The sequence below is a fragment of the Anolis sagrei genome, chromosome 5, assembly GCF_037176765.1.
Source record: "Anolis sagrei isolate rAnoSag1 chromosome 5, rAnoSag1.mat, whole genome shotgun sequence".
NCBI lineage: Eukaryota > Metazoa > Chordata > Lepidosauria > Squamata > Dactyloidae > Anolis > Anolis sagrei.
This window is the reverse complement of record NC_090025.1, coordinates 196,625,885-196,770,063: the sequence shown is the minus strand read 5'-3', so window position 1 is coordinate 196,770,063 and position 144,179 is coordinate 196,625,885. Positions and strand designations below refer to the sequence as shown.

General features: G+C 44.8%; 3 protein-coding genes across 3 annotated transcripts; all 3 read right to left on the bottom strand.

Annotated features, from left to right (window-relative positions):
* Positions 1-47,088: 47,088 nt before the first annotated feature.
* On the bottom strand, positions 47,089-67,482 carry LOC132777320 (regenerating islet-derived protein 4-like). The gene is made up of 5 exons (XM_060779674.2): positions 67,344-67,482; positions 63,891-63,985; positions 56,139-56,285; positions 49,498-49,603; positions 47,089-47,159 (listed from the first exon to the last, which is right to left on the bottom strand). The coding sequence occupies exons 1-5, from the start codon at positions 67,480-67,482 to the stop codon at positions 47,089-47,091; spliced, it is 558 nt and encodes a 185-aa protein (XP_060635657.2).
* Positions 67,483-86,607: 19,125 nt separating this feature from the next.
* Positions 86,608-99,600, bottom strand: LOC137097142 (regenerating islet-derived protein 4-like). The gene is made up of 7 exons (XM_067468524.1): positions 99,570-99,600; positions 99,033-99,130; positions 95,563-95,629; positions 93,655-93,749; positions 91,787-91,933; positions 88,586-88,694; positions 86,608-86,678 (listed from the first exon to the last, which is right to left on the bottom strand). The coding sequence occupies exons 1-7, from the start codon at positions 99,598-99,600 to the stop codon at positions 86,608-86,610; spliced, it is 618 nt and encodes a 205-aa protein (XP_067324625.1).
* Positions 99,601-109,581: 9,981 nt separating this feature from the next.
* LOC137097105 (struthiocalcin-1-like) lies at positions 109,582-128,419 on the bottom strand. Its single transcript, XM_067468405.1, has 5 exons — positions 128,353-128,419; positions 125,114-125,211; positions 118,452-118,598; positions 113,736-113,841; positions 109,582-109,736 (listed from the first exon to the last, which is right to left on the bottom strand). The coding sequence occupies exons 1-5, from the start codon at positions 128,417-128,419 to the stop codon at positions 109,666-109,668; spliced, it is 489 nt and encodes a 162-aa protein (XP_067324506.1). The 3' UTR covers positions 109,582-109,665.
* Positions 128,420-144,179: the final 15,760 nt, after the last annotated feature.

The window sequence follows — 144,179 nt, the reverse complement described above, 5'->3', positions numbered from 1 at the left end:
TTGTTCTCCAGACCCTTGATCATTTGAGTCGCCCTCCTCTGGACACATTCCAGCTTGTCAATATCTCTCTTGAATTGTGGTGCCCAGAATTGGACACAATATTCCAGGTGTGGTCTAACCAAGGCGGAATAGAGGGGTAGCATGATTTCCCTAGATCTAGACACTATGCTCCTATTGATGCAGGCCAAAATCTCATTGGCTTTTTTTGCCGCCACATCACATTGTCCATGAGGACTCCAAGATCTTTTTCACACGTACTGCTCTCGAGCCAGGCATTGTCCCCCATTCTGTCTCTTTGCATTTTGTTTTTCCTGCCAAAGTGGAGTATCTTGCATTTGTCACTGTTGAATTTCATTTTGTTAGCTTTGGCCATTCATCTCTCTAATCTGTCAAGATCCCTTTGAATCCTGCTCCTGTCTTCTGGAGTATTGGCTCTCCCTCCCCATTTGGTGTCCTCTGCAAACTTGATGATCCTGCCTTCTAAGAGGCTAGAGAGAGGCCAGCAAGAGGTCTATGGAAAGCAATGTTTCAGGCATCTGGCTAATACCATGACTGCACCAAGCAGAGCTTATCGTGAGATTAATGAGCTGGCCATCAAGAGGCTTCAGGAAGGACTTATCTCCAGATGGATGGAAGCTCTTGCTATCAAGTGGCCAGTAGCAGACATCCTGGCTACGTTCCTCTTAATGAGCAGCTCTTTAGATAAAGGTGCTTAATGGAAGATCAAAGGTGTTGAAGTTAAAATATGCTATTGAAGTCAATGTAAAAGTAGAATTCTGTGATGCACATTGTGATGCTTGTATGATGCATGCATATTATTTTAAAGGGCATATAAACCAAAGCAATTCTTTTGTTCAGTACCCTGTTTTCTGGACTACCAGCAGGGTCCATATCCGGATGCCGCCAACTGAGAATAAACCGTGCTTTTACAGACTTCAGGAACTCTCTTTGTCTCTTTTCTTCAAACCTTCTCCCTGCCATTTCAAGACAAACAGACATACAGATTCTATGCAAGTACATTGGGTTCACAAACAAAGGAGAATTATATTTTGAATCACCATTCACACACATGGACGGGGTTACACTCCCCCTAAAGCCACAGGTCCGCAGTTTGGGTGTCCTCTTGGATTCTTCGCTTACACTTGAGGCTCAGGTGTCGGCAGTATCCGGGAGGGCTTTTGCACAATTGAGACTTGTGCGCCAGCTGCGACCGTACCTCGTGAAGGCTGACCTGGCCGGTGTGGTCCACACCTTGGTCACCTCTAGAATGGATTACTGCAATGCGCTCTACGTGGGGCTGCCCCTGAAGACGGCTCGAAAACTGCAATTGGTCCAGCGGGCAGCAGCCAGGATGCTAACTGGAGCTCATTATCAAGAGAGGTCTACCCCTCTGTTTAAGGAGCTCCACTGGCTGCCATGTATTTTCTGAGCCCAATTCAAGGTGCAGGTGCTCACCTACAAAGCCCTAAACGGTTTGGGACCACCCTACCTGCGTGACCGCATCTCCATCTACGAGCCCACACGCTCGCTTCGATCATTTGGGGAGGCCCGGCTCATGATCCCACCTACGTCGCAAGCGCGCTTGGTGGGGACACGGGACAGGGCCTTCTCCGTGGCGGCCCCCCGACTCAGGAATGCCCTTCCAAAAGATCTCCGACAGGCCCCTACATTAGCAGTTTTCAGAAGGAATTTGAAAACTTGGCTGTTCCGTTGTGCCTTCCCGGATTAGGAATCCCCATCCCAAGTCCTAGTAGCACTTTAGCACAATTAACACTGCTGCACACCGTACTTTAATTCCTACGCCCCTCCTGCCATTTCAGCACTTTTAACCCTGTACCCCTTTCGCCGGCTGAACCAGTTTTAATATGTCTTGATGTATTGTTATTGCTGTTTTGCTTAATTGTTGATTTGCTTTGTTATTGCTTTGTTATGTTTTTCTATTGTATTGTGTTTTTGTGGCTTCGGCCTCTGTAAGCCGCATCGAGTCCTTCGGGAGATGCTCGCGGGGTACAAATAAAGTTAATAATAATAATAATAATAATAATCCTCATGCATACATCACCATTTCTCCTGCCAGACCCTGATTTCCTGCAGCCTGCCAATGCACAGTTCCAAAACTTCCAGAACTTCAAAACTTCTTTCCTTACGAACAATGCCAAGGACCAGATCTCTGTTTTCCCTACAGCAGAACAAGACTCCCGGCACAAAACCCAAGACTTCAAAGCACATTTTTCTTGTTATTGCATGAAACCCCCCTGGGCCTGCAGCATAGAGTTCCAAAGGCTGCAGAAACTTAAAGTGTACTGGTTTGGCTCTGTGCATGTTCAGACAATCGGGAAACTAGCTACAGACTGCCTATGATCCCTTACTAAATTGGATACCCCAAACTGTGCTTCTCTGGCCCCTTCCTTGCTGTGATGTATCTTTCCCAGCCATCATGTACCTCTCCTTGCTGTAATCCAGCCTTTCCCCTTTTCTTCTTTTTCCATATAGCTGGTTCCCCCATTAGAAAGCCTTTGATAGTTTAAGCTTTCTCTGCTCATTATATTTCTCTCCTTCCACCCTCCCTGTCTCAGAGCACACTCTCTGGCCTCTTTTTGGACCTAACTCAACCCAGGGCTTTTGAAGACTATGTTTTCCAAGCCTGAGAAACTATGTCTCCCAGGACTGCCATTAAAAAGAACTCTTTACCTGTTAAATAATCATATGTTCTAAAGTTGTTTTCCTTATCTGTTCCCATCCTTGCAATGTGTAGCCTTCCTGCCTTTTTGTTCCAAAGTCCCCCTGAAAGCCCAGTCTGCATGTTCCTTTTTCCACAGTATGGAATTGTATTATTTCTATGTATTTTCCCTTCCTCATGCCTCGATCTGCATTCAAGGGAGCCTGGCTTGGATATCTGTGAGTACTTGGGAAAACTGTGTCTCTCATGTGCATGAAAATGCCCTAAAATTCCCTGACTTTTCCTATGTGTTCCTATGTTGCTAAAATATTTTGTTATTCTGAGATATCCTGTTCCTTTCACTGGATGAGAAAGTGTATTGCTGACTGTATTGCTGGCCTCACCTGTCAAGACCCAGGCGGACCAGCAAGGCAGGACAGCAGTTAAGGAGTTAAACAAAGGTCTTTAATGTCAATTAACATATGAAAAAGGGCTCTTAAAAGCAGAGCAGTAAACACAAAAGGGCTTGCAGCCAGCAAGAATGTAAACAAACAAAGTCCCAGGCAGTCCTCGCTGAGAAAAGGAAAGCAACAATAACACAGGCAGAAAGGCTTGAAGTCAGCGGCAAAACTCAGTTCATTCCAAGTCCAAACAAATCAGTAAACAGCAGTCCGCATGAGGAGCGGTCCAACGAAGTCACCAAGGGTTAAGCAGGAGCGTAGAGTGGTCAGGCAGTCCAAGGGTCAGGGCAGGAGATAGACTCACGAATCCAATTCCGGCAAGGTCGTCCACACAGTCAGGAATCCACGAAGCTGTAAGCAGGAACTCAAGGCAAGAGTTTAGACACAAGGCACACGGTAACATGACACTTTGAACTCTGCAACTAGACTGCTCCCAAACTGCTGCTTAAATCTCATCCGAGTCGCTGGAGTCACTTCCAGGTGCATCCATTTCCACAGGTGAATCACGACTTCTCCATTGCTGCCATTCTGTACTTCGGACTGCATCCTGCAAGGTAGTATCTGAAACCCAAGTGTCAGTAAAACCCTGGAACTCATCGCTGGAAGTTGGAGCATTAACCACTTCTAACACTTCCTGAACCCTGGTCCAGTCCAGCTCTTCCTCTTCGCTGTCAAACTCCTCACAATCTGCTACATCTTTAAGACGTTTAGAAATGGATTCCCCATCACTGTCTGAGCTGCGTGCTACTCGCTTTACACCGCGGTAATCCTCCACCTCCATTTCCTCGTGAGTAAACCCCCCAAAATCCTCCTCATCCGTAGGCTCTAGGAACAAGTCTGTAATGCGCTTCAGCTGTTGCTGAGCGTCTTCCTCTTCCAAGCATCGTTTCCTTCTACTACTACTAGTAGGTACATGAGACACACGCTGAGTTACAACATCACCCATGTTATGGACATTATCTGGAAATGTAACACAATATCCCAATGGACAGGACAAGATGGCCCCATGGCCTTTTCCTGCCCTCCACGGGGAAAGTAGCTACTCTTCACAATGCGTATTTGTGTACGGGTCCTTTCACCACGAAAGGAAACCTGATTGTCTTTTCCTATGCCCATCTCCTCTGCCATTTGCATGATTGTGCCAATATGTTCTGTCTTGAGCTGCCATGACCCAGGGAAAATGCCACAGAGGATGCTTGCCATAGATGGAGACGAAACGTCAGGAGAGAATGCCTCTAGAACATGGCCATATAGCCCGAAAAAACCTACAACCCAGTAAACATTTCTGTTATCATCGTCACAGTTCTTATCGCAGTTTACTTTTTCAGCTGTCATCAGCAACTTTTAATTACAGTCCAGCAAGCGGGTTTAGTCTTTGCAGGCTAAATTGGTGTCTCCAAAATCATTAGCTCCACTCATCCATTCTTCCATTTAACTCCATTCATTCCCACATATCAAATCCACACGTATCAAATCTGCATATTACAGTTTCGTGACATGAAAATGAAAGGAGAGAGCGTGCAAGCGTTTTGGGCAAAGGCTTCTTTATTGGCACTTAGTCCAGTCATGAAAGCAGCCCAACCGATGGGTGCTGCGTTGGGCTATGGTGTTACCGCGTGGGAATAAAAAACAAGGGCTATGAGTAATCCAGGTTGGTGTCTGAGTATATCTATAGTAGTCTGTATTTGGATTTGCACAGATATGCTTTTTTCTCCTTACAGTTGGCCTTGCTACGTTCCGAAGTACCTGAAACAAAGAAGATAGGAGTAGAATTGGGGTTTTCTTCCATTTTCGTAATGCTGCTGTTTCCATCTCATTCCCTTTCAGGAAAACTAAAGTATGTGAACTCACCTAAAGGCACCATGGAACCGCATGAGGAAATCCCCCCTTTGGAATCATGCAAGGGGCCATTTTGCCATTTGGAAACTTGGCTATTTGAGGTCAGCTTTTAAACTCTCTGTCAGTGGGAATCTGGTGGCATTTGGATTGTGTAAAGCTGCCATTTTATATGCTGGGTGTCGTCTTATAGGGTGGGTGCAGAAACTCTGGATGGCCCATGAGGTCTCTAGAATCATAGAATCCTAGAGTTGGAAGAGACCTCCTGGGCCATCATCCAGTCCAACCCCATTCTGCCAAGAAGCAGGAAAATTACATTCAAAGCACCCCTGACGGATGGCCATCCAGCCTCTGTTTAAAAGCTTCCAAAGAAGGAGCCTCCACCCAGGGCCGTAGCCAGAAAATTTTTTTGGGGAGGGTTGACAATTTGGGGGGGGGGGTTGAAAATTTGGGGGGGGGGGGGTTGAAAATTTTGGGGAGGGTTGAAATTTTGGTGGGTGGGGTGGGGTTGAAACCTGCCTCCTAGCTCACGCTGAAGCAAAGAGCAGAGCAGGGGGCAGAGCAGCCTTCCATAACCTACAGCTCCACCCCTGTCAACCACCTCCACCAAGTCTGGCCTCCTGAATGAGAGCATTCAACACACACACCCCCAACTTGGTTGCTTCACTATATCAGCTATTGCTGCAAGTAATGACAGTGTGAATAAATTGTCAATATTTGCTTGAGATAGTGCTTACAGTTCTGGAGGGACTCTTAATTTTTTGCATCTCATAGACTTAGCATGGGGATTTGGTTAACCAGTTAAAATTCATGAGTAAACCAGGGTTTTTTTTAAAAAAAATCTGAAACATTTCCGGGGGGGGGGGGGGGTTGAACCCCTAAAACCACCCCTTTGCTACAGGCCTGCCTCCACCACACTCCAGGGCAGAGAGTTCCATGATTCTATCTTTATGCATTTCCCAGTGGGTCCATTCATAAAATCCCAAAACAAACAATGATCACTTCGAATCAGTAGCACCACACAATCCCTAACCAGGGCATCGTTAAGCACGAAAGCTAGTATTGTTGTGCTGGTCCGGTTGTACCAGGAGCTTCAGCTTCATTTTCTTTCTATTGAGTGCTTGCATGTATTCCAAGGTTCCATGCATTTTGCAGTAAGATGGCTTCCCTTGGTTTGCAATTATAGGGCCAATGACCTGTCTATCATTGTTAAGTTTTGGTTCCGCCCTTTTTCCAGGGCTCTGGGAGGGAAAGGGAACCATTTTTAGTGCAGTCTTATAGTGGAAAGCTTAGCTACAGGACGTGGATCAGCTCCATCTGTAGACAAGCTTCGTTTCTAACAGCATCCGGGAGAAACAGCTCCACATCTTTCATGGAAAAGATCCAAAAGAACTCCAGAGAATCTACAGAGCCTTGGCTGGTCGGTCTACTCGGGTAACCAGAAGCAATTGGAGCCGGGAGTGGAGCCCACACCAGCAAGCATAGAAAGCAGATTGCCTGGGAGGGGTTAAAAAGGGTTTTCCTCCTAAAGCATAGAAACATTTCTCCAAGCAAGGTGCCTGTCCATTGTAGACATTTCTCCTGACGTTTCGCCTGCATCTATGGCAAGCATCCTCAGAGGCATTTCTCCTGACGTTTCGCCTGCATCTATGGCAAGCATCCTCAGAGGCATTTCTCCTGACGTTTCGCCTGCATCTATGGCAAGCATCCTCAGAGGCATTTCTCCTGACGTTTCGCCTGCATCTGTGGCAAGCATCCTCAGAGGCATTTCTCCTGACGTTTCGCCTGCATCTGTGGCAAGCATCCTCAGAGGCATTTCTCCTGACGTTTCGCCTGCATCTGTGGCAAGCATCCTCAGAGGCATTTCTCCTGACGTTTCGCCTGCATCTATGACAAGCATCCTCAGAGGCATTTCTCCTGACGTTTCGCCTGCATCTATGGCAAGCATCCTCAGAGGCATTTCTCCTGACGTTTCGCCTGCATCTATGACAAGCATCCTCAGAGGCATTTCTCCTGACGTTTCGCCTGCATCTGTGGCAAGCATCCTCAGAGGCATTTCTCCTGACGTTTCGCCTGCATCTGTGGCAAGCATCCTCAGAGGCATTTCTCCTGACGTTTCGCCTGCATCTGTGGCAAGCATCCTCAGAGGCACTTCTCCTGACGTTTCGCCTGCATCTATGGCAAGCATCCTCAGAGGTCTTTCTCCTGACGTTTCGCCTGCATCTATGGCAAGCATCCTCAGAGGCATTTCTCCTGACGTTTCGCCTGCATCTATGGCAAGCATCCTCAGAGGCATTTCTCCTGACGTTTCGCCTGCATCTGTGGCAAGCATTCTCAGAGGCATTTCTCCTGACGTTTCGCCTGCATCTGTGACAAGCATCCTCAGAGGCATTTCTCCTGACGTTTCGCCTGCATCTGTGGCAAGCATCCTCAGAGGCATTTCTCCTGACGTTTCGCCTGCATCTATGGCAAGCATCCTCAGAGGCATTTCTCCTGACGTTTCGCCTGCATCTATGACAAGCATCCTCAGAGGCATTTCTCCTGACGTTTCGCCTGCATCTGTGGCAAGCATCCTCAGAGGCATTTCTCCTGACGTTTCGCCTGCATCTATGGCAAGCATCCTCAGAGGCATTTCTCCTGACGTTTCGCCTGCATCTGTGGCAAGCATCCTCAGAGGCATTTCTCCTGACGTTTCGCCTGCATCTCTGGCAAGCATCCTCAGAGGCATTTCTCCTGACGTTTCGCCAGCATCTATGGCAAGCATCCTCAGAGGCATTTCTCCTGACGTTTCGCCTGCATCTATGGCAAGCATCCTCAGAGGCATTTCTCCTGACGTTTCGCCAGCATCTATGGCAAGCATCCTCAGAGGCATTTCTCCTGACGTTTCGCCTGCATCTATGGCAAGCATCCTCAGAGGCATTTCTCCTGACGTTTCGCCTGCATCTATGGCAAGCATCCTCAGAGGCATTTCTCCTGACGTTTCGCCTGCATCTGTGGCAAGCATCCTCAGAGGCATTTCTCCTGACGTTTCGCCTGCATCTGTGGCAAGCATCCTCAGAGGCATTTCTCCTGACGTTTCGCCAGCATCTATGGCAAGCATCCTCAGAGGCATTTCTCCTGACGTTTCGCCTGCATCTGTGGCAAGCATCCTCAGAGGCATTTCTCCTGACGTTTCGCCTGCATCTGTGGCAAGCATCCTCAGAGGCATTTCTCCTGACGTTTCGCCTGCATCTGTGGCAAGCATCCTCAGAGGCATTTCTCCTGACGTTTCGCCTGCATCTATGGCAAGCATCCTCAGAGGCATTTCTCCTGACGTTTCGCCTGCATCTGTGGCAAGCATCCTCAGAGGCATTTCTCCTGACGTTTCGCCTGCATCTGTGGCAAGCATCCTCAGAGGCATTTCTCCTGACGTTTCGCCTGCATCTGTGGCAAGCATCCTCAGAGGCACTTCTCCTGATGTTTCGCCTGCATCTATGGCAAGCATCCTCAGAGGTCTTTCTCCTGACGTTTCGCCTGCATCTATGGCAAGCATCCTCAGAGGCATTTCTCCTGACGTTTCGCCTGCATCTATGGCAAGCATCCTCAGAGGCATTTCTCCTGACGTTTCGCCTGCATCTGTGGCAAGCATTCTCAGAGGCATTTCTCCTGACGTTTCGCCTGCATCTGTGGCAAGCATCCTCAGAGGCATTTCTCCTGACGTTTCGCCTGCATCTGTGGCAAGCATCCTCAGAGGCATTTCTCCTGACGTTTCGCCTGCATCTATGGCAAGCATCCTCAGAGGCATTTCTCCTGACGTTTCGCCTGCATCTATGACAAGCATCCTCAGAGGCATTTCTCCTGACGTTTCGCCTGCATCTGTGGCAAGCATCCTCAGAGGCATTTCTCCTGACGTTTCGCCTGCATCTGTGGCAAGCATCCTCAGAGGCATTTCTCCTGACGTTTCGCCTGCATCTGTGGCAAGCATCCTCAGAGGCACTTCTCCTGACGTTTCGCCTGCATCTATGGCAAGCATCCTCAGAGGTCTTTCTCCTGACATTTCGCCTGCATCTATGGCAAGCATCCTCAGAGGCATTTCTCCTGACGTTTCGCCTGCATCTATGGCAAGCATAGAAAGCAGATTGCCTGGGAGGGGTTAAAAAGGGTTTTCCTCCTAAAGCATAGAAACATTTCTCCAAGCAAGGTGCCTGTCCATTGTAGACAAGTTAAGAAGCACTTGTTTGATTTGATAAAGATCTAAGAAGCATTTGATTGTTTGTTGAAGATCTAAGCAATAATAAAGGACTTTGTTAAACTTTTCAAGCATCTAAAGACTTTTGTATAGGAAAATCCTTAGGGCCTCTCAGCCAAGGCAACCCGGCTTCCCGCTGGGCACAAAGAGTATGTCCTGTTCAAAAGACAATTATTATAGGCCCAGTGCGTGACAGCACAATTGTATAAAAGGCATTGTGTACAAGGTCTGTAGAAAAGATCAGTGGGTTTTTGTGTTTACAAGAGAGTTACATCTGCAAAACCTCTGTATTCAAATCCTGGGGGGGGAAACCCAACCCCAAAATGCACCTGGTCCCAAGCATTTACCATGAGGGATTACCCCCTCCCCCCCCCCCCGTTTTTTTCTTTTTACAAATAGCACATCTGTGGCACACTCCACTGCTTTAAAATACTGTATTATCACGAGTGTTTCTAAACTATCTCTTGTTTTAATTTGTGCTGCGAGCCCCTTGATTCAAACGATTCAAAACGATCTTGACAGATTAGAGAGATGGGCCAAAGCTAACAAAATGAAGTTCAACAGTGACAAATGCAGGATACTCCACTTTGGCAGGAAAAATGAAATGCAAAGATACAGAATAGGTGACACCTGGCTCGAGAGCAGTACGTGTGAAAAAGATCTTGGAGTCCTCGTGGACAACAAGTTAAACATGAGCCAGGAATGTGATGTGGCGGCAAAAAAAGCCAATGGGGTGTTGGCCTGCATCAAGAGGAGCATAGTGTCTAGATCTAGGAAAGTCATGCTCCCCATGCTCTATTCTGCTTTGGTTAGACCACTTTACCTGGAATATTGTGTCCAATTCTGGGCACCACAATTCAAGAGAGATATTGGCAAGCTGGAATGTGTCCAGAAGAGAGCGACTAAAATGATCCAGGGTCTGGAGAACAAGCCCTATGAGGAGCGGCTTAAGGAGCTGGGCATGTTTAGCCTGAAGAAGAGAAGGCTGAGAGGGGATATGATAGCCATGTATAAATATGTGAGAGGAAGTCACAGGGAGGAGGGAGCAAGCTTGTTTTCTGCTTCCTTGGAGACTAGGACGCAATGGAACAACGGCTTCAAACTACAAGAGAGGAGATTCCACTTGAACATGAGGAAGAACTTCCTGACTGTGAGAGCCGTTCAGCAGTGGAACTCTCTGCCCTGGAGTGTGGTGGAGGCTCCTTCTTTGGAAGTTTTGAAACAGAGGCTGGATGGCCATCTGTCAGGGGTGATTTGAATGCAATATTCCTGCTTCTTGGCAGAATGGGGTTGGACTGGATGGCCAGGAGGTCTCTTCCAACTCTTTGATTCTATGATTCTAGGATTCCCTTGAGGTGGGCACCGTATTTGATTTGATGGTGGTTTGATCTTTTAGTGCTGTTTTGAGTGCCTTTCAATGTTATTTTAACCTGGGATTTTAAAATGGAAATTGTGGTTAATAATAGTCTTCTAACTTTTGCATGAGTGGTTTTTTTAAAAAAATGTGCCATGCTTGTAAAAGTGTTGTAAACCTCCCCGGATCCCATGCTGGGAGAGAAGTGAAATGTCACTCCATACATCCATTTCCAGGCCCCACTTTGTCCTGTATGGTGTAGACAGGAATGGCTGGAGATCGGTTGTCACCTGGTCCCTTTTCCTGGACAGCTTGACTTTGGGGTCAGATGACAACCAAGAACAAATGAGCAGAGCTTCTTTCCAGGTCCTTTACATGCATTAGGAAAACACCTTCTCACCTTTAGGAAGCAAGATTGCACAGTCAGTCTTAAGGTATAAGAGGAACAACCCGGGGATATATGGCTGCAAAGAGAGCAAATATAACACTCACTTTCTGAAAATGAACTAGAGCCACCACTTGATCTTCTTGTCCCTTCCCTTCCCTTCCCTGTCTATCCTATTCCTCCAATTCATTTCCCATCACTTTACTTCCCATCCCATCCCTTCTACTCCCATCCTACCCCTTGCCATCCTTTCTCATCCCATCCCTTCTCCTCCCCTTCCCACACCTTTCCTCCCTTCCCTTCCCCTCCCCACTCATGGAATCCTAGAATCAAAGAGTTGGAAGAGACCTCCTGGGCCATCCAGTCCAACCCCATTCTGCCAAGAAGCAGGAATATTGCATTCAAATCACCCCTGACAGATGGCCATCCAGCCTCTGTTTAAAAGCTTCCAAAGAAGGAGCCTCCACCACACTCCGGGGCAGAGAGTTCCACTGCTGAACGGCTCTCACAGTCAGGAAGTTCTTCCTAATGTTCAGATGGAATCTCCTCTCTTGTAGTTTGAAGCCATTGTTCCATTGCGTCCTAGTCTCCAAGGAAGCAGAAAACAAGCTTTCTCCCTCCTCCTCCCTGTGGCTTCCTCTCACATATTTATACATGGCTATCATATCTCCTCTCAGCCTTCTCTTCTTCAGGCTAAACATGCCCAGTTCCCTAAGCCGCTCCTCATAGGGCTTGTTCTCTAGACCCTTGATCATTCCACTATAAGACCCTCTTCTTTCCCTTCCCTTGTCTTCTCATCTCAAATTATCCCATCTCATCACATTCCTTTCTTTCTCCTCCCCTTCCCCTCTCTTCCTTTCTCTTCCTATTCCATCCCATTCCTTCCCTTCCCCTCCCTTCCACTTTCCCCTCCCTTCCCTTCCCCTCCCTTCCTTTCCTATCCTTTTCCTTCCCATCCTTTCCATCCCTTATCTTTCCATGCCTTTCCTCTTCTTTCCTTTCCATCCCACCCTACCCCTCACATCCCATCTCATCCCATCTCTTTCCTTCCCCTCCCCACCCTTTCCCTCCCTTCCCTTCCCTTCCCATCTCATATCATCCCTTCCCTTCCCATTTCATCCCATTCCTTCCCCTCACTTCCCATCCCTTCCACTTTCCTCTCCCTTCCCCTCCCTTCCTTTCTTATCCTTTTCCTTCCCATCCTTTCCATCCCTTCTCTTCTATTTCCTTTCCTTTCCTTCCTATCCCATCCCACCCCATCACATCCCATCGCTTCCCTTCCCCTCCCCACCCCTTTCCTCCCTCCCCATTCCTTCCCTTCCCTTCCCATCTCATATCATCCCATTCCTTCCCTTCACTTCCCATACCTTCCACTTTCCTCTCCCTTCCCTCCCCTCCCGTATCCTCCCTTCTCTTCCTTTCCCCTCCCCTCCCTTCCTGTCCTATCTTTTTCCTTCCCTTCCCTTCCATGCTTCCCTTCCCTTCCCTTGGCTTCCCATCTCAAATCATCCCATCTCATTGCATTCTTTTCCTTCTCATCCCTTTCCCCTCCCCTCTCTTCCTTTCACTTCCCATCTCATCCCTTCCCTTCCCATTCCATCCCATTCCTTCCCCTCACTTCCCATCACTTCCACTTTCCTCTCCCTTCCCTTCCCTTCCCTTCCTTTCCTTTCCTATCCTTTTCCTTCCCATCATTTCCATCCGTTCTATTTCCTCTCCTTTCCTCTCCTCTCCTTTCCTTCCGTTCCCTTCCCATCCCACCCCATTGCATCCCATCGCTTCCCTTCCCCTCCCCACCCCTTTCCTCCCTCCCCATTCCTTCCCTCCCCTCTCTTTCCTTCCCTTCCCATCTCATATCATCCCATTCCCTCCCTTCACTTCCCATACCTTCCACTTTCCTCTCCCTTCCCCCCCCCCCAGTATCCCCCCTTCTCTTCCTTTCCCCTCTCCTCCCTTCCTGTCCTATCTTTTTCCTTCCCATCCCTTCCATGCATTCCCTTCCCTTCCATGCTTCCCTTCCCTTCCCTTCCCTTGGCTTCCCATCTCAAATCATCCCATCTCATTGCATTCTTTTCCTTCTCACCCCTTTCCCCTCCCCTCTCTTCCTTTCACTTCCCATCCTATCCCTTCCCTTCCTATTCCATCCCATTCCTTCCCCTCACTTCTCATCCCTTCCACTTTCCTCTCCCTTCCCTTCCCTTCCTTTCCTTTCCTATCCTTTTCCTTCCCATCATTTCCATCCGTTCTATTTCCTCTCCTTTCCTCTCCTCTCCTTTCCTTCCGTTCCCTTCCCATCCCACCCCATTGCATCCCATCGCTTCCCTTCCCCTCCCCACCCCTTTCCTCCCTCCCCATTCCTTCCCTCCCCTCTCTTCCCTTCCCTTCCCATCTCATATCATCCCATTCCCTCCCTTCACTTTCCATACCTTCCACTTTCCTCTCCCTTCCCCCCCCCCCAGTATCCTCCCTTCTCTTCCTTTCCCCTCCCCTCCCTTCCTGTCCTATCTTTTTCCTTCCCATCCCTTCCATGCATTCCCTTCCCTTCCATGCTTCCCTTCCCTTCCCTTCCCTTGGCTTCCCATCTCAAATCATCCCATCTCATTGCATTCTTTTCCTTCTCATCCCTTTCCCCTCCCCTCTCTTCCTTTCACTTCCCATCCTATCCCTTCCCTTCCTATTCCATCCCATTCCTTCCCCTCACTTCTCATCCCTTCCACTTCCCTTCCCTTCCCTTCCTTTCCTATCCTTTTCCTTCCCATCATTTCCATCCCTTCTATTTCCTCTCCTTTCCTCTCCTTTCCTTTCCTTCCGTTCCCTTCCCATCCCACCCCATCACATCTCATCGCTTCCCTTCCCCTCCCCACCCCTTTCCTCCCTCCCCGTTCCTTCCCTTCCCTCCCTTGCCATCCCTTCCCATCTCATATCATCCCATCCCATTCCTTCCCTTCACTTCCCATACCTTCCACTTCCCTCTCCCTTCCTTTCCCCCTGTATTCTCTCTTCCCTTCCTTTCCCTGGAACATCATGCTTTGGGTCTGTGTCTCTGCAAAGGGACCAGGGCGACTGATCCATAGACTTGAAAGAATGAAAGGGGCCATGTCTTGTGAGATTGGGAGTGCAAACCACCTTCCATCAGCAAGAGCACTGAAGATGAAGCATGGCTGGGTCTTTCAGCATGACAAGGATCCCAAGCACACTTCCAGGGCGACGAAGGAAGGAGCGGCTTTCCCGTAAGAATCATTTCAAGGTCTTGGAGTGGCCTGGTCAGTCTCCAGATCTCAACCCTATAGAAAACTAGGTTCTTGTGGGGGTTTTTGGGCTATATGGCCATGTTCTAGAGGCATTTCTCCTGACGTTTCGCCTGCATCTATGGCAAGCATCCTCAGAGGTTGTGAGGTCTGTTGGAAATAGGACAAAGGGTTTATATATCTGTGGAATGACCAGGGTGAGACAAAGGACTCTTGTCAGTTGGGCTAGGTGTGAATATTTCAACTGACCGCCTTGATTAGCATACAATGGGCTGACTGTGCCTGGAGCAAACTCTTCTTGAAAGGTGATTAGATGTCCCTGCCTGTTTCCTCTCTGCTGTTTTTGCTGTTGCAATTTTAGAATTTTTTAATACTGGTAGCCAGATCTTGTTCATTTTCACGGTTTCCTCCTTTCTGTTGAAATTGTCCACATGCTTGTGGATTTCAGCAAAGGACAAGAGGGATCCTCTCACCTCTGCAGGAGTCTACCGTGTACCATGCAGCTGTGGACAAGTCTACATAGGGTCCACCAAACGCAGCATTATTGCCCAGACATGAATCAAGGAACATGAAAGGCACTGCAGACTACTTCAACCAGAGAAGTCAGCCAGAGCAGAGCACACGATGAACCACCCTGGACACAGCATATTATTTGAGAACACAGAAATGCTGGACCACACCAACAACCACCCTGTCAGACTACACAGAGAAGCCATTGAAATCCACAAGCATGTGGACAATTTCAACAGAAAGGAGGAGACCATGAAAAGGAACAAGATCTGGCTACCAGTATTAAAAAATTCTAAAATCACAACAGCAAAAACAGCAGAGAGGAAACAGGCAGGGACATCTAATCACCTTTCAAGAAGAGTTTGCTCCAGGCACAGTCAGCCCATTGTATGCTAATCAAGGTGGTCAGTTGAAATATTCACACCTAGCCCAACTGACAAAAGTCCGTTGTCTCACCCTGGTCATTCCACAGATATATAAACCGCCTTTTCCCAGTTACCAAACAGGCCTCACCTCTGAGGATGCTTGCCATAGATGCAGGCGAAACGTCAGGAGAAATGCCTCTAGAACATGGCCATATAGCCCGAAAAAACCCACAAGAACCTAGTGATTCCAGCCATGAAAGCCTATAGAAAACCTTTGGAGGGAGTTGAAAGTCCATGTTGCCCAACGACAGCCCCAAAACATCACTGCTCTTGAGAAGACAGATCTGCATGGAGGAATGAATGAGCCAACAGACCAGCAACACTGTGTGCCAACCTGGTGAGGACTTCCAGAAAACGTTGGACCTCTGTCATTGCCAGTAAAGGATATATATAACAAAGTATTGTGATGAACTTTTGTTATGGACCAAATACTTACTTTACACCATCATATCCAAATAAATTCATTAAAAATGTGATTTTCTTGGTGTTCTTGTGGGTTTTTTCGGGCTATAGGGCCATGTTCTAGAGGCATTTCTTCTGACGTTTCGCCTGCATCTATGGCAAGCATCCTCAGAGGTATTTCTCCTGACGTTTCGCCTGCATCTATGGCAAGCATCCTCAGAGGCATTTCTCCTGACGTTTCGCCTGCATCTATGGCAAGCATCCTCAGAGGCATTTCTCCTGACGTTTCGCCTGCATCTATGGCAAGCATCCTCAGAGGCATTTCTCCTGACGTTTCGCCTGCATCTGTGGCAAGCATCCTCAGAGGCATTTCTCCTGACGTTTCGCCTGCATCTATGGCAAGCATCCTCAGAGGCATTTCTCCTGACGTTTCGCCTGCATCTATGGCAAGCATCCTCAGAGGTATTTCTCCTGACGTTTCGCCTGCATCTATGGCAAGCATCCTCAGAGGCATTTCTCCTGACGTTTCGCCTGCATCTATGGCAAGCATCCTCAGAGGCATTTCTCCTGACGTTTCGCCTGCATCTATGGCAAGCATCCTCAGAGGCATTTCTCCTGACGTTTCGCCTGCATCTATGGCAAGCATCCTCAGAGGCATTTCTCCTGATGTTTCGCCTGCATCTATGGCAAGCATCCTCAGAGGCATTTCTCCTGACGTTTCGCCTGCATCTATGGCAAGCATCCTCAGAGGCATTTCTCCTGACGTTTCGCCTGCATCTATGGCAAGCATCCTCAGAGGCATTTCTCCTGACGTTTCGCCTGCATCTGTGGCAAGCATCCTCAGAGGCATTTCTCCTGACGTTTCGCCTGCATCTGTGGCAAGCATCCTCAGAGGCATTTCTCCTGACGTTTCGCCTGCATCTATGGCAAGCATCCTCAGAGGCATTTCTCCTGACGTTTCGCCTGCATCTATGGCAAGCATCCTCAGAGGCATTTCTCCTGACGTTTCGCCTGCATCTATGGCAAGCATCCTCAGAGGCATTTCTCCTGACGTTTCGCCTGCATCTGTGGCAAGCATCCTCAGAGGCATTTCTCCTGACGTTTCGCCTGCATCTGTGGCAAGCATCCTCAGAGGCATTTCTCCTGACGTTTCGCCTGCATCTGTGGCAAGCATCCTCAGAGGCATTTCTCCTGACGTTTCGCCTGCATCTGTGGCAAGCATCCTCAGAGGCATTTCTCCTGACGTTTCGCCTGCATCTGTGGCAAGCATCCTCAGAGGCATTTCTCCTGACGTTTCGCCTGCATCTGTGGCAAGCATCCTCAGAGGCATTTCTCCTGACGTTTCGCCTGCATCTGTGGCAAGCATCCTCAGAGGCATTTCTCCTGACGTTTCGCCTGCATCTGTGGCAAGCATCCTCAGAGGCATTTCTCCTGACGTTTCGCCTGCATCTATGGCAAGCATCCTCAGAGGCATTTCTCCTGACGTTTCGCCTGCATCTATGGCAAGCATCCTCAGAGGCATTTCTCCTGACGTTTCGCCTGCATCTATGGCAAGCATCCTCAGAGGCATTTCTCCTGACGTTTCGCCTGCATCTATGGCAAGCATCCTCAGAGGCATTTCTCCTGACGTTTCGCCTGCATCTATGGCAAGCATCCTCAGAGGCATTTCTCCTGACGTTTCGCCTGCATCTGTGGCAAGCATCCTCAGAGGCATTTCTCCTGACGTTTCGCCTGCATCTGTGGCAAGCATCCTCAGAGGCATTTCTCCTGACGTTTCGCCTGCATCTGTGGCAAGCATCCTCAGAGGCATTTCTCCTGACGTTTCGCCTGCATCTGTGGCAAGCATCCTCAGAGGCATTTCTCCTGACGTTTCGCCTGCATCTGTGGCAAGCATCCTCAGAGGCATTTCTCCTGACGTTTCGCCTGCATCTATGGCAAGCATCCTCAGAGGCATTTCTCCTGACGTTTCGCCTGCATCTATGGCAAGCATCCTCAGAGGCATTTCTCCTGACGTTTCGCCTGCATCTATGGCAAGCATCCTCAGAGGCATTTCTCCTGACGTTTCGCCTGCATCTATGGCAAGCATCCTCAGAGGCATTTCTCCTGACGTTTCGCCTGCATCTATGGCAAGCATCCTCAGAGGCATTTCTCCTGACGTTTCGCCTGCATCTGTGGCAAGCATCCTCAGAGGCATTTCTCCTGACGTTTCGCCTGCATCTGTGGCAAGCATCCTCAGAGGCATTTCTCCTGACGTTTCGCCTGCATCTGTGGCAAGCATCCTCAGAGGCATTTCTCCTGACGTTTCGCCTGCATCTGTGGCAAGCATCCTCAGAGGCATTTCTCCTGACGTTTCGCCTGCATCTGTGGCAAGCATCCTCAGAGGCATTTCTCCTGACGTTTCGCCTGCATCTATGGCAAGCATCCTCAGAGGCATTTCTCCTGACGTTTCGCCTGCATCTATGGCAAGCATCCTCAGAGGCATTTCTCCTGACGTTTCGCCTGCATCTATGGCAAGCATCCTCAGAGGCATTTCTCCTGACGTTTCGCCTGCATCTATGGCAAGCATCCTCAGAGGCATTTCTCCTGACGTTTTGCCTGCATCTATGGCAAGCATCCTCAGAGGTATTTCTCCTGACGTTTCGCCTGCATCTATGGCAAGCATCCTCAGAGGCATTTCTCCTGACGTTTCGCCTGCATCTATGGCAAGCATCCTCACCTCACTACCTCTGAGGATGCTTGCCATAGATGCAGGTGAAACGTCAGGAGAAATGCCTCTAGAACACGGCCATATAGCCTGAAAAAATCCACAAGAACCTAGTGATTCCAGCCATGAAAGCCTTTGACAATACATTTTCTGGGTGTGTTTTCTCATGTTGTCTCTCATAGTTGAGATCTACCTAGGATGTCAATTACGGGCCTCTCTCGTCTTCTTAAGGGCAAGAACTTGTCCAATTGGTATCTGATTAAATACGTTTCCCCCCCACTGTATATAAAGAGTGTAGTGCACAAAATAGGTCATGCCCCACCATTCTGTCACATTTGGGGTCCATGGAGATTTCCCTACAATGGGATAAATGGCTCCTCCCTTCCCCTTTAGACAGAAGCATTAATTCAAGACTTTGTGCAGGAAAAGCAAAGCAAAGGCGCTCCATACTTACCTGATTCTTATGACTGAACTTTTTAATCCAGGCTGATTCATCGCTTTCCAAGTTGCTTCTAAACCTAGAGGTCACGGCTTCCAATTCCTCATCACCTATGATGGTGGCCAGGTCTGCGTCGTCAGAGTTGCATTTCTTCTAAATTGGACCAAAGACAAGGAAGTGATTTTTGTTTATCATGTCATCACAACCAGACATTTGTATTACATTTTTTTAAAACAAACAAACAAACAAACAGACAGCACAAAATTTGCAAGCTTGGTAGCTGATTAAATGTCCTTTGACCAGTCTCTGGCCCCTTGGAGTGCCTCTGGTGTTGCCGCAAGAAGGTCCCCCATCGTGCATGTGGCAGGGCTCAGGTTGCATTGCAGCAGGTGGTCAGTGGTTTGCTCTTCTCCGCACTCGCATGTCGAGGATTCCACTTTGTGGCCCCATTTCTGAAGGTTGGCTCTGCATCTCGTGGTGCCAGAGCGCAGTCTGTTCATCGCCTTCCAAGTCGCCCAGTCCTCTGTGTGCCCAGGGGGGAGTCTCTCATTTGGTATCAGCCATTGGTTGAGGTGCTGGGTTTGAGCCTGCCACTTTTGGACTCTCGCTTGCTGGGGTGTTCCAGCAAGTGTCTCTGTAGATCTTAGAAAACTATTTCTTGATTTAAGTCGTTGACGTGCTGGCTGATACCCAAACAGAGGATGAGCTGGAGATGCCTCTGCCTTGGTCCTTTCATTATGGGCTGCTACTTCCCGGCGCATGTCAGGTGGTGCAATACCGGCTAAGCAGTGTAATTTCTCCAGTGGTGTAGGGCGGACACCCCGTGATAATGCGGCATGTCTCATTAAGAGCCACATCCACTGTTTTAGCGTGGTGAGATGTGTTCCACACTGGGCATGCGTACTCAGCAGCAGAGTAGCATAGCGCAAGGGCAGATGTCTTCACTGTGTCTGGTTGTGATCCCCAGGTTGTGCCAGTCAGCTTTCGTATGATATTGTTTCTAGCGCCCACTTTTTGCTTGATGTTCAGGCAGTGCTTCTTGTAGGTCAGAGCACGGTCCAGAGTGTCTCCCAGGTATTTGGGTGCGCTGCAATGCTCCAGTGGGATTCCTTCCCAGGTAATAATCCTCAGAGCTCGGGATGCTTCTCTGTTCTTGAGATGAAAGGCACATGTCTGTGTTTTAGATGGGTTGGGGATCAGCTGGTTTTCCCTGTAATAGGCAGTAAGAGCACCTAGGGAAGCGACCAGCATGCAAGGAAGTGATTATCCAACAGAAAAGGAGAAACACAAGTAAGGAGAACATTACTGAAGCCATTCCAGTTCTCCAAACCCTCCCAAAACTTTGGATATCATAGGAAATTGTGGTATTTTCTTTGCTGAGACCATGTTCAGGAGATTTCACCTCGCTTTCTGTCCCTGTGAGAACTGTTTTCTGTTGTAAAAAAAGGATTGGTCAGAAAGCTTCAGTGGACTTTTCCCAGTAAAATAAAACATCTAAAATTCAAGAAAATGCAACAGAAAATGTTTACACAATGGGATAGAACTCCCATGCAATTGCAGTATATTACAAGAATCTGCCCAAAGCAATTTGGCACAGCTGGCTGGGAGTCAACTGCATTAAGATCACCACTAACCAAAAAGTCATGAGTTCGAAGAACGCCCAGGTCGGAGTGAGCTTCCGACCAATTTTGTGTAGCTTGCTCTCGACCTTTGCAGCATGAAAGACAGTTGCATCTGTTAAGTAGGAAATTTAGGTACCGCTTATGTGGTGAGGCAAATTTAACTAATTTACAGTGCCATAAAAATCTACAGCAAGCATGCAAAGAATGAGGAAGTACTTCATCAGTGTATTGTCGAAGGCTTTCATGGCTGGAATCACTGGGTTATTGTAGGTTTTTTCAGGCAGAAAATCCAACAAATGCTATGTCAGCAAAGGACAAGAGGGATCCTCTCACCTCTGCAGGAGTCTACCGTATCCCATGCAGCTGTGGACAAGTCTACATAGGGACCACCAAACGCAGCGTTGCCCAAACACGAATCAAGGAACATGAAAGGCACTGCAGACTCCTTCAACCAGAGAAGCCAGCCAGAGCAGAGCACACGATGAACCAACCTGGACACAGCAGATTATTTGAGAACACAGAAATGCTGGACCACTCTCACTCTGGACGATGTCAGATGACACAGAGAAGCCACTGAAATCCACAAGAAGCATGTGGACAATTTCGACAGAAAGGAAGAGACCATGAAAATGAACAAAATCTGGCTACCAGTATTTAAAAAACTCTAAAATTACAACAGCAAAACAGCAGAGAGGAAACAACCAGGCATATCTTAACACTTCTCAACAAGAGATTTTCCCAGGCTCAGCCAGGCCTTCAAATGCTAATGAAGGTGGTCAGTTGAAACATTCACACCTAGCTCCAGCAGAGAAGAGCTCCTTGCCCCACCCCAGCCATTCCACAGATATATAAACCCTTTTTCCTAGTTCCAACAGACCTCACTACCTCTGAGGATGCTTGCCATAGATGCAGGCGAAACATCAGGAGAAATGCCTCTAGAACATGGCCATATAGCCCGAAAAAACCCACAAGAACCTAGTGATTCCAGCCATGAAAGCCTTCGACAATACATTGGCATGGAATGTTTGCCATATATGTGTACACTGTAATTATTATTATTATTATTATTATTATTATTAACTTTATTTGTACCCCGCTAGCATCTCCCGAAGGACTCGATGCGGCTTACACAGGCCGAAGCCTCAAAACACAATACAATAGAGAACGTAACATCACAATAACAAAGCAAATCAAACAATAAGCAAAATAACATAACACCACAATAGCTAAGCAAATCAAACAATAAGCAAAATAACGACAATGGCAGTACATCAAGACATTATTAAAAACTGGTTCGGCCGACGCACTGGGGTACAAGGGTTAAAAGTGCTGAAATGGCAGGAGGCACGTAGGATTAAAAGTGCGATGTGCAGCGACGATTAGTTATGCTAAGGTGCTACTAGGACTTGGGGTGGGGATTCCTAGTCAGAGAAGGCACAACGGAACAGCCAAGTTTTTAAATTCCTTCTGAAAACGGCTAGAGTAGGGGCCTGTCTGAGATCTTTTGGGAGGGCGTTCCAAAGTCGGGGGGCCGCCACAGAAAAGGCCCTGTCCCGTGTCCCCACCAAGCGCGCTTGCGACGTGGGTGGGATCACGAGCAGGGCCTCTCCAGATGACCGGAGCGAGCGTGTGGGTTCGTAGATGGTGATGCGGTCACGCAGGTAGGGTGGTCCCAAACCGTTTAGGGCTTTGTAGGTGAGCACCTGCACCTTGAATTGGGCTCGGAAAATAAATGGCAGCCAGTGGAGCTCCTTAAACAGAGGGGTAATCTGCCCTGAGTCCCCTGCGGGGTGAGGAGAAGGGCGGAATAGAAATGCTCCAAATAAATAAATAAAATAGTTACTGGGATTTATAGTTCACCTACAATCAAAGAGCATTCTGAACCCCACCAATGATAGAATTGGGCAAACTTCCCACACAGAACCTCCATGTGGGCCACAGCAACGTGTGGCAGGAGACAGCTAGCATAGATATAATTTTAAAAACTTTTTAAAAACCCATTTCCCCCAGGATAATAACTCTTCCAGGAGTGGATTTCCCTTTCGAGAGGTAGATTCTAGGGCTGGGCGGTTTCGTTTCGTTAATTTGTAATTCGTTAAAAATTCGTTATTTTTTTTGTTAACAAAGTGATAACGAACCATTCTGGAGCAACTTAAAAACGAAACGAATTTTTCAACTCGTTTCGTAAATGCTTCGTATTTCGTTATGTATTCGTTTCGTTATCGGTTTGAGGTCGTTTCGTTATTATTTCCGCATGTCTGGGGCAAGTTTTATAGTTGTTTTTTGTTTAATTAGTGAAAAAAAATTATAATATCACACCAACAGTCAACAACAGAGGGAGAGGGAAGCTTCAGAAGTTTTTTTAGTGTATTGCGCGATCGCGTCCGCCATTAACGAATCGATTCGTTATTGTTTTGTATTTTTTTTTACCATTTACGAAATTTCGTAAATATCGAACTTTTTTTTAAGGAAAATTTCGGAATTCTTTTAAATATCGAAACGCAAAAAAAACCAAAAAACGAATCGATTTTAGAAACAAATTTTTCCATTGTTACCCAGGCCTAGTAGATTCCTCTTGCTTCCTGTTATCTCACCTCAAGAGGACAAGATACTTGGAGGAATGAGGCCTACCACGTCCATCCTAGACCCCTGCCCATCCTGGCTTCTGAAGGAGGCCAGAGGAGGATTGGCTGAGTGGGTAACGGTGGTGGTTAACGCTTCCCTTCGGGAAGGCGTAATTCCAGCGAGCTTAAAACAAGCTATTATAAAACCGCTGTTGAAGAAACCATCATTGGACCCCACTAAATTTGACAACTTTCGGACTGTTTCCAATCTCCCCTTTTTGGGCAAAGTCATGGAAAGCGTGGTGGCCTCACAGCTCCTCACAACTCCAGGTATTCTGGTGCTGGTCTTGGCCTACAAAGCCCTAAATGGTTCCGGCCCAAAATACCTTTCTGACCACATCTCGGCCTATGAGCCCACGAGGACCTTGAGATCGTCTGGGGAGGCCCTTCTCTCGATCCCGCCTGCTTCACAGGCACACCTGGTGGGGATGAGGGATAGGGCCTTCTCGGTGGTGGCCCCGCGGCTGTGGAGCACCCTCCCTGTAGACATCAGACAGGCGCCCTCCCTTATGACATTCCGCAAAAGACTAAAGACGTGGTTATTTGAGAAGGCGTTCGACTAAGTGCTACAACAATTGGCAATGATGACTGGAACGGAATATGGATAACGAGATTGGTTTATGATTCTACGATGAGACGGCGCGGATGATTTAGTGTAATTGTATTATTGATTGTTATGTTGATTTTGCTGTGATATTGTCTATTGTAAACTGTTTTTATATGTTGTACACCGCCGTGAGTCGTCCTAGGGCTGAGAACGGCGGTCAACAAATGAAGTAAATAAAATAAATAAATAAATAAATGTTTGTGACTCGGGGGCTGTTGTACATATATTAGAGTGGCTTACCATTGCGTCCCACTCTGTTAAGTGTTCAGAGAAATAGCCAAAGCAATGCTTCTCATAGCGGAACCAGCCATCCGGGCACTCGGTGGGTGCTGTCATAAGGGAAGAACAAGGAGCTTGGTTTACAACAGTGGTTCTCAACCTTCCTAATGCCGTGACCCCTTGATACAGCTCCTCATGTTGTGGTGACCCCCAACCATAACATTATTTTCCTTGTTACTTCACTACTGTAATTTTGCTACTCTTATGAATTGTAATGTAAATATCCAATATGCAGGATGTATTTTCATTCACTGGACCAAATTTGGCACAAATACCCAGTATGCCCAAATTTGGATACTAGTAGGGTTAGGGGGAGGGACTCGTTTTATCATTTGAGAGTTGTACTTGCTGGGATTTATAGTTCATCTACAATCAAAGAACATTCTGATCTCCACCAATGATGGAACTGAACCAATCTTGGCACACAGGACTCCTATGACCATCAGAAAACACTAGCAGGGTTTGGTGGGCATGGATCTTGAGTCTGGGAGTTGTAGTTCATCTACATCTGTGGACTCAACCAATGATGGATTAGGACCAAATTTGGCACAAATAAGCAATATGCCCAAATGTGAACACTAGTAGAGTTTGGGGGAAATAGACCTTGGTATTTGGGAGTTGTAGTTTCTGGGATTTATGTTGTTGTTCATTCGTTCAGTCGTTTCTGACTCTTCCTGACCTCATGGACCAGCCCACGCCAGAGCTCCCTGTCGGCCGTCACCACCCCCAGCTCCTTCAAGGTCAGTCCAGTCACTTCAAGGATGCCATCCATCCATCTTGCCCTTGGTCGGCCCCTCTTCCTTTTGCCTTCCACTTTCCCCAGCATCATTGTCTTCTCTAGGCTTTGCTGTCTCCTCATGATGTGGCCAAAGTACTTCAACTTTGTCTCTAGTCTCCTTCCCTCCAGTGAGCAGCCGGGCTTTATTTCCTGGAGGATGGACTGGTTGGATCTTCTCGCAGTCCAAGGCACTCTCAGCACTTTCCTCCAACACCACAGATCAAAAGCATCTCTCTTCCTTCACTCAGCCTTCCCTAAGGTCCAGCTCTCACATCCGGAGGTGACTACAGGGAATACCATGGCTTTGACTAGGCAATGGATCTTGGTTGCCAGTCTGATGTCTCTACTCTTCACTCTTTGATCGAGACTGGACATTGCTCTCCTCCCAAGAAGGAAGCGTCTTCTGATTTCCTGGCCACAGTCTGCATCTGCAGTAATCTTTGCACCTAGAAATACAAAGTCTGTCATGGCCTCCACATTTTCTCCCTCTGTTTTCCAGTTGTCAATCATTCTTGTTGCCATAATCTTGGTTTTTTTGATTTTTGGGATTTATAGTTCACCAACAATCAAAGAGCATTCTGAACCCCACCAACAATAGAATTGGACCTAACTTTCCACACGTAACCCAGATGACCAAGGGAAAATACTGTGTTTTCTGATGGTCTTCGGCAACCTCTTGGACACCCTCTTGCAACCCCCCCCCCCCGGGGTCCCGACCCCCAGGTTGAGAAACACTGGTTTACAAGGAAGGAAAGGCCACAATTCAGACAGAAGTTGGAAAACTTTGGCAGAGGGATGGCTGTACTCCAGGACCTATCATTGGGAATGTAGGTTAGTGATGGGTGAATCCAACCTAAGATGCCCCAGCTGTGCTTCAACAGAGGAGATGTTCTTCTCCATTCCATGGTCCATTGAGCATTCGTCTCCCAGGATTTGGGGGGTGGGGGGGGGTGGGGGGAAATAATGCACCCTTTCCCAAACAGTATGCAAGGAGGAAGCCATTTCAAAATGATGGTCTAGTTCAGGATGTAGTGAAACATCTTCCTATTGAGGAAGGAGTGAGGGGTTTTTTTGCTGCTCCACCTGAATATTAGGGAGAACCTTCTGACAATTAGACCTGTTTGGCCAGGAATACCCAGCTGCCTGAAAATTGCTGGAAGAAACATTAACAACCTCAGATATGCAGATGACACCACTCTGATGGCCGAAAGCAAGGAGGAGCTGAGGAGCCTTCTAATCAAGGTGAAAGAAGAAAGCGCAAAAGCCGGGTTGCAGCTAAACATCAAAAAAACCAAGATTATGGCAACAAGAATGATTGACAACTGGAAAATAGAGGGAGAAAACGTGGAGGCCGTGACAGACTTTGTATTTCTAGGCGCAAAGATGAGTGCAGACGCAGACTGTGGCCAGGAAATCAGGAGACGCTTCCTTCTTGGGAGGAGAGCAATGTCCAGTCTCGATAAAATAGTCAAGAGTAGAGACATCAGACTGGCAACAAAGACCCATTGCCTAGTCCAAGCCATGGTCTTCCCTGTAGTAGTCACCTACGGATGTGAGAGCTGGACCTTCGGGAAGGCTGAGCGAAGGAAGATCGATGCTTTTGAGCTGTGGTGTTGGAGGAAAGTTCTGAGAGTGCCTTGGACTGCGAGAAGATCCAACCAGTCCATCCTCCAGGAAATAAAGCCCGGCTGCTCACTGGAGGGAAGGAGACGAGAGGCAACGTTGAAGTCCTTTGGCCACATCATGAGGAGACAGCAAAGCCTAGAGAAGGGAATGATGCTGGGGAAAGTGGAAGGCAAAAGGAAGAGGGGCCGACCAAGGGCAAGGTGGATGGATGGCATCCTTGAAGTGACTGGACTGACCTTGAAGGAGCTGGGGGTGGTGACGGCCGACAGGGAGCTCTGGCGTGGGCTGGTCCATGAGGTCACGAAGAGTCGGAGACGATTGAACGAATGAACAACAACACCCAGCTGCCTGGAAGCTGGATGGAGTCTCCTTTTCTGGAGGTTTTGGAACGGAATGGCCATCTTTCAGGAGGACTTGGGCCGCGCCTTCCTACATGGCAAAATGGGGTTGGACTGGATGGCCTTTGGAGTTTCTTCCAAGAAAGAGACAACCAAGTGGCTGCAAAGAAAGAGGTGGAACAAGCCATTCTAACAAATGCTATCAAAGCCAGAATTGAAAAGTCAACAACAGATCCCAAATGTAGACTCTGCAAGGAAGCAGATGAAACAATAGATCTCATCCTCAGCTGCTGCGAGAAGATCGCGCAGACAGACTACAAGCAGAGGCACAACACCATTGGAGAACAGACAAAAAGAAGTGAAAGAAAGGAAGGGAGAAGGAAGGGAGGAAGGGAAGCAAGGAAGGGAAAGGAAAGGAGAAGCTATGGGGGAGGATAGGAAAGAAAGAGAAGAAGAAGAAGAAGAAGAAGAAGAAGAAGAAGAAGAAGAAGAAGAAGAAGAAGAAGCAGATGAAACAATAGATCCCATCCTCAGCTGCTGAAAGAAGATCACACAGACAAACTACAAGCAGAGGCACCACACCATTGGAACTTGTGCCACAAATCCCATCTGCCTGCGACAAAGAACTGGTGGGATCACAAGCTGGAAAAAGTTACTGAGAATGAACACATCAAACTCCTCTGGGACTTCCAGATTCAGACAGACAGAGTTTTGGAGCGCAACACTCCTGACCACACAATTGTGTTAAAAAACCAAGTATGGATCATGGATGTTGCAATCCCAGCTGACAGCAGGATTGAAGAGAAACAACTGGAAAAGGTGACACAAAACGAGGATTTAAAGATCGAACTGCAAAGACTCGGACACAAGCCAGTCAAGGGGGTCCCAGTGGTGGTCGGCACACTGGGTGCAGTGCCTCAAGACCTTGGCCTGCACTTAAACACAATCGGCATTGACAAAATTACCATCTGACAGCTGCAAAAGGCCACCCTACTCAGATCTGCACGCATTATTCACTATTACATCACACAATCCTAGACACTTGGGAAGTGTCCGACCTGTGATCCAATACAACAGAAAGTATAGTGATCTTGTTATGTTAATAACAATAATTTATTTATTTATTTATTTGATGCACTTATTAACCGCCATTCTCAGCCCATATGGGCGACTCATGGCGGTGTACAACACATATAAAGGCAATTTACAAAGAGGCAATTACAACAACATATAAACAATACAACAATTACAAAGTTACACTAAAAATCCGCTTCGTCTCATAGTGGAATCATAACCAATCTCATATTCCTTGTTCCATTCCAGTCATCTTTACCACATTGTTATAGCACTTAATTAAATGCCTTCTCGAACAGCCATGTCTTGAGGCTTTTTCGGAAGGACATGAGGGAGGGCGCCTGTCTGATGTCTGCAGGGAGAGTGTTCCACAGCCGGGGGGCCACCACCGAGAAGGCCCTCTCCCTCGTCCCCGCCAGACGTGCCTGTGAGGCAGGCGGGATCGAGAGAAGGGCCTCCCCAGATGATCTCAAGGTCCTCGTGGGCTCGTAGGCCAAGATGCGGTCCGAAAGGTATTTTGGGCCGGAACCGTTTAGGGCTTTGTAGGCCAAGACCAGCACCTTGAATTGGGTCCGGTAGCAAATCGGCAGCCAATGGAGCTGGGACAACAAGGGCGTTGTATGCTCCCTGCCACCCGCTCCAGTTAGTAACATGGCTGCCGCGCGCTGAACCAGCTGAAGCTTCCGGGCCGTCTTCAAGGGCAGCCCCACGTAGAGAGCGTTGCAGTAGTCCAGGCGGGATGTGAAAAGAGCGTGTACCACCGTGGCCAAGTCAGACTTCCCGAGATATGGGCGCAGCTGGCGCACGAGCCTGAGCTGTGCAAATGCTCCCCTGGTCACCGCTGAAACCTGGGGATCCAGGCTCAAGGATGAGTCCAGGATCACACCCAAGCTGCGAACCTGCGCCTTCAAGGGGAGTGCGACCCCGTCCAGCACAGGCTGTAACCCTATACCCCGTTCGGCCTTGCGACTGACCAGGAGGACCTCTGTCTTGTCTGGATTTAATTTCAATTTGTTTGCCCTCATCCAGACCGTTACAGCGGCCAGGCACCGGTTCAGGACCTCGACAGCCTCCTTAGGAGCAGGTGGGAAGGAGTGACAGAGTTGGACATCGTCTGCGTACAGATGACACCTCACCCCGAAACTCCGGATGATCTCACCCAGCGGCTTCATGTAGATATTAAACAGCATGGGGGACAGTATGGAACCCTGTGGCACCCCACAAGTCAAAGGTTGTGGTGGGAACAGGGGTCCCCCAATAACACCTTCTGGGTGCGGCCCTCCAGAAATAATAATAACAATAATAACAATCATCATCCAGCCAGCCAGAGGCCTATAAATATCTGGGCAGACTACAGCTGGACAACATCAAAGATGAACATGTGAAAACTGTGGTCAGCAAAGAATACATTCAAAGGATCAGAAAAATCCTCAAAAGCAAGCTCAATGGAGGCAAGACCATCAAGGCCATCAACACCTGGGCCATACCTGTCCAGGCATGTAGCCGGGGGGGGGGGGGGGGCTTTGGGGACTTCAGCCCCCCCCCCCCGAAATTCTCATGGTGGTCTGCGAAAAGGCCTTACTGGTGCATTATTTACACTGTAATGTATATTCATATCATGATCTGAACACCATACTCAATATATCCCATATGCATGGGGGTATTGGGGTAACGGTACAAAAGGTTTGCTAGGGTAGACCCTCTCCTGCTCAGACTCAGCCCCCCCATCAAACTCAGCCCCCCCCCAAAAAAAAAAACAAAATCCTGGCTACAGGCCTGTCCCTGTCATTGATGTCGAGCACCCCCCCCCCCCAAAAAAGGGATAGTGACTTATAGTTCTGCAAAGGGCAAGGGCACCAGACTACACAACAAGGGTTAAGTCTTGGTCACATTGCCAAGGCACTGACAACAACAAGGACCCCACGAGGCTTTTGGGAAATGGCTGGATCTTGGGACTTCTGCCCTTTGTGAGAGTTGTAGTTTCCAAAAGCGTGAATCAGTTGCAGCACAGCTGAGGTTTCATCTGCCAGCCTTCCCAATGATCATGGACTCTCTGCCTGCATGTCTTGGACTTCAGTACATACTATCTCCCCCATGAACTTTCCTCAAAGACCTTTTAAAACATTGGACTTCAGGCTTCTTCATGAAGATTAATCCTCTTATTAAATATACTTGGGATGTGGGACAAAGATGGGATTTTTTGTTGCTATGAAATGCTTATGATTTGAATGTATGTATCTTGCTATGAAATATTGCCTGCCCCTTTGCCTTTCCCTTTGCCCTTTGCCCTAGAAAATTGACCAGGACTGTTGAAATGCCTGAGGCAGGACCACCGCCTTCCTGGAAACTTACTTTGATTAACTCATCAGCATGGACAAAGGGCAGGGTCAATCCCCCCGAGGTCCCCTGCCCCGATCCTGTTTGTTTTCTCCACCAAAACCCATCAAGGACACTCCTTATCTGATCTAAGGCAGGAAAACCTTTCTTAATGAAATCAACCTTTGCTGGCGAAAACAATGCCCCTCTTCTGTCCTGCCTCCCTCTCCCTGATTTGCTATGGAGCCAGAGAGGGAGGGAGTTCTGAAACTTTCAAACCTGTATTTTGCCTATAAAATGCCTGTAAATTTCTGTATTGCTATGCTTGTAGTGGAACTATTCCTACAATGCATCCGATTGCAGCTGAATCGCTAATAAAGACACCTCGGTCCCAGCTTCTTCCGCTTTGGTGAGGATTTATTATTTTAAATATTTTTGCTGCTGAAATTGGCTTCGCTGGCCTCACCAAGGTTCAAGGACTCTCTTTGGTGCGGTCCTCAAGATCTCCTCGGCTGGGGAGATCCTCCTAAAAGCAGCTCGTTATCATCATAAGATACTCTGCTGGCATCATAAACTGGACACAGGCAGAACTGGACAATTTGGAGAGAAAAACTAGAAAACTCATCACCATTCATAATTCATTACATCCTCAAAGTGATGTTGACCGGCTCTATCTGCCTAGATCAGGAGTCCTCAATTGTTTTAAACAGAGGGCCAGGTCACAGTCCTTCAAACTGCTGGAGGACTGGATTATAATTTGAAAAAAAGTGAATTAATTCCTATGCACACTGCACATATCTTATTTGTAGTGCAAAAACACTTAAAAACAATACAATAATTAAAATGAAGAACAATTTTAATAAATATAAACTTATTAGTATTTCAATGGGAAGTGTGGACCTGCTTTTGGGTGATGAGATGGGATTGTTGTTGTTGTGTGTTTTCAAGTAATTTCACACTTAGATTGATCCTGAGCAAAGGCTTGGTAAATGACCTTGGAGGGCCGTATCCGGCCCCTGGGCCTTAGTTTGAGGGCCTGTGGCCTAGAAGTGATGAAGGCATGATGAAAATACTAGGCCTGTTTGATCAAGAAAAAATTTGTTTCTAAATTCGATTCTTAATTGGGGTGTTTTTTTGTTTCGATATTAAAAATATTTACAAAACTTACCAAAAAAATGTTTTGTTATTTACGAATTTTCGTAAATATTTACAAAACATTTTAGAAAAAAAATTTTTCTTGATCAAACAGGCTAAGTGTGAATGTTGCAGTAATGGTCACCAATGGCTTTCTCCCACCCTGGACATTCCATAGTATTAGAGATGATATATAACTCACCATTTGCCTAGTTTCCAACAGACCTCTGAGGATGCCTGCCATAGATGTGGGCAAAATGTCAGGAGAGAATGCTTCTGGAACATGGTCATATACAGCCCTGAAAAGTCACACAAGCCGGATGGCGCGCGGAGGCCGCTTGTGAGCGCGCGCGCGCCATCCAATGGGCTCCGGCTCCTGCGCCCCCCCTCCTCCTCCTCCTCCTCCCAGCTGGGAGGAGGAGGAGGAGGAGGGGGGCGCAGGAACCGGAGCCGGATGGCGCGCGGAGGCCGCTTGTAAGCGCGCGCGCCATCCAAGCGGCCTCCGGCTTCTGCGCCCCCCTCCTCCTCCTCCTCCTCCTCCTCCTCCTCCCAGCTGCACTTCCTGCAACACAGCTGGGAGGAGGAGGAGGAGGAGGAGGGGGGCGCAGGAGCCGGAGCCCATTGGATGGCGTGCGCGTGCTCACAAGCGGACTCCGCGCGCCATCCGGCTTCTGCCACGGTGCACTGCTGGGGTGCTTGGGAGCGCCGGATTGGCTCCCAGGCTCCAGCACTGCAGCACCACTCAGCAGCAGCCTCCATGCCATTAACGACACGAGCTGAAGCTCGTAAAATACATGGGGCTGCTGCTTCGATATTTTTAAACCCTTCCGGGTTTAAAAATATGTTTTGATATCGCGTCGGATATTCAAAAAATAACGATTAAAAAACGAAAAACGAATTAACGAAACAAAACCGACAGGCCTAGAAAATACATAATACACATATTGGAAAATATATATTTGATGTAACCATATTAGAAATAGGAGTTAGAAAGTATATAAATGTATGTATGTATGCATGACCTTCCAGCTCTACTTGACTTCTTAAAAGCTGCAAAATTAGAAACGGTAGCATCTAGGAAAGGAATGTCTCGAGGACTGGCATATTTCAAAAGGCTGATAAGGTACCAGGCACTGTAGGACTAATGAAGTGTCCATTAAGACGTTTCAGGAAGACCTTATCTTAGGATGGATGGAGCTATCAGGTCAGCGAGACATTATGGCGCTGGAGTTCATTAATAGCCACTCTTTAGATAGGAACACTAATGAAGATTGACAAGGTGTTGAGTTTGAAAATATGCTATTGAAGTCAATGTAAAAGTAGAAGTTTGTGATGCACATTGTGATGTCTCTATGAATAATTATTTTTAGCATGAATAATTATTTTTAAAAGTATATAAACTCAGCATTTCCTTTGTTCTGAACCCTTCTTTCCTGGCTTACCAGGGGGGTCCATATCCAGTTAGCGCCAACCGAGAATAAAGCGTGCTTTCCAGTTCTCAGGATCTCTCTTTGTCTCTTTTCCTCAAACCTTCTCCGTGCCATTTCAGAAGATCTGGTGGCAGAGGACTCTTACAAGGAAAACAAGCAGTCAAAGAAGAAAAACACACCCTGGCAGAATATATCAAGAAAAGCCAAGAACCTGCTTTGATTGAAGTAAATAATCGGAAACTTCTCAAAGCACAGCAGACAAAGAACCAGTACAAGAAAACTGCACTCCAAACCAGAGCTGACAGCTGGCACAACAAAGCATTGCATGGGCAGTTCCTTGACAAAATTGAAGGAAAAATTGACAAGGAAAAGACCTGGTGATGGCTCACAAATGGAACCCTGAAGAAGGAGGCAGAAGAAGGCCTGGTTCTTGCAGCCCAGGAGCAAGCCATCAGAACAAAAGCCATTAAGGCCAGGATTGAAAAATCAGCGGATGACACAAAATGCAGACTGTGCAAGGAAGCGGATGAAACCATGGATCATCTCCTCAGCTGCTGCAAGAATGTCGCACAGACGGACTACAAACAGAGGCACAATTCTGTGGCCCAGATGATTCACTGGAACTTATGTCACAAGGACCGCCTGCCAGCAGGAAAGAATTGGGGTGGGATCATAAACCTGCAAAGGTAATGGAAAATGAACATGCAAAAATACTGTGGGATTTTCAAATCCAGACTGACAAAGTTTTGGAACACAATACGCCAGACATCATGATTGTGGAAAAGAAAAAAGTCTGGATTATTGATGTCGCCATTCCAGGCGACAGCCGCATTGAGGGAAAACAAAAGGAAAAACTCGACACCAAATTGGGAGGGATAGCCAATAGTCCAGAGGACAGGAGCAGAATTCAAAACGATCTTGACAGATTAGAGAGATGGGCCAAAACTAACAAAATGAAGTTCAACAGTGACAAATGCAAGAGACTCCACTTTGGCAGAAAAAATGAAATGCAAAGATACAGAATGGGGGATGAGGCCTGGCTCAAGAGCAGGACGTGTGAAAAAGATCTTGGAGTCCTCGTGGACAATAAGTTAAACATGAGCCAGGAATGTGATGTGGCGGCAAAAAAAGCCAATGGGATTTTGGCCTGCATCAATAGGAGCCTAGTGTCTAGATCTAAGGAAGTAATGCTACCCCTCTATTCTGCTTTGGTTAGACCACATCTGGAATATTGTGTCCAATTCTGGGCACCACAATTCAAGAGAGATATTGACAAGCTGGAATGTGTCCAGAGGAGGGCGACTAAAATGATCAAGGGTCTGGAGAACAAGCCCTATGAGGAGCGGCTTAGGGAACTGGGCATGTTTAGCCTGAAGAAGAGAAGGCTGAGAGGAGATATGATAGCCATGTATAAATATGTGAGAGGAAGCCACAGGGAGGAGGAGGGAGCAAGCTTCCTTTCTGCTTCCTTGGAGACTAGGACGCGGAACAATGGCTTCAAGCTACAAGAGAGGAGATTCCATCTGAACATTAGGAAGAACTTCCTGACTGTGAGAGCCATTCAGCAGTGGAACTCTTTGCCCCAGAGTGTGGTGGAGGCTCCTTCTTTGGAAGCTTTTAAGCAGAGGCTGGATGGCCATCTGTCAGGGGTGATTTGAATGCAATATTCCTGCTTCTTGGCAGAATGGGGTTGGACTGGATGGCCCATGAGGTCTCTTCCAACTCTTTGATTCTATGATTCTATGATTCAGCCACTATCAAGACCTCAAGATCGAACTGCAAAGGCTCTGATGGCATAAACCAGTCCAGGTGGTCCCAGTGGTCATCAACGCATTGGGTGCCGTGCCACAAGATCTCAGGCGGCATTTGGAAACAATGAACATTGACAAAATCACGATTGGTCACCTGCAAAAGGCCACCTGACTTGGATCTGCACGCATCATTCGTAAATACATCACCCAGTCCTAGACGCTTGGGAAGTGTTCGACTTGTGATTTTGTGATACGAAATCCAGCAGAGAGATCTCGTTTGCTGTATCATACTGTGCTTTGGTGTCAGGAACATAATAATAATAATAATAATAATAATAATAATAATAATAATAATTTACCCTTCTTCAAGAATCCACGGGGGGGCCGAAAAAAGCCAAAGACTTCTATAAAAGCACATATTTAAAAACATAGTTAAAATACAAATAAAAATTCACGTATGCATATATTAAAATACATGACACAAAAATTAATACACAATAAACATAAATGGAATCTAAAAGTCATAGTTAAAATGGATTGGATGGCCTGCTGGAAGAAACGGTCTTTAATTCTTGTCGAAGGCTTTCATGTCTGGAAACACTGGGTTGTTGTGTGTTTTCAGGCTGTCTGGCCATGTTCCAGAAGCATTCTCTCCTGACGTTTCACCTACATCTACAGCAGGCATCCTCAGAGATTGTGAGGTCCGATGGAAACTAGGAAAATGGGTTGCTGTAGTTTTTTTCAGGCTATATGGCCATGGTCTAGAGGCATTCTCTCCTGACGTTTCGCCTGCATCTATAGCAAGCATCCTCACTATCTCTGAGGATGCTTGCCATAGATGCAGGCGAAACATCAGGAGAGAATGCCTCTAGGCCATGGCCATATAGCAAAAAAAAAAAACCTACAACAACTCAGTGATTCCAGCCATGAAAACCTTTGACAATACATAGGAAAATGGAGTTTATATCTCTGTGGAATAATGTCCAGAGTGGGAGAAAGAACTCTTGTCTGTTGGAGGTAGGTCTGAATGTCCTGTCTGGTTGGAGTCTGTGTCAATGGCCTCAGAGGACCTCCGGGTCCAAAGGGGTCATGGACTGTGTGGGAGAGGGTCCTCCTGTAGGAAACCTGGACCCAAACCATGGGGGGGGGGGGGGGCTTTAAAGATCCAAACCAACCCTTTGTACTTTGACCAGCTAAGAGGGTCCAACAGAGTATGGGCGCTGCACCCATACCTTGGGAAGTCTGGCTTGGCCATGGTAGTCCATGCTCTGGTTGCATCCCATATAGACTACTGCAACATGCTCTACGTGGGGCTGCCTTTGAAGACTGTTCGGAAGCTTCAAATGCTCCAACGGGCAGCAGCTAGGTTGTTAACAGGAGCAGCAATCAGGGAGCACACAACTCCTCTGTTGCGCCAGCTCCACTGTCTGCCAGTCTGCTACCGGGCACAATTGAACCCTGAGGAACCCTACAAGACAATGGTTTAGGTTTAAATCCTTACCAGGTTGGTAAGCAAGCACAGAGCATAGGTGAGGGTTTTTTGGGGGGTGAGTGGGTGAGTGGGTGGGTGTTGCATCTCCCTGAATCCTCTTGCCAGCATTGGGAATTTTCAAAACTGTAGTAACTTTTTCAAAAATAAGGCTATGCCAGTTTCCACCAGCCAAAACATACCTGAAGGAAAGATGGATGCAAACAGGAAGGCCAAAGGGAAGAAATGAAAATGGGACCGTGCCCTCTTCTTCACCTGAGAAGGAAGAGAAAGATATTCCCTTGAAACAGGTTTCTCATGATGGATCCAAGGGTCTCCTAGCAGATCAGAAGACCACCCTTTCCTTATAGCTGAAAACAGAAATGCTATCAGACATGACCATGATTTTTGTAAAATGCCCAAAGAAGCATTCATACGACCCAGAGGTGCATGGAATTAACTTCTCTGATTCCTTTGTTGCAAACAATCACCCTCAGGTTTGAACCAGGTCTCCAATGCTCCGACCACGACACTATGATGAGCCCATGACTATATGCCAAAGAGATGTTAGGAGTCTTTAAGTTGCTGCTATACATTCCCTTGTTCAGATCGAGATTGGAACTCACCTGTCCTCCCATCTAGCTCTGATTTGTGGTTCTTGGAGGAACTGGTACTTGCATCCTTTTATTGATGCAGAAAGGGAAGCGCCCAACACCTGTGAGGTCTGCATGTGACACAAAGGAAGGATGCAGACGTTGACCACAATGGCTCCGTGTCACATCACACTCCTACTTCCCTCCACAGGCCAGTTATCTAGGAAGCAGGAAATGGGGCATGGAAAACTACATGTCACAAGGCCTGTGAGTATGACATTCTAATGAGGAGGGAAGGAATGATGGAATCATAGAATCATAGAATCATATAATCCTAGAGTTGGGAGAGACCTCCTGGGCCATCATCCAGTCCAACCCCATTCTGCCAAGAAGCAGGAATATTGCATTCAAATCACCCCTGACAGATGGCCATCCAGCCTCTGTTTAAAAGCTTCCAAAGAAGGAGCCTCCACCACACTCCCTCCGGGGCAGATAGTTCCACTGCTGAATGGCTCCCACAGTCAGGAAGTTCTTCCTCATGTTCAGATGGAATCTCCTCTCTTGTAGTTTGAAGCCATTGTTCCATTGCATCCTAGTCTCCAAGGAAGCAGAAAACAAGCTTGCTCCCTCCTCCCTGTGGCTTCCTCTCACGTATTTATACATGGCTATCATGTCTCCTCTCAGCCTTCTCTTCTTCAGGCTAAACATGCCCAGCTCCTTAAGCCGCTCCTCATAGGGCTTGTTCTCCAGACCCTTGATCATTTTAGTTGCCCTCCTCTGGACACATTCCAGCTTGTCAACAAAAGATTGCTCCAGGCACTGCCAGGCAATCAAATGCTAATCCAGGTGGTCAGTTGAGACATTCCCACCTAGCTCCAGCAGACAAGAGTCCTTTGTCCCACCCTGGTCATTCCACAGATATATAAACCCTTTTTCCTAGTTCCAACAGACCTCACTACCTCTGAGGATGCTTGCCATAGATGCAGGCGAAACGTCAGGAGAGAATGCCTCTAGAACATGGCCATATAGCCTGGAAAACCTACAACAACCCAGTCTCTATGTGGCTTATTTGGAGCAGAATTGGAACTGGCATGCTAGGAAAGTGGACCCGAGATTTTGGACATCATCATGACTTTGGGGGAGACCGCTGAGTATTTTACACAATTCATAGGGTTAACTTCTCAAAAGCTACATACTCTTCCTTCAGAATAAAGGAAGTCAGCACTACATTGAAAAGCATGAGCTATGCTGGAATCAATACAAAGCCAATGAGGCCTTCCTTCCACGTTGGCTCTGTGATAGCGGTGAGGACAAATAAAGGCCCATGCTGTCTCCATGAATGAATGAGCTCCATTCTACATTTGTCTTTATTATGTTCCTCTTTGGGGTTGATCATAATGCTAACTGGAACCTGGAGAAATTTCCTTATGGGACCAAACTTCTGGACCATGAGGATCAGCGATTAGACTTTAACGTTCCTGAGGGTTCTTTCTGTACATTTCTCCATTTCTCCCGGTGGAAGTGAAAGATTGCAAATAGAGAAATTGCTATATGGTTTTTCTTTTTAAAGAAATATTCAGAAATTTTAAAAGACACAAACAACACAAAAAAGCAATTTTTCATGCTCCATAAAACTGAATTGACAACACAACTAGGTCCAAGACAATAACTACCCTTGAAAACGGCCCGGAAACTCCAATTGGTCCAGCGGGCAGCAGCCAGGATGTTAACTGGGGCCCATTACAGAGAGAGGTCAACCCTCCTGTTTAAGGAGCTCCACTGGCTGCCGTTTATTTTCCGAGCCCAATTTAAGGTGCAGGTGCTTACCTACAAAGCCCTGAACGGTTTGGGACCACCCTACCTGCGTGACCACATCGCTGTCTACGAACCCACACGCTCACTCCGGTCATCTGGAGAGGCCCTGCTCGTGATCCCGCCCGAGTCACAAGCGCGCTTGGTGGGGACACGGGACAGGGCCTTCTCCGTGGTGGCCCCCCGCCTCTGGAACGCCCTCCCGAAAGACCTCAGACAAGCCCCTACACTGGCAGTCTTCAGAAAGAATTTGAAAACCTGGCTGTTCAAATGTGCCTTCTCAGACTAGGAATCCCAGGACCAAATCCCAGAAGCACTTTAGTCAGAACCAAGACCACCGCACACTGCACATCGCACTTATATTATAATCCATATCCCTCCAACACATCAGCACTTTTAATCCTGTACCCCTACTCCGGCCAGCTCAGTTTTTAATAATGTCTTGTTGTATTGCTATTGTATTGTTTTTCTGCTTAATCTGTTTTTATTTGCTAGGTATTGTATTGTTGTATTGTGTGGGCTTCGGCCTGTTGTAAGCCGCATCGAATCCTTCGGGAGATGCTAGCGGGGTACAAATAAAGTTATAATAATAATAATATAATAATAATAACTCTAACATAAAATGTTACTCCTCTATCAGCACCATCTGTTCTGTCGCGTGCTGGGCTTGAAATGAAGTGCCTTTAAAACAGGATGTGCAGCTTGAGCCCAGTGGGAATCCAGGGGGCCTGAAGAGGAGCTCTTAGGGATTTTCCACCACAAACAGTCTTTAGAGGGCTTGTGAAAGATAACAAAGTCTTTTATTGAGGAACAATCAAACAGAAACTTCTCTTGTCTTCAAAAGGTTAAACAAATGCTTCCAGGCTTTATACAACTGGTGGTTTCTAACTGTTTCTTTACTTTAAAGGAAAATCCCTTTCTAACTTCTCCCAGGCTGACTGTGAACCTAAACCTAACTGATGTGGGCTCCACTACCGGGTTGAACTACGTCTCAAAGCACCGAGTGGACCTACCAGCAAGGCCTGTAGTCTCTTTAGCTGGAGTTCTGTGATTCAAAGCTGTTTTTCCCTCCGAAATTCCTCAGAGCTTTAGTGTTGTTTCCCTGGGAATCTTTGTGAATCTTTGGATGCTCTTAAGAGTGTTTCCCCCCAGAAAGTCTTACGGGTTGAAGCTTTTGCACAGGAGAAGCCTGTACACGTCCTGTACATTAGCTATCCTTGCTGAGACTGACCAAAATGGTTCCTATCCCTCTCAGAGCCTGAACAGGGGGCATAACCAAAGCTTAATGATGATTGACAGGTGGCCTGCCCTATAACTGCAAGCTTTATCAGGAAGCCACCCTTCTGCAGAATCCCAAGCCTTGGACTGTAAGCAAACATTTAATACAAAGCAAATAAAGCTGGAGCTTCTGGTATGGCCGTACCAGCACACCATCTGTTTGGTTTTTTTTCATCTGAGTAAGTTCACCAATCTTCTTGCATTGGGATATCCTGTTCTTTCCATCTATGCACACATGTTGCACTCCAGGTCAGGAGAGCTCTCTGACTTTAAACACCACACAGCTGAGTCAAAATGCAAGCAGTTTATTGAAGATAATTAAAAAGCAATCGCAGTAACAAACTCGCCATAGAAATCGGTAAATCCAGTAGGTAGAAAGATAAGCAGGAACAAATAATCCAGGAAATAAGTCCATCAGAGTTCATGAAAAACAAACACACAAACTTCCAAAGTAAAACTCCAAAACTTAAATCATGAAATCAACCAAGGCACTTAACACATGAATTTATCCAAGGCAAGGCTTCCAAGGACCAGGAAAGACGTCTTGACTCAGTTCCAACATTGCTTCATCTGACTACAGATTCTGTACTTGGCACTTTTATCCCCTAATCTATGTCCCAAGCGGCCAGAAACAGATTTCATTTCAGCCTTGACTTTGTTCTCATTCTCTCTCTGACTCTGGCAGAGCACCTGAGAGATTGGTTTGTTTGCCTGCACTGTCTGAAAACATGCCTTCTATCTTCTGGCTCATTAATTTTTGCAGCTGGGCCAGGTGCCGAGCTTTTCTCAGGCTCAAAGTCCTGGGAAGTCTCTGGTAGCAATTCAGGCCCAGGGACCATACCATCATCCCCAAACCCTTCAGGAACATTCTAATCAGAAAAGACACTTTGAACAGGAATCCCATTGTCATTTTCTGCATCTAGAGAAACCTCATCATTAGAAACATTTTTCTAACATCATTGTCATTCCCAACATCCAGTGTACCCTGATCATTAGACACAATCACATGCTGAAATCCAACAACACAAATTATTCATAGAATCATAGAATCAAAGAGTTGGAAGAGACCTCCTGGGCCATCATCCAGTCCAACCCCATTCTGCCAAGAAGCAGGAATATTGCATTCAAAGCACCCCTGACAGATGGCCATCCAGCCTCTGCTTAAAAGCTTCCAAAGAAGGAGCCTCCACCACACTCCGGGGCAGAGAGTTCCACTGCTGAACGGCCTCACAGTCAGGAAGTTCTTCCTAATGTTCAGATGGAATCTCCTCTCTTGTAGTTTGAAGCCATTGTTCCGCGTCCTAGTCTCCAAGGAAGCAGAAAACAAGCTTGCTCCCTCCTCCTCCCTGTGGCTTCCTCTCACATATTTATACATGGCTATCATATCCCCTCTCAGCCTTCTCTTCTTCAGGCTAAACATGTACAGTTCCCTAAGCCACTCCTCATAGGGCTTGTTCTCCAGACCCTTGATCATTTTAGTCGCCCTCCTCTGAACACATTCCAGCTTGTCTATATCTCTCTTGAATTGTGGTGCCCAGAATTGGACACATTATTCCAGATGTGGTCTAACCAAAGCAGAATAGAGGGGTAGCATGACTTCCTTAGATCTAGACACTATGCTCCTATTAATGCAGGCCAAAATCCCATTGGCTTTTTTTGCCACCACATCACATTGTTGGCTCATGTTTAACTTGTTGTCCACGAGGACTCCAAGATCTTTTTCACACGTACTGCTCTCGAGCCAGGCATTGTCCACCATTCTGTATCTTTGCATTTCATTTTTTCTGCCAAAGTGGAGTATCTTGCATTTGTCACTGTTGAACTTCATTTTGTTAGTTTTGGCCCATCTCTCTAATCTGTCAAGATCGTTTTGAATTCTGCTCCTGTCCTCTGGACTATTGGCTATCCCTCCCAATTTGGTGTCGTCTGCAACAATTCTTGTTGTTGTAATCATGTATTGCTGTAATCAAGATCTGCTATCTTTTTCATCTGGTTGATCATCCAGCATTCCCAATAAATAAAACTCTGATTTCGTCATAATTTCATAGAATCAAAAGAGTTGGAAGAGAACATGGGGCTACCCAGTTCAATCCCTACCATTCTTCTAACATCATATGTATTCAATAGGCTTGTTTGATAAAAAAAATGGTTCAAAACTCATTTCGGATGTGGTTTGGATCTAAAGTCAATTCCGATTTTCACAGAAAAAATGTTCAAAACTTTGCGAAACTACTTCAGAGACTTCTGAATCCTTCCTTAATAGTTTGAAAATGTTATTTCCTGTTTCATTGGGTGGTCTTTACTTTGAAAGTAGTTGTTTTACTCCAGAAGCGGGGCAGGGGGAGTAAAGGGAAGAAATCCATCCACTCTGGTCAAAACTGCTTCTCTCACTTAAGACTGAAGCGGGAGGGAAAGGAAAGGAAGGGAATCCATCCACACTGGTTAAAACTGCTTCTCTTGCTTAAGACTGATACAGGAGGGAAATGAAAGGAAGGGAATCCATCCACACTGGTTTAGAACGTTTCTCTCGCTTGAACCAAGGCCAGGGAATAGAAGCGGGGGGGGGGGGGGGAAGCGAAATCATTTCTGACTCACTTACTGATTCGTAAGAGAAATGGCGGAAAAAGCTTTGGAAGGGCAAAGGGACTTCCGTTTTCCTTAAAAACTTCGAAATCACTTCATATCGTGTCAGATTTTCCAGTTGTTTCTCTGCAATCCTGCAGTCACCCTCAATTGCAACATGGATGATCCATACTTGTTTTTTAACACGATTGTGAGGTCAGGAGTATTGTACTCCAAAACTCTGTCTGTCTGAATTCGGAAGTCCCAGGGGAGTTTGACGTGTTCATTTTCTGTAACTTTTTCTGGCTTGTGATCCCACCAGTTCTTTGTCGTATTTGTGGCACAAGTTCCAATTTATCATCTGAGCAATGGTGTTGTGCCTCTGCTTGTAGTTTGTCTGCACGATCTTCTTGCAGCAGCTGAGGATGTGATATACTGTTTCATCTGCTTCCTTGCAGAGTCTACACTTGGAATCTGTTGTCAATTTTTTAATTCTGGCTTTGATGGCATTGGTTCTAATAGCTTGTTCTTGGGCTGCCAGAATCATAGAATCATAGAATCAAAGAGTTGGAAGAGACCTCATGGGCCATCCAGTCCAACCCCCTGCCAAGAAGCAGGAATATTGCATTCAAATCACCCCTGACAAATGGCCATCCAGCCTCTGCTTAAAAGCTTCCAAAGAAGGAGCCTCCACCACACTCCGGGGCAGAGAGTTCCACTGCTGAACGGCTCTCACAGTCAGGAAGTTCTTCCTAATGTTCAGATGGAATCTCCTCTCTTGTAGTTTGAAGCCATTGTTCCGCGTCCTAGTCTCCAAGGAAGCAGAAAACAAGCTTGCTCCCTCCTCCCTGTGGCTTCCTCTCACATATTTATACATGGCTATCATATCTCCTCTGTCTCCATTATTATTATTATTATTATTATTATTATTATTATTATTATTGTGCTGTCGCACGCTGGGCCTGAAATAATGTCTGTTTACAGGACATGCTCTCTGTATGCCCGACAGGACACCGGGGTGCCTCAGCTGAAGGGCCCTTTAGATTTCCCAACACAAAGTTCTGTTGAGGCTTAAGATAAGTTCAACAAAGTTCTTTATTTGGACATAAATCTTCAAACAAATCAGTTAAATGCTTTATAACCTTGGAAAACCAGTAGCTTCCTCAATCTGCTATCAAGAGGCAGGCAACTGGTGGTAAACTGTTCCTTTCTTCCTTAGGGAAATCCTTTGACCCCTCCCTGGGCAATCTCTCTTTACCTTGCTGGCGTGAGGCCCCTACTCCCGGCTCCAAGCTGCTTTATGGATAGCCCGAGTGGTCCCTTACCAGGCAAGGTTCCTGTAGATCTGCCAAGCTGAAAGGTGTCCTTTAGTTTCTCCACGAAGGCTGTAGGAACTATTTCTTTACTCCCCAGCAGAGCTGTGGATCTATTTCTTTAACCCCCAGAAAAAGCTGGCTGTATTTCCCCAGCAAAGCTGTGGAAATTCCTTTACTCACCTAGCAGAGCTGTGAGAAGTGAAGCTTTTGTGCAGGTGGGAAAGAGAATCCCACACATCCTGCTGTTAGGCTTCAAACAGTGAGACTGAACAAAGGTCCTCCTTTGCCTCCAAAACCCTGGGAAAAGGGGTGGGTTTAAAGATTCTAACGATGATTACCAAGTTGTTGGCTCTATGAATGCAACCTGAGGGAAGCTACCTTATTGCAAAATGCATGGCTTAAATAGATTCATGCAAACTAGCAGTGCAGCCAATCTGCATTGTTCCTTTTCTTTCCCTCCGATTTGGGCCTGAAAGAGGTGGGGGATTTTATTGTTCAAACTGCACAATTCTTTTAAGATGGAAAATGAAGGGCCCGTGAGCCAAATTTGGTCCAGATCCATCAAGCCACGCAGGAGCCTTTGTGGTACAAGCCAAATCCATATTCATACATACTTTTATTTTTTAAGATCTCCAGACATTTTTCTCACAAACTAGGGGAGACTGCAGGAGCTTTTGCTTTGGCCAGAACCTACTGAGAAGGACACAATTTCTTTCCTCTTTCATTTCCTGCTGCACTTTCAACTCATATTGCGGCAACTGGCCTAAGCTGAAGACCAAGGAAGAAAGTGGGAAGAGGAGCAAGAAACAGGAACATTTTGAAAACATCTGACAAAGTGAGAATGTGGATGTTGACAAGGGGCTAGCATTGCACTGGCTCTTGTAGCTGCTGCGTCACACCCTTGGCTCATGTTTAGCTTGTGGTGTCTTAGATCCCTTTCCCATGGACTGTTGTCAAGCCAGGTGTCTCCTATCTTAGATCTCAGGTATGGGCAAACCCAGGCCCGGGGGGCTGGATGTGGCCACTTGGACTCTTTTCTCAGACCCTCCTCTCTCTCACCATCCTATCCTTCCTCCTATCTTTCCTTCCTGCTTCCCTCCCTCCCTTACCTCCCTCTTTTCCCTCCCTTCTACCTCCCTTCCCTTCCATCCATCTGTCCTTCCTTCTTTCCTTCCATCTCTCTTTCCTCCCTCCCTCCATTCCCTTCCACCCTTTCATTCTTCCTTCTTCCCTTCTTCCCCTCTTCCTTTCCTCCTCTCCTTCCTTCCTTCCTTCCTTCCTTCCTTCCTTCCTTCCTTCCTTCCTTCCATCTTCTCTTTTCTTCCTTCTCTTTCCTCCCTCCCTCCCTTCCTTCCTGTCTCCCCTACTTCTTTCCTCCTCCCCTTTCTCTCACCCTTCCTTCCTTCCCTTTTCTCTTTCCTTCCTTCTCTCTTTTCTCCCTCCCTCTCTCCCTTCCCTTCCTTCCCTCCCTCTTTCTTTCCTCCTCCCCTCTCTCTCGCTTTTCCTTCCTTCCTTCCTTCCTTCCTTCCTTCCTTCCTTCCTTCCTTCTTTTTTCTCTTTCCTTCCTTCTCTCTTTTCTCCCTCCCTCTCTCCCTTCCCTTCCTTCCCTCCCTCTTTCTTTCCTCCTCCCCTCTCTCTCACTCTTCCTTCCTTCCTTCCTTCCTTCCTTCCTTCTTTTTTCTCTTTCCTTCCTTCTCTCTTTCTTCACTCCCTTCCTCTCTCCCTCCATTCCCTTCCTTCCCTTTTGTCTTTCCTCCCTAATTTCTTTCCTATCACTCTCCTTCCTTTCCCTTCCACCCTTCCTTCCGTTCTCTTTCCTCCCTCCCTTCCTCTCTTCCCCCATTCCCTCCCTTCCTTCCCTTTTGTCTTTCCTTCCTAATTTCTTTCCTATCACTCTTCTTCCTTTCCTTTCCACCCTTCCACCCTTCCTCCCTTTTTCTCTTCCGTCCACCATCTCATCCTGACCAAGACCAATCCTTTTGGGATCCAAACGTTTCCCATCTTTCTTTCACTTTCTGCCTCTGAAAGAGAAGAGGAAGGGGAGGAAAGGGCAGGGAAGGGAGGGGACTTGTGGAGAACCCTCTCCCTTCTTCCCAACCCACCCACTCTGCTCCGGCCCACCATGTGGCCCCCAAGTTAGAAAGTTTGCCCATGCCTGCTATATCTATTCATGCCATTTGCATTGCCTAAATGTAGTACCCCATGCAGTTATGCCAGCCACATGAACTAGGAGATGTCTACGGATAAAGCCTGCTCTTAGAAATGGAGATGAGCACCACTCCCCGGAGTCGGACTCAACTCATAGAATCATAGAATCCAAGAGTTGGAAGAGACCTCATGGGCCATCCAGTCCAACCCCATTCTGCCAAGAAGCAGGGATATTGCATTCAAATCACCCCTGACAGATGGCCATCCAGCCTCTGTTTAAAAGCTTCCAAAGAAGGAGCCTCCACCACACTCTGGGGCAGAGAGTTCCACTGCTGAACGGTTCTCACAGTCAGGAAGTTCTTCCTCATGTTCAGGTGGAAACTCCTTCCTTGTAGTTTGAAGCCATTGTTCCATTGCGTCCTAGTCTCCAGGGAAGCAGAAAACAAGCTTGCTCCCTCCTCTTCCCTGTGGCTTCCTCTCACATATTTATACATGGCTATCATCATATCTCCTCTCATCCTTCTCTTCTTCAGGCTAAACATGCCCAGCTCTTTAAGCCGCTCCTCATAGGGCTTGTTCTCCAGACCCTTGATCATTTTAGTCGCCCTCCTCTGGACACATTCCAGCTTGTCAATATCTCTCTTCTATTGTGGTGCCCAGAATTGGACACAATATTCCAGGTGTGGTCTAACCAAAGCAGAATAGAGGGGTAGCATTACTTCCTTAGATCTAGACACTAGGCTCCTCTTGATGCAGGCCAAAATCCCATTGGCTTTTTTTGCCGCCACATCACATTGTTGGCTCATGTTTAACTTGTTGTCCACGAGGACTCCAAGATCTTTTTCACACGTACTGCTCTCGAGCCAGGCGTCCCCCATTCTGTATCTTTGCATTTCATTTTTTCTGCCAAAGTGGAGTATCTTGCATTTGTCCCTGTTGAACTTCCTTTTGTTAGTTTTGGCCATTCATCTCTCTAATCTGTCAAGATCGTTTTGAGTCCTGCTCCTGTCCTCTGGAGTCTTGGTTCTCCCTCCCAATTTGGTGTCGTCTGCAAACTTGATGATCCTGCCTTCTAACCCTTCATCGAAGTCATGAATGAAGATCCTGAGCAGGACCGGGCCCAGGACAGAACCCTGCGGCACTCCGGCCGTCACTTCTTTCCAGGATGAAGAGGAGGAAGCCTTGGGGAAAATCACCCCCTGGGTTCGTCCACTTAACCAATTACAGATCCACCTCACCGTAGTTTTGCCTAGCCCACATTGGACTCGTTTCCTTGCCAGAAGGTCATGGGGGACCTTGTCAAAGTCTAGTTGACCTTGTCAACTAGACCTAATCTCAAGGGGAAACCTTTACCTTTACTACCATCTTGCATTTCTCCCTGCTGAAATCCATTTTGTTAGCTTTGCCTCGAATCTCCAATTTGTTGAGGTCATTTTGGATCCTGATCCTGCCCATCCCTCCCAATTTGGTGTCATGAAAGAAGAAGGCATCCAAGTGAAAGGGCATTCATTTGGGATATGGATTTTTATTGGCATCATGCTCTAGTCATGAGAAAGTCCTGACCCATAGATGCTGGGCTACAGCCTTAGGCCCTGGGAATCCGAAGCGTTGGCCTCTCAATAGAGAGAGACCTCAAGGCTGAAGGAGCCATCTTCCTCTGGCCTTCTTTTACCATTGCCGTTCACATCATTGCAACTTTGCAGAGATAGGCTCGTAACTCTGCACAGTCCTGAACTTCCCATGCCGAAAAATCTAGGAGAAAATAAGACAGAGAAAGCACCAGGATTTCTTTCATTTTTGCAATGCCGCCGTTTCTATGTTGTTTCCTTCCAAGACAATAGAAGAAAGTGAACCCACCTAAGGAAGTGCAAGAGGAAATGCCCCTTAGAAAGCATCCAAGGGGCCCTTCTGCTTTTGGGGGGTCCAGGCCAGTTCAAGTATTTTCAAGGAGGCCATAGTATGACTCCACTTGAAGAATCTGTCACTGGATCCCACTCACCTCAACAACTATCAGCCAGAATCAAATCTCCCATTCCTGAGCAAAGTTCTCCAGAAGATGGTGGCCTCACAACTCTAAAGTTTCTTGGATGAAACCTATTATCTAGATCAACTTCAACTGTTGCAGTAGTTCAAACAGGATGTGACTAAGGGATGGACTATCATGGCCGTGACTATCACAGCTATGGAACTGAGATGGTACTGGTCACCTTGGGGGATGATCTACAAAGAGAACTTGATAGGAGGAGTGTGTCCCAACTAGTTCTCCTGGATCTCTCAGTGGCAATCGATACCATGGACTATGGTATCCTTCTGGGCTGGCTCTCCTAGATGGGACTTGGGGACCCTGTGTTACAGTGGAGGGTCAAACCTAGAAGGTGGCGCTGGGGACTCCTGATCGACCTCTTGGCCACTGGCTTGTGGAGTCCCTCAGGGTGGCTGTCATCAGTAACTGACTGGATGAGGGATAACAACCTGAAACTAAATCCAGACAAGACAGAGGTTCTCCTGGTCAGTCAGAAGGTGGATCAGGGTATGGGATTACAGCCTGTGATGGATGGGGTCACAGTCCCCCTGAAGATATAGGTTTGAGGTCTATGGGGTCCTCCTGGCCCTGGAACCTCAGGTGTTGGTGGTGGCCAGGAGCACCTTCACACAGTTCAAAATTGTGCGTCAGCTGTGCCCGTACCTTGACATTCCAGATCTGGCCATGATAGTCCATGTAAAGTGGAGGTCCATCAAAGATATGTCTACACTATGTCTACTACCATACCATCCTAAACACGCCTGATCTCGTCTGATCTTGGAATCTAAACAGGGTCGGGCCTGATTAGTACTTGGATGGGAAAAGATATGTCCTCCTCCAATCTGCTGGAACTTCTCCCATTCTCCAAGAACTCTCAAAGATGATTGCCAATTGTTCTGAAATGACTTCTGCTAGTTCCTTCAATACTCTTGGGTGTAGTTGATCTGGTCAGGCCTGATTAGTACTTGGATGGGAAAAGATATGTCTACAATGTAGAATTAATGCACCATTTGAAAAGCCATGGCTAAATGCCATGAAATTTTGGGAGTTGTAGTTTATCAAGGTCTTTAGCTTTCTTTGGCTAAGAGTGTTGGTGTCTCACCAGACTACAACTTCTAGATTTCCATAGCATTGAAATGGTGACACATTCATTCGGCAGTGTAGATGGACCCTGAGTCCTTCCATGAGCTTTACTAACTCTCATCTTCATTAAGGAAAGGTCTTGCACAATTGTATTGTTGAAGGCTTTCATGGTCGGAATCACAGGTTGTTGTAGGTTTTTCAGGCTGTATGGCCATGATGGCCAGGAAATCAGAAGACGCTTACTTCTTGGGAGGAGAGCAATGTCCAGTCTCGATAAAATAGTAAAGAGTAGAGACATCAGACTGGCAAGGAAGAGCGAAGGAAGAGAGGCGCTTTCGAGCTATGGTGCTGGAGGAAAGTTCTCAGAGTGCCTTGGACTGCGAGAAGGTCCAACCAGTCCATCCTCCAGGAAAGAAAGCCCGGCTGCTCATTGGAGAGAAGGAGACTAGAGACAAAGTGGAAGTCCTTTGGCCACATCATGAGGAGACAGCAAAGCTTAGAGAAGACAATGATGCTGGGGAAGGTGGAAGGCAAAAGGAAGAGGGGCCGACCAAGGGCAAGATGGATGGATGGCATCCTTGAAGTGACTGGACTGACCTTGAAGGAGCTGGGGGTGGTGACGGCCGACAGGGAGCTCTGGCGTGGGCTGGTCCATGAGGTCACGAAGAGTCGGAGATGACTGAACGAATGAACAACAACAACATGGCCATGTCCTAGAAGCATTCTCTCCTGACATTTCACTTGTGTCTATGGCAGGCATCCTCAGAGGTTGTGAGGAACTCACAACCTCTGAGGATGCCTACCATAGATGCAGGCAAAACGTTAGGAGAGAATGCTTCTAGAATATGGCCATACAGCCCGAAAAACCTACAACAACCCAGTCTTACACAATTATCACAACATCTCCAGAACAAGGAAGGTTCTTGATAGGACTCAATTTCTCAGGTCCTTTCCTTTCCATACATTGTGGAAACCCCTTCTCACCCGCACGAGGCATTTCTACACAGTCCCCCTTAGGTTGATGGGATTTGCTGAGGCTCCAGGGGATGTAGTTGACGGAAGACATGTCTGACCACCTCCAACGTTTCTTCTGCAAACACAGCAAACACAAAAGAGAACAAACTCAAACATCTCCTCGATCCCACAATCCATCCTCTTAGAAATCTGAAGAGAAGCCTTTCAAGAAATGGTCTAGAGCAGTGGTTCTCAACCTTCCTAATGCCGTGACCCCTTAATACAGTTCCTCATGTGGTGGTGACCCCCAACCGTAACCCTAACATTATGAATCGCCATGTAAATAATGATCTGCAGGATGTATTTTCATTCACTGGAGCAAATTTGGCACAAATACCTGGTATGCCCAAATTTGAATACTGGTGGGGTTGGCGGGAGGATTGATTTTGTCATTTGGGAGTTGTAGTTGCTGGGATTTACAGTTGACCTGCAAACAATAGAACATCGGATCTCTGACAAGATACTGATCCTGACATTTAGTGCTCAAAATGGCCAAGGACCTTTATATCTTAGGGACCGCCTCATTCCTTTTCCCCATCAGTGGTCACCTCAATCCACCCAGGAAAATCTCCTATACATACTGGGTCCTAGGGAGGCACATTTGGTGGGCATTGACCTTGAGTTTGGGAGTTGTAGTTCACCTACATCCAGAGAGCACTGTGGACTCAAACAATGATGGATCTGGACCAAACTTGGCACGGATACTCAATATGCCCAAATGTCAACACTGATGGGGTTTGGGGAAAATAGACTTTAACATTTGGGAGTTGTACTTGCTGGGATTTATAGTTCACCTACATAGAATCATAGAATCATAGAATCCTAGAGTTGGAAGAGACCTCATGGGCCATCCAGTCCAACCCCCTGCCAAGAAGCAGGAATATTGCATTCAAAGCACCCCTGACAGATGGCCATCCAGCCTCTGCTTCAAAGCTTCCAAAGAGGGAGCCTCCACCACACTCCAGGGCAGAGAGTTCCACTGCTGAACGGCTCTCACAGTCAGGAAGTTCTTCCTAATGTTCAGATGGAATCTCCTCTCTTGTAGTTTGAAGCCATTGTTCCGCGTCCTAGTCTCCAGGGAAGCAGAAAGGAAGCTTCCTCCCTCCTCCTCCCTGTGGCTTCCTCTCACATATTTATACATGGCTATCATATCTCCTTTCAGCCTTCTCTTCTTCAGGCTAAACATGCCCAGCTCCTTAAGCCGCTCCTCATAGGGCTTGTTCTCCAGACCCTTGATCTGCTCCCTCCTCCCTGTGGCTTCCTCTCACCTATTTATACATGGCTATCATATCTCCTCTCAGCCTTCTCTTCTTCAGGCTAAACATGCCCAGTTCCCTAAGCCGCTCCTCATAGGGCTTGTTCTCCAGACCCTTGATCATTTTAGTCGCCCTCCTCTGGACACATTCCAGCTTAGAGTCAATATCTCTCTTGAATTGTGGTGCCCAGAATTGGACACAATATTCCAGGTGTGGTCTAACCAAGGTAGAATAGAGCATGGGGAGCATGACTTCCTTAGATCTAGATCAATCAAAGAGTGTTCTGAACCCCAACAATGAATTGGGCCAAACTTCCCACACAGAACCCCCATGACCAACAGAAAATACTGTGTTTTCCGATGGTCTTTGGCGACCCCTCTGACACCCCTTCGCAACCCCCTCCCCAGGGGTCCCAACCCCCAGGTTGAGAAGCACTGCTCTAGAGATTCTATATCCCTTCTTGGGATCCATGAAGGGTGAAGTGCAAACAACAGTATTTACATGCTTTGTATGTCTCCACCCGACATTTTGGCTAAATAGGCATGGAAGATCGTTTGTATCAGAAGTATGGAAAGGGGAGGCAGACTAGCATCGCCACCACCAACACCAGTAATTTCTTTTTGATGCAACAAGAATGCAGGAGGCAAAAAGCTTGCAAAAAAAGAAAACAGGAGCATTTGTCTTTGCAAAATTGAAGCTAACAATTACCGTATATTCCGGCATATAAGACGACTGGGCGTATAAGACGACCCCCAACTTTTCCAGTTAAACTATAGAGTTAAGACGACTTCCATGCATAAGACTACACCCGCGTATAAGACGACCCCTGACTTTTGAGAAGATTTTCTTGGGTTAAAAAGTAGTCTTATACACCAGAATATACTGTAGTTATTCTACCCACTGGCTTCCCAATTGTTCCACTAATAGCATTATTCAAAGCTCAGAAACTGTGCCATGCAAGTTTCACAAATTGGAACTTACGTCTCGCAAAATTTGAAAAATTGAAGTTATTCTGTGCAAAATTTACAAATGGGAATGGATGCTGGACAAAATTCACAAACTGGAAGTTATCCTGTGCCAAATCATCATCATCATCATCATCATCATCATCATCTGGGCACCACAATTCAAGAGAGATATTGACAAGCTGGAATGTGTCCAGAGGAGGGTGACTAAAATGATCAAGGGTCTGGAGAACAAGCCCTATGAGGAGCGGCTTAAGGAGCTGGGCATGTTTAGCCTGAAGAAGAGAAGGCTGAGAGGAGATATGATAGCCATGTATAAATATGTGAGAGGAAGCCACAGGGAGGAGGAAGCAGATCAGGGGTCTGGAGAACAAGCCCTATGAGGAGCGGCTTAAGGAGCTGGGCATGTTTAGCCTGAAGAAGAGAAGGCTGAGAGGAGATATGATAGCCATGTATAAATATGTGAGAGGAAGCCACAGGGAGAAGGAGGGAGCCAGCTTCCTTTCTGCTTCCTTGGAGACTAGGACGCAATGGAACAATGGCTTCAAACTACAAGAGAGGATATTCCATCTGAACATGAGGAAGAACTTCCTGACTGTGAGAGCCGTTCAGCAGTGGAACTCTCTGCCCCGGAGTGTGGTGGAGGCTCCTTCTTTGGAAGCTTTTAAACAGAGGCTGGATGGCCATCTGTCAGGGGTGATTTGAATGCAATATTCCTGCTTCTTGCCAGAATGGGGTTGGACTGGATGGCCCAGGAGGTCTCTTCCAACTCTTGGATTCTTTGATTCTATGATTCTATGATAATAATAATTTTATTTGTATTCCACCCTCTTTCCCCAAGGGAGCTGAAGGTGGATTCCAACAAAAAATGGCAAACATTCAATGCCAGATGTATTGTCGAAGGCTTTCATGGCCGGAATCACTGGGTTGTTGTAGGTTTTTTCGGGCTATATGGCCATGTTCTAGAGGCATTCTCTCCTGACGTTTCGCCTGCATCTATGGCAAGCATCCTCAGAGGTAGTGAGGTCTGTTGGAACTAGGACAAAGGGTTTATATATCTGTGGAATGACCAGGGTGGGACAAAGGACTCTTGCCTGCTGGAGCTAGGTGGGAATGTTTCAACTGACCACCTTGATGAGTATTTGATGGCCTGACTGTGCCTGGAGCAAACTTTTGTTGAGAGGTGATTAGATGTCCTTGTTTGTTTCCTCTCTGTTGTTGTGCTGTTGTAATTTTAGAGGGTTTTTTTAAATACTGGTAGCCAGATTTTCTTCATTTTCATGGTTTCCTCCTTTCTGTTGAAATTGTCCACATGCTTCTTGTGGATTTCAGTGGCTTCTTTGTGTAGTCTGACATGGTGGTTATGAGAGAATCCAGAGAAGCCATTGAAATCCACAAGCATGTCAGGCCATTATATGCTAATGAAGGTGGTCAGTTGAAACATTCACACCTAGCTCCAGCAGACAAGAGTCCTTGGTCCCACCCTGGTCATTCCACAGATATATAAACCCCTTTTCCTAGTTCCAACAGACCTCACTACCTCTGAGGATGCTTGCCTAGATGCAGGCGAAACGTCAGGAGAGAATGCCTCTAGACCATGGCCATATAGCCTGAAAAAACCTACAACAAACCAGAACAAAAATAAGCAGATAAATTAGAATATATCCCACATTGTTAAAATTCTAATACACTCAAGATTATTCTCATTTGTCCCTCGCTTGTGAGGGAAAAACTTATTTGATAAACACACAATATTTGACCATTTTGACATTTCCAACTGTTCTTTCAATCATTAGATGTATATCATGTATTTGTGAAATTGGAATGATTGTAAGTAAACGTTCATAGAATCATAGAATCTAAGAGTTGGAAGAGACCTCATGGGCCATCCAGTCCAACCCCATTCTGCCAAGAAGCAGGAATATTGCATTCAAATCACACCTGACAAATGGCCATCCAGCCTCTGCTTAAAAGCTTCCAAAGAAGGAGCCTCCACCACACTCCGGGGCAGAGAGTTCCACTGCTGAACGGCTCTCACATTCAGGAAGTTCTTCCTCATGTTCAGATGGAATCTCCTCTTTCGTAGTTTGAAGCCATTGTTCCATTGCGTCCTAGTCTCCAAGGAAGCAGAAAACAAGCTTGCTCCCTCCTCCCTGTGGCTTCCTCTCACATATTTATACATGGCTGTCATGTCTCCTCTCAGCCTTCTCTTCTTCAGGCTAAACATGCCCAGCTCCTTAAGCCGATCCTCATAGGGCTTGTTCTCCAGACCCTTGATGATTTGAGTCGCCCTCCTCTGGACACATTCCAGCTTGTCAATCTCTCTCTTGAATTGTGGTGCCCAGTCAATGACATATTGCAAAAGTGCTGGAAACCTGATTTCCAAATTTCCCCTTCTTCAAATCAGTTGATACAAATGGGATATATGAAAAGAAAAAAAAACAAACAAAGGCACAAAATAGGCCGTTCCTAACTAGTCCACAGGGCTGGAGATGGTGGAGTTTTTCTTTTGTGGGATGAATGCCTTCTCCCTTCCTTTTCAGACAGATATTTCATAGGCCTGGGCGGTTTCGTTCGTTAATTTTGTAATTCGTTAAATATTCGTTAATTTTAGCAATTACAAAACGATTACAAAACTTATTTTTAAACCCGGAAGTGTTTTTAAATATCGAAACGGCAGGCGCCAAAAATTTTTGTATTTCCGTCCATTTCGGAAATACGTAAGATGGCCGCCTGGCGATGCTTGCTGGGAGCTCTCCCCTCTCTCCTCTCTTAGCCAGTCAGAGGCAGAGCCTGAAAGAGGAGGAGGAGGAGGAGGAGGAGGAGAGGGCGGGGAAGGCGCCAGCTGAGCAAGCGAGCGAGAGGGCGAGCGAGAGGGTGAGCAAGAGGGCGAGCGGCGAGCGAGAGGGCGAGCAGCGAGCGAGAGGGCGAGCGGCGAGCGAGAGGGCGAGCGAGCGGCGAGCGAGAGGGCGAGCGGCGAGCGAGAAGGCGAGCGGCGAGCGAGAGGGCGAGCGGTGAGCAAGAGGGCGAGCGAGAGGGCGAGCGGGAGGGCGAGCGGCGAGCGAGAGGGCGAGCAGCGAGCGAGAGGGCGAGCAGCGAGCGAGAAGGCGAGTGGCGAGTGAGAGGGTGAGCGGCGAGCGAGAGGGCGAGCGGCAAGTGAGAGGGCGAGCAGCGAGCGAGAGGGCGAGCGAGAGGGCGAGCGAGAGGGCGAGCGGCGAGCGAGAGGGCGAGCAGCGAGCGAGAGGGCGAGCGGCGAGCGAGAGGGTGAGTGGCGAGCGAGAGGGCGAGCGAGAGGGCGAGCGGCGAGCGAGAGGGCGAGCGAGAGGGCGAGCGGCGAGCGAGAGGGCGAGCGGCGAGCGAGAGGGCGAGCGAGAGGGCGAGCGAGAGGGCGAGCGGCGAGCGAGAGGGCGAGTGGCGAGCGAGCGGCGAGCGAGAGGGCGAGCGGCGAGCGAGAAGGCGAGCGGCGAGCGAGAGGGCGAGCGGTGAGCAAGAGGGCGAGCGAGAGGGCGAGCGGGAGGGCGAGCGGCGAGCGAGAGGGCGAGCAGCGAGCGAGAGGGCGAGCAGCGAGCGAGAAGGCGAGTGGCGAGTGAGAGGGTGAGCGGCGAGCGAGAGGGCGAGCGGCAAGTGAGAGGGCGAGCAGCGAGCGAGAGGGCGAGCGAGAGGGCGAGCGAGAGGGCGAGCGGCGAGCGAGAGGGCGAGCAGCGAGCGAGAGGGCGAGCGGCGAGCGAGAGGGTGAGTGGCGAGCGAGAGGGCGAGCGAGAGGGCGAGCGGCGAGCGAGAGGGCGAGCGGCGAGCGAGAGGGCGAGCGAGAGGGCGAGCGAGAGGGCGAGCGGCAAGCGAGAGGGCGAGTGACAGGGTGAGAGGGCGAGCGAGAGGGCGAGCGAGAGGGCGAGCGAGAAGGCGAGCGAGAGGGCGAGCGGCGAGCGAGAGGGCGAGCGGCGAGCGAGAGGGTGAGCGAGAGGGCGAGCGGCAAGCGAGAGGGCGAGCGACAGGGTGAGAGGGCGAGCGAGAGGGCGAGCGGCGAGCGAGAGGGCGAGCGGCGAGTGAGAGGGCCCGCCAGAGTGAGTGAGTGCCTGCCTTCCCTCCTTAATAATAATTTCTCCTCCCTATTCTACTAAATTAATAATTAAATTAAAAAAATATTGAAAAAAATATTGAAAAGAAAGGGCGCCATCTTTACAAAATGTTTTGTAAATATTAACGAAATTTCGTAAATACCGAACTTTTTTAAGGGAAAATTTTGTAATTATTTTAAATATCGAAACAAAAAAAAAAAAACCCCAAATACAAATCGATTTTAGAAACAAATTTTTGCGTTGTTACCCAGGCCTAATATTTCAATGCAAGGCTTTGCTCAGGGATAGAAGAGGAGAGATTACCCCATACCTACGTGCATGCTGCCTACGTTGTATAGTCCGATCCAAATAGGCTCTTCGATTACAAAGTTGGTTGTAAGCCAAGTGGCCACGGTATCCATTTCCCTGCGACTGAAGATAGAGGCGAGATGGCTTTCTGTCCCGTATGACATACATTCTGTCTGATGTGGACCAAAGACAAGGAGGCCATCATCCAACAGAAAAAAAAGAGAGAAAATGTATTTATTTATTTTATTTACAGTATTTATATTCTGCCCTTCTCAACCTGGAGGGGACTCAGGGCGGATCACAATACACACATACACATGGCAAACATTCAATGCCATAGACACACAACATATATAGACAGTAGGGCTGGGCGGTTTTGTTTCGTTAATTCGTAATTCGTTAAAAATTTGTTATTTTTTTTGTTAACGAAGCGATAACGAACCATTCTGGAGCAACTTAAAAATGAAACGAATTTTTCAATTCGTTTCGTAAATGCTTCGTATTTCGTTATGTATTCGTTTCGTTATCGGTTTGAGGTCGTTTCGTTATTATTTCCGCATGTCTGGGGCAAGTTTTATAGTTGTTTTTTGTTTAATTAGTGAAAAAAAATTATAATATCACACCAACAGTCAAGAACAGAGGGAGAGGGAAGCTTCAGAAGTTTTTGGAGGTTTTTTAGCGTATTTCGCGGTCGCGTCCGCCATTAACGAATCGATTTGTTATTGTTTCGGAAATCGATTCGTTAATTTTTTACCATTTACGAAATTTCGTAAATATAGAACTTTTTAAAAGGAAAATTTTGTAATTATTTTAAATATCAAAACAAAAAAAACCCCCAAATACAAATCGTTTTTAGAAACAATTTTTTCCGTTGTTACCCAGGCCTACTAGCTAATAGACAAACATCAATATACCATAATCACAAAACCCACCCCCGATCGCCTCATCATCCAAGCGTGATCCAAATTCGTCGTCCATTGTTCCATTCCTATGTTCCAAATTACCAAATTGCACTGAATTACTCAAACACCTGCACAAACATCCAGGTCTTCAACTTTCTACAGAATGTCATGAGAGATGGTGCCAGCCTAACATCTACAGGAAGGGCGTTCCACAGCCGAGGAGCCACCACCGAGAAGGCCCTATCTCTCGTCCCCGCCAACCGTGCTTGAGAGGCTGGCGGGATCGAGAGCAGGGCCTCCCCGGAAGATCTCAAAGTCCAGGTGGGTTCATAGGCCGAGATGCGGTCAGCTAGGTATCTTGGGCCGGAACCGTTTAGGGCGGTGTTTCTCAACCTTCTTAATGCGGCGACCCCTTAATCCAGTTCCTCATGTTGTGGTGACCCCCCAACCATAACATTATTTTTGTTGCTACTTCATAACCATAATTTGGTTACTGTTATGTATTGTAATGTAAATATCCGATATGCAGGACAGATTTTCATTCACTGGACCAAATTTGGCACAAAAACTCAATAAGCCCAAATTTGAATACTGGTGGGGTTGGGGAGGGGGGATTGATTTTGTCATTTGAGAGTTGTAGTTGCTGGGATTTATAGTTTACCTACAGTCAAAGAACAATCTGAACCCCACCAACGATGGAACTGAACCAAACTTGGCACACAGATCTCCCATGACCAAGAGAAAATACTGGAAGGGTTGGTGGGCATTGACCTTGAGTTTTGGAGTTGTAGTTTACCTACATCCAGGTAGAGCACTGTGGACTCAAACAATGATGGATCTGGAGCAAACTTGGCATGAATCCTCAATATGCTCAAATGTGAATACTGGTGGAGATTTGGGAAAATAGAACTTGACATTTGGGAGTTGTAGTTGCTGGGATTTATCATTCACCTACAATCAAGGAGCATTCTGAACTCCACCAATGATGGAATTAAACCAATTTTGGCACACAGAACTCTCACAACCAACAGAAAATACTGGAAGGGTTTGGTGGGCATTGACCTTGAGTTTTGGAGTTGTAGTTCACCTACATCCAGAGAGCACTGTGGACTCAAACCATGATGGAACTGGACCAAACTTGGCACAAATACTCAATATGCCCAAATGTGAACACTGTTGGGAGTTTGGGATTTATAGTTCACCTACAATCAAAGAGCACTCTGAACCCAGCCCACAATAGATCTGCACCAAACTTACCACACTACCTACATGGCCAACATTGAATACTGGTGGGGTTGGGGGGGGGGGTTATTTTTGAATTCTGGGAGTTGTAGTTCACCAACACCAAAAAGGAAGAGAAGGACAGACGGAGAGATCTTTAACCTTCTCTGCCAAAAGGGTTCCTATGACCATCAGAAATATGTGTTTTCTGATGGACTTTGGTGACCCCTCTGAAACCCACTCGTGACCCCCTCAGGGGTCCCGACCCCCAGGTTGAGAAACACTGGTTTAGGGCTTTATAGGCCAGTACCAACACCTTGAATTGGGCCCGGTAGCAAATCGGCAGCCAGTGGAGCTGGTGCAACAGGGGGGTTGTGTGCTCCCTGCGCTCCGCTCCTGTTAGAATCATGGCTGCCGCGCGTTGGACTAGTTGCAGCTTCCGGTCCGTCTTCAAGGGCAGCCCCATGTAGAGAGCGTTGCAGTAGTCTAGGCGGGATGTGACAAGAGCGTGTACCACCGTGGCCAAGTCAGACTTCCCAAGGTACGGGCGCAGCTGGCGCACGAGCCTGAGCTGTGCAAATGCTCCCCTGGTCACCGCCGAGACCTGGGGTTCCAGGCTCAGCGACGAGTCCAGGGTCACACCCAAGCTGCGAACCTGCGTCTTCAGGGGGAGTGCGACCCCATCCAACACAGGCTGTAACCCTATGCCCTGTTCGGCCTTACGACTGACCAGGAGTACCTCTGTCTTAGAATCATAGAATCATAGAATCAAAGAATCAAAGAGTTGGAAGAGACCTCATGGGCCATCCAGTCCAACCCCCTGCCAAGAAGCAGGAATATTGCATTCAAATCACCCCTGACAGATGGCCATCCAGCCTCTGCTTAAAAGCTTCCAAAGAAGGAGCCTCCACCACACTCCGGGGCAGAGAGTTCCACTGCTGAACGGCTCTCACAGTCAGGAAGTTCTTCCTAATGTTCAGGTGGAATCTCCTCTCTTGTAGTTTGAAGCCATTGTTCCGCGTCCTAGTCTCCAGGGAAGCAGTAAACAAGCTTGCTCCCTCCTCCTCCCTGTGGCTTCCTCTCACATATTTATACATGGCTATCATATCTCCTCTCAGCCTTCTCTTCTTCAGGCTAAACATGCCCAGTTCCCCAAGCCGCTCCTCATAGGGATTGTTCTCCAGACCCTTGATCATTTTAGTCGCCCTCCTCTGGACACATTCCAGTCTTGTCTGGATTCAACTTCAATTTGTTTATTTTATTTACAGTATTTATATTCTGCCCTTCTCAACCTGGAGGGGACTCAGGGCGGATCACAATACACACATATACATGGCAAACATTCAATGCCATAGACACACAACATATATAGACAGGCACACAGAGGCTATTTAACTTTCCAGCTTCAAGAGGGACCATGCCTTGCTGATTCATCGATTGGCTAGGTCTGGTGTACGAGGTTTAGCCCTGAAATGGTTCAGTTAGTTCCTCCGGGACCGGAGACAGAGGGTGGGGTGGTCAGGCCAAAGCTCTGAGAGTTCCTGCCTTTGCTGTGGAGTGAGTTCCCAAGGGTGCCATCCTCTCGTCCCTGTTATTTAATATCTATGTCCAGCCACTGTTGAAGTTCAACAGTGACAAATGCAAGATACTCCACTTAGGCAGAAAAAATGAAATGCAAAGATACAGAATGGGGGACAATGCCTGGCTCGAGAGCAGGACGTGTGAAAAAGATCTTGGAGTCCTCGTGGACAACAAGTTAAACATGAGCCAGGAATGTGATGTGGCGGCAAAAAAAGCCAATGGGATTTTGGCCTGCATCAATAGGAGCATAGTGTCTAGATCTAAGGAAGTAATGCTACCCCTCTATTCTGCTTTGGTTAGACCACATCTGGAATATTGAGTCCAATTCTGGGCACCACAATTCAAGAGAGATATTGACTCTAAGCTGGAATGTGTCTAGAGGAGGGCGACTAAAATGATCAAGGGTCTGGAGAACAAGCCCTATGAGGAGCGGCTTAAAGAGCTGGGCATGTTTAGCCTGAAGAAGAGAAGGCTGAGAGGGGATATGATAGCCATGTATAAATATGTGAGAGGAAGCCACAGGGAGGAGGAGGGAGCAAGCTTGTTTTCTGCTTCCTTGGAGACTAGGACGCAATGGGACAATGGCTTCAAACTACAAGAGAGGAGATTCCATCTGAACATTAGGAAGAACTTCCTGACTGTGAAAGCCGTTCAGCAGTGGAACTCTCTGCCCCCGAGTGTGGTGGAGGCTCCTTCTTTGGAAGCTTTTAAACAGAGGCTGGATGGCCATCTGTCAGGGGTGATTTGAATGCAATATTCCTGCTTCTTGGCAGAATGGGGTTGAACTGGATGGCCCAGGAGGTCTCTTCCAACTCTTTGATTCTATGATTCTATGACTTGCTGGTTGGTGCAGAGCTTTGGCCGAGAGTGCTACCAGTATGCAGATGATACCCAGCTACTCTTGTGTCTCGAACCTGGGACAACCGCGATTCCTGAGAACTTTAAGCTGTGTTTGGAAGCAGTGATGAGTTGGCTGTGAGCGAGCAGACTCAAAGTGAACCCTGCTAAAACTGAGATACTCTGGCCCGGCCGGCCGCCAGAATTAACCCAGTCTCTGCCTGATTTCGATGGGGAAGCTCTGGTTCCGCCTGCCACTGTTCAAAGCCTTAAAGGGGTTGTGTTGGACTCATCGCTGACGATGGAGGCCCAGATCACGGCCATAAGGAAGCAGGCCTTTTTTCATCTTCACCAGGCAAGGAAATTGGCATCCTACCTTTCGGTAGAAGCACTGGCAACAGTAATCCACGCAACAGTCACCACGAGGTTGGACTATTGCAACGCCTTCTATGCCGGCTTTCCGAAGTCAACGACCCAGAAGATTCGGATGGTCCAAAATGCAGCGGCCAGACTGCTAGCGGGATCATCTCTAAGATCCCATATCACACCGATTCTGCAACAACTGCATTGGCTACCAAGAGAACATCGGATCTCTTACAAGATACCGATCCTGACATTTAGGGCTCAAAATGGCCAAGGACCTTGATATCTTAGGGACCGCCTCATGCCGGGTGAGTACAACTGGTTTACTTGGCCGTCCCTGACATCTAGAAACAACAACAATAATAAAGGACTGAAACTACAACCTTGTGGCAAAGGACTTACCCAAGAGTAAATCCACGTCAACTTCACTTGCATGAAGAATTTGAACATTTATATGTGCATTAATTTGTTTGTTGACTCCATGAAGACTTAAGAACATATTCAAGACGGCAATAAGACTAGGTTCTTGTGGGTTTTTTCGGGCTGTAGAGCCATGTTCTAGAGGCATTTCTCCTGACGTTTCGCCTGCATCTATGGCAAGCATCCTCAGAGGTAGTGAGGTCTGTTGGAATTAGGACAATGGGTTTATATATCTGTGGAATGGCTGGGGTGGGGCAAGGAGCTCTTCCCTGCTGCAGTTAGGTGTGAATGTTTAGCTGATCACCTTCATTAGCATTTGAAGGCCTGCCTGAGCCTGGGAAAATCTGTTGCTGGGAGGTGTTAATCTGTGCCTGGTTTTTTTCCTCTCTGTTGTTTAGCTGTTATAATTTTAGAGTTTTTTAATACTGGTAGCCAGATTTTGTTCATTTTCATGGTTTCTTCCTTTCTGTTGAAATTGTCCACATGCTTGTGGATTTCAATGGCTTCTCTGTGTAGCCTGACCTGGTGGTTGTGAGAGTGGTTCAGCATTCCTGTGTTCTCAAATAATCAGCTGTGTCCAGGCTGGTTCATCATGTGCTCTGCTATGGCTGACTTCTCTGGTTGAAGTAGTCTGCAGTGCCTTTCATGTTCCTTGATGTGTGTCTGGGCGCTGCGTTTGGTGGTCCCTATGTAGACTTGTCCACAGCTGCATGGTATACGGTAGACTCCTTGCCCCACCCCAGCCATTCCACAGATATATATAAACCCATTGCCCTAATTCCAACAGACCTCACACCTCTGAGGATGCTTGCCATAGATGCAGGCGAAACATCAGGAAAAATGCCTCTAGAACATGGCTCTACAGTCCGAAAAAACCCACAAGAACCTATTGATTCCAGCCATGAAAGCCTTCGACAAGGCAATAAGACTGTTTTTGAACTTTATTTGTATTACAGAACCAATACTACTACTATTGTGCTGTTAGAATAAGGGTTACCTATATGCACAGCTTTATGTTAAGTATGCATTATTAACCTAATTTGAAGCCTTAGTTATACTTGAGAATCTTAGCAAGTCTGGAGTAAAATTATGTGAGTTATACCACTTAATATGTTATGAGTATACTTATGTGAAAAGTATACAAATGTATATGTGCAAAAGCCGGGTTGCAGCTAAACGTCAAAAAAACCAAGATTATGGCAACAAGAATGATTGACAACTGGAAAATAGAGGGAGAAACCGTGGAGGCCGTGACAGACTTTGTATTTCTAGGTGCAAAGATGACTGCAGATGCAGACTGTGGCCAGGAAATCAGAAGACGCTTACTTCTTGGGAGGAGAGCAATGTCCAATCTCGATAAAATAGTCAAGAGTAGAGACATCAGACTGGCAACCAAGATCCATTGCCTAGTCCAAGCCATGGTCTTCCCTGTAGTCACCTACAGATGTGAGAGCTGGACCTTAGGGAAGGCTGAGCGAAGGAAGATCAATGCTTTTGAGCTGTGGTGCTGGAGGAAAGTGCTGAGAGTGCCTTGGACTGCAAGAAGATCCAACCAGTCCATCCTCCAGGAAAGAAAGCCCGGCTGCTCACTGGAGGGAAGGAGACTAGAGACAAAGTTGAAGTACTTTGGCCACATCATGAGGAGACAGGAAAGCCTGGAGAAGACAATGATGCTGGGGAAAGTGGAAGGCAAAAGGAAGAGGGGCCGACCAAAGGCAAGATGGATGGATAGCATCCTTGAAGTGACTGGACTGACCTTGAGGGAGCTGGGGGTGGTAACGGCCCACAGGGAGCTCTGGCGTGGGCTGGTCCATGAGGTCACGAAGAGTCGGAGACGACTGAACGAATGAACAACAACAACATGTGAAAAGTGGATAAATAGAATACCTATATGAGAAGTATTACACTACTCTATACCATACACCCTCTTTCCTATCTACTGCATATTATAGACATCTGTGTGTTTAGTTATGAAAACAAATACCTCCATCTCAACCAAACAAGCATTCCAGAACCTCATTCCAGCCCTCAAGAACACTACCTTGCAGTTTCCCTCAAAATGACAACAGTAAGTGATCCAACATCACTTCAGATTACCATTTTGAGAAGTACTGCAGAGGCAAACTGAAGGAGTTTAGCTTTCTTTGTCACTGAGAAGGCTACGGACTTTGTAAAATTACATCTCCATAGCATTGAGCCATGACAGTTCAGGACATATCAGACCGCAATAACTGTACAGTGCAAATGTACTCCTTGGACTATTTCCCAGCTCAGTTCCTGGGTCATGACTATTTTCCGGCTCTGATCACTTCCATACTGTAACCTATTCCATCTTGGATTTGCCAGTGCCTATTCTCTTGGGTCACCTTCAAGACAGGACATTAGGTTGGGTGCTGGAAGTCCCTTGCCCTATGCAATTGTTTGGTCCAATGTACATACATGTCAATGACATACCTCTGCATGGTTCCATGTTTCTTCTTGTGGGAAATATCCATAGCAGTGCTGCTCATAGGGGAACCAGCCACTCTTGCACTTCATACCTTGGCTACCTGTTCCAAGAGAAGAACATCTTGGTTTACAAGAAGAGAAGAACAGATTCAGACAGGCTCCTAAAAATGTAGGTGGAGATATAGTTAGACTCCAGAAACAAGGGTTATAGGGTTTGGGATATGGACTAATCACCCATGCATCCAACCTGATATGCCCTATCTCTGCTTGAGCTTCTTCTCCATAAAACCGTTTGTAGTGAAATCTACCTTTTAGGCGAACAGGCCAAAGCATGAATATCAGTAGCTTTCATCTTGAAAGGCAGGCAGAAGCAGGAGGAGGAGTCAAGCCGACTCCTGATTGGGTGGAGCAATTAGGGGAGGAGTCGGTTGAGAGAGGGGAAAAGGCTGTCAGCTCTTGACAAAGAGAGTAGTGTCTTAACATCAAACACAGAAGGATGAGATTTTAGGAGAGGAAGCTAAAATAGGGTTCTGACAGGAAAGAAAGCTAGAAAGTGAGCCTTAAGGATAGGGAATAAGGTTGAGACAAAGGCTAGGGTTTTACTGTGTTGAGAGGACCAGTAAAAGGGAGTTTTGTCTTATTAAACTTAGGAGAAGTTTAAGATATCTTATTGCCCTGAGAGTGAGACAGACAGGAGTCTGTTCTCCAAGTGATACTGTTTCTAAGGATAGAGCAGTGTGTTTAAGGAAACTCACAGTTAATAAAAGCTTTATTTGTCAGTAGATCTAACTGTTTAACCTAACTACGTCTCTACAACTGAATTACACTTCTGTACCGCTCATTCCATGAGTAGATGTTTGTTTAAAGCTCAATAAACTTTTTCTAGTTCACTTTTAGCTGGTGTAAGCCTCAGTCTGTCAAGCACTGTTAGAGTCCAGTCAACCAGTGAAGCAGTTACAGAAGAACTAAGGGCAAACACACCTTACCTACTACACACTCACACCTTTTGGTTCCTCAGACCAAGAAAGCTGAGGTGGTGGCGGCTAATACTACCAATAACATCGGTCATTTATAATACGTTATCATCCCTTGCTTTGGTGGCAGAGGTGGGATTGTTTGACCACCTTGCCCAAGCTGTGGCGCTTTAATTTTACTATATTGGTGGCAGCGGTGGGATTCTTTGTTCCCCCCTGCCCAGATATCTTTAATTCTACTATACCGTTGTTTCCCAGATTGCTTTTCCCATACTATTTTGGGTGGACAATAATGGTTATGATAGTAGGCATTTTTCCACAGACCATGTTAATAGAACATATAGTTCATGCCATATTATGTCATGTTATGTCAAATGAACACTTAAGCCCTTCAAGAGACCTTTAAATGAGCCTTTTCCAAACAACACTCAAAGATCAATGGGATTTTGATGAATGGGATTTTGGCCTGCATCAAGAGGAGCATAGGGTCTAGATCCAGGGAAGTCATGCTCCCCATGCTCTATTCTGCCTTGGTTAGACCACACCTGGACTATTGTGTCCAGTTCTGGGCACCACAACTGAAAAGAGATATTGACAAGCTGGAATGTGTCCAGAGGAGGGCGACTAAAATAATCAGGGGTGTGCTGGTACCAGGAGCTCCAAACTCCCTTTCGTTCTTTGAGCGTTTGCATGTGCTTGTTCTGGCCATGCATTTTGCAGTTGGATGGTTCCTGCTAGGCTGCAGTCATGGGGCTAGCCACCTGTCTATCATCGTTAAGTTTTAGTTCCGCCCTTTTTTCCAGGTTCAGGAGGGAAAGGGAACCATTTTAGTTCGGTCTTACAGTTGGAAGCTTAGCTACAGGACGTTTTTTAAAGATAATTTTTATTGATTTATCACATTTATTACATATTATTGCATTTCGTACATCAGCCTCTTTAACATGTTGTTTTATTATTTTGCTTTGACATTTCCCCCACTTTTCTCTTTTTTTAGTTTTTATCACCACAGTCCTCCCCTCCACCCGTCTCAAGCCTCAATTCTTACATTTCATCTGTCCAAAATTTCATTTCTTCTTGTGACGGTAATTTTCCTTCCTTATTTTTAAATCCATTTACCACAAATCTTCCCCATACAGCATCAAAATCGCTTTGTTTCCATATACCTTTTTAACCTTTAATATACATGTCAATTTACCATTTATTGCTATTTTCCATGCTTCCTTATACCACTCCTCTATTTGTATATTCATTTCTTTTTTTCAATTCCTTGCTATGAGCAGTCTTGCTATAGTTAGTAAGTTTGTTATCGCTTCTTTATCCTCCTTTTTCAATTGCTTGACGTGAAAGTTTTCTACCTATAGAGAAGCTTCATTTCTTACAAAGTCCGGGGGAAAACAGTCCCAAAATCTCTGGCTGGAGAATTTACAGCCTCACAGCTTTAAGAACAGTCTCTAAAGAAAGGCTTTTAAGAGAACAGCTTTACAGCACAACCCTTGTTGGGGTTGGAGAAACAGACCTACAACTTTCGTGGGAAAAATCCTAAGGACTCCAGCTGGAGCCTTGGCTGGTAGGTCTACTCGGGTACCCAAGAAGCAATTTGGAGCCAGGAGTAGCGCCCACACCAGCAAAGCCTAGAAAGAAGATTGCCCAGGGAGGGGTCAAAAAGGATTTTCCTCGTAAAGGAAAGCAATCTGCCTGTCCCTTGTGGACAAGATTTAAGCAAGCCACCAGTTGATTCAAAGCTAAGAAGCATTTGTTTGATTTGTTGAAGATCTAAGATTGTTTGTTGAAGACCTAAGCAATAATAAAGAACTTTAGAGCCATGTTCTAGAGGCATTTCTCCTGACGTTTCGCCTGTATCTATGGCAAGCATCCTCACCTCACATTTTTCACCTCACACCTTTTTTCACCTCACATTTTTCACCTCACACCTCTGAGGATGCTTGCCATAGATGCAGGCGAAACGTCAGGAGAAATGCCTCTAGAACATGGCTCTATAGCCCGAAAAAACTCACAAGAACCTAGTGATTCCAGCCATGAAAGCCTTCGACAATACAATAAAGAACTTTGTTAAACTTTTAAGCTTCTAAAAACTTTGTATAGGAAAACCCATAGAGTCCCTCATCAGAGGCACCCCGGCTTCCCGCTGGGCAGAAAGAGCATGTCCTGTTCAAAAACCAATTGCTATAGGTCCAGCGCGCAACAGCACAAAGGGCCTGGAGAACAAGCCCTATGAGGGCATTGGATTCCACCTGGAATCCAATGCCCTCACTGTGGGAGAAGATGCAGATCAAGAATAGCGCTCCACAGTCACCTATGGTCCCACCAGTACACTGACCTTGGAAGACAATTCTACTCGGACACAAGGAATCGCATAAGTAAGATGTGATTGTTACATGATGATGACTATTATGTGATGAAATAGCCTTGGTGAGTCAGCTTATATGTAAGAAGATTACCCTGGTTTCCACCATCCAGAACATACCTGGAAGAAATGTGAAGATAAACAGGAGGCTCAAAATGGAGAAATGAAAATGGGATGGTCCCGCCATCCGCACCTGAGGAAGAAGAAGAGAAAACATGTTCATAGAATGGCTGATATTCCCAGGAAACTGGTTTCCCATGTTGGGTTCCAAAGTCTCCCAGAAGGTCAGAAGAGAATAACTATATTGGCATTATTGGAAATGGAAATACTATGAAACTTGCCCAAGATGTAAAATGGCTGAAGAAACATTAATGGACTTCAGAAATGCATGCAAATCTTGTCTGGTTCAGTTTTGCAAACAATGATGTTCAATTTTGATATGTATTGGAGTGCACGGTTTTCAAGAAACATCATTTGACTACAAAGAAGAATATTGCTAAAGAAAAAAATACATGATGTATAAGTGGGTAGCTGTTAGGCATGCCAAAGTCATGAACATCAACGTATACAGTAGGCCTGGGTAACAACGGAAAAATTTGTTTCTAAAATCGATTCGTTTTTGGGGGGTTTTTGCGTTTCGTTATTTAAAATAATTACAAAATTTTCCTTTTAAAAAGTTCGATATTTACGAAATTTCGTAAATGTGAAAAAAATTACAAAACATTAACGAATCGATTTCCGAAACAATAACGAATCGATTCGTTAATGGTGGACGCGACTGCGAAATACGCTAAAAAACCTCCAAAAACTTCTGAAGCTTCCCTCTCCCTCTGTTGTTGACTGTTGGTGTGATATTATAATTTTTTTTCACTAATTAAACAAAAAACAACCATAAAACTTGCCCCAGACATGCGGAAATAATAACGAAACGACCTCAAAACAATAACGAAATGAATACAATAACGAAATACGAAGCATTTACAAAACGTATTTAAAAATTCGTTTTTTAAAAAAATTACTCCAGAATGGTTCGTTATCGTTTTGTAATTTAAAAATTAACGAATTATTAACGAATTACGAATTAACGAAACGAAACCGCCCAGCCCTAGTATACAGATTACAAGCCACTCTAAACACCTTCGCAGAAGCTTACGAGAAGCTCGGCCTGTCATTAAACATCAAGAAAACCAAAGTGCTCTTCCAGGAGTCACCAGCCAATCCCTCTCCCATGCCAGAGATACAGCTTAATGGTGTCACATTAGAAAATATGGACCATTTCCGCTCCCTTGGCAGCCCCCTCTCCACCAAAGTCAACACTGACACTGACATTCAACACTGCCTGAGCTCTGCAAGTGCAGCATTTTTCCGAATGAAGCAGAGAGTGTTTGAGGACCGGGACATCCATAGGGATACCAAGGTGCTTGTCTATAAAGCTATTGTCCTCCCAACCCTGCTCTATGCCTGTGAAACGTGGACTGTCTACAGACGTCACATGCAATTCCTGGAACGATTCCATCAGCGTCACCTCCAAAAAGTCCTGCAAATCTCTTGGGAAGAAAGGCAGACAAAAGTCAGCGTGCTGGAAGAAGCAAAGGCCACCAGCACTGAAGCGATGGTCTTCCGCCATCAACTCTGCTGGACTGACCACATTGTCTGAATGCCCGACCACCATCTCCGAAAGCAGTTGCTCTACTCCGAACTCAAGAACTTGGTGGGCAGGAAAAGAGATTGGAAGAGATTGAAAGATGGGCTCAAAGCCAACCCTAAAAACTCTGGCATAGACACTGAGAAATGGGACGCCCTGGCCCTTGAGCGCTCCAGCTGGAGGTCAGCTGTGACCAGCAGTGCTGCAGAATTTGAAGAGTCACGAATGGAGGGCGAAAGAGAGAAACGTGCCAAGAGGAAGGCGTGTTAAGCCAACCCCGACTGAGACCGCCTCCCACCTGGAAACCGATGTCCTCACTGCGGGAGAAGATGCAGGTCAAGAATAGGGCTCCACAGCCACCTACGAACCCACCCCCAGGACACCGAACTTGGAGTACCATCATCCTCAGACTACAAGGGATTGCATAAATAAGTAAGTAAGTAGATATAACCTTCCAAAACTAACTAATTCAGTGGAAACACTTTCAAAAATTATCTTGGAAGTGTCATGAATAACGTTTCAATAACTTTAAAGCATAAGTTGTTTTTATTGCAATTTCCAGTGTGAGAGAGTACATCAGATTACAGAAAAACATTTAGAGAAAGAATTAGATTGGATATACAGTCTTACAGATTCTGTGCAACTATGTTGGATTTACAATTACATTGGTTAACAAACAAACCAAGGGGAGTTCTATTTTCACTCAGCATTCACACATGTACATGCATTCATCCTCATGCATCTAAATATTACCATATTTTCTCCCTGGATAAGCGGGCCCTCAGGTACGCCGGCCCCAGACCATATAAGGTCTTAAAGGTTAGTACCAGCACCTTGAAAGTAAACCAGTACTCAATCGGTACCCAGTGCAGCTGTTGTAGAATTGGGGTAATATGACATTCCCACACATCATAATAAATTCACATTTATCAAATCTGCAATGATATTTTCATGATAGAAGCAACTCCATAACATCAATGTTATTACTATTTCTTCATTGCTTTCCACATCTAACAATTAGGAACATAAAAAATATTCACCAATTTTCTTATCATTACCTTTAAAGGAACTGCAACAAAACAAGAAAGCTTCTTATGCATATGGTCTGACCCTATGCATTTTCCTTTAAAGGAGAGCAAAACAAACAGAACTTTCTCCCCCTCTTAACAGTAGAAACACCAAAACATTTTCATATGAGGAAGAAATCTTAACAATTTATTTGGTTTTATTTGACTGTCCTGCATCAAGAGAGCATTCACAAATGTTTTAGATGCATTTAGTAGTTTGAACACACAACAGACATATTGAACTATAAAATAACAATGTTAATATATAATTAAATAATATTATTGGCATTAATACTTAAAATAAACGATAACATACATTAGAATTAAATATTTGTAAATACCCAAGTTATGATGATGTTTCACAAGAAGATGACATGTAATTAATGTAGGTTTTTGCACATTAATAAATGATAGTTGCACATGAAAAAAAATGTGACATCCCCTAAAAATAAGCCTTAGGGCATCTTTTAGTGCAATAATTAAATTAATATAAGACGTCTTATTTTTGGAGAAATACAATCGGAACTTACCTGTCCTTCCATGTAGCTCTGAGTTCGCTGTTCTTGCAGTAGAAACTTTCATTGATGCCAATGAGTGTTTTATTGGTGCATAGTGGGGAACATCAAGGTTTTATGGCATGTGCAAGGGAGATGAAGAAAGGATGCAGCTATTGACCACAATGGCTTAGTGTACTAACAGATTCCTCCTCCTTTCCACAGGTCAGTGATCTAGGCAGCAAGAAATACCTAGGAGCAGGAAATGGTGCATGGAAAACAATATGTCACAAGCTTAAAGTCTGTGAATATCAAGTCTAATGAGGAGGAAAGGAACAATGTATTAGCAAAGACCTTATTGCAAGGGGCTCTCCAGTTTCATGGGGGTTGGGAACAAGGCTCCAGTAAAAGTGATTTTTTAAAAAGAAAATCATCTCTCTAGGTATCTCTGGGTCCTCCAGTTTGACATTATGATCAACTGGACAAGATTCTTGGAGAGGCGAGAGCAACCACATGCATCCTAGACCCCTGCCCATACTGGCTGATAAAGGAAGCCTGAGGGGATTTGGCAGGGTGGGTGAAAGTGTTGGTCAATGCCTCCTTACAGGAGGGCAAATTACCAGTGAGCCTAAAAGAAGCTCAGATACATGGTTCAGATATGTAGATGACACTTTCACCAGTTGGAGCCATGGAGAAGAACTCAACAGGTTCCTGGACCATCTGAACAGCATCCACCCAAACATCCAGTTCACCATGGAAAAAGAACATGAAGGAAGGCTGCCTTTTCTAGTTGTCCTAGTCATCCGCAAACCAGATCATCATTTGGGTCACACCGTTTACAGAAAACCCACACACACAGATAGATATCTACATAAAAACTCCAAACATCACCCAAGTCAAAAAAGAAGCACCATCAAAACCTTGGCAGAGCGTGCAAAAAGAATCTGCGAAGCCCACCTCCTCCAAGATGAACTGAACCACCTCAACTGGGCTCTCTAGGCCAATGGAGACTCCACCTCAGACATCAGAAGAGCGGCAAGACCACCGAGAAGAAGCCACGAGAGTCAAGATGAAGATCCACCCAGAGGAAAAGTGTTCTTGCCAGACATCAAGGGAACCACTGACCGCAGAGGGAAGCTGATGAGGAAACACAACATACAAACTATCTACAGACCCACTAAAAACATCCAACCAATGCTCCGTTCAGCAAAGGACAAGAGGGATCCTCTCACCTCTGCAGGAGTCTACCGTGTACCATGCAGCTGTGGACAAGTCTCCATAGGGACCACCAAACGCAGCATTGCCCAGACACGAATCAAGGAACAGGAAAGGCACTGCAGACTACTTCAGCCAAAGAAGTGAGCCATAGCAGAGCACCTGATGAACCAGCCTGGACACAGCATATTGTTTGAGAACACAGAAATGCTGGACCACTCCAACAACCATGCCAGACTACACAGAGAAGCCACTGAAATACACAAGCATGTGGACAATTTCAACAGAAAGGAAGAAACCATGAAAATGAACAAAATCTGGCTACCAGTATTAAAATCTCAAAAATTACAACAGCAAAACAACAGAGGGTAAACAATCAGGCACATCAAATCACTCTCAACAAAAGATTTCCCCAGGCACTTCCAAGCCATCAAATGCTAATCAAGGTGTTCAGTTGAAACATTCACACCTAGCTCCAGCAGACAAGAGTCCTTTGTCCCACCCTGGTCATTCCACAGATATATAAACCCTTTTTCCTAGTTCCAACAGACCTCACTACCTCTGAGGATGCTTGCCATAGATGCAGGCGAAATGTCAGGAGAGAAATCCTAACAGTTGGTAAACCGGCTGGTGTTTCCAAAGATAATAATGCAGAGAATGACCAGGAGATCCTTATTCAAAGTGTATTGTCTCATGAGAATGTCCCTGAAGGGTGTGGGGATGATAGTGTGCTCCCTGAATTGCTACCAGAGATTTCCCATAATTTGGAGCTTGAGAACAGCTAGTCACCTGGCCCAGTTGCAGAAATTAACGAGCAAATAGATAGACAGGTTGTGATTACTCAAAACGGGCAAGCAGATCAGTGGCTCCGATTTTTACATGTAGATTTCTTTTCTCAGTAGCGAGCACTCTATTGAGTTACAGCAGGTTCTTAAGTATTGAAGGAACAATACATTTAATTAGGTGCTAAGAGATCATTAAAGGATCACACCGCAATGAGTCGCCCTTGGGGGCTGAGAATTGCGGTATATAAGCGCAGTAAATAAATAAATAAATAAATAAACAGCTGAATTCTAGTTTGTCATTCAAACCTTGAGGTGTTAATGTCTTTAATTTGTGGATCCAGAAGGTCTCCCTGCGAAGAAGTAATTTCTTGCTGTCCATATGAGTCGAGGCTTGTAGCTTCTCTAAGACATAATACTTGAGGTCATTATTAGAGTGGGCATTATCTTTAAAGTGCAAATACAATGTGGATTCACAACTCATTCTTTTGATCCTAGATCTGTGTTCTTGTATCCTAGTTCTTATTGATCTAGTTGTCATGCCTATATATGCCATTTGGCAGGGGCACAGCACAATATAGATTACGTTTGCTGATGCACAGGTGGTGTAATTTTTTAATTTAACATTAATATTTAGCGTGGGATGAATAAATTCCTTAATGTTTGCTGTGAACTTACAGCATTCACAGTGTCCACATTGAAAGTGTCCCATGATGGGGTTTTTTGGATCTGCATCAGATTTTCTTATGTCTGATTGGATCAACATGTCTCTTAATTTTTTTTGACCTTTTGTGTGCTATAATTCGTTTGAGTTGACAGCCAGGGATGTCTTGTATTAAATGCCAGTGTTTAAAGATTATTTTTTGTATGCTGGGGGTTTGTGTATTTAAGGTGAGGGGACAAATGATTCTATTGGTTTGTGTCTTAGGTTGGTATTGGAGCAACATCTCCCTCTTTATTCTGTGGGTTTTGTTCAATGCTGTGTTGAAGATTCTTTCGGGGTATCCTCTTTCTAACAGGTTGTCCTTAAAGGTGTATACTGCCTTTAGAAAATCCTTGTGTAACGAATTAGGAGAGAGGAGGGACGATTTATTATTTGTTACTCTTAATGGTGCCACCAATGTGTGATGTGAGGTATTATTGTGAGAAATGGCACACTGGACGCAGAATTGATGGAGGTGAGGCAGTCTTCAAACAAAAGTTAACAAGTTTATTGAGCACAAAGCGTGTGGTTGCAAGTTGTAACTTTTCTTATGGAACTCAGAATAATGCTTGGTTAGATGAATGTTACACTCTTTCAGGTTATACAGTATCTTCTTGACATAGAGCACTTGCTTCGGACAAAGTATCAATACAGGGATATTTCCCTTATTTGATCCTTCCTAGATCAAATTCTAAATAAGCTATTCTTTAGCCTCTCCTTGGACTAAAGAATTCCGGCTATGTTTCCCCCTTTCGGCTACCCTAGCCAGAGAAACTTTCAATAGCCAGACCCGGCTTTCCAAAGCCTCGAAACTTTGCTTCAGAAGTCACTCAGCCACCTTTTCCTCTCCTTCTCTCTCAACTCCTCACTCTAACTCCTCACTGCTAAACCCTAACTCCTCACTCCTCGGAACCTAAAACCTAACTGAACATAAACTGTCGTTTTTCAAACTCTCCCCTCTAAGCTCCTCCCACTTCTCTCTCTACTGCATCGTCTCCATGGCAACGCACTCCTCTGACTTAGGCCGTTCCAGCATTACTGCAGCCAATCTAAACACAAATACAGTTAAAATCATACAATTTATAATCAACTTCTGTACACCTTGTGTTTACTATTGTTCCGTTTTAATCTTAATAACTGTGAGTATGGTAAATTCGCTTTTAAAGCATGATGATGAAAACTCTTAAAATGTAACACGGAATTCCTATCAGTGGATTTCGTAAAATTGGTAACATATAAGTGTTCTCCATCTTTATTAGGCCTGGGTAACAACGCAAAAATTTGTTTCTAAAATCGATATGTATTTGGGGGGTTTTTTTCTTTTGATATTTAAAATAATTACAAAATTTTCCTTTTAAAAAGTTCGATATTTACGAAATTTCGTAAATGGTAAAAAATTAACGAATCGATTTCCGAAACAATAACGAATCGATTCGTTAATGGCGGACACGACCGCGAAATACGCTAAAAAACCTCCAAAAACTTCTGAAGCTTCCCTCTCCCTCTGTTCTTGACTGTTGGTGTGATATTATAATTTTTTTTCACTAATTAAACCATAAAACTGGCCCAGACATGCAGAAATAATAACGAAACGACCTCAGAACAATAACGAAACGAATACAATAACGAAATACGAAGCATTTACAAAACGTGTTTAAAAATTCGTTTTTTTAATGATTGCTCCAGAATGGTTCGTTATCGTTTTGTGATTGGAAAAATTAACTCATTATTAACGAATAACGAATTAACGAAATGAAACCGCCCAGGCCTAATCTTTATATATAATCACATGCAAAAAACTGATATTAGTAGAACTAATAGTACTCGTGAATTTCATATTGGGATGGATAGTATTAATCATCAATGTATCTCCCGTAGTACATCATATCTGTAAAGTATGGATTCTGAGTCTGATTGTATATGTAGACTGTTTCTAGATGGGCTACAAATAAATTGGCAACAGATGGGGCAAGAGGGCTTCCCATGGCTACTCCCCATATTTGTAAAAAATATTTAGAATCAAATCTAAAGTAATTGTTTTCCAACACAATATCTAATAGATCTAGTAAAAAATGTGTAGGAGGCAATCGTGTTGCCCTAGAGCAGTGGTTCTCAACCTGGGGGTCGGGACCCCTAGGGGGGTCGTGAGGAGGTGTCAGAGGGGTCACCAAAGACCACCAGAAAACACAGTATTTTCGGTTGGTCATGGGGGTTCTGCATTGGAAGTTTGGGCCAATTCTATCATTGGTGGGGTTCAGAATGCTCTTTGATTGGAGGTGAACTATAAATCCCAGCAACTGCAACTCCCAACTGTCAATGTCTATTTTCCCCAAATGCCACCAGTGTTCACACTTGGGCATATTGAGTATTCGTGCCAAGTTTGGTCCAGATCCATCATTGTTTGAATCCCCAGTGCTCTCTGGATGTAGATGAACTACAACGCCAAAACTCAAGGTCAATGCCCATCACACCCTTCCAATATTTTCTGTTGATCATGGGAGTTCTGTGTGGCAAGTTTGGTTCAATTCCATCATTGGTGAAGTTCAGAATGCTCTTTGATTGCAGGTGAACTATAATTCCCAGCAACTACAACTCCCAAATGACATAATCAATCCTGCGCCCAATCCCAGTAGTATTCACATTTGGGTGTTTTGGGTATTTGTGCCAAATTTGGTCCAGTGAATGAAAATACATCCTGTATATTGGATATTTACATTACAGTTCATAACAGTAGCAAAATTACAGTTGTGAAGCAGCAACGAAAATAATGTTATGGTTGGGGGTCACCACAACATGAGGACTTGTACTAAGGGGTCGCGGCATTAGGAAGGTTGAGAAATACTGCCCTAGAGTCAAGCAGATCTTTGATAATAGTTCTAACCTCGGATAATGGTATGTTTGTGTAAAGGGAAGCAATATCTAAGGACATCAAAATGCATGACTGTGAAGTATGTAACGATTCTATAGTATTGATGAGGTGTTTGGTGTCTTTGATGTATGAAGGAGATTTGGAGACAAAGGGTTGGAGAAAATAGTCTAGGTATTGGGCCAGGGGTTCTAATGCTGATGAAGTACCTGAGACAATAGGTCATCCTGGTGGGGGTATAATGCCTTTGTGTATTTTGGGGAGAACATAAAAGATAGGAGTTCTGGGGTATTGGTTCTGTAGGAACTCAAATATCTGTATAGTAATATATCCCATTGCAAGACCCTCTGAGCATACTACTTTAATTAATGCCATAATTTTGTTTGTGGGATCAGATGGTAGTTCCCTATAGAATGTGTGGTCCGAGAGATGTTTTTCAATTTCAGCTATGTAATCCGACCTATTCATTAATACTAAGGCTCCTCCCTTGTCCGCAGGTTTCCAGATATAATTTTTCAAATTAGGTAATTTATTCAGTGTGTCCAATTCCGTATTTGACATATTAGGATGTGACCTATTCTTATATTTGGGGAGTCTGTCTATATCTCTGGTGACTACCTTTTCAAATGTTTTGATCATGATATTTTCAGTGTTTGGATAAAATTTGCTTTTAGGTTTAAATGGGTCTGAATGTGTATTATTGATTCTAGGTCCAAAGAAATTCCTTAATCTGATCAATCTGAAAAGTTTGAATAGTTCTACTTTTGTGTTAAATACATTGAATCTAGGTGTAGGTACAAAACTTAGTCCTTTATTTACAACTGATATTTCTTGCGTATTTATTTATTTATTTTATTTATTTCTCACCCCCAAGGGGGGACTCAGGGCGGCTTACAAAAAGAAGGCACAATTCGATGCCTTATCCAAATACATACAATTATAAAAACAATTACAATAGTTAAACAATTAACGAATTAAAAACATCAGTATATAACACAATAACACAACAATAAACAGTCTCATGGTCAGTGTCTCGAGTTCCATAGGTCCAATAGGTTTCGTCATTATTTGCCCATCATTATGGTCTTTCTTTTTTAGCTGCCAGAATTTCCAAAAGCCTGGTCCCACATCCAAGTTTTCAGCTTTTTCCTAAATGAGAGAAGGGAAGTTGCTGATCTAATCTCCCCGGGGAGTGAGTTCCACAGGTGGGGGGCCACCACTGAGAAGGCCCTGCTCCTCGTCCCCGCCAGTCTCACTTGTGATAAAGGCGGGGTCGAGAGCAGGGCCTCCCCAGAGGATCTTAAACTCCGAGGTGGGATGTAGAGGGAGATCCGTTCGGACAGATACACTGGGCCGGAACCGTATAGGCGTAGAGAGAGGATGGTTGGATAAATTTATTACTAAGGACGATTCTTTCTGTAAGGGTCCCTCTGAAAATGTGTCTGTGGTTTCGAATATTTAATTCTATTAGATCTCCGTAAAGGGGTGGGAGAAGTCGCAGAGCTATCAGTGTTCCTGGCAGATTCTTCTTCTGAGGTAGAGTATGGGTCTGATGAGTCCATATCAAAACGGACCTTCCTTCTAGGGGCTTTAGATTTGTTATTCCAATTGTATACTTTATTATGGTCATAGTCATATTTGTCTCTGTTGAATTTTTTAATTTTATATTCTCTAATTTGATTCTTGAAATCCTTACATTTCTTGTCTATTTCTTGAAGTTTGTCCTTGTGTACTGTGTTGGCATCTAAGTCCTTTTCGAGGTGAATGACTTTATCTTCTAGCATCCCAATCTGAGAATTGGCTTCTTGAATGACGAGTGCCATTAAATCTATAGAGCATTTGTTTAAAATAAGAGTTCCACTGATTAATAAAGTCAGTGTTGTCAGTGAACATCCCTGGGGGTTTATGGATCCTGAGGCCCCTAGGGATCATTTTATTCTTTATATAGTCCGCTAAAGTTGAGACATGTAAGTCTAATCTGATGCACTTTCTTTTCAATTTATCAATTTCTACAAATACATCTGGGGTCTGTGAGGAGAGACTCTGAGTATGTGTGTCCATTATGGATCTATTCTTAATTAACTCGGAAATAACATCTTCTCCAAAACTTAAAGTGCTCAGGCTCTCAGCCATCCTAAAGGAAATAATAACTAAATACACAGATGTCTATAATATGCAGTAGACAGGAAAGAGGGTGTATGGTATAGAGTAGTGTAATACTTCTCATATAGGTATTCTATTTATCCACTTTTCACAAAGTATACTCATAACATATTAAGTGGTATAACTCTGTTGTGACTCAGCGTCTGTCTCATGTACCTACTAGTAGTAGTAGAAGGAAACGAGGTTTGGAAGAGGAAGACGCTCAGCAACAGCTGAAGCGTATTAGAGACTTGTTCCTAGAGCCTACGGATGAGGAGGAATTTGAGGGGTTTACTCGTGAGGAAATGGAGGTGGAGGATTACCGCGGTGTAAAGCGAGTAGCACGCAGCTCGGATAGTGATGAGGAATCTGTTTCTAAACGTCTTAAAGATGTAGCTGATTGTGAGGAGTTTGACAGCGAAGAGGAAGAGCTGGATTGGACCAAGGTCTAGGAAGTGTTAGATGTGGTTAATGCTCCCACTTCTAGTGATGAGTTCCAGGGTTTTACTGACACTTGGTTTTCAGATACTACTTTGCAGGATGCAGTCCGAAGTACAGAATGGCAGCAATGGAGAAGTTGTGATTCACCTGTGGAAATGGATGCACCTGGAAGTGACTCCAGCGACTCGGATGAGATTTAAGGAGCAGTTTGGGAGCAGTCTAGTTGCAGAGTTCAAAGTGTCGTGTTACCGTGTGCCTTGTGTTTAACTCTTGCCCTGAGCTCCTGCTTACGGCTTCGTGGATTCCTGATTGTGTGGACGACCTTGCCGGAACTGGTTTCGTGAGTCTTATCTCCTGCCCTGACCCTCGGACTGCCTGACCACTCTACGCTCCTGCTTATCCCTTGGTGACTTCGTTGGACCGCTCCTCATGCGGATTGCTGTTTGCTGTTTTGTTTGGATTTGGAATGGACTGAGTTTCTGCCGCTGACTTCAAGCCTTACTGCCTGTGTTATTGCTGCTTTCCTTTCCCCAGCGAGGACTGACTGGGACTTGGTTTGTTTACATTCTTGCTGGCTGCAAGCCCTTTTGTGTTTACCGCTCTGCTTTTAAGAGCCCTTTTTCTTATGTTAATTGACATTAAAGACCTTTGTTTAACTCCTTAACTGCTGTCTTGCCTTGCTGGTCTGCCTGGGTCTTGACAAACTCACATAATTTTACTCCAGACTTGCTAAGATTCTCAAGTATAACTAAGGCTTCCAACTAGGTTAATAATGCATACTTAACATAAAGTTGTACATATAGGTAACTCTTATTCTAACAGTACAATAGTGGTAGTATAGGTTCTGTAATACAACCAAAGTTCAAAAACAGTCAAAGGACTTACCCAAGAGTAAATCCACGTCAACTTCACTTGCATGAAGAATTTGAACATTTATATGTGCATTAATTTGTTTGTTGACTCCATGAAGACTTAAGAACATATTCAAGACGGCAATAAGACTGTTTTTGAACTTTATTTGTATTACAGAACCAATACTACTACTATTGTGCTGTTAGAATAAGGGTTACCTATATGTACAGCTTTATGTTAAGTATGCATTATTAACCTAATTTGAAGCCTTAGTTATACTTGAGAATCTTAGCAAGTTTGGAGTAAAATTATGTGAGTTATACCACTTAATATGTTATGAGTATACTTTGTGAAAAGTGGATAAATAGAATACCTATATGAGAAGTATTACACTACTCTATACCATACACCCTCTTTCCTGTCTCCTGTTCCTTAGTAGCCTTGCTTTGGAAAGATTCATATTCTAAGTGCCTTTGATTCATGTTTTTGATTCATGTTTCCAGTGTTTTGGATTTTACTATAGAAGTTTCTGACTTTGTTTTTTATGAACTTTGATGAACTAATTCCTTGGACTATTTTGTTCCAGCTTATCTTCCTACCTAATTGGATTTACCTATACCTTTAAAGTGGTTTTTTTTAACTTTTGCTTCTTTTTAATTATCTTCAATAAATGGATTGCATTTCTACTCAGCTGTATGGTGTTTAAAGTCAGAGGGCCCTTCCTGGTCTGGGGTGTAGCAGTACCTGAGACTTTTGTGTATGTGTTTACATGCTTAGAGACATGTTTACATGCTTAGAGACAATTACTCTTTAAGTTAAGGAAGTCAGAATCAATGCTTCTTTGTGTTAAGAAAGAAAAACAACATATGTCCAAAACTAATGGAGATTTCAGCAAGTCACAGCTGAATGAGAAGTTGTCAAAAAATAAAGCACAACAACAGCAGAAAAATTACTAGATAAGAAGACCCTTTTCTCTCAGAAAAATGGGCAGATTTGTGAGGAATGCAGCCTGTCTGCCCGCCTCCTGCCAAGATGGATTGAATGAAGGACAATGAGTATGCATGTTGAATGTATGTGGAGTGAATGTATATGTTTTCCCTTTTTGTCTATGCAACCAATGTAGCTATTAGGGCTGGGCGGTTTCGTTTCGTTAATTCGTAATTCGTTAATAATTCGTTAATTTTTTCAATTACAAAACGATAACGAACCATTCTGGAGCAATTTTTTAAAAAAACGAATTTTTAAACACGTTTTGTAAATGCTTCGTATTTCGTTATTGTATTCGTTTCGTTATTGTTCTGAGGTCGTTTCGTTATTATTTCCGCATGTCTGGGGCAAGTTTTTTGTTTAATTAGTGAAAAAAAATTATAATATCACACCAACAGTCAACAACAGAGGGAGAGGGAAGCTTCAGAAGTTTTTGGAGGTTTTTTAGCGTATTTCGCGGTTGCGTCCGCCATTAACGAATCGATTCGTTATTGTTTCGGAAATCGATTCGTTAATGTTTTGTAATTTTTTTCACATTTACGAAATTTCGTAAATATCGAACTTTTTTAAGGGAAAATTTTGTAATTATTTTAAATATCGAAACAAAAAAAACCCCAAATACAAATCGATTTTAGAAACAAATTTTTCCGTTGTTACCCAGGCCTAGTAGCTATTATAAAACCAGTACTTGAGTCTGTGCGTCTACTTCTTTCTCTGAAAGTGCCTGATGCACTCTGTTCCACTGAAAATGGATTAAAGAACCCATGGGTCAGTGCTTAAAGTCCTCTAGATGAGTTTGGACTGCAATTACCAGTGTTCTGGCCAGCATAACAATCCAGGAACATGTGCTCATAATTCTGATCTCTGGTTGAAGGGAAAGCATGACTAAAGGGCAGGGAGAGAGAAATGTATTCCATGGCATCATTCAGTATATTCCTTCTGAAATACACTACACTTTCGAATACCTGGGGATATATTCCTAAACTTTCATGGAAACAGGAAATCATGGATACCAACAAATGGATGATTTCTGCTGGATATTACCATGGGGTCACCCCTGGAGCACCTAGAAAATTCCTAATGGGCCATATTTTCTTGGATGCAGGTAGGTGAAACTCTACGTATTGGTCGTGCAAGTATGGGACCCATACTGTATAGGGATCAGAAACTTTATTAGCTACTTATTTAAGTCTATGTTAAAACATGATTGCATGTTTCTTCCATGTGTTTGTGGGCTTGGAATAGAAGACCATACTTGTATAAATAATAGGCCTGGGCGGTTTCGTTCGTTAATTTCGTAATTCGTTAAATATTCGTTATTTTTAGCAATTACGAAATGAATACAAAACATTTTTTCAAACCCGGAAGGGTTTTTCAATAACGAAACGGCATCTTCCATCCTTTTTATGAGCTTCCGCCCATTTCGGAAATGGGATGGAGGATGCTGGTGCCTGGGAGCCAATCCAGCGCTCCCAAGCACCCAAGCAGTGCACCGTGGCTGATTGTGATTGGCCGGGAAGCCCTTTAAAAGCGGCTCCGCGTGGCCGCTTTGCTCATTGTTGCGGAGGCGAGGGAGAAGGGAGGTCCGGGAGGGCGGCTTGCATTGGCTTGCATTGGCTTGCATTGGCTTGCATTGGCTTGCATTGGCTTGGTTGGCTGGCTAAGCTGGATTTCCTCGCATTGATTCCTTAATTCCTTAATTCTGTTGTTGGGAGAGCGAGGGCGGTTTTTGTTAATTTGTTAATTTTCCATTTTTAAATATTTTTGAAAAATACCTTTCTTTTATTCTTAAAAAAAAATCAAAAAATATTCTAAAAAAAGGAAAGAATCTTGTGAGCCTGTGTGTGTGTGTTTCCCCCTGTCTTGTGGCTGTTGGCTCCACAGCGGGGAGAGCATTTTGTTAATTTTCCATTTTTAAATATTTTTGAAAAATACCTTTCTTTTATTCTTAAAAAAAATCAAAAAATATTTTTAAAAAAGGAAAGAATCTTGTGTGCCTGTGTGTACGTTTGTCATTTGTGTAGTTCCAACCAGTGCGCTCCTTTTGCCAACAGAAAGTGCTATAATACAGTGCTCGCTCATTATTTGTGTAGTTCCAACCAGTGCGCTCCTTTTGCCAACACAAAGTGCTATATAATACAGTGCTCGCTCATTATTTGTGTAGTTCCAACCAGTGCGCTCCTTTTGCCAACACAAAGTGCTATATAATACAGTGCTCGCTCATTATTTGTGTAGTTCCAACCAGTGCGCTCCTTTTGCCAACAGAAAGTGCTATAATACAGTGCTTGCTCATTATTTGTGTAGTTCCAACCAGTGCGCTCCTTTTGCCAACACAAAGTGCTATATAATACAGTGCTCGCTCATTATTTGTGTAGTTCCAACCAGTGCGCTCCTTTTGCCAACACAAAGTGCTATATAATACAGTGCTCGCTCATTATTTGTGTAGTTCCAACCAGTGCGCTCCTTTTGCCAACACAAAGTGCTATATAATACAGTGCTCGCTCATTATTTGTGTAGTTCCAACCAGTGCGCTCCTTTTGCCAACACAAAGTGCTATATAATACAGTGCTCGCTCATTATTTGTGTAGTTCCAACCAGTGCGCTCCTTTTGCCAACACAAAGTGCTATATAATACAGTGCTCGCTCATTATTTGTGTAGTTCCAACCAGTGCGCTCCTTTTGCCAACAGAAAGTGCTATATAATACAGTGCTCGCTCATTATTTGTGTAGTTCCAACCAGTGCGCTCCTTTTGCCAACACAAAGTGCTATATAATACAGTGCTCGCTCATTATTTGTGTAGTTCCAACCAGTGCGCTCCTTTTGCCAACACAAAGTGCTATATAATACAGTGCTCGCTCATTATTTGTGTAGTTCCAACCAGTGCGCTCCTTTTGCCAACACAAAGTGCTATATAATACAGTGCTCGCTCATTATTTGTGTAGTTCCAACCAGTGCGCTCCTTTTGCCAACACAAAGTGCTATATAATACAGTGCTCGCTCATTATTTGTGTAGTTCCAACCAGTGCGCTCCTTTTGCCAACACAAAGTGCTATATAATACAGTGCTCGCTCATTATTTGTGTAGTTCCAACCAGTGCGCTCCTTTTGCCAACACAAAGTGCTATATAATACAGTGCTCGCTCATTATTTGTGTAGTTCCAACCAGTGCGCTCCTTTTGCCAACACAAAGTGCTATATAATACAGTGCTCGCTCATTATTTGTGTAGTTCCAACCAGTGCGCTCCTTTTGCCAACACAAAGTGCTATATAATACAGTGCTCGCTCATTATTTGTGTAGTTCCAACCAGTGCGCTCCTTTTGCCAACACAAAGTGCTATATAATACAGTGCTCGCTCATTATTTGTGTAGTTCCAACCAGTGCGCTCCTTTTGCCAACACAAAGTGCTATATAATACAGTGCTCGCTCATTATTTGTGTAGTTCCAACCAGTGCGCTCCTTTTGCCAACACAAAGTGCTATATAATACAGTGCTCGCTCATTATTTGTGTAGTTCCAACCAGTGCGCTCCTTTTGCCAACACAAAGTGCTATATAATACAGTGCTCGCTCATTATTTGTGTAGTTCCAACCAGTGCGCTCCTTTTGCCAACACAAAGTGCTATATAATACAGTGCTCGCTCATGATTTGTGTAGTTCCAACCAGTGCGCTCCTTTTGCCATCACAAAGTGCTATATAATACAGTGCTCGCTCATGATTTGTGTAGTTCCAACCAGTGCGCTCCTTTTGCCAACACAAAGTGCTATATAATACAGTGCTCGCTCATGATTTGTGTAGTTCCAACCAGTGCGCTCCTTTTGCCAACACAAAGTGCTATATAATACAGTGCTCGCTCATTATTTGTGTAGTTCCAACCAGTGCGCTCCTTTTGCCAACACAAAGTGCTATATAATACAGTGCTCGCTCATTATTTGTGTAGTTCCAACCAGTGCGCTCCTTTTGCCAACACAAAGTGCTATATAATACAGTGCTCGCTCATTATTTGTGTAGTTCCAACCAGTGCGCTCCTTTTGCCAACACAAAGTGCTATATAATACAGTGCTCGCTCATTATTTGTGTAGTTCCAACCAGTGCGCTCCTTTTGCCAACACAAAGTGCTATATAATACAGTGCTCGCTCATGATTTGTGTAGTTCCAACCAGTGCGCTCCTTTTGCCATCACAAAGTGCTATATAATACAGTGCTCGCTCATGATTTGTGTAGTTCCAACCAGTGCGCTCCTTTTGCCATCACAAAGTGCTATATAATACAGTGCTCGCTCATTATTTGTGTAGTTCCAACCAGTGCGCTCCTTTTGCCAACACAAAGTGCTATATAATACAGTGCTCGCTCATTATTTGTGTAGTTCCAACCAGTGCGCTCCTTTTGCCAACACAAAGTGCTATATATAATACAGTGCAATTAGCACGAATAACGAAATTTCGTAAATGCCTTTTTGCGCATGCGCTAACGCGGTGCGCCATCTTAACGAATCGTTTCGTTATTAACGATGCAAGCAAATAACGAATTTCGTAAATGCTTTGCGCATGCGCCAACGCGGGCGCCATCTTAACGAAAATTTTGTAATTATTTTAAATATCGAAACAAAAAAAACCCCCCAATTACAAATCGATTTTAGAAACAAATTTTTCCGTTGTTACCCAGGGCTAATAAATAACTAAGTAAGACCTCGCTAGTCAGAGCCCCCAAAGCCCATTTAGTTAATGTATAATGTACTTTTGGACTCTCACTTGTTGAGGTGTTCCTGCGAGTACCTCTGTAGATCTTAGGAAGCTGTTTCTTGATTTAAGGCATTAGCGTACTGGTTTATATCCGAACAGAGGATGGGCCAGGGATGTCGCTGCCTTGGTCCAAACCAGAGATGTCACTGCCTTGTTCCAAACCCCATTGAAGCATCACGACCCCACAACCTTCTGGCAAACAAACTAGTCCAATGTGGGCTAGGCAAAACTATGGTGAGGTGGATCTGGAATTGGTTAAGCGAACGAACCCAGAGGGTGATTCTCCCCAAGGCTTCCTCCTCTTCATCCTGGAAAGTAGTGACGAGCAGAGGAGTTCCATCAGCAGGGTTCCATCCTGGGCCCGGTCCTGATCAGGATCTTTATTAATGACTTAGATGAAGAGCTAGAAGGCAGGATCATCAAGTTTGCAGATGACACCAAATTGGGAGGGAGAGCCAAGACTCCAGAGGACAGGAGCAGGGTTCAAAACGATCTTGACAGATTAGAGAGATGAAGGGCAAAAACTAACAAAATGAAGTTCAACAGGGACAAATGCAAGAGATTCCACTTTGGCAGGAAAAACGAAATGCAAAGATACAGAATGGGTGACGCCTGGCTCGAGAGCAGTACGTGTGGAAAAGATCTTGGAGTCCTCGTGGACAACAAGTTAAACATGAGCCAACAATGTGATGTGGCGGCAAAAAAAGCCAATGGGATTTTGGCCTGCATCAATAGGAGCCTAGTGTCTAGATCCAGGGAAGTAATGCTACCCCTCTATTCTGCTTTAGTTAGACGACACCTGGACTATTGTGTCCAATTCTGGGCACCACAATTCAAGAGAGATATTGACAAGCTGGAATGTGTCCAGAGAAGGGCAACTAAAATGATCAAGGGTCTGGAGAACAAGCCCTATGAGGAGCGGCTTAAGGAGCTGGGCATGTTTAGCCTGAAGACGATTTTTGTACAATTTTGTAATTTTGTGCAGCTAGGAGATCCACGCACAACACAAACCCCTGCAGTTAATTTCTTTTTGTGCGTAAAATTCTTATGTTTTTTCCGCACAAATCACAATGACCTTGAATAAAAAAAAATCCAATATTGTTGGCTTTCCAGAAGTTGATCTGGAGCCATTTTGAATTGTGCAAATAATAATAGTAAGTGTTCACCATATATTTTTGTGAGATTCACAAAAAACCACAAATTGTTGATTTCGTGCAAAAAAAAGGTGGTCACTACAAACCTCATCAATGTCAATTAAAGAAGCCATGTGTACTTCTGCACAAGTTGCCCCAAACTTCAGAATATCTGAATATCGGACATCAAGATTGCAAATTCCTGTCTGTATTTTATTATTTTAATAGTGTTTGTTGGGTGTTTTTCAAACCAGGAAAAGGATTGTGTTGAGTTTTCTTCTCACTATCCGTTCACACTCTCTCAGGTGCTGAGTACGTTTAGGTCTTGATTATTTTGCAAAGATAGTTGAACTTCATGTCGCAGTTCTCGTCATTCCATTTAGCAAGATCTGGAAGGACACAAAAACGGGGGTGAAACAAATGGCATCAGATTTTCCTTATATGTTTGCAATGCCACCATTTTCATAAAAACTACAATTTGGTTGGCAACTTGTTCAGATGTTCGGAGACTACTTATACTGGATTGAGGATTATGTAACGGCCGGGAGGTTTACTGTTATGTTATTTTTTAAAATACAGCGTGAGCTTTGACTTTATCATGCCAAAGCCATGCCACCCAATTCGTAAATCAATGCCTTCAAGAGTCTCACATCTCTAAACAACATCCATTCCTTCAGCCATACAAAACAACACAATGACATTAGGGAATCCCAAGATTCCTCTTTCCTTAGCAACAAATTGTTTCGAAATTGTTTTGAAATTGTTTCGTAATTGTTTCGTAATTATTTCCGTATGTCTGGTGCAAGTTTTATAGTTGTTGTTTGTTTTATCAGTGATAACAAATAAATTATCACACCAACAGTCAACAACAGAGGAAGAGGGAAGCTTCAGAAGTTCCCCCTGTCCCATTTGGAGGTTTTTTTAGCATATTGCGCAATCGCGTCCGCCATTAACAAATCGATTCGTAATTGTTTCGTAATTTTACGAAATTTTGTATATTTCAAACTTTTTTAAAGGAAAATTTCAGAATTCTTTTAAAAAACGAAACGCAAGGGCCCCCTAAAAACGAAACGAGTTTAGAACCAAATTTTTCCGTGGTTACCAAGCCTAGTATTTAAGCCATTGAATAAGTGACATATGTAACCTGCTTTGAGTCCCCCGTGTTTCAATACTCATTACAGCTTCTCGGCCTCATACTACAAGATTATGATTGAAGAAATAACGCCACATCTCCAAAAAAATATGAATGGGATACTAAATCATCAAAAGCCCCTAGATTCCTGGAGAAAGGCCACAATCAAAATGATAAATAAGAAAAAGCAAGACCCAAAAAACATGAAGAACTATAGACCAATGTCTTTGTTTCATGTAGATTATAAGGTATTTGTGAACATCCTAGCAGAGAAACTAAAATTCTTTTTTAAGTGATTGGATAAAGGAAGAGCAAGCAGGTTTCTTACCAAATCGTCAGATAAAGGATAATGTGAGAACTATATTAAACATAATATAATTTTATGAAAAAAATCAAGAAGAACTAGCCTTTTTAAGTTTGGATGCAGAAAAGGCATTTGACAACTTAAATTGGGATTTTAAAAAATTATTACTGAAAGAACTAGATTTTGGTTACCAATTCACAAATGACATAGATGCAATATATGAAAGGCCAGAAGCAAAAATAACAATAAATTTACAAGATTCAGAAACAATTAATATAGGCAAAGGAATAAGACAAGGATGCCCATTGTCTCCAGTATTATTCATTATGACTTTAGAAATCTTGCTTAATGGAATCAAGGAAGATCCAAACCTGAAAAGCTTAAGAATAAAGAAAGAAGAATTTAAATTGAGTCCCCCTTGTTTCAATACTCATGACAAAATTAGGAGGCACTGGTGAGTCATTGCTAAAGTGTTTCTAGCACAAAAATAGTAAAAAAAAAAACAATGGACTAAAACCTCATCTAAAATGGATGGGGTCCTCTCCTCCTTATTCAGTTTGTGCATCGTCCTTACCAAGCCTCATCCCAAACACATTGCATGTGAATTTGCAATCTTTGGTCCCTCGCATTTTGTGACTATGAGTTTGCCTACACTGGCCCGATAACCTGCATTGATCAGAACTCACTCCTGGATGTCTAGGGACTTCAGCTTGATAAGGCTCATTGACCGAGTTTAGGAGAAGTCTGGGAGTGCTCTCTCCAGTGGAGCCCCTTACTCCAAGGAGCTCATCATCTGGAGGACCAAAGCTTGAGAAGCAATGTCATAAACCTTCACAGACATCACACCCATCTTTGCCTACCTTTCGGTGTCATGGCTACACAGTCTTCCTTTCCATCCTTGTTGTTGGGTTCATGGGGGCTCCAAGGGATGTAGTTAACTGCAGACAAGTCTATCCACCTCCAACGTTTCTTTGTGAGATAGAACAAAAAAAGTGACATTGACTTTTCTGAGAAAGCAATGTCTATCCCCACTTTCTCAGCTTGTAGAAATCTTAGTGAGAATATTCGAAAAACAGCATATTTGAGTTCAGGATTAATTCTCCTGGGGTGCAGCTACATGAGGAGACTTAGCTTCATGGTGTCACTGTCTACATGACACATGGGAGTGATTCATATTAATGCAGGCCAGGACTCTTTATCTCTGCAGCAAAGAAAGACACTACTTAGAGATAGAGTAGACAAGCAAGTAGTGTCTTTCTTTGCTGCAGAGATACAAGCAATATATCCATTTCAAGGCAAAACGGTTTGTGAGTGGTTATTTAACATTGCTATATAGATCCTACAGTCTGCACTAATATCCTTCCCTCCAATGAGCAGTTGGGCTTTATTTCCTGAAGTATGGACTGGTTGGATCTTCTGGTGGTCCAAGGCACTCTCAGAACTTTCCTCCAACACCACAGTTCAAAAGCATCTCTCTTCCTTTGCCCGGCCTTCCTTAAGGTCCAGCTCTCACATTTGTAGGTGACTACGGGGAATACCATTGCTTTAACTGTGGATCTTTGTTGCCAATGTCATGTCTCTACTCTTCACTATTTTATCAAGATTGGTCCTTGCTCTCCCCCCAAGAAGGAAACGTCTTCTGATTTCCTGGCTACAGTTTGCCTAGACCTAGAAATACAAAGTCTGGCCCTGCCTCCACATTTCCTCCCTCTCTTTGCCAGTTATCAATCATTCTTGTTGCCATAATCTTGGTTTTATTGATGTTTCACAGCAACCCAGCTTTTGCACTTTCTTCTTTCACTTTGATTAGAAGGCTCCTCAGCCCCTCCTTGCTTTCAGCCATCAAAGTGGTATCATCTGCATATCTAATGTTAATGTTTCGCTCAGACTACTGGGAAGCATTCCTACTGCTAAAGGCTCATCTTCTGCAGAAGCTGAACCAGGCTGCAGAGATTGCTAGGAGTTGTTGACCTTCCTCTCCTCAGCTTCTCCTCACCATGACTGTAACAGATGGAGTGCAAGGAGAACTGACAAATGGAAGGGGAAAGGGAAGGTGATTTTGCCTTCCCTCCCTCCCCTCTCCCACATGGCTCTGGTGCCCCAGGAAATATCACTCCCTTTGTTGAGCCATGGTCATCATCAATTTTGAGACTAGTGGCCGCCCCAATGGAGATCAGGACTTCTTCTCATCACCACAGTGTCCCAAGGTATTTGCCATATGGGGCCGATTTGGAGTTCCATCGTTCAGATTGGCCCTGGATGATAGTGTCTCTGTTTAAGGGAGTAGAAGTGATGATATTCACATTCAGAATCTTTCCTCATCACACCATTTTCTTTCAGATAAATAGGCCTAGGGCAGTGGTCCTCAACCTTTCCAATGCCGCGACCCCTTAATACAGTTTCTCATGTGGTGGTGACCCCAACCATAAAATTACTTTTGTTGCTGCATTGCTATCGTTATGAATTGTAATGTAAATATTAGGGCTGGGTAACCACGGAAAAATTTGTTTCTAAACTCGATTCGTTTTTAGGGGGTTTTTGCGTTTCATTTTTTAAAAGAATTCCGAAATTTTTCTTTAAAAAAGTTCAAAATATACGAAATTTCGTAAAATTACGAAACAATTACGAAACAATTTTGAAACAAATACAAATAGATTCGTTAATGGCGGACGCAATTGCGCAATATGCTAAAAAACCCTCCAAATGGGACCGGGGGAACTTCGGAAGCTTCCCTCTCCCTCTGTTGTTGACTGTTGGTGTGATAATTTACTTTTTATCACTGATAAAACAAACAACAACCCTAAAACTTGCACCAGACATATGGAAATAATTACGAAACAATTACGAAACAATTTCGAAACAATTACGAATCGATTATGAAACAATTACGAAACAATTACGAAATAAATTGAAAAAATTCATTTCGATTTTTAGTTACTCTTGCATGGCTCAATATCGGATCGTAAGCTAATTTAAATACGAATGAATAACGAATTACGAAATTAACGAACGAAACCGCCCAACCCTAGTAAATATCTGATATGCAGGGTGTGTTTTCATTCACTGCATCAATCTGGGAACAAATACCCGATACACCCAAACCTGAATACTGCTGGGAGTTGTAGTTTCTGGAATTTATAGTTCAGCTACAATTAAAGAGCATCCTGAATTCCACTAATGATGGAATTGAACCAAATTTGGCACACATAACTCCCATGAACAAGAGAAAATACTGACAGGGTTTGGTGGGCATTGACCTTGAGTTTGGGAGTTGTAATTCTCCTACATCCAGAGGACTCAAACATCCAGTGGACTCAAACAATGGTGGATCTGGACCAAACTTGGCATGAAAACTCCATATGCCCAAATGTGAACACTGGTGGAGTTTGGGGAAAATAGACATTGACCTTCGGGATTTGTAATTACTGGGATTTATAGTTCGTGTACAATCAAAGAGTTTTCTGAACTCCACCAACAATAGAATTGGGCCAAACTTGACACACGGAACCCCTTGACCAACAGAAAATACTGTGTTTTCTGATGGTCTTCAGTGACCCCTCTGATGTCCCCTCATGACCCCCCCCCCCCAGGCGTCCTGAACCCCAGGCCTAAGGAATAGTTTGGATCAGCAGATCTTTCTTATTGATGTCTTAAGCTTATATAAGGTAGGGGAAGGGATACATGAAGACCACAGTCTGTTAAATAATAACGAGGGGTGCATGTAAACATTCAACTGGGAATAGGGTTCATAGGCCCTGGGTTGCTTCTATGGCCCTCAGGCTGAAAGGGAGGAATCTCAAGGTGAGAGCACTGCCTTGAAACTAAGCAGAAACGCCTTTCAGGGCACCTCTGGAGCTCAGTACTCTGGATGTTTTGGGTAAGGATAGCCACAGACCCTGAGGACCAGAGAAGAGGGGCCAGGCCACAAGATTGGGGAACCATGGAGCTCTTCTTTCAGAGGGGTGGATTGCCTTTCACTTTCCTTTTTTAGGTGGGAATCCACACCAAGCTCTGGTTCAGGAGAGCAAAGCTAAGCAAAGCTCATCTCTCTTTCTACTTACAAGTGTGCCCCCTTTGTTGTACAGTCCAATCCAGACAGGAGCATCGATTTTAAAGATATGTAGAAGCGCATTGGAAACAGCATGCATCTCTTTCTCATTGAGGATAGATGCAAGATGGCTTTCTGCTCCATGAGACAGGCACTCCATCTGATGGGAACCAAAGACAAGGAGGTATTTTACCCAAGAGAAAAAGGAAAGATGAGAAGAAGGGAAAAAAAACACCAGAATTTCTTCATGGAAGCATAGGATCAGCCAGTCCAACCCACTTCTACCATGCAAGAATATACAACCCAATCACTCCCAACAGATGGCCATCCAGCCACTCTTTTTTTTGCTGGAATTTAAATCAATTGCTTCATTGTGCCTCTGGAGATGTAGAAATCAAGCCTTCTCCTTCCTCACTGTCACATCCTTTCAGATATTTAATTGTGTCTCATATGTCTCCTGTCAACTTTCTCTTCTCCAAGCTAAACATCCTCAGCTCCTTATGGTACTCCTCAGAGGAATTAATAGTTTCCAGACCTTTATCATTTTGCTCACCCTTCTCTGGAATTTTTTTCTCTTGTCTATCTCTTTCTTGAATTGCTTTCTGCAGAACTGGAACCAAAGTTATTCCAGGCGAGAAAGTCCAACCAAAGCAGAAGAGAGTGGGACTAGGTGTGACGGCGCGAGTGGCACCACCTATGTGTAGAACTGTAAGTTGCAGGATTTGAACTGTTGTATCATGCCTGACTTTGCCTTTTTACCCTGTAGATGCATAGTTGGATTGATTGGTTATTTATAGCTGTCAATCAATATTGTTTGCACCAGTTGAATTGCTCCTCCTGCTCAATTGTTTGACCCCACCTCTTCCTGGAGCAGTACAGTGTTTCCTTTTCCATTCCACCATCAAGCTTTCTATCAGGTGGACGTGAGAGAGAGACTTGGCTCTGAAGCCCTTGATTAAGTTACCTCTCAGCACCAATTCTGAGGGTCTTACCCTTGAGACTTATGCTTCATGTTCAGATCAACCTGGATGATGTTGAGAAGTCTCAAGCGCCTTCAAACCAGTTCTTTGGCACCAGAAGAAGGCTTTGTGCCTTCAAAATATAGGCCATTGGAATTAGGGTTGTGATTATTCCAATATTCACAGCCATTGAGAAAGAGGGACCTGGAAAAGCTTCTCAGCTGCAAAACTCCTTGGACCCAAGACAACCAGAGACTGTAATGTATATTTTCCTTTATCCCTTTGAAACTTATTGCATTAAAAGGATAACTTTTTGTGAACAATTAAAGCTATTTTGAGTTATCTACAGTGTTTTGGTCCTTGGGAGTTCCAGTTTTCCTAAAGAAGGGCAAGAAGCAATCCCCTGGGGAAAGATGTCATGTCCATGCCTCTTTCACTAAGAGTTAAAGCCCCCAGGTGCGACGGCACACTAGGACATTCTTCAATCTTGACCAGGGCTCTTCAACCTGCGGCCCTCCAGGTGTCTTGGACTTCAACTCCCAGAATTCCTGGAATTCCAAGCTGGCTAGGGTTTCTGGGAGTTGGAGGCACAAACGGCTGGAAGGTCACAGGTTGAAGAGGCCTGATTTAGACATGGTACTCTTATTGCTGCAGAATTACTAGAATTGCATTGACCCTTTAAAACTACCACATCACACTGTTGACTCATGTTCACCTTGTGGTGCACTAAAACTCCTAGATCTATTTCACATGGACTGTTTTCAAGCCATTCTTTTGTACTGGCGTCTCTTTTTCTGTGACATAGGAATAGATTGTGAAGGACTGTGCTTCCAATGGACAGCTTAAGGGTGAAAGATTGGCCCCCAACATCCATATAATTGTCCCTCTTGATGTAAACACATTTTTAAAAGCCATGACCTACCTCTGCCTCATGCCAATTTACTTTCTCTTGGAAATACGCATAGCAACTGCGCTCATAGGGGAACCAGCCATTCTCGCACTTTATTCCTAGACTTCCTGGAAAAGAGAAGAAAACACTCTTTGGTTTGCAAAGAACTAAACATCCTATCTGAGGTTTTTCCTGGTGTGATGGGCCTTGGAACTCCTCATTTTGGGAGCACCCCATCAATTTGTGCCTTAGTGTAATCCCAAGTAGTGTCATATTGATATTGAAAACCAGAGCTCCAAAAAACAAACCCCCTGAGTCTGCAGCTTCATTGGAACTATTTATTTATTTATTTATTTATTTATTTATTTATTTATTGGTAGTATTTGTATACCCCATCTCTTCTCTACCCTCAAAGGGGGGCTTGTCAGGATTATTGAAAGTATGCATGTATGTTTTTCAATGTGTTTCAATATGTTTAACAATTGTGTTCATATGTATTCAAAATGGATTCAGTCATGTTCAATTGTATGCTGGACTTGTTGTTGCTAGAGTCAGAGAGAGTAAAGATCTTGACAGAAGTTAGATAACAAAGTTTCCTGCCTGGGAAGAAAAAGGGAGGATCCAGCCAGAGAGAAATGAGATAAGCAGATGTTCTGGAAACTGTTGTGTGCTGTGCTTTGTAGTGTTCATGATGTAGCCCGCTTGGAAGTAGACCTGTCTTGAGATGTACTAAGTAAACTTGAAGTTATTTCTGAAACTGGCAGACTGCAGTGTCCTATTTTGCGTCTGTGTGATCTGGTAACCTCAATTCCGCTGTGCATAGACCCCAGGGTCTCACTCTGACAGGGCTCAGGATAGCTGGGAGGGCATTCGCACAATTAAAACTCATGTGCCAACTGCGACCGTACCTCGTGAAGTCGGATCTGGCCATGGTGTTCCACGCCTTAGTCACCTCCAGATTGGATTACTGTAATGCACTCTACATGGGGCTGCCCTTGAAGACGGCTCGGAAATATCAATTGGTACAACGAACGGCAGCCAGGTTACTAACTGGAGCGACGTACAGGGAGCGGTCTACCCCCCGTTTAAGGAACTCCATTGGCTGCTGTTCATTTTCCGGTTCCAATTCAAGGTGATCCATCTTAATAGGACAACTGACCACTGTAGTTTTATATATACTGTTTTTAAAGTTGTTTTTGTAATTGTGATATATGATATTTTAATGAATGTATATGTTTTTTATGGCTGGAAACCGGGCTGAGTCCCTCAATGAGGTTGAGAAGCTCGGTATAGAGAACTTCAAACAGGTAAGGGTTTTTTTTTTCTCCCACCCTGGACATTTCACAGATATACATACACCTCACTTGCCTCATTAGCAAATTTACCTCTGAAGATGCCAGCCACAGATGCAGGCGAAACATCAGGAGAGAATGCTACTGGAACATGGCCAGATAGCCAGAAAACTCACAGCAACCCATTATTAAAAATATTGTGGATGAAATGACCCTCGGGTGATGAGAATATGGTGTATATGAAATATCAATGATTTTTATATTTAGACTTGGTTCCCATCTCCAATATATCTCTCATGCAAAAACCCACCCAACAACACTGAAATGTGGAACACTTCTGGTCCCAAGAATTTGTATAAGGAATACTCAATCTGTATATTTAAAAAAAAGCATAATTGGATATGGAAAGAAACTTACCCAGTGCATGGCATGAAAAGGTTTCCAGATTATGTTACATTTTTAAAGCAACAACAATAACAACAACAAAACAAATCCCCAGATCTCGAAAATGAGTGATATGAATGGCACAAACCCCAATTTAAAGAACTCATCTCACCATTTTCAGGAAAGGAATTTATGTCCTGGTTGCCAACAGGCACCAAATCATATTTGTGTATCTGTTTTCACATATGAATTTACCAAGACGTACCTTTTGGGAAGAAAGACACAACCAAGAGGCCACAAACGGAGAGGTGGAGGTAAAACATTTGATGCACCTGAGGATAGAGAAGAAAACGGAAGTTGTACTCCAGACCAGGAAAAGCCCTCTGACTTTCAAACACCACACAGCTGAGTACAAATGCAAGCAGTTTATTGAAGATAATAAAAAAGCATTAGTAGTTTTTTTGTGTGGGGTCAGAAGCGACTTGAGTAACTGCAAGTAAAAACACTTCATAGAAATAGGTAAATCCAAGAAGGTAGAAACATAAGCAGGAACAAATAATCCAGGAAATAAGTCCATCACAGTTCATGAAAAACTATCACAGGAACTTCCAAGGTAAAACTCCAAACTTGAAAAAAGGCATAACTTGAATCTATCCAAGGCAAGGCTACAAGGTTCAGGACAAACGTCTTAATTCAACTCCAACATTGCTTCGTCTGGCTACAGATTCTGCACTTGGCACTTTTATCCCCTAATCTACTCTATATCCCAAGCTGCCAGAAAAGGATTTCTTCCCAGCCTTGACTCTCTTATCAGTTTCTCTCTCAGCCTAGCAGAACGCCTGAGGGATTGGTGTGTTTGTCTGTTCTGTCTTCTATCTTCTGGCTCATTAATTTCTGCAGCTTGGCCAGGTGCCGAGCTTTTCTCAGGCTCAAAGTCCTGAGAATTCTCTGGTAGCAATTCAGGCCCTCTTCCAGAGACCATCCCATCATCCCCAAACTCTTCAGGAACATTCTCATCAGCAAAGACACTCTGAACAGGAATCCCATTGTCATTCTCTGCATCTAAAACACCCTCATCATAGAATCATAGAATAGAATCAAAGAGTTGGAAGAGACCTCCTGGCCCATCCAGTCCAACCCCATTCTGCCAAGAAGCAGGAATATTGCATTTAAATCACCCCTGACAGATGGCCACCCAGCCTCTGTTTAAAAGTTTCCAAAGAAGGAGCCTCCACCACACTCCGGGGCAGAGAGTTCCACTGCTGAACGGCTCTCACAGTCAGGAAGTTCTTCCTCATGTTCAGGTGGAATCTCCTCTCTTGTAGTTTGAAGCCATTGCTCCACTGCGTCCTAGTCTCCAGGGAAGCAGAAAACAAGCTTGCTCCCTCCTGCTCCCTGTGGCTTCCTCTCACATATTTATACATGGCTATCATGTCTCCTCTCAGCCTTCTCTTCTTGAGGCTAAACATGCCCAGTTCCTTAAGCCGCTCCTCATAGGGCTTGTTCTCCAGACCCTTGATCATTAAAAACAGCATTGTCATTCCCAACATTCACAGTGCACTGATCATTAGACACAATCACAGGCTGAACACTCTGATCATTAGATACAATCACAGGCTGAACACTCTGATCATTAGATACAATCACAGGCTGAACACTCTGATCATTAGACACAATCACAGGCTGAACACTCTGATCATTAGACACAATCACAGGCTGAACACTCTGATCATTAGACACAATCACAGGCTGAACACTCTGATCATTAGATACAATCACAGGCTGAACACTCTGATCATTAGACACAATCACAGGCTGAACACTCTGATCATTAGACACAATCACAGGCTGAACACTCTGATCATTAGATACAATCACAGGCTGAACACTCTGATCATTAGACACAATCACAGGCTGAACACTCTGATCATTAGACACAATCACAGGCTGAACACTCTGATCATTAGATACAATCACAGGCTGAACACTCTGATCATTAGATACAATCACAGGCTGAACACTCTGATCATTAGACACAATCACAGGCTGAACACTCTGATCATTAGACACAATCACAGGCTGAACACTCTGATCATTAGATACAATCACAGGCTGAACACTCTGATCATTAGATACAATCACAAGCTGAACACTCTGATCATTAGACACAATCACAGGCTGAACACTCTGATCATTAGACACAATCACAGGCTGAACACTCTGATCATTAGATACAATCACAGGCTGAACACTCTGATCATTAGACACAATCACAGGCTGAACACTCTGATCATTAGACACAATCACAGGCTGAACACTCTGATCATTAGATACAATCACAGGCTGAACACTCTGATCATTAGATACAATCACAGGCTGAACACTCTGATCATTAGATACAATCACAGGCTGAACACTCTGATCATTAGACACAATCACAGGCTGAACACTCTGATCATTAGACACAATCACAGGCTGAACACTCTGATCATTAGACACAATCACAGGCTGAACACTCTGATCATTAGACACAATCACAGGCTGAACACTCTGATCATTAGACACAATCACAGGCTGAACACTCTGATCATTAGACACAATCACAGGCTGAACACTCTGATCATTAGATACAATCACAGGCTGAACACTCTGATCATTAGACACAATCACAGGCTGAACACTCTGATCATTAGATACAATCACAGGCTCAACTCCAACAACAGATGTGCTGATAGAGAGGCAGAGCTATCTATTAGGCCTGGGTAACCACGGAAAAATTTGGTTCTAAACTCGTTTCGTTTTTAGGGGGGCCCTTGTGTTTCGTTTTTTTAAAGAATTCCAAAATTTTCCTTTAAAAAAGTTCAAAATATACGAAATTTCGTAAAATTACGAATTGATTCGTTAATGGCGGACGCAATTGCGCAATATGCTAAAAAACCCTCCAAATGGGAGAGGGGGAACTTCTGAAGCTTCCCTCTCCCTCTGTTGTTGACTGTTGGTGTGATAATTTATTTTTTTATCACTGATAAAACAAACAACAACTATAAAACTTGCACCAGACATACAGAAATAATTACGAAACAATTACGAAACAATTTTGAACCAATTACGAAACAATTACGAAACAATACGAAATAAATTGGAAAAATTGTTTCGATTTTTAATTACTCCTCACAGTAGTCCTGCATGGCTCAATATTGGATCGTAAGCTAATTTAAATACGAATTAATAACGAATTACGAAATTAACAAACGAAACCGCCCAAGCCTACTATCTATAAAATATGTTTCAGATGTTCAGTGCACCTACACCAGGTATGGGCAATCTTTGGCCCTCCAGATGTTTTGGACTTCAACTCCCACAATTCCTAACAGCCTCACACTCCTTCCTTTTCCCCCTCAGCTGCTTAAAGATTGGTTATGGGCCCAGCACTCAACTTAACATTGGTTATGGGTCCAGCACTCAGCTTAATCAGCTGAGGGAAAAAAGGAAATAGCCTGAGGCTGTTAGGAATTGTGGGAGTTGAAGTCCAAGTTTGCCCATGCCTTATCTACACTGTAGAATTAATGCAGCTTGACACCACTCTAATTGCCATGGCTTCCAACGCTATAGAAGCCTGGGAGTTGTAGTTTTACAAGAACTCCACGGATTCCACAGTATCGAGCCATGGCAATTAAAGTGGTGTCAAAGCACATTAACTTTACGATGCAGAGATGCACCTCTATTTAAACGTACCATGCTATGCTGGCAATAAAAACCTGGGTTCGTTTTTATGATGTGCCTGGATATTCTCTTGTTGAAACGACGAAGGGACTCACCTGTCTGCCTTTCCACTTAGTTTCTCTTTAACGTTTGAGCCCTGAAACTTTAATCCAAGTCATTGCGCTTCATGCTCTGGGGGCATTTATAGAAGAACGGTAGAGAGTAACATACAGGGTGAGACTGAGCATGCATATGGGAGATGCATATGGGATGCAGTCACTGAACATAAGTGCCCATAATCTCAGCACACTGTTCCTTCCACAAATGAATAGTTGCCAAGACACTTTATAAAGAAAGAGGAAACAGTGTATGGAGAATGTCATGTCCAAACCGGAGGCCCGTGAAGATGGAATCTAATGAAGGAAGGAAAGAAGAGCGGGTGATTAAAGTTTAACTGCCCTGCTTTGAGATCAGTGAATGCTCAACCAGATAGTCTTCTTGTAGTGCATGTACACTGCTGGATAAATGTTATTGGGCTTCAGCTTCCAGTAGTGGGTAGCACTAAAATACCAGTCACATTGGAGCCTTCCAGGTAGGACATGGAGATGGGATAAGAAAAATAATAGAATCCTAGAATCAAAGAGTTGGAAGAGACCTCCTGGGCCATCATCCAGTCCAACCCCATTCTGCCAAGAAGCAGGAATATTGCATTCAAATCACTCCTGACATGTGGCCATCCAGCCTCTGCTTAAAAGCTTCCAAAGAAGGAGCCTCCACCACACTCCGGGGCAGAGAGTTCCACTGCTGAACGGCTCTCACAGTCAGGAAGTTCTTCCTCGTGTTCAGATTGAATCTCTTCTCTTGTAGTTTGAAGCCATTGCTCCATTGTGTCCTAGTCTCCATGGAAGCAGAAAGCAAGCTTGCTCCCTCCTCCCTGTGGCTTCCTCTCACATATTTATACATGGCTATCATCATATCTCCTCTCAGCCTTCTCTTCTTCAGGCTAAACATGCCCAGCTCCTTAAGCCGCTCCTCATAGGGCTCGTTCTCCAGACCCTTGATCATTTTAGTCGCCCTCCCCTGGACACATTCCAGCTTAGAGTCAATATCTCTCTTGAATTGTGGTGCCCAGAATATTCCAGGTGTGGTCTAACCAAAGCGGAATAGAGCATGGGGAGCATGACTTCCCTGGATCTAGACACTATGCTCCTATTGATGCAGGCCAAAATCCCATTGGCTTTTTTTCCCGCCACATCACATTGTTGGCTCATGTTTAACTTGTTGTCCACGAGGACTCCAAGATCTTTTCCACACATCCTGCTGTCGAGCCAGGCGTCCCCCATTCTGTATCTTTGCATTTCGTTTTTCCTGCCTAAGTGGAGTATCTTGCATTTGTCACTGTTGAACTTCGTTTTGTTAGTTTTGGCCAATCATCTCTCTAATCTAAGAAGAAGAAGAAGAGGAGGAGGAGGAAAAAGAAAAAGAAGAGGAAGAGGAGAAAGAGGATCTTTATTTTTCTACCCCACTTCCATCTCCCCAAGGGGACACGGGCCGGCTGACATGGGGCCAAGCCCAAGCAACATACAGATCAAAAGCAAAGACAACAGAAAATTACAAATTAAAATAGCACAAACAGCATAACAGTAATAAAAAAGTATCAAGCAACAACAAATCAATTTTGGAGGCGGGAGGGAAGGCCAACATACAAATTGATTAAAGGGTAAATAGTTCAATAAGGTGGATAGGAACATAAATGGCACAGGAGATATCATGAGAACATTGTAATTAAACAGGATCAGGATCATCTCAGTTTAACTTACATATGTGAATAATGATGTAATATAGGAATTCAGATTAAATGGTGAAAACAGATCACGGTACAATCGTTTGTCATAGGGGTCATCAATCAAAGGCACAACGAAACAAACAAGTCAACAAACCATAAATTGGCCAAAGGATCCATCAAGCCCAGCAATACTTTCAGCCCAAACTACTCTCAGCCCTGGTCAAAATACATAATTTATTCCAAGCATCAGTATAACCCCTGAGTTATGCAAACAACAACAAAGTGTGCATGACCTATATCTAATGCAGTATTTCTCAACCTGGGGGTTGGGACTCCTGGCGGGGGGTCACGGGGGGGGGGGGGTGGTCAGAAGGGTCATCAAAGACCATCAGAAAACACAGTATTTTCTGTTGGTCATGGGGGTTCTGTGTGGGAAGTTTGGCCAAATTCTATCATTGGTAGGGTTCAGAATGCTCTTTGGTTGTAGGTGAACTATACACTCCAGCAACTCCCAAATGGCAAGGTCTATTTTCCCCAAACTCCACCAGTGTTCACATTTGGGCATATTGAGTATCCATGCCACGTTTGGTCCAGATCCATCATTGTTTGAGTCCACAGTGCTCTCTGGATGTAGGTGAACTACAACTCCCAAACTCAAGGTCAATGCCAACCAAACCCTTCTGGTGTTTTCTGTTGGTCATGGGAGAACTGTGTGCCAAGTTTGGTTCAATTCCATCGTTGGTGGGGTTCAGAATACTCTTTGATTGTAGGTGAACTATATATCCCAGCAAATACAACTCCCAAATGACAAAATCATTTTTTTGAATGAAGGACATGCATTGGGTTGTTAGGTGTCTTGTGACCAAATTTGATGTCGATCCGTCCAGTGGTTTTTGAGTTCTGCTAATCCCACAAATGAACATTACATAGGGGAACTACAACTCCAAAACTCAAGGTCAATGTCGACCAAATCCTTCCAGTATTTTCTGTTGGTCATCCGAGTTCTGTGTGCCCAGTTTGGTTCAATTCCATCATTGGTGGAGTTCAGAATGCTCTCTGATTGTAGGTTAACTATAAATCCCAGCAACTACAACTCCCATATGACTTTGATTTATGGCAACAGCATGAATGAGTGAGCTCGAAGTCAACATAAACAGATCTGCTCAAGTTTTGCAAAGTCAGCTGACTTTCCTTGCTTGAGTTCATCCATCTGAAATGCGGGTTTCCTCTTATCTCACCCTTAATTGCAATCAATTTATGGCAAACTATAATTGAGTGACCTCCATGTTTCCCTGCATTTAGCAGCCCTGCTCAGGTTTTGCATGCTCAAGGCTATGGGGATTTCAAATTAGAGTGATATAACTGGAAAGAACTTATGTTATTCTACACAAGAAGTGAAATGGGTGAAGTTTTAGATCAGATACTATTTCTCCAAATGGATGAATATTTCTTTATATCTGGTCTCTTTTATGTGGTCATGTGAATCAAATTTGATATTTCCCAACAGCTTTCGGGCTGAGAAAGGCAGTATATAAATATGGTAAATAAACAAATAAATAAACATAAGTATTTCCTAGGGCTGTCCAAACATGGAAAAATTTGTTTCTAAACTCGATTCATTTTTAGGGTTTTTTTGCGTTTCGTTATTTAAAAGAATTCCGAAATTTTCCTTTAAAAAAGTTCGATATTTACGAAATTTCGGAAATCATAAAACAATTACGAAACAATTACGAATCAATTACGAATCGATTCGTTAATGGTGGCCGCGATCACGCAATACGCTAAAAAAACTTCTGAAGCTTCCCTCTCCCTCTGTTGTTGACTGTTGGTGTGATAATTATATTTTTTTTCACTGAGAAAACAAACAGCAACCCTAAAACTTGCACCAGACATGCGGAAATAATAACGAATCAATAACGAATCAATAACGAATCAATTCCGAAACGAATTGGAAAAATTCATTTCATTTTTTAGTTGCTCCTGAATGGTTCAATATCGCTTCGTTATAAAAAAAAACGAATTTTTAACGAATTACGAAATTACGAAACGAAACCGCCCAGCCCTAGTATTTCCCATTTTGCCCATTGTGGTTGGTGTTGGGACTCAGCTTATGTTTGAGCCTGAATCTGTGATTGTGTTTCACCCTTCTAATGTTTCTGGGTCTGTCTTGGATAGTGAACCTGATGTGTTCAATGAGGATGAAGTGCAAAATGGAGACACTTTGGACAATAAGGTTACTGCAGACTCTGATCAAGAAGGGTCAGGGGAAAGGCTAAGTTCTCATGAGATAGTTCCTGTCACAACCAGGCAAGAAAGTTCACTCCCTTCTCCAGGCTCGAGTTTGCAAGATAGTTTCTCACCTGCTGCAGTTAATGAGGAGATAGATAAGACCAGTCGCCGTCTGGAAATCAGCCAGAACCATAGAGAGGCCCAATGTTTACGCAGGTCAGAAAGGATTCATCAGTTAAGGCCAAAAACTGGAGGGAGTAGAAACCAGTTTTTGGGACTTAAATTGAACTCTTAGAGAATTTTCTTTAGACCAGGCATCGTTTGGAATCAAGCTCAAGTCTCCTGGATATTCCTGTTTCATGTGGCCTCGTCTCTAAGGATTCTTGGCTTTTCAAGTGGATTAGCAGTGGCTACTCCGTTCATGGTTTTATTTTGTAGACTTTTGGTTATTCATTGCATTTGGATTATTTCTGCAAGCTTTGGGACATTGTTATTATTCCTATGTTTGGACACTGCTTGTGTTGCTGCTTTGTTTGGCTTTTTTTGCTTTTGGACTTCTACTTATTTTACATTCATCTCTTTTATTGGCTTTAGTTATTCTGCAAATAAAAATGACTCTTCCTTCATTCAAGGTGTGGCGTAATGAATGATTAGAGGGTCCTGTTCCTGTTCTAGGATGCAACAGTTGGTGTTTAACTGTCTTCTCATATTTCACAAGCATTGAAGTGTTGTGGTTAGCAAATGGCATGCTAATCTAGAAACTATGTGAAAACTATGATGTGTGGATTGAATGAAACTGTATGCATGGTGTATGATTGGAGTCTGCCCAAAACTGAAGATTCTGAGAATACTGAAAACTGAAAAACTGCAAAAGTAGGTAAAAAATTCATGAACAGCTGAACTATGATGAGAATTGCTAACTGATGACCTGTTGAACTGTGGTGGAAAAAAGATGTTTATATAGTCAAAGACAATGATTCCTTAAGTCAAGAATGTCAACACAATGGTTCCTTACATTAAGAAGGAAAGTCAACATCTGTTAAGGAAGAAAAACAACATTTGTCCAAAACTCATGGAGTCTGCAAGTTTTAGCTGAAAAACAACGGTCAACGTCAACAAAAGCAGAAATGCTATAGAAGAGACTTTCTTACTTTACAAAAGTGTGGCAGAATGCAGAGTCTTTACTCCCACCTCTTTCTCCAAGGGATGGAGAAAGGTGGTGTATCCCTCAGCAGAGTGACAGTTTTGAAGGGGACGTAACCTGGCCCACGTTGAGTTCTCTTTTCCAGGCGTAGGAAGAAGGGATGGTAGTGTATGCATGTAGTGAATGTCTATGTGTGAGAATGCTAAATAAAATGTAATATTCCCCTTGTTTGTGTAATGAATGTAGATTCATAGAATCATAGAATCAAAGAGTTGGAAGAGACCTCCTGGGCCATCATCCAGTCCAACCCCATTCTGCCAAGAAGCAGGAATATTGCATTCAAATCACCCCTGACAGATGGCCATCCAGCCTCTGCTTAAAAGCTTCCAAAGAAAGAGCCTCCACCACACTCCGGGGCAGAGAGTTCCACTGCTGAACGGCTCTCACAGTCAGGAAGTTCTTCCTCATGTTCAGATGGAATCTCCTTTCTTGTAGTTTGAAGCCATTGTTTCGTGTCCTAGTCTCCAGGGAAGCAGAAAACAAGCTTGCTCCCTCCTCCCTGTGGCTTCCTCTCACATATTTATACATGGCTATTCTCCTCTCAGCCTTCTCTCCTCTCAGCTAAATATGCCCAGCTCCTTAAGCCGCTCCTCATAGGGCTTGTTCTCCAGACCCTTGATCATTTTAGTCGCCCTCCTCTGGACACATTCCAGCTTGTCAATATCTCTCTTGAATTGTGGTGTCCAGAATTGGACACAGTATTCTAGGTGTGGTCTAACCAAAGTGGAATAGAGGGGTAGCAGGACTTCCCTAGATCTAGACACTAGGCTCCTCTTGATGCAGGCCAACATCCCATTGGCTTTTTTTTTTTTTTGCCGCCACATCACATTGTTGGCTCATGTTTAACTTGTTGTCCACAAGGACTCCAAGATCTTTTTCACACGTCCTGCTCTCAAGCAGGATGTATCTTTGCATTTTGTTTTTCCTGCTGTTTTTCCTGTTGAACTTCATTTTCTTAGTTTTGGCCATTCATCTCTCTAATCTGTCAAGATCGTTTTGAATCCTGCTCCTGTCCTCTGGAGTATTAGTTATCCCTCCCAATTTGGTGTCGTCTGCAAACTTGATGATCATGCCTTCTAGCCCTTCATCTAAGTCATTAATAAAGATGTTGAACAGTCAATCCTCTCACACCAGAAGCTACTTGCAGTTTCTCAAGTCACTCCTGATATGAGAAAAAAAGAGATGGTGTGGGTCCCATTGAAAGAAATGTTTTAAAAGTGTGCCGGTCTCCTTTATTGTGGGTGTTTAAAGGGAATGCTCCCACGGCGAGTGGTGTCTCAAAAAGGATACCTGTCTTAAAAATTCTGCTGGTATCCTTGCAATGGTTGGACTTGAAAGTGGAGGATGCACTCCTATGTGATGGAACTGAGTAACTCTGAGTGACCATTTATCCCATCTTTGTCTGCTCCATTCATAGTGGTTTCTCTATGATGCACTTTCCCCTGTCCTAAACTGAAATCCTACCACACTATTTATTCTTTTGAGCTCCCCTCAATCATAGAATCATAGAATCATAGAATCAAAGAGTTGGAAGAGACCTCATGGGCCATCCAGTCCAACCCCATTCTGCCAAGAAGCAGGAATATTGCATTCAAATCACCCCTCACAGATGGCCATCCAGCCTCTGCTTAAAAGCTTCCAAAGAAGGAGCCTCCACCACACTCCGGGGCAGAGAGTTCCACTGCTGAACGACTCTCACAGTCAGGAAGTTCTTCTTCATGTTCAGGTGGAATCTCCTCTCTTGTAGTTTGAAGCCATTGCTCCATTGCGTCCTAGTCTCCAAGGAAGCAGAAAACAAGCTTGCTCCCTCCTCCTCCCTGTGGCTTCCTCTCACATATTTATACATGGCCTTCATCATATCTCCTCTCAGCCTTCTCTTCTTCAGGCTAAACATGCCCAGTTCCCTAAGCCGCTCCTCATAGGGTTTGTTCTCCAGACCCTTGATCATTTGAGTCGCCCTCCTCTGGACACACTCCAGCTTGTCAATATCTCTCTTGAATTGTGGTGCCCAGAATTGGACACAATATTCCAGATGTGGTCTAACCAAAGCAGAATAGAGGAGTAGCATGACTTCCCTAGATCTAGACACTAGGCTCCTCTTGATGCAGGCCAAAATCCCATTGGCTTTTTTTGCCGCAACATCACATTGTTGGCTCATGTTTAACTTGTTGTCCACGAGGACTCCAAGATCTTTTTCACATAATTTTTATTCCTACCTCATCCAGGGTTTTATCATGTTACCTTGCCCATTTGGCTTGCCCATTCTGTTTGATTCTATATTGTGTTAATTTGCTTTAGTTATGTTATTTTGTTACTGTATGTATTTTATTCTGATGCAATTTATGTTGTCTGTAGTCTGTATTTTACTTTTGCTGTATCGTACCTTTGAGCTTGGCCTCATGTGAGCTGCCTCGAGTCCCCTTTCGGGAGATGGTGGTGAGGTATAAATAAAGATTATTGTTGTTGTTGTTGTTGACACAAAAGCACATTATGTCACAGCAAACGAGATCTATATGCTGGATTTCATATCACAAAATCACAAGTCGAACACTTCCCAAGCGTCTAGGACTGTGTGATGTACTTTCGAATTATGTGCGCAGATCCAAGTCAGGTGGCCTTTTGCAGCTGACAGATCGTGATTGTGACTGTGTTTATTGTTTCCAAATGCTGGCTGAGCTCTTTTGGCACGGCACCCAGTGCGCCATTGACCACTGGGACCACCTGTACTGGTTTATGCCAGAGCCTTTGCAGTTCGATTTTGAGGTCTTGATAGCGGCTGAGTTTTTCCTGTTGTTTTTCCTCAGTGCGACTGTCACCTGGAATGGCGACATCCATAATCCAGACTTTTTTCTTCTCCACAATCCTGATTTTTTTTTTTGTCGTGTCAGGAGCGACTTGAGAAACTGCAAGTCGCTCCTGTTGTGAGAGAATTGGCCGTCTGCAAGGACGTCTGCAAGGACGTTGCCCAGGGGACGCCTGGATGATTTGATGTTTTTATCATCCTTGTGGGAGGCTTCTCTCATGTCCCCGCATGAAGAGCTGGAGCTGATAGAGGGAGCTCATCCACCTCTCCCCGGATTCGAACCTGCGACCTGTCGGTCTTCAGTCCTGCCGGCACAGGGGTTTAACCCACTGTACCACCGAGGGCTCACAATCATGATGTCTGGCGTATTGTGTTCCAAAACTTTGTCAGCCTGGATTCAAAAGTCCCACAGTATTTTTGCATGTTCATTTTCCACAACCTTTGAGGGTTTATGATCCCTTTACTAATTCTTTACTGCTGGCAGGTGGCATTTGTGACATAAGTTCCAGTGAATCATCTGGGCCACAGAGTTGTGTCTTTGTTTGGAGTCTGTCTGTACGATTTTCTTGCAATTATTATTATTATTATTATTATTATTATTTATTTTTTATTTTTTATTTTTTATTTTTTATTTTTTATTTTTTATTTTTTATTTTTTATTTTTTATTTTTTATTTTTTATTTTTTATTTTTTATTTTTTATTTTTTATTTTTTATTTTTTATTTATTTTTTATTTTTTATTTTTTATTTTTTATTTACTTATATTATTATTTTATCATTTTACCTTCATCTGGAGAGGCCCTGCTCATGATCCCACCTGCGTCACAAGCGCGTTTGGTGGGGAAACGAGACAGGGCCTTTTCCGTGGTGGCCCCCCGATTCTGGAACACCCTCCCCAAAGATCTTAGACAGGCCCCTACACTGGCAGTCTTCAGAAAGAACTTGAAGACCTGGCTGTTCCAATGTGCCTTCCCCGATTAGGAAATCTCCAATACCAAGTCCCAGAAGCACTTTATTAGAATTAAGATCGCCGCACACTGCACTTGCCCTATAATCCTTACATATCACCTGTCACATCAGCACTTTTAATCCTGTACCCTTTACTCTGGCCTGGCCCAGTTTTATCGTGTTTTGATGTATTGTTTATTGCTCGTTGTTTTGTTGTTTTAGTACTGCTTTAATTGTTTTAATTTGCTTTCGGTGTATTGTTATGTTGTGTATTGAGGCCTTGGCCTTTGTAAGCCGCATTCAGTCCTTCGGGAGATGCTAGCGGGGTACAAATAAATATTATTATTATTATTATTATTATTATTATTATTATTCTCTGTCTTCCTTAAAAACGGAACTCCATAATATGCCACAGAAAGATGACAATTCAACCCCCTTCCGCCTCCTCCCTTGTGGAATGAAGTCCTTAATTAATTAAATTTAAAATTGACTCATCAGATTTCTACAGAAGGAAGACATGGATTGCAAAATGAATAGAGTCCATGTTGTTGTTCATTCGTTCAGTCGTCTCCGACTCTTTGTGACCTCATGGACCAGCCCACGCCAGAGCTCCCTGTCGGCCGTCACCACCCCCAGCTCCTTCAAGGTCAGTCCAGTCACTTCAAGGATGCCATCCATCCATCTTGCCCTTGGTCGGCCCCTCTTCCTTTTGCCGTCCACTTTCCCCAGCATCATTCCCTTCTCTAGGCTTTGCTGTCTCCTCATGATGTGGCATTCAAAGGACTTCAACTTTGTCTCTAGTATCTTTCCCTCCAGTGAGCAGTTGGGCTTTATTTCCTGGAGGATGGACTGGTTGGATCTTCTCGCAGTCCAAGGCACTCTCAGAACTTTCCTCCAGCACCTCAAAAGCATCGATCTTCCTTCGCTCAGCCTTCCCTAAGGTCCAGCTCTCACATCCGTAGGTTACTACAGGGAATACCATGGCTTTGACTAGGCGGATCTTTGTTGCCAGTCTGATGTCTCTACTCTTCACTATTTGATCGAGACTGGACATTGCTCTCCTCCCAAGAAGGAAGCGTCTCCTGATTTCCTGGCCGCAGTCTGCGTCTGCAGTAATCTTGGCACCTAGAAATACAAAGTCTGTTACTGCCTCCATGTTTTCTCCCTCTATTTGCCAGTTATCAATCAGTTATCAATCAGTTGCCATAATATTGGGGGTTTTTTTGACATTTAGCTGCAACCCGGCTTTTGCGCTTTCTTCTTTCACCTTGATTAGAAGGCTCCTCAGCTCCTCCTCGCTTTCGGCCATCAGAGTGGTGTCATCTGCATATCTGAGGTTGTTAATGTTTCTTCCAGCCATTTTCACCCCAGCTTTGCATTCATCCAGCCCCGCACATCCCTCCCCCCATAAAATTACAGAATAATAGAGTTGGAAAAGACCACATGGGCCATCTAATCCAACCTCCTACCATGCAAAAAAAGAAGACAGAGAGTCACTTGGAGGATTGTGTTTTTTTTTTTTATTAAAGGTCACAACGTAGAGCTGAGAGAGAGTGATCCTCATGTGCTTTATGGGAATATAACCTTGGCATGTAGAAAACAGAAAGGCTCAGCTGTCCATAGCAGAACGTGAGCTGGAAATGCCATCTACTCTTCGAGGAGCTGAGTGGGTTGAAGCGTCAATCCAGTGCTGTCCTCAGAATAATGGAAATCGGCACAGGTAGCCATGCAGTTTGGAACAAAAGTCAGCATTCCAGTTCAGGTAATCTGGGGGTCAGAAAAATAATATATTACATCAGTGAATTTTCCAGCTTTTTCATGTTGCCGCTCCTCATAGGGCTTGTTCTCCAGACCCTTGATCATTTTAGTCGCCCTCCTCTGGACACATTCCAGCGTGTCAATATCTCTCTTGAATTGTGGTGCCCAGAATTGGACACAATATTCCAGATGTGGTCTAACCAAAGCAACAACCTCTGGTGAAACACATTATCTGCCTCCTGGAGCAAAGACCTGGAATGTAGTTCTTTTGTTTTCCTTTGGATTAGGCCACATTTCCAGGCTGGGACAGTCCTGCAATTTCCATTCTGGACCAATCCTGACCTAGATTCTACCCAGTTTCTTTCTCCGGACAACCAGAGACAAGGGAGGAAAGATTCAAACTATAACAATGAACCTGGTTGTATAAAACTGTTTTGCAGAGTACCATATATTCTGGCATAGTAGACGACTGGGGGTATAAGACGACCTCCAACTTTTCCATCTAAAATTGAGTGTTTAGGATATACTCACTGTATAATTTTATTTTTAATATAATTTTTCTTTGGAAGCTTTTAAGCAGAGGCTGGATGGCCATCTGTCAGGGGTGATTTGAATGCAATATTCCTGCTTCTTGGCAGAATGGGGTTGGACTGGATGGCCCATGAGGTCTCTTCCAACTCTATGATTCTATGATTCTATGATTCTATGATTTATTTATTTGTTTGTTTACAGTATTTATATACCGCCTTTCTCACCCCTGGGGGGACTCAAAGCGGTTTACACATAAATAATGGCAAGATTCAATGCCTTACATTGGGCACTGATAAGATGCCAATACAAACAATTAGAATCATAGAATCCAAGAGTTGGAAGAGACCTCCTGGGCCATCCAGTCCAACCCCATTCTGCCAAGAAGCAGGAATATTGCATTCAAAGCACCCCTGACAGATGGCCATCCAGCCTCTGTTTAAAAGCCTCCAAAGAAAGAGTCTCCACCACAATCCGGGGCAGAGAGTTTCACTGCTGAACAGCTCTCACAGTCAGGAAGTTCTTCCTCACGTTCAGATGGAATCTCCTCTCTTGTAGTTTGAAGCCATTGCTCCATTGCGTCCTAGTCTCCAGGGAAGCAGAAAACAAGCTTGCTCCCTCATCCCTGTGGCTTCCTCTCACATATTTATATATGGCTATCACGTCTCCTCTCAGCCTTCTCTTCTTCGGGCTAAACATGCCCAGCCCTTTAAGCCGCTCTTCATAGGGCTTGTTCTCCAGACCCTTGATCATTTTAGTCACCCTCCTCTGGACACATTCAATTGTGGTGCCCATAATTGGACTCAATATTCCAGATGTGGTCTAACCAAAGCAGAATAGAGGGGTAGCATTACTTCCCTAGATCTGGACACTATGCTCCTATTGATGCAGGCCAAAATCCCATTGGCTTTTTTTTTCACAATAGTAAAACCACAATTAAACACAAATCACAATTAATAGCTGTGTATAAATATGTGAGAGGAAGCCACAGGGAGGAGGGAGCAAGCTTGTTTTCTGCTTCCTTGGAGACTAGGACGCAATGGAACAATGGCTTCAAACTACAAGAGAGGAGATTCCACCTGAACATGAGGAAGAACTTCCTGACTGTGAGAGCCGTTCAGCAGTGGAACTCTCTGCCCCGGAGTGTGGTGGAGGCTCCCTCTTTGGAAGCTTTTAAACAGGGGCTGGATGGCCATCTGTCAGGGGTGATTTGAATGCAATATTCCTGCTTCTTGGCAGGGGGTTGGACTGGATGGCCCATGAGGTCTCTTCCAACTCTTTGATTCTATGATTCTATGATTCTATGAAAACAATACATCAACAAACATTAATACAATAAAACAGTCTCGTCAGTTGAATCGCCGTTCCAGTCAATGTCCCTCTAAAATGCTACATACATCTACTGTCCAAAAGCCGGGTCCCAGAACCATGATTTTAATTTTTTTTCTAAAACCCAGGAGCGGGGGAGCGGATCTTACCTCATTTGGGAGTATGTTCCATAGGCGGGGGCCACAGCCGAGAAGGCCCTGTCTCTCGTCCCCGCCAGATGTTGTTGATGGGAATGAGAGAAGGGCCTCCCCAGATGATCTTAGATTACGAGGTGGGGCGTAAGGGTTGATGCGTTCAGACAAGTAAGCTGGGCCAAAACTGTATAGAGCTTTATAGGTCAAAACCAGCACTTTGAATTGGGCTCGGAGATGGACCAAAGACTACTCCTCTTTTTTTTGGTAGCTTCAGAGAGCTATCTTCTCTCCAGACTTGAGGGTTGTCTTCTGCCGAAGGCTTATAGTGACGGACTTATTCCATCTCAATTTGTTGTGGTCTAAATTTCATATCACATCCACAGTTTGACCTGACAATTGAATATACTCCGTTGTTTGGTTGGTTTAATGGTTTGATTCTTGGTCTAGGACCCAAATAGGAATCCCTGATCAGCCCCATTGGGTGACTTTGGGCAAGTCACACTCTCTGAGCCTCAGAGGAAGGGAAAAGCAAATGGTCCCTGAGCAAATTAACCTTAGGTGCACAACCGCAACTGCTGTGACCAAACAAACAATGAAACCTAATTTTTGTCGGCAGGTTGTTGCAGGTTTTTCGGGCTATATGGCCATGTTCTAGAAGCATTCTCTCCTGACACTTCACCTACACCTATGGCAAGCATCCTCAGACGACCTCACAACCTCTGAGGATGCTTGCCATAGATGCAGGCGAAACATCAGGAGAGAATGCTTCTAGACCATGGCCATATAGCCTGAAAAACCTACAACAACCCAGTGATCCCAGCCATGAAAGCCTTCAACAACTAATTGTTGTCGTTTGTCTCTCTATGTGTGCAGCACTGCATTTTGGACACCATGGGGTCTTTGAATGCTTGCAAACCCCGTTGACCAAAAGCCCAGAAATGTAAGGAATCATAAGAATAGTAGTAAGAAGTGTTCTTATCCCACCAGATGGGGAAAAGATTGGGTTGTTGCAGATTTTTCAGGCTATCTGTTCTAGAAGCATTCTCTCCTGACGTTTTGCCTGCATCTAAGGCAGGCATCCTCAGAAGTTGTGAAGGAGAAAGATTGTTTGAATCTTTACATGATTGTACACTAGAATAAAGAGCAGATACTCATCCTGTTCAACTTGGGAGTGATCCTGGACTCATCGCTGAGCCTGGATCCCCAGGTCTCAGTGGTGGCCGGGAGAGCTTTTGCACAATTAAAACTTGTGCGCCTGTTGAGCCCATACCTTGGGAAGTCTAACTTGGCCACGGTGGTCCACGCTCTGGTTACATCCCAAATAGATTACTGCAATGCACTCTACGTGGGGTTGCCTTTGAAGACTGTTCGAAAACTTCTACTAGTCCAACGGGCATCAGCCAGATTGCTCACTGGAGCATCGTACAGGGAGCATACCACCACCCTGTTACGTCAACTCCATTGGCTGCCAGTCCATTTCCGAGCACAATTCAAAGTGCTGGTCTTGGACTATAAAGCCCTATACGACTCCGGCCCAGCTTATTTGTCCGAACGTATCTCCCTCTATGTTCTCCCTCATAGTCTAAGATTAGCTGGGGAGGCCCTGCTCTCGGTCCCACCAGCTTCGTAAACGCGGCTGGTGGGGATGAAGGACAGGGCCTTCTCGGTGGTGACCCCCCGCCTTGTGGAATTCACTCCCCCAATGAAATTACATCTGCGTCCTCCTTCCTTTCTTTCAGAAGAAAACTGAAGACGTGGTTGTAGAACCAGGCTTTTGGCTAAAGGATATAACGGCACCTGAACAGTGAATGGGACCAGACGATTGTTATAATGGAAATGCCTTTATGATTGGATAACTAATGTTGTTTTAATGTATTGTATTGTATGATTTTATTTTGCTTTTATAATTGTAATTATTGCGGCATCAAATCGTTGCCATTGTTAGCCGCTCTGGGGTGAGAAGAGCGGGGTAGAAATGCTATAAATAAAATAATAATAAATAAAACCATCTCCTCACCAGGAGAAAACAATGTTCCACATTTCTCATCAAAACTCTTGGGTTTGTCGGGAGCCCAAGATGTGTAGATGACAGGCGACATATCTCTCCATTGCCATATCCTGTTCTGGAGACAAAGCAAAACATAAAATTTGAAAAGTCAGTAAATTGGGAGGGGGGATGCTGACCAGACCAAGCTCACCCCAATCTCCATCCCTGTTGCACTCCAGGTCAGGAAAAATCCCTCTGACTTTAAAACACACCACTCAAAGAGTGAAGAAACAAATATTCTTTTATTGAAGCTTAGTAAATAGCCAGAAGAAATAAATGCTTATAAGAAAATAAGAAAGTTCCAAAAGTGATACGTCCATAAAAGGTAGTAACACAAAGCAGTGCCCACACCAGATATAACAGCAATCCAAGACAGTATAAATCCAGACAGCAATCAACAGGATGCAAAGACAATCCAAAAGACTAAAAAACTCCAAAGGAACAAGACCCCTTGAACAGGATTCCCATGACACATGAACTTGATTTCCAAACGATGCCTGATCTAACAGGTTTCCCCTTGAGGCAAACCTTATATCCCAAAAATCAGAAATTGGTTTCACTTTCCCCCACATTTACCCCTTATCAGATGAAGCCTTTCAGAGCGATGTAAACACTGAGTTTGCTGTTGATCCTGGTTAATCTCCAGGCGCCTATTCTTCAGCTCCCTATCTGGCTGCTCATTAAAATTCCCAGGTGTCGGATTGTTTTCCAAACCCAAGTCTTGAGAGCTCACAGAGAGAGGGAGTGAACCATCATTGCTAGGCTCAGCAGGAATATTCTCATGAGAAACTGCCCTTTACACTGGGGCCTCTCTGCCATTGTCTGCCTGGAAATCATTGCTGGGGGTACTCCTGTTCAAACCCCAACTGATGACCTGTGGGGTTCCTCGGGGTTCCTTTTTGTCCCCTATGCTGTTTAACATATACATGAAACTACTAGGAGAGGTCATCCCAGACTCAGGGCGGCTTACAGAGGGACAACTCCAAGGATTACAAATTAAACACACAGTAAAAACAATCAATGACAACGAATAATAAAAACATTTAAATCAATTAACATCATAAAAACAATATCCTGGATGGCCAATTTAAAAATGGGTTCGGGCTCAGAGTAAGTGCAAGGATTCCTTGGAAGAGCTGAAGGAAAGTGCAATAGTCTGAGGTCTGGGTTGCTAGAGTAGTGCCCTTGGCCATTAAAGTGCTGTAAGTACAGGAAAGGGGTCAACAAAAGTGATAGAGCTTAGATAAGGTCGGAAAAATTCTCAAACGAAAAATTCAAATGAAAAAGTATTGGGTGAGTTTTGATTCTTAAGTTGTTTTTTTTACATGGGCATCCCCTTGTTTCTTAATATCTGTTTGTATATATTATTACAGGGAAAACCAGCTGATCCCTAATCCATCTAAAACACAGATGTGCTTTTCACCTTAAGAACAGACAAGCATCCCGAGCTCTGAGGATTACCTGGGAAGGAATCCCACTGGAGCATTGCAGCGCACCCAAATACCTGGGAGTCACTCTGGACCATGCTCTGACCTACAAGAAGCACTGCCTGAACATCAAGCAAAAAGTGGGTGCTAAAAACAATATCATACGAAAGCTGACTGGCACAACCTGGGGATCACAACCAGACACAGTGAAGATATCTGCTCTTGCGCTATGCTACTCTGCTGCTGAGTATGCATGCCCACTGTGGAACACATCTCACCACGCTAAAACAGTGGATGTGGCTCTTAATGAGACATGCTGCATTATCACGGGGTGTCTGCGCCCTACACCACTGGATAAATTACACTGCTTAGCCAGTATTGCACCACTTGACATCCACTGGGAAGTAGCAGCCAATAGTGAAAGGACCAAAGCAGTGACATCTCCAGCTCATCCCTTGTTTGGGTATCAGCCAGCACGTCAACGACTTAAATCAAGAAATAGTTTTCTAAGATCTATAGAGACACTCGCTGGAACACCTCAGCAAGCGAGAGTCCAAAAGTGGCAGGCTCAAACCCAGAACCTCAACCAATGGCTGGTACCAAAATGACAAACTCCCCCCTGGGCACACAGAAGACTGGCCGACTTGGAAGGCGCTGAACAGAATGTGCGCTGGGACCATGAGATGCAGAGCCAACCTCAAGAAATGGGGCCACAAAGTGGAAACCACGACATGCGAGTGTGGAGAAGAGCAAACCACTGACCACCTGCTGCAATGCAACCTGAGCCCTGCCATATGCACGATGGAGGACCTCCTTGCGGCAACACCAGAGGCACTCCAAATGGCCAGATACTGGACATTTAATCAACTACCAAACTTGCAAACTTTGTGTTTTTTTATCTGTTTGTTTGTTTTGTTCTGTTAGAAATGTAATACAACGGTCTGGTTGCCCCTGACACGATAAATAAATTATGCATAAGCGGATTTTTTTCTGGACCAATGCAAAAGACTCAATAACTTGGCACAAAGGCAAGAGGAAAAAACAGAAAACTTCACTCTTGTCAGCAGAGTCAAAAAATAAGCTTGCAGTGTTGTATATAAAATAAACAGTGCAACAAACTTACATAGTCCTTGTAAGAGTTATGCAAAGGAAATGAGCAGTGCAAATGGTTGAGCAAATTGCCTGAGCAAAGGCTCCTCAGAGCAAAAGTCTTTTTGAGCATAGAGCCGAACTGTATTCCAAACCACATACAGTTACACCCCAAACTTACTAGCTGACCTAGCTGCACAGAATGATTAACAGAATAAGGTTTTCTTTAACACACACACTTGATGTTGATCCTTTTACAACTTACTGTAACATATACAAAATGCAAAAATTAGATTTATTATTTATTATTTATATTGTTTATATCCCTAAACAACTCCTGCCCAGTTTACCTGTCTGAACGGATTCTCCCCTATGAACCATCAAGGTTGTTAAGATCTTCTGGAGGGGTCCTGCTCTCGGTCCCACCACCCTCGCAATCGCGTCTGGTGGGGATGAGGGACAGGGCCTTCTCGGTGGTGGCCCCTCGGCTCTGGAACTCTCTCCCGCTGGAGATTAGATCTGCCCCTTCTCTCCTAACATTTAGAAAGCTGGTGAAATCCTGGCTTTGGAATATGGCATTTGATGATTGGGTCAATAACTCTTGACCACACTGACGGATGGTGATGAATTTGTTGGGGTTCAGCCTGAGTTTGAACTTGAACCTGATTCTCTGTTTGTTCCTCCTGATGCTAATGAAAGTATATTTACTGATGCTAGTGGAAATGTACCTTTTGATGCCAATGCTCCTGAAATTAGTGAGGAAGAAACTGCTGAAGGTTTGGAAAGTGCCAATGTTCCTGAAATTAGTGAGGAAGGAACTTCTGTAGATTTGGAAAATGAAAGTACCAGTGTTCCTGAGAATGTTGCAGAGGGAGACCTTGACCTTTCCCTCCCTTCTGCACCTGTTAACTGTAATGACAACAGAAGGGGCCAGATTTGGCAAGACAGAAGTAAATCACTCAGTTTGCGTCGATCCTCCCGAATTCAAGAATTAAAAACATTGGCTTCAAAACAGAAGGGCGGTTCACGGAACCCATTCTTGAGTTTTAATTGCAATACGCCAGGCTGATTCCCTCAGTTCAGGCATCGTTTCAGAATTGATGAAGACCTTGGCAGTTCTCCCAGTTCCCTGGCCATAGTTTGGGAAGATTTCTAGGATATCAAGTACGGTTAGTGGATTGCTAACAGATTCAAGTATTTCTCAGAGAGGCTTTTGGTTTTGCTTTGTCCATTTAAATTCATGTTTGCTGATTTTGCTGTGGCTTTTGACTTGCATTTTTCCTTTATTTTGTAACCATTTTTCTTCAATAAAAAAGGATTGTTTTTCACAGCCAAGTGTGGTGGATAGTTATCTTAGGCCTCGTTCTCTGCTCTGGATTGCAACAGAATTGTGATTTCATTCTGACGACTTGGCCTTGTGTAATTGTATGATTTGTATTTTAATGTATTTTATGGATTAGTGTATTATGAGGTTGTGATGTTTTTATACTATTGTCTGTGAATCTTCTGTTGTGAACCAGCCTGAGTCCCTCTTCGAAGGTCGAGAAGACCGGGTTATAAAAGCTCTAAATAAATAAATTAATTAATAATAAATAAATATGCGGTATTTGTATACCGCCCTTCTCAACTCCGAAGGGGACTCAGTGATATGACTTACTAATTAAAAACGAAATTTTGTACACTCCTACTGTTTACTCATTTTTACACCCCTCTTCAAACTACAAGAGAGGAGATTCCATCTGAACATTAGGAAGAACTTCCTGACTGTGAGAGCCGTTCAGCAGTGGAACTCTCTGCTCCGGAGTGTGGTGGAGGCTCCTTCTTTGGAAGCTTTTAAGCAGACGCTGGATGGCCATCTGTCTGGGGTGATTTGAATGCAATATTCCTGCTTCTTGGCAGGGGGTTGGACTGGATGGCCCATGAGGTCTCTTCCAACTCTTGGATTCTATGATTCTATGATTCTATGAGTACATGGTTCACTAAGACACCTAGAACCCTTCACATGGAATGTTCTCAAGCTAGGTCAAAGGAGACAACTGTAGGAAATCCGAAAGCTTCAGAGTGGTCCTACCACCCACCCCAAAGTCATTTCCCCACCCAGTGACCATGGGGATCTAGGGAGCTATCTATCTACTTCTTTGGTCTAAGCCCAAAGCCTTCCTCCACTCACCGATTTCCAACCAACATCTTGCAGCCCAATCCAGATGTCGCTCACATCACCATAGTTCCTGTTGATGAAAGACGATATGGACCTCATCTCCTCCTCAGATGTGATGGTAGCAAGGTGGCCCCCTGCCGTCTTGCTCTGGCAGGCTGCCTGAGAAATGAAAAAGAACAAGGAGTTTGGGCCTAAAGAAGGAAAAACGAAATGCAAAGATACAGAATGGGGGACAATGCCTGGCTCGAGAGCATTACGTGTGAAAAGGATCTTGGAGTCCTCGTGGACAAGTTGAACATGAGCCAACAATGTGATGTGGCGGCAAAAAAAGCCAATGGGATTTTGGCCTGCATCAAGAGGAGCATAGAGTCTAGATCTAGGGAAGTCATGCTCCCCATGCTCTATTCCGCTTTGGTTAGACCACATCTGGAATATTGTGTCCAGTTCTGGGCACCACAATTCAAGAGAGATATTGAGAAGCTGGAATGTGTCCAGACGAGAGCGACTAAAATGATAAAAGGTCTGTAGAACAAGCCCTATGAGGAGCGGCTTAAGGAGCTGCGCATGTTTAGCCTGAAGAAGAGAAGGCGGAGAGGGGATATGATAGCCATGTATAAATATGTGAGAGGAAGCCACAGGGAGGAGGAGGGAGCAAGCTTGTTTTCTGCTGCCCTGGAGACTAGGATGCAATGGAACAATGGCTTCATAGAATCATAGAATCATAGAATCCAAGAGTTGGAAGAGACCTCCTGGGCCATCATCCAGTCCAACCCCATTCTGCCAAGAAGCAGGAATATTGCATTCAAATCACCCCTGACAGATGGCCATCCAGCCTCTGTTTAAAAGCTTCCAAAGAAGGAGCCTCCACCACACTCCGGGGCAGAGAGTTCTACTGCTGAACGGCTCTCACAGTCAGGAAGTTCTTCCTAATGTTCAGATGGAATCTCCTCTCTTGTAGTTTGAAGCCATTGTTCCCTTGTGTCCTAGTCTCCAGGGAAGCAGAAAACAAGCTTGCTCCCTCCTCCCTGTGGCTTCCTCTCACATATTTATACATGGCTATCATGTCTCCTCTCAGCCTTCTCTTCTTCAGGCTAAACATGCCGCTCCTCATAGGGCTTGTTCTCCAGACCCTTGATCATTTTAGTCGCCCTCCTCTGGACACATTCCAGCTTGTCAATCTCTCTCTTGAATTGTGGTGCCCAGAATTGGACACAATATCCCAGGTGTGGTCTAACCAGAGCAGAATAGAGCATGGGGAGCATGACTTCCCTAGATCTAGACACTAGGCTCCTCTTGATGCAGGCCAAAATCCCATTGGCTTTTTTTGCCGCCACATCACATTGTTGGCTCATGTTTAACTTGTTGTCCACGTGTTGTTCACACGTACTGCTCTTGAGCCAGGCTTCAAACTACAAGAGAGGAGATTCCATCTGAACACGAGGAAGAACTTCCTGACTGTGAGAGCCGTTCAGCAGTGGAACTCTCTGCCCCGGAGTGTGGTGGAGGCTCCTTCTTTGGAAGCTTTTAAACAGAGGCTGGATGGCCATCTGTCTGGGGTGATTTGAATGCAATATTCCTGCTTCTTGGCAGAATGGGGTTGGACTGGATGGCCCAGGAGGTCTCTTCCAACTCTTTGATTCTATGATTCTATAAGCACGCCTGGTTGCAAGTGGGGAGTGGAGCCAACCAGGTCTTCTCAAGGGTGCATCAACAATGAATGCCATCTAACACCACTTTAGGTGCCCGGGCTCAATGCTAGGGAATCCTGGGAATTGTAGTTTGGTTAGACACCAGCACTTTTTGACAGAGGAGGCTAAAATGCTTGTAGAATTACCACATATGCATGAGATATTGCATATGCGCACTTTACATAACTCTATAAAATACCGACCAAGGACAACCAAGGCCGACCAAGGACAAGATGGATGGATGGCATCCTTGAAGTGACTGGACTGACCTTGAAGGAGCTGGGGGTGGTGACGGCCGACAGGGAGCTCTGGCGTGGGCTGGTCCATGAGGTCACGAAGAGTCGGAGACGACTGAACGAATGGACAACAACATAAAATACTGGTTCTTTGAAAAAACTTTGCACATTTCAACCAGTGCCGTGAGTAGGTTGGACTGAAAGCAAGGCAGGCCCTTGGTGGATCCCTTGGCCAAAGTTACTGTTGGTTGTCTGTTTGCCTTCCTGCTCAGTTTCAAGGCCATTTCCTAGATTTCTATTCCACCAAGAAGCATTCTGTGGGGTTGATGCAGCAGCTAAAAAGATCAATGTGATTCTAAGCTAAGTCTCTATTGTCCTCCCAACCCTGCTATATGCCTGCGAAACGTGGACTGTCTACAGACATCACATGCAACTCCTAGAATGATTCCATCAGCGCTGCCTCAGAAAAATCCTGCAAATCTCTTGGGAAGACAAGCAGACAAATGTCAGCATGCTGGAAGAAGCAAAGACCACCAGCATTGAAGCGATGGTCCTCCGCCATCAACTGCGCTGGACCGGCCACGTTGTCCAGATGCCTGACCACCATCTCCCAAAGCATTTGCTCTACTACTCCGAACTCAAGAATGGAAAACGGAATGATCTAAAGATGGGCTCAAAGCCAACCTTAAAACTGTGGCATAGACACTGAGAACTGGGAAGACCTGGCCTGTGAGCACTCCAGCTGGAGGTCAGCTGTGACCAGCAGTGCTGCAGAATTGGAAGAGGCATGAATGGAGGGCGAAAGAGAGAAACATGCCAAGAGGAATGCGCGTCAAGCCAACCCCGACTGGGACCACCTTCCATCTGGAAACCAATGCCCTCACTGCAGTAGAACATGCTGGTCAAGAATAGGGCTCCATAGTCACCTACGGACCCACTCTGGAGGTTCATGCTACTCGGACAACAAGGGATCGCCTAAGTAAAGTGTCAAGATCAAAGGAAGTCATAGCCACACTCTCTTCTTCTGCTTTGGCCAGACCTTCTCACCTGGAACAATATCTCTGTGTCCAATTCTGGGCAAAGCAATTCGAGGAGAGGGTAGACAAGATAGAAGGTGTCTAGTAGGGCTGGTCAATTCGTTTCGTTAATTCGTAATTCGTTAAAAAATTCGTTAATTTTTGAATTACGAAACGATTACAAAACATTTTTTTTAACCTGGAAGTGTTTTTAAATATCAAAACGGCAGGCGCCAAAAAATTTTGTATTTCCGTCCATTTCGGAAATACGTAAGATGGCCGCCTGCCGATGCTTGCTGAGAGGGGCGAGCGAGAGGGGCGGGCGAGCGGTGAGCGAGAGGGGCGAGCGAGCGGCGAGCGAGAGGGGCGGAAGCACTCTCTCCTGACATTTCACCCACATCTATGGCAGGCATCCTCAGAGGTTGTGAGGTCTGTTGGAAACTAGGCAAGTGGGGTTGATATCTGTGGAATAATGTTCAGGGTGGGAGGAAGAACTCTTGTCTGCTGGAGCGAGAGGGGCGAGCGAGCGGCAAGCGAGAGGGACGAGCGAGCGAGAGGGCCCGCCAGAGTGAGTGCCTGCCTTCCCTTTCCTGACATTTCACTCTCTCCTGACATTTCACCCACATCTATGGCAGGCATCCTCAGAGGTTGAGGTCTGTTGGAAACTAGGCAAGTGGGGTTGATATCTGTGGAATAATGTTCAGGGTGGGAGGAAGAACTCTTGTCTGCTGGAGTGAGAGGGGCGAGCGAGCGGCGAGCGAGAGGGCCTGCCAGAGTGAGTGCCTGCCTTCCCTCCTTAATAATAATTAATAATAATTAATCCCTATTCTACTAAATTAATAATTAAATTTAAAAAATATTTAAAAAATATTGGAAAAAAAAAGGGCGCCATCTTTACAAAATGTTTTGTAAATATTTACGAAATTTCGTAAATACCGAAACTTTTTTTTGGGAAAGTTTTGTAATTATTTTAAATATCGAAACAAAAAAACCCCCCAAATACAAATCGATTTTAGAAACAAATTTTTGCGTTGTTACCCAGGCCTAGTGTCTAGAGAAGGGCCACCAAAATGCTCAAAGGTCTGGAAGCCAAGAGTTGTGAAGAGCAGCTGAGAGAGCTGGGGATGTTGAGCTTGGAGAAGAGAACATTGATTTATTTACTGCATTTGTTGACCGCCGTTCTCAGCCCTAGGGCGACTCACGGCGGTGTACAACATATAAAAACAGTTTACAATGAGGGAATATCACAACAATAATATCAACATAGCAATCAATAGTACAATTACACTAAAGCATCCGCGCCGTCTCATCGTAGAATCATAAACCAATCTCGTTATCCATATTCCGTTCCAGTCATCATTGCCAATTGTTGTAGCACTTAGTCGAACGCCTTCTCAAATAACCATGTCTTTAGTCTTTTGCGGAATGTCATAAGGGAGGGCGCCTGTCTGATGTCTACAGGGAGGGTGTTCCACAGCTGGGGGGCCACCACCGAGAAGGCCCTATCCCTCGTCCCCGCCAGGCGTGCCTGAGAGGCAGGCGGGATCGAGAGAAGGGCCTCCCCAGACGATCTCAAGGTCCTCGTGGGCTTGTAGGCCGAGATGCGGTCAGAAAGGTATTTTGGGCCGGAACCGTTTAGGGCAGGGGTCAGGAACCTTCGGCCCTCCAGGTGTGGTGGACTTCAACTCCCACAATTCCTTGGGCCAAGGTAAGCCTTTGGGGCGAATGCCGAGCCTCAAGGAATTGTGGGAGTTGAAGTCCACCACACCTGGATGGCCGAAGGTTCCCCATGCCTGGTTTAGGGCTTTGTAGACCAAGACCAGCACCTTAAATTGGGCCCGGTAGCAGATCGGCAGCCAGTGGAGCTGGAACAACAAGGGCGTTGTGTGCTCCCTGCGTCCCGCTCCTGTTAGTAACATGGCTGCCGCGCGCTGGACTAGCTGAAGCTTCCGGGCCGTCTTCAAGGGCAGCCCCACGTAGAGAGCGTTGCAGTAGTCAAGGCGGGATGTGACCAGAGCGTGTACTACCGTGGCCAAGTCAGACTTCCCGAGGTACGGGCGCAGCTGGCGCACGAGCCTGAGCTGTGCAAATGCTCCCCTGGTCACCGCTGAAACCTGGGGCTCCAGGCTCAACGATGAATCCAGGATCACACCCAAGCTGCGAACCTGCGCCTTCAAGGGGAGTGCGACCCCATCCAACACAGGCTGTAACCCTATACCCTGCTCGGCCTTGCGACTGACCAGGAGTACCTCTGTCTTGTCTGGATTTAGTTTCAGTTTGTTCGCCCTCATCCAGACCGTCACAGCGGCCAGGCACCGGTTCAGGACCTGGACAGCCTCCTTAGTAGCAGGTGGAAAGGAGTGACAGAGTTGGACATCATCCGCGTACAGATGACACCGCACCCCGAAACTCCGGATGATCTTGCGAGAGTTGTGCTTCCATATTTGGAAGGATGTTCCATTGAGGAGAAATAAGTAGCCATGGCTTGTTTTCTCCTGCTCTGGAAACCAGGACACAATGGAAACATCAGAAAACGGATTCAACTTAAAGATGAGGAAGAACTTCCTGATGGTAAGAGCTATTCAGTAGTGGAATTCACTGCCTTGCAGCATCCAGTTTTTGCTTGAAAACCTCCTTCTCTGGAGGTTTCGAAGCAGAGGCTGGATGGCCATATGTTGGGGTGCTTTGATTGTGCTCTTCCTGCATTGTAGAATGAGGTTGGACTGGATGAGCTAACTGAACATTCGGATGCTCACTTGGATGTCTAGCACAGTGGTTCTCAACCTTCCTAATGCCGTGACCCCTTAATACAGCCCCTCATGTTGTGGTGACCCCCAACCATCACATTCTTTTTGTTGCTACTTCATCACAGTCATTTTCCTACTGTTATGAATCATAATGTAAATATCAGATATGCAGTATGCATTTTCATTCGCTGGACCAAACTGGGCACAAATACCCAATGCACCCACATGTAAATGCTAGTGGAGTTAGGGGGAGGATTGATTTGTAATTTGAGAGTTGTAGTTGCTGGGATTTGTAGTTCACATATAATCAAAGAGCGTTCTGAACTCCACCAATGATGTAATTGAACCAATCTTGGCACACACAACTCCCATGGCCAACGGAAAACACTGGAAGGGTTTGGTGGGTATTGACCTTGAGTTTGGGAGTTGTAGTTCACCTATATCCAAAGAGCACTGTGGACTCATGCAATGGTGGATCTGGACCAAACTTGGCACAAATATGTGCAAATGTGAACACTGGTGGAGTCTGGGGAAAATAGACCTTGGCTTTTGGGAGTTGTAGTAGCTAGGATTTATAGTTCATTACAACCAAAGAACATTCTGAACTCCGCCAATGATAAAATTGGCTCAAACTTCCTATATGGAATCCCCATGACCATCAGAAAATAATGTGTTTTCCGATGGTCTTTGGCGACCCCTCTGAAACCCCTTCACGACCCCCTCGGGGGTCCCAACCCCCAGGTTGAGAAACACTGGTCTAGCATGTTCAGGGACCATGTACCAACTATAAGACCTCAGGAAGTTCTATTTAAATGAAAATTCAACTTCAGAAAGGCAGATTGGACTAAATTCTCATTTCTTGGAGGACTGGCTGACCCCACCAGGATTAAGGCCATTGTATGAGATATATCTTGGTGGAATTTACTGTCCATAGGAAACCAGGGAGTTTGTGTTTGGGGGTCGAAGAGTCCCATGATCCATCCTTACCTCTGCGTCATGCCAAGACATCCTAATCGACTTGAATAAGCCAAAGCAAGAATTTTTGTGAGACAGCCAATCCGTGGGACAGGCAACCACATCTGTGACTGGAAGAAGAAAAGATGGCCAGGAATGAAGCAATGGTGGATTTCACTATTTCACATTGCATTTTTTTTAAACCTAATTGTGCACTTGGTTAAATTGTCCTATCTGGAAGCAACAACTATTTAGGAATGAAACCCTGTGCAGGTAGGACCGGGCAACCATAGAATCATAGAATCATAGAATCATAGAATCAAAGAGTTGGAAGAGACCTCATGGGCCATCCAGTCCAACCCCATTCTGCCAAGAAGCAGGAATATTGCATTCAAATCACCTCTGACAGATGGCCATCCAGCCTCTGCTTAAAAGCTTCCAAAGAAGGAGCCTCCACCACACTCCGGGGCAGAGAGTTCCACTGCTGAACGGCTCTCACAGTCAGGAAGTTCTTCCTCATGTTCAGATGGAATCTCCTCTCTTGTAGTTTGAAGCCATTGTTCCGCGTCCTAGTCTCCAGGGAAGCAGAAAACAAGCTTGCTCCCTCCTCCTCCCTGTGGCTTCCTCTCACATATTTATACATGGCTATCATATCTCCTCTCAGCCTTCTCTTCTTCAGGCTAAACATACCCAGCTCCTTAAGCTGCTCCTCATAGGGCTTGTTCTCCAGACCCTTGATCATTTTAGTCGCATTGAAATCAATTCAAATCAATCCTGAAACAAATGCAGTCATCGCTAAGAATCACTTCTGGTTGCTTCTGGATTGAGAGAATCAGATGTCTACCAAGACGTTGCCCAGGGGAATCCCGGATGTCTTGCAATCCTGCGAGGAGGCTTCTAGGTGCTCTTACTGCCTATTACAGGGAAAACCAGCTGATTCCCTAACCCATCTAAAACACAGACATGAGCTTTTCATCTCAAGAACAGAGAAGCATCCCGAGCTCTGAGGATTATTACCTGGGAAGGAATCCCACTGGAGCATTGCAGTGCACCCAAATCCCTGGGAGGAGTCACTCTGGACCGTGCCCTGACCTACAAGAAGCACTGCCTGAACATCAAGCAAAAAGTGGGTGCTAGAAACAATATCATACGAAAGCTGACTGGCACAACCTGGGGATCACAACCAGACACAGTGAAGACATCTGCCCTTGAGCTGTGCTACTCTGCTGCTGAGTATGCATGCCCAGTGTGGAACACATCTCACCACACTAAAACAGTAGATGTGGCTCTTAATGAGACATGCCGCATTACCACGGGGTGTCTGCGCCCTACACCACTGTAGAAATCACACTGTTTAGCCGGTATCGCACCACCTGACATCCGCCGGGAAGTGGCAGCCAATAGTGAAAGGACCAAGGCAGAGACATCTCCAGCTCATCCCTTGTTTGGGTATCAGCCAGCATGTCAACGACTTAAATCTAGAAATAGTTTTCTAAGATATACAGAGACACTCGCTGGAACACCTCAGCAAACAAGAGTCCAAAAGTGGCAGCCTCAAACCCAGAACCTCAATCAATGGCTGACACCAAATGAGAGACTTCCCCCTGGGCACACAGAAGACTGGGTGACATGGAAGGTGCTGAACAGACTGTGCTCTGGCACCATGAGATGCAGAGCCAACCTCAAGAAATGGGGCCACAAAGTGGAATCCACGACATGTGAGTGTGGAGAAGAGCAAACCACTGACCACCTGCTGCAATGCACCCTGAGCCCTGCCACATGCACCATGGAGGACCTTCTTGCAGCAACACCAGAGGCACTACAAGGGGCCAGAGACTGGTCAAAGGACATTTAATCAACTACCAAATTCACAAATTTTGTATTTTGTCTGTTTGTTTGCTTTGTTCTGTTAGAAATGTAATATAATTGGCTGGTTGCCCTGACACGACAAATAAAAAAAATCGCTAAGAGTCAACATGGATGTATCAAAAACAAGTCATGCCAGACTAATCTGATATCTTTTTTTTTCGATGGATGTAGCGTACCTGGATTTCAGGAAGGCCATCAACAAGGTCCCCCATGACCTTCTGGCAAGAAAACTGGTCCAATGTGGGCACTCAACTCTGATTCGGGCTTCGAACTTGCTACCTTTCGGTTGGCACTGATTTATTGCAGCTGATTAAGCAGTTGTGCTACCATCCCTCTTTGTTGATTTTCCCCTTCTCCATTTCTTGTGCATGTCTCTTTTAAATCTCAGTTCAGTTAAAAGTTCACTTTGAGAAGAAAGCGGACCCCAGCATTGCTATCTGCCCTCACTGTAGGCACTACAATCATCCTCCATTAACTGCTACCTTTTCCAGACAGGAGATTCCACATAGAATCATAGAATCAAAGAGTTGGAAGAGACCTCATGGGCCATCCAGTCCAACCCCCTGCCAAGAAGCAGGAATATTGCATTCAAATCACCCCTGACAAATGGCCATCCAGCCTCTGCTTAAAAGCTTCCAAAGAAGGAGCCTCCACCACACTCCGGGGCAGAGAGTTCCACTGCTGAACGGCTCTCACAGTCAGGAAGTTCTTCCTAATGTTCAGATGGAATCTCCTCTCTTGTAGTTTGAAGCCATTGTTCCGCGTCCTAGTCTCCAAGGAAGCAGAAAACAAGCTTGCTCCCTCCTCCCTGTGGCTTCCTCTCACATATTTATACATGGCTATCATATCTCCTCTCAGCCTTCTCTTCTTCAGACTAAACATGCCCAGTTCCCTAAGCCGCTCCTCATAGGGCTTGTTCTCCAGACCCTTTATCATTTTAGTCGCCCTCCTCTGGACACATTCCAGCTTGTCAATATCTCTCTTGAATTGTGGTGCCCAGAATTGGACACAGTATTCCAGATGTGGTCTAACCAAAGCAGAATAGAGGGGTAGCATTACTTCCTTAGATCTAGACACTAGGCTCCTCTTGATGCAGGCCAAAATCCCATTGGCGTTTTTTGCCACCACATCACATTCCTGGCTCATGTTTAACTTGTTGTCCACGAGGACTCCAAGATCTTTTTCACACGTACTGCTCTCGAGCCAGGCATTGTCCCCCATTCTGTATCTTTGCATTTCATTTTTTCTGCCAAAGTGGAGTATCTTGCATTTGTCACTGTTGAACTTCATTTTGTTAGTTTTGGCCCATCTCTCTAATCTGGACTTGACACTCCCTAGCTGCAATATGTTTGCTATTTAGCTACTCTCAATTATTCTCTTGAAGATGGTCAATAAAGAAATACCTTGCAGGACAAAAAGGATGGCCAGTACATAAAAAAGGGAGAAATGCGAGCAAGAGTCCGGACCCATCTGTATCTGTAAGAGAACAGAAAAGACATGAAAATGATGGTGCAGAGCATGATACTTCCACACAATTTGTGACGTAAAATCAGAATCAAAGCTTCAACTGATCTGTTGTAGTGAGCCTGATCAATTGATCACCTCCAATTAGTTGACATATCCCCATGTCCTGTATTGTTTTGCTGAGCTCTGTCAGATTAATGTATTGTCGAAGGCTTTCATGGCTGGAATCACTAGGTTCTTGTGGGTTTTTTCGGGCTATAGGGCCATGTTCTAGAGGCATTTCTCCTGACGTTTCGCCTGCATCTATGGCAAGCATCCTCAGAGGTAGTGAGGTCTGTTGGAATTAGGACAATGGGTTTATATATCTGTGGAATGGCTGGGGTGGGGCAAAGAGCTCTTCCCTGCTGGAGCTAGGTGTGAATGTTTCAACTGACCACCTTCATTAGCATTTGAAGGCCTGGCTGAGCCTGGGAAAATCCCCTGTTGAGAGGTGTTAAGATGTGCCTGGTTGTTTCCTCTCTGCTGTTTTGCTGTTGTAATTTTAGAGTTTTTTAATACCGGTAGCCAGATTTTGCTCATTTTCATGGTCTCCTCCTTTCTGTTGAAATTGTCCACATGCTTGTGGATTTCAATGGCTTCTCTGTGTAGTCTGACATGGTGGTTGTGAGAGTGGTCCAGCATTTCTGTGTTCTCAGATAATATGCTGTGTCCAGGCTGGTTCATCAGGTGCTCTGCTATGGCTGACTTCTCTTGTTGAAGTAGTCTGCAGTGCCTTTCATGTTCCTTGACTCGTGTCTGGGCAATGCTACTGCGTTTGGTGGTCCCTATGTAGACTTCTTGTCCACAGCTGCATGGGATACGGTAGACTCCTGCAGAGGTGAGAGGATCCCTCTTGTCCTTTGCTGAACGTAGCATTTGTTGGATTTTCTTGGTGGGTCTGGAGATAGTTTGTATGTTGTGTTTCCTCATCAGCTTCCCTCTGCGGTCAGTGGTTCCCTTGATGTATGGCAGGAACACTTTCCCTCTGAGTGGACCTTCATCTTGACTCTCGTGGCTTCTTCTCGGTGGTCTTGCAGCTCTTCTGATGTCTGAGGTGGAGTCTCCATTGGCCTGGAGAGCCCAGTTGAGGTGGTTCAGTCCATCTTGGAGGAGGTGGGCTTCGCAGATTCTTTTTGCACGGTCTGCCAAGGCTTTAATTGTGCTTTATTTTTGACTTGGGTGATGGTTGGAGTTTTTCTGTCAGATTATGTGAGTGTTTTGTTTAACTGTATTGTAGTTTTCAAAGTTAGTGATTATGTGCTTAGAAAAGTAATGCTATGCAATGTTACAGAGATTGTAATTCCTGTGTGGAAAGGGTTAACTGTATCGTGAAGGAGGAGTCGTAAGTCTCAGTGCGGAAAGTGTTGTATGCTGTCTATCATCGTATGTCATCACGTCACTGAAGAATGTGGGAGTGTGCCAGTTAGTGGATTGCAACGAAAAGCCAAGCCATGTAGACGTTTTTTTGTTTCTCATTCTGCTTAGTTTTAGTGTAAATAGTTTTGTGTTAAATAAACTAGGTTTTTAAACAAGAAGATGTGTTTCAGAGCCTTGTGTGTATGTTGAGATCATCGCCATTCCATTAACAAGCTCTACCATTTGTGCCGTCGCTCCTGGGGGCTATTATTCTCAATAAAGGAGGGATGGACGTGGCATCTTTCCCCCAGGGGATTGCTTCTTGCCCTCCTATAAGAAACTGGAACTCCCAAAAACCCAAAATGCTGTAAATAGCTCAAAATAAGTTTTATTTATCACAAAGGCATTTCTTTAAAGCAATGAGCTGGAAAACTTTAGAGGGGTGAAGGAAAACATACGTTACAGTCTCAATTAGTCCTGGGTCCAAGGGGTTTGAAGCTGAGAAGCCTCACCAAGTTTCCTCTTTCCTCAATGGCTGTGAATGCCGGAGCAAACCACAACCCCAGTTCAGATGGCCTATGTTTTGAAGACTCAGGATCTTCCTCTGGTGCTAAAAGAACTGGCTTGAAGGCACTTGGAATCTCCTCAATGTAATCCAGGACGATCTGGACATAAAGCATGAGTCCCAAGGGTAAAAAACCTCAGAATTGGTGCAGTCGAGCTTTCTTTCCTGGAGGATGGACTGGTTGGATCTTCTCGCGGTCCAAGGCACTCTCAGAACTTTCCTCCAACACCACAGCTCAAAAGCATCGATCTTCCTTCGCTCAGCCTTCCCGAAGGTCCAGCTCTCACATCCGTAGGTGACTACAGGGAATACCATGGCTTGGACTAGGCAATGGATCTTTGTTGCAAGTCTGATGTCTCTACACTGTTTTATCAAGATTGGACATTGCTCTCCTCCCAAGAAGGAAGTGTCTTCTGATTTCCTGGTTGCAGTCTGCGTCTGCAGTCATCTTCGCGCATAAAAATTCAAACCCTGTCACAGCCTCCACGTTTTCTCCCTCTATTTCCCAGTTATCAATCAGTCTGGTTGCCATAATCTTGGTGCTTTTGATGTTTAACTGCAACCCAGCTTTTACACTTTCTTCTTTCACCTTGATTAGAAGGCTCCTCAGCTCCTCCTCTCTTTCGGCCATCAAAGTGGTATCATCTACATATCTAAGGTTGTTCCAGCAATTTTCACCCCAGCCTTGGATTCCTCAAGCCCTGCACATCCTCGCATGATGTGTTCTGCATACAAGTTAAAAAGGTTGGGTGAGAGGATGCAGCCTTGCCGGACGCCTTTCCCAATCTTGAACCAGTCTCCTGTTCCGTGGTCAGTTCTGACTGTGGCTCCTTGGTCCTTGTACAGATTCCTCAGGAGAGAGGGAAGGGGGCTTGGGATGCCCATCCCACCAAGGACTTGCCACAATTTATTATGATCCACACAGTCAAAGGCTTTAGAAGAGTCAATGAAGCAGAAGTAGATGTTTTTCTGAAACTCCCTGCCTTTCTCCATTCTCCAGCATCCGGATATTGGCAATCTGGTCTCTCGTTCCTCTGCCTTTTCTAAACCCAGCTTGTCCATCTGGCAACTCTCGCTCCATGTCTGGCTGGAGTCTTCCTTGCATTTAATGTGGTTTAGCTGCACTGAATGGCATTATATGGGTTTACATTATTTGGCAGTGTAGATCCAGTGTGGTTGACTTCTCCAACTACAACACCAGAGTTCTCTGGGATATAATGGAGCACAAAGGTGCATCTACACAACATGCAGTCCCTGGGTTTGCTTGCAGCTCATATAAACCATTGGTATAGCTGTGCTGCCACCCACCCCAACCACTAAGGAGGGAGGGAGGAAGAGAGAGAGAGAGAGAGAAGGAGGGAGGAAGAGAGGAGGACAAAAAGAGGGAAAGAAAGAAAAAAAGGAAAAAAACAAAGGATAAAGAAGGAAGAATTCAGAATACAGAAAGTGTGGTGTAGTGGTTGGATTCTGGCTCTGAACCTATTTGGTGCCTTTAGTTGTACTCTCTCAACCTCAGAGGAAGGCAAAGCCCAATCCCCTCTGAATGAATCTTGACAAGACAACTCTGTGATCTGTTGTTTGGTGCAGCACCACCACTCTTCCATGAAGAAGATTAAGACCTTAGAATGTATAGAATCATAGAATCCAAGAGTTGGAAGAGACCTCCTGGGCCATCCAGTCCAACTCCATTCTGCCAAGAAGCAGGAATATTGCATTCAAACCACCCCTGACAGATGGCCGTCCAGCCTCTGCTTAAAAGTTTCCAAAGAAGGAGCCTCCACCACACTCCGGGGCAGAGAGTTCCACTGCTGAACAGCTCTCACAGTCAGGAAGTTCTTCCTCATGTTCAGATGGAATCTCCTTTCTTGTGGTTTGAAGCCATTGTTCCATTGCGTCCTTGTCTCCAGGGAAGCAGAAAGGAAGCTTGCTCCTTCCACTCTATGACTTCCTCTCACATATTTCTACATGGACCTCATAATGTCTCCTCTCAGCCTTCTCATCTTCAGGCTAAACATGCCCAGCTCCTTAAGCCGCTCCTCATAGGGCTTGTTCTCCAGACCCTTGATCATTTGAGTCGCCCTCCTCTGGACACATTCCAGCTTGTCAATATCTCTCTTGAATTGTGGTGCCCAGAATTGGACACAATATTCCAGATGTGGTCTAACCAAAGCGGAATAGAGCATGGGGAGCATGACTTCCCTAGATCTAGACACTAGGCTCCTCTTGATGCAGGCCAAAATCCCATTGGCTTTTTTTGCCGCCACATCACATTCCTGGCTCATGTTTAACTTGTTGTCCACGAGGACTCCAAGATCTTTTTCACACGTACTGCTCTCGAGCCAGGCATTGTCTCCCATTCTGTATCTTTGCCTTTCGTTTTTTCTGCTGTAAGTGGAGTCTCCTGCATTTGTCCTTGTTGAACTTCATTGTGTTAGTTTTGGCAAATCATCTCTAATCTGTTAAGATCGTTTTGAATTCTGCTCCTGTCTTCTGGAGTTTTGCCTATCCCTCCCAATTTGGTCAAACGACAGATCCCTGGAGTCCATAGCATGGAGCCATGGTAATGTTGTCAATCTTCCATAATTCTGGGATCTGTAGTTTGGTGAGACACCAGACTTCTTTGGCAGAGAATTTAGAAAAGATATTGTAGAACTCCAACTCCCAGCATTCTATAGTATGGACCCGTAGAAGTTCAAATGCTTTCAAGGTGTTGGGAGTACTCACCTGAGGTCTGGATATTGGTCTCTGCTTCATCTAATGGATGCTTGACTTCTCCCCTTTTCAGCCTTCTTGTTTGCTTTACCTGCCACTTGGAAAGGAGGGACACATCGGAGTGACGCTGCCCTCAGATTGCTCCAATGAAACCCCAGGGCACACTTTAAGCCTTTTTCTTTTCTCCCATTAAGGAGCAATGACCCAGGCTGCAAAAAAGGGCAACTGAACTGGAAAAGAGCCATAAAGATCTATGAAAGCATTCAACCACAGAGTCTGCAAGGAATGAATGGGAGAAGCAGGAAATCCAACATAATGCCATGCAAGAATCGATAACTAAAACGGTTGTTGTAGGTTTTTCCGGGCTATATGGCCATGTTCTAGAGGCATTTTCTCCTGACATTTCACCTGCATCTATGGCAAGCATCCTCAGAGGTAGTGAGTAGGGCTGGGCAGTTTCGTTTCGTTAATTCGTAATTCGTTAATAATTCGTTAATTTTTTCAATTACAAAACGATAACGAACCATTCTGAAGCAACTTTAAAAAAAAACGAATTTTTAGACACGTTTTGTAAATGCTTCGTATTTCGTTATTGTATTCGTTTCGTTAATGTTCTGAGGTCGTTTTGTTATTATTTCCGCATGTCTGGGGCAAGTTTTTTGTTTAATTAGTGAAAAAAAATTATAATATCACACCAACAGTCAACAACAGAGGGAGAGGGAAGCTTCAGAAGTTTTTGGAGGTTTTTTAGCGTATTTCGCGGTCGCGTCCGCCATTAACGAATCGATTCGTTATTGTTTCGGAAATCGATTCGTTAATGTTTTGTAATTTTTTTCACATTTACGAAATTTCGTAAATATCGAATTTTTTAAAAGGAAAATTTTGTAATTATTTTAAATATCGAAACAAAAAAAATCCCCAAATACAAATTGATTTTAGAAACAAATTTTTCCGTTGTTACCCAGGCCTAGTAGTGAGGTCTGTTGGAAGTAGGAAAATGGGTTTTTAAATCTGTGGAATGAGCAGGGTGGGACAAAGGACTCTTGTCTGCTGGAGCTAGGTGTGAATTAAGGTGGTCAGTTGAAACATTCACACCTAGCTCCAGCAGACAAGAGTCCTTTGGAGTCCAAAGTGGAGTCCACGACATGCGAGTGCGGAGAACCAAATGAGAGACTCCCCCCTGGGCACACAGAGAACTGGGCGACTTGGAAGGCGCTGAACAGACTGCATTCTGGCACCACGAGATGCAGAGCCGACCTTCAGAAATGGGGCCACAAAGTGGAATCCTTGATATGAGAGTGCGGAGAAGAGCAAACCACTGACCACCTGCTGCAATGCACCCTGAGCCCTGCCACACGCACAATGGAGGACCTCCTTGCGGCAACACCAGAGGCACTCCAAGGGGACAGAGACTGGTCAAAGGACATTTAATCAACTACCAAGCTTGCAAACTTTGTGTTTGGTTTGTTTGTTTGTTTGTTTGTTTGTTTGTTTGTTAAAAATGCAATACAACTGTTAGGTTTGCTCCTGACATGATAAATAAATAACCTGCAGAAGAGAAGGTTGAGGGGAGACATGAGAGCCTTTAAATATGCGTGAAAGAATGTCATCAGGAGGAGGGAATGGCTTTGTTTCTGCTCCGCTGGAAACTAGGATTCAGAGCAATGGGTTCAAATGATAGGAAAGGAGATTCAACCTGAACATTAGGAGGAACTTCCTGACTGTAAGACAGTGTTTCTCAACCTGCCGTGACCCCTTAATCCAGTTCCTCATATTGTGGTGACCCCCAACCATAACATTATTTTTGTTGCTACTGTAATCTTGCTCGTGTTATGAATTGTAATGTAAATACCCGATATGCAGGAAAAAGTTACAGAGAATGAATATGTCAAACTACTCTGGCACAAATACACAATACGCCCAAATTTGAATACTGGTGAAGTTGGATGGGGGATTGATTTTGTCATTGGGAAGTTGTAGTTGCTGGGATTTATAGTTCACCTACAATCAAAGAACATTCTGAACTACACCAATGATGGAATTGAACCAATTTTGGCACAGAGAAGTCCCATGACATCCAGAAAATACTGGAAGGGTTTGGTGGGCACTGACCTTGAGTTTTGGAGTTGTAGTTCACCTACATCCTGAGAGCACTGTGGACTCAAACAATGATGTATCTGGACCAAACTTTACACGAATACGCAATATGCCCAAATGTGAACACTGGTGGAGTTTGGGGGAAAATAGATCTTGACATTTGGGAGTTATAGTTCACCTACAATCAAAGAGCATTCTGAATCCCACGATAGAATTGGGCCAAACTTCCCAAACAGAACCCTCATGACCAACAGAAAATACAGTGTATTGTCGAAGGCTTTCATGGCTGGAATCACTAGGTTCTTGTGGGTTTTTTTCGGGCTATAGGGCCATATTCTAGAGGCATTTCCCCTGACGTTTTGCCTGCATCGATGGCAAGCATCCTCAGAGGTTGTGAGGACCTCACTACCTCTGAGGATGCTTGCCATAGATGCAGGCGAAACGTCAGGAGAAATGCCTCTAGAACATGGCCCTATAGCCCGAAAAACCCCCACAAGAACCTAGAAAATACAGTGTTTTTTGATGGTCTTTGGCGACCCCTCTGACACCTACTCGCAACCCCTCTAGGGGACCCGACCCCCACGTTGAAAAACACTGCTGTAAGAGCTGTTCAACAGTGGAACCCACTGCCTCAGAGTGTGGTGGATGCTCCTTCTTTGTAGGATTTTAAACAGAGGTTGAATGGACACCTGTCAGGGTAGTTTGAATGTGTTTTTCCTATATGGCAGAAGGGCGTTGGACCTGATGTCTCTTCCAACTCCATGATTTATTTGGTAGTTTCTTATCTTTCTCTATACATTTGTTTATAGGCTGCTTTTCTCCCAGAGTGGGATCCCTAATGGCGTTGGAAACAATTAATTTTAAAAAATGAAAAATAAAAATGTGAATCCATCAAAACCACAGTATATATATATTTAAAAACCACAATTTTTAAAAGATGAATAAAATGTCCCCATAAAAATGTTTCCTGCTTACATTTTTGATATCTAATTGAGGAAAAGATGTAGATTAGTGTTTCTCAGACTTCCGAATGCCGTGACTCCTTAGTACAGTTCCTCATGTCGTGTTGACCCCCAACCATAAGACTATTTTTATTACTACTTCGTAACTCTAATTTGGGGGACATGAGAGAAGCCTCCTCGCAGGATTGCAAGATATCCGGGAGTCCCCTGGGCAACGTCTTCGTAGACAGCTGATTCTCTCACTCCAGAAGCAACCAGAAGTGACTTGCTCAATCATTTTAAAAATGGCAAAGCAGCTGGCCTGGATGATCTACGGATGGAACAAATCAAGAACTTTGGCCCAAAAGCAAGGCGCTGGCTGCTGGAGCTGATGAACAACTGCACTGCATCCTGTCAGATCCCCAAAATCTGGAGGAAAGCAAGAGTCATCGCCATCTTGAAGCCAGGCAAAGACCGTAATGGTCCAAAAAGCTACAGACCAATCTCCCTGTTGTGCCATCTTTACAAAGTTCTGGAGAGACTTATTTTGCATAGAATAATGGAACAAATAGACCCCTGTCTGATCCCACAGCAAACTGGCTTCAGAAAAGGCAAAAGCTGCACATCGCAAGCGCTGAACCTGACTCAGCACATAGAAGAAGGTTTTGAAAGGCAGCAGATCACAGGAGATGTCTTCATAGACCTGTCAGCAGCCTATGATACCGTGAACCACCGCCTCCTCCTGAGAAAAATGTATAATATCACAACGAGACGACCACCTCACCCGCCTCAGAGGAAACCTGCTACAAAACAGGAGCTTTTTTGTTGAGTTCCAGGGCCAGAGAAGCAGATGGCGGAAACAGAAGAACGGCCTGCCTCAGGGGAGAGTGCTTGCTCCATCCATGTTCAACATCTACATAAATGACCAGCCACTGCCAGAAGGGACAGAGAGTTTCATCTATGCTGATGATCGTGCCAATACTGGAAGGGTTTGGTGGTCATTGACCTTGAGTTTTGGAGTTGTAGTTCACCTACATCCAGAGAGCACTGTAGACTCAAACAACAATGGATTTCTGGACCAAACTTGGCATGAATACTCAATATGCCCAAAGGTGAAAACTGGTGGAGTTTGGGGAAAATAGAACTTGACATTTGAGAGATGTAGTTGCTGGGATTTATAGTTCACCTACAATCAAAGAGCATTCTGAACCCCAGCAACGATAGACTTAGACCAAACTTCCCACACAGAACCCCCACGACCAACAGAAAATACTGGAAGGGTTTGGTGGTCATTGACCTTGAGTTTTGGAGTTGTAGTTCACCTACATCCAGAGCGCACTGTGGACTCAAACAACAATGGTTTTCTGGACCAAACCGAATACTCAATATGCCCAAAGGTGAACACTGGTGGAGTTTGGGGAAACAGACCTTGACATTTGGGAGATGTAGGGTTTATGATGACTTTGGGCTCTCTTATTCATGCTGTTTCCATAAATCAAAGTCATTTGGGAGTTGTAGTTGCTGGGATTTATAGTTCACCTACAATCAAAGAGCATTCTAAATCCCAGCAATGATAGAATTAGGTCAAACTTCCCACACAGAGCCTCCATGACCAACAGAAAATACTGGAAGGGTTTGATGGTCATTGACCTTGAGTTTTGGAGTTGTAGTTCGCCTACATCCAGAGAGCACTGTGGACTCAAACAACAATGGATTTCTGGACCAAACTTGGTATGAATACTCAATATGCCCAAAGGTGAACACTGTTGGAGTTTGGGGAAAATAGACCTTGACATTTGGGAGTTGTAGTTGCTGGGATTTATAGTTCACCTACAATCAAAGCGCATTCAGAACCCCAGCAACGATAGAATTAGGCCAAACTTCCCACAGAGAACCCCCGTGACCAACAGAAAATACTGGAAGGGTTTGGTGGTCGTTGACCTTGGGGTTTGGAGTTGTAGTTCACCTACATCCAGAGTGCACTGTGGACTCAAACAACAATGGATTTCTGGACCAAACTTGGCATGAATATTCAATATGCCCAAAGGTGAACACTGTTGGAGTTGGGGAAAATAGACCTTGACATTTGGGAGTTGTAGTTGCTGGGATTTATAGTTCACCTACAATCAAAGAGCATTCTGATCCTCAGCAACGATAGACTTAGACCAAACTTCCCTTACAGAACCACCATGACCAACAGATTTTTCTGATGGTCTTTGGCGACCCCTCTGACACCCTCTTTCGACCCCCGCAGGAGTCCCAACCCCCAGGTTGAGAAATGCTGGTGTAGATCCTTAATTTGAAGCACTGTGCCTCACAAAGTATTGCCTAGAACAGGGGCTACCCAGTGATTCGTGGACTATAACATCCATCACCCTTAGCCAGCCCAGCCAGTAGTCAAGAATGCTGGGCACTGTGGTCCAAAATTACCCGGTCTAAATATGCCCTAAAATGTTATCACTCCCATCTTGTGCCTCCTGTCCAGGGAACATTGTTATAACAGGAAAGATCTTCATGTTCCAGGGAGCTAAGGCAACGTTGAGATATTGTGATCAGATTACTAAATTTTTGGAAACATTAGCCTAAAGCACATTAATATATAACTTGACTTTCCGTGGGATTAAAAACTGGCTTACCTTTCCATCCCATCAACCAAAAGTACTTGGAATTGACTCAACTTAAATATGGCATTGGAGTGTGCTTTGGGGTCACTTTTAAAACCCATTGTCAATGAATGTAGGAGAATCCACGTGGACCATGCAATATCACATTCAGTCAATAGATGGCAGACATTTCTAACCAGCTGTGCACTCAAGAAAGTTTGAAACCAGGATGTTTCATCCAAGGTCTCATTTACACTGTAGAGTTGATGCAGTTTGACACCACTTCAACTGCCATGGTTCAGTGATATGGAATCATGGGAGATGGGTAAACATTTCTTTAGAATCATTGAATCATAGAATCAAAGAGTTGGAAGAGACCTCGTGGACCATCCAGTCCAACCCCATTCTGCCAAGAAGCAGGAATATTGCATTCAAATCCCCCCTGACAGATGGCCAGCCAGCCTCTCATAGAATCATAGAATCCAAGAGTTGGAAGAGACCTCCTGGGCCATCCAGTCCAACCCCATTCTGCCAAGAAGCAGGAATATTGCTTTCAAATCACCCCTGACAGATGGCCATCCAGCCTCTGTTTAAAAGCTTCCGAAGAACGAGCCTTCACCACACTCCGGGGCAGAGAGTTCCACAGCTGAACGGCTCTCACAGTCAGAAAGTTCTTCCTCATGTCCAGATGGAACCTCCTCTCTTGTAGTTTGAAGCCATTGTTCTGCGTCTTACTCTCCAGGGAAGCAGAAAACAAGCTTGCTCCCTCCTCCTCCCTGTGGATTCTTCTCACGTATTTATATATAGGTATCATATCTCCTCTCAGCCTTCTCTTCTTCAGGCTAAACATGCTCAGCTCCTTAAGCCGCTCCTCATAGGGCTTGTTCTCCAGACCCTTGATCATTTTAGTCACCCTCCTCTGGACACATTCCAGCTTAGAGTCAATATCTCTCTTGAATTGTGGTGCCCAGAATTGAACACAATATTCCAGGTGTTGTCTAACCAAAGCGGAATAGAGCATGGGGAGCATTACTTCCCTGGACCTAGACACTATGCTCCTCTTGATGCAGGCCAAAATCCCGTTGGCTTGTTTTTGCCGCCACATCACATTCTTGGCTCATGTTTAACTTGTTGTCCACGAGGACTCCAAGATCATTTTCACACGTACTGCTCTCAAGCCCCCCCTAACTCAGTTTACTGGGCAAACACAAGAGACTTCTGTTGAGCAAGCTGAGGAAAAGCAGACTGTTCCTGTCTTTGGGGGAAGAAGGAGACAAAAGTCTCAGCTGAGGAGATCATCGAGGCTTACTGAGAAGAGGGCCGACAATGGGGATCACCTGTGAAAGTAGCATTTAAGAGTATGGAGTGTGTATCTGCAACTTCAGTATCCATGCCAAGACCTTGGAATGTTGAACTCACATGAACGTTTGGATTCTGGACTGGTCTTGGACATCAACTCTGGGCGTGTGGGCTCATCCTTGTTGATTGAACTTCTGGTAATTGGCTCTTGGCCCTGGACTGGAAAATTGGCTTTCCCTCCTCCTTTTATTTGGCATTTCTGTGACCTTTTTGGTTTGACCTGGGACTGTTGTATACTTTATCTTGAACTAGAGGTCCTGGCCTTGACACAAGATATTTATAGACAGACTCACAGACAGTCTATGGGCCTGTAAGATTGTAAGTCTAGGATTGGGCCAAAACTAACAAAATGAAGTTCAACAGTGACAAATGCAAGATACTCCACTTTGGCAGAAAAAATGAAATGCAAAGATACAGAATGGGGGACAATGCCTGGCTGGAGAGCAGTACGTGTGAAAAAGATCTTGGAGTCCTCGTGGACAACAAGTTAAACATGAGCCAGGAATGTGATGTGGCGGCAAAAGAAGCCAATGGGATTTTGGCCTGCATCAATAGGAGCCTAGTGTCTAGATCTAAGGAAGTCATGCTCCCCATGCTCTATTCTGCTTTGGTTAGACCACTTTACCTGGAATATTGTGTCCAATTCTGGGCACCACAATTCAAGGGAGATATTGACAAGCTGGAATGTGTCCAGAGGAGAGCGACTAAAATGATCAAGGGTCTGGAGAACAAGCCCTATAAGGAGCGGCTTAGGGAACTGGGCATGTTTAGCCTGAAGAAGAGAAGGCTGAGAGGAGATATGATAGCCATGTACAAATATGTGAGAGGAAGCCACAGGGAGGAGGAGGGAGCAAGCTTGTTTTCTGCTTCCTTGGAGACTAGGACACGGAACAATGGCTTCAAACTACAAGAGAGGAGATTCCATCTGAACATTAGGAAGAACTTCCTGACTGTGAGAGCCGTTCAGCAGTGGAACTCTCTGCCCCGGAGTGTGGTGGAGGCTCCTTCTTTGGAAGCTTTTAAGCAGAGGCTGGATGGCCATCTGTCAGGGGTGATTTGAATGCAATATTCCTGCTTCTTGGCAGTGGGTTGGACTGGATGGCCCATGAGGTCTCTTCCAACTCTTTGATTCTATGATTCTATGATTGCAGGCCATACTTATCCAAGAAACAATTCAATTTACCCAAGGACACCCAGTGGGTTTCCATAGTAGAGCAGGGAATCAAACAATTGTCATGGATCAATATGCCGTATGGTTTGAATAGAATTGTATGAAAGGTGTATGATTAGGGACTTGTAGAGGCTAGAAATCCCATCCTAAGGATAGAATCCTGGAAAACCACAAGAAGGAGGTGAAGAAATCATGAACTGTTATGAAAAATGGCTGAACTGTTGATGACCAGAAAGAAATTATTATCTATTGAACTCTTGGTGGAAAACAATGTGTTTACATTACCAAAGACAATGATTCTTTAAGAAAGGAAGTGTTTACAAGGTTCCTTCCATTAAGAAGGAAGCAAACCTCACAACCTCTGAGGATGCTTGCCACAGATGCAGGCGGAACATCAGGAAGAATTTATTTATTTATTTATTTATTTATTTATTTAGCGTTTTTGTATACCGGTCTTCTCACCTCCATTCGAGGGACTCAGCCGGTTTCCAACATCAATATTACATACAGTCATTAAAACATCATATTCTAAATCACACTAAAACATTAAAATAGCAAATACAGTCATATGATTACAGTGGTCAGTCATCATCAAAAATCATTATTCGTCGTCATCCATCCATATCACAGGATCATGGCTCATTCGTCGAATGCCAATCCCCAAAGCCAAGTTTTCACCTGTTTCCTGAACGTTAAGATAGAAGGGGCAGTTCTGATCTCCAGTGGAAGGGAGTTCCAGAGTCGAGGGGCCACCACCGAGAAGGTCCTGTCTCTCGTCCCCACCAGCTGCGCCTGTGAGGCCGGTGGGATCGAGAGCAGGGCCCCTCCAGACGATCTTAGCAATCTTGATGGCTCATAGGGGAGGATATGTTCGGACAAGTAAATTGGGCCGGAGTTGAAGAATGCTTCTAGAACATGGCCATACAGCCCGAAAAACCTACAACAACCCAAACAATTCTTCTTATTTAAGGAGGAAAAGCAATTGTCACTTAAGGAGGCAATTGTCACTTAAGGAGGCAAAATCAACATGTTTCCAGGAACCGATAGGAGTCAACATGCTTTAGCTGGAAAAACAGCTGTCAGTCATTTACAAAGACAATTGGAATACCAGCAAGAAATACTGCTATATAAGAGACCTTCTAATATTCCAAAATTGTGGCAGACCAGAGGAGTCTGGTCCACCTGCCGATCTTCTCCAAGAGACAGCGGAAGATGGTATTTTCACAGAATGTTAGATTTGCTGCCTACATGCAGGTCTCTTTTTCAGGGGAAGGAAGAAGAGGTGCTAATGTACGCTTGATGCTGAATGAATATGTGTGTGGATGCTGAGTAAAATGTAATTCCCCTCGTTTGTGTACCCAATGAAGCTAGCATCAACATATATCTACTTTCTCTGTATCGCTCTGTGGCATATTCTGTCTCATTGTGAGTGAAATAAAAGAACCTTCTTAATGCTTTTTAATGTTTCAAAAGTATTTATGACACACTTGTTTCCAGAATCATAGTCCATTCCTCAAACCACTACTAGGCCTCAATGTCCCATACCTTCATCATATTCCCATTGAGCCCCCAGTGGCACAGTGGGTTAAACCCCTGTGCTGGCAGGACTGAAGACCGACAGGTTGCATGTTCGAATTTGGGGAGAGGTAGATGAGCTCCCTCTATCAGCTCCAGCTCCTCATGCGGGGACATGAGAGAAGCCTCCCACAAGGATGATAAAACATCAAATCATCTGGGCGTCCCCTGGGCAACGTCCTTGCAGACGGCCAATTCTCTCACACCAGAAGCGACTTGCAGTTTCTCAAGTCGCTCCTGACATGACAAAAATAATCATATTCCCAACCTAGAGATGGGATTTTGGCAGTCTTTGGGTTCATCCTATTGCATGTAACACTGAGGGCGTCATGTGAAACCACCATTGACCCTCAACCTCCATGGACCTCTGACTGTGAGAGCCATTCAGCAGTGGAACTCTCTGCCCCAGAGTGTGGTGGAGGCTCCTTCTTTGGAAGCTTTTAAACAGAGGCTGGATGGCCATCTGTCAGGGGTGATTTGAATGCAATATTCCTGCTTCTTGGCAGAATGGGGTTGGACTGGATGGCCCAGGAGGTCTCTTCCAACTCTTTGATTCTATGATTCTATGATTCTGCCATTGAAATAAATCAGTCAAAATGAGATAATAAGTTGGAAATCAAAGCTACTATTGGAAATCAAAGGTACTAATCAACATTTTGCAACTCAGGCCCCATCTACACTGTCATATAGTGCAGTTTGAACTGTAATATATTGTCAGTGTAGCTCATATAATGCAGATTTCACTGGATTATATGAGTCTACACTGCTATGTAAACCAGTTCAACCTGCACTTTTATGGAAGTGTAGATGAGACACAGTGTGGTCCCATTGTCTATAGGGAAAGCATTGTGGTTGTTTCTGCAAGCTGAGTGAAGGAAGTTAGACATTGAGAGCATTGACATCATACATGACTGTGGAGCTAGAGAGCTGGATTTCAGGTAGAGTAGAAGCCTTCAATTTAATGTTGTATGGCTTTTATACCAATAAGTACATGCAGTTGATTCCATGGTTTAATCAACTGTTGTTGTCTAGATGGGATTAACAATCCAGTTTAGGCCTATCGTGAAAAGTGTGTGATTGTGGTGGATGCATTCCTTACACAATTGCTAAAACCTACAAGCTACAAAAGTTGAAGGCTGGGATGTCCATAGACCCTCATCCCCAACTTGTTGAGAGCTTATTTTGCGTTCCCTCAAAGACATTATATGGCAGTGTAGAAGGACCCTTCACTCATCTTAATGGTCTGGATACAAAACAGAGGTGGGCATTGTTGGTGCATAACCCTATGTATGTGTGGGGGAACATACATAGGGGCATGCACCAACAGTGCTCACCATTGTATCTTTGA

Coding starts and splice junctions, on each gene's coding strand:
- LOC132777320 (XM_060779674.2), bottom strand. CDS start 67,482: ATGGGAAACCAGTTTCCTGGGAATATCAGCCATTCTATGAACATGTTT. Junction 63,986..67,343: donor TATCTTCACATTTCTTCCAG/GTATGTTCTGGA, acceptor CTCTTGGAACAG/GTAGCCAAGGTATGAAGTGC. Junction 47,160..49,497: donor TGTAGAAATGCCTCGTGCGG/GTGAGAAGGGGT, acceptor ATTTTCTCCTAG/ATTTTTCGGCATGGGAAGTT.
- LOC137097142 (XM_067468524.1), bottom strand. CDS start 99,600: ATGTCCTACCTGGAAGGCTCCAATGTGACTG. Junction 99,131..99,569: donor GGAAGGCTCCAATGTGACTG/GTATTTTAGTGC, acceptor AGAGAAACTAAG/TGGAAAGGCAGACAGGTGAG. Junction 95,630..99,032: donor TTTATTGCCAGCATAGCATG/GTACGTTTAAAT, acceptor CTCTATCCTCAG/GTGCATCAAATGTTTTACCT.
- LOC137097105 (XM_067468405.1), bottom strand. CDS start 128,419: ATGGGTCCGGACTCTTGCTCGCATTTCTCCCTTTTTTATGTACTGGCC. Junction 118,599..125,113: donor TGTCTTGGCATGACGCAGAG/GTAAGGATGGAT, acceptor TTCATTTCTCAG/GCAGCCTGCCAGAGCAAGAC. Junction 109,737..113,735: donor TGGAACATTGTTTTCTCCTG/GTGAGGAGATGG, acceptor TCTGACCCCCAG/ATTACCTGAACTGGAATGCT.